Source organism: Polyodon spathula, chromosome 17 (assembly GCF_017654505.1).
Source record: "Polyodon spathula isolate WHYD16114869_AA chromosome 17, ASM1765450v1, whole genome shotgun sequence".
NCBI lineage: Eukaryota > Metazoa > Chordata > Actinopteri > Acipenseriformes > Polyodontidae > Polyodon > Polyodon spathula.
Window position 1 is genome coordinate 22,406,298 of NC_054550.1, and position 121,896 is coordinate 22,528,193.

At 37.3% G+C, this 121,896-nt stretch overlaps 3 protein-coding genes across 5 annotated transcripts in view; 2 read left to right on the forward strand and 1 right to left on the reverse strand.

Annotated features, from left to right (window-relative positions):
• The window catches only part of LOC121329753 (DNA repair protein RAD51 homolog 1-like), an 18,610-nt gene extending 12,347 nt beyond the window's left edge, over nucleotides 1-6,263 (forward strand). Inside the window, exons 7-10 of the mRNA XM_041275503.1 lie at nucleotides 94-207; nucleotides 3,449-3,578; nucleotides 4,718-4,839; nucleotides 5,431-6,263. Coding sequence (XP_041131437.1) covers nucleotides 94-207; nucleotides 3,449-3,578; nucleotides 4,718-4,839; nucleotides 5,431-5,554 — 490 coding nt within the window. The 3' untranslated portion in view covers nucleotides 5,555-6,263. The remainder of the gene's footprint in view (nucleotides 1-93; nucleotides 208-3,448; nucleotides 3,579-4,717; nucleotides 4,840-5,430) is intronic.
• Nucleotides 6,264-43,630: 37,367 nt separating this feature from the next.
• LOC121330077 (cytochrome P450 1B1-like) lies at nucleotides 43,631-46,233 on the forward strand. The gene has a single exon (XM_041276345.1). It carries the CDS (start codon nucleotides 44,198-44,200, stop codon nucleotides 45,782-45,784), a length of 1,587 nt encoding a protein of 528 aa, XP_041132279.1. The 5' UTR covers nucleotides 43,631-44,197; the 3' UTR covers nucleotides 45,785-46,233.
• Nucleotides 46,234-57,978: 11,745 nt separating this feature from the next.
• On the reverse strand, nucleotides 57,979-121,303 carry LOC121330169 (regulator of microtubule dynamics protein 3-like). 3 transcript variants are annotated; one of them, XM_041276487.1, is made up of 10 exons: nucleotides 120,710-121,303; nucleotides 114,467-114,769; nucleotides 112,938-113,040; nucleotides 100,484-100,544; nucleotides 68,350-68,426; nucleotides 66,558-66,635; nucleotides 63,704-63,802; nucleotides 63,085-63,138; nucleotides 60,203-60,283; nucleotides 57,979-59,420 (listed from the first exon to the last, which is right to left on the reverse strand). In XM_041276487.1, exons 2-10 carry the CDS (start codon nucleotides 114,727-114,729, stop codon nucleotides 59,370-59,372), a joined length of 867 nt encoding a protein of 288 aa, XP_041132421.1. In that variant the 5' UTR covers nucleotides 114,730-114,769; nucleotides 120,710-121,303; the 3' UTR covers nucleotides 57,979-59,369. The 3 variants fall into 3 exon arrangements, with proteins under 3 accessions (XP_041132421.1, XP_041132420.1, XP_041132419.1); XM_041276486.1 differs by having other exon boundaries at nucleotides 120,544-121,303; XM_041276485.1 differs by lacking the exon at nucleotides 120,710-121,303 and adding an exon at nucleotides 118,895-120,533.
• Between the last annotated feature and the right edge of the window lie 593 nt (nucleotides 121,304-121,896).

A 121,896-nucleotide genomic window follows, 5' to 3' on the forward strand; every position in this document is an offset into this window, starting at 1 on the left:
GTGTTTTTTAATTTAATATTGTGTACCACATTTGTTGTAAAAATTGGAACAGTTCAGGATTGTTATTTACTTTACTATTTTTTTCATTTAAAGGTACGGGCTATCCGGAAGTGATGTTCTGGATAATGTAGCATATGCCCGGGCATTCAACACAGACCACCAAACTCAACTATTGTATCAAGCAGCTGCTATGATGGCAGAGTCCAGGTAATATTTAATCTTAGCAGTGCCATTTTTGGAACACTTTATTGAATAAACCTAGGCTTGAAAATGCATAATATAGAGAACTAATTGATGTACAATGCTTAATATGTATAAAAACCAAAATAATCTTATGTTAAAAGCAGTTATTTGAAATATTATGTGTCACATGATTTTCTGTAGTTAATTGCAGTTTGTGAATGTGCTCAAATTTGGTCCTAAATAAACAATTTTTACATTTAAAAAGCTGTGTATTATGTTAAAGGCATACTGTGTTTTATTGTAAGGGAAAGAAACACAAAATAATCTGTATCAGATTTTTAAAGCATTTATTTTATGCCCCCAATGTTAAAGTAGGTCTACTTCCGCTGAGCAATGTTTTCGAAGTTAGAACACACATGTGCTTGCACACTCTCTCGCACTCGCGCTCACACACACACATTGTTGAAGCAATTCCAAATGAGGTATAGGAAAAATGGCTCTATGAATACCAAGAACAAAGAGCTTTTAAACCTTCCAAAAAACATAAACCTGCCAGCCACCATTCACTTGTATCCTCCTATTCCTTTCCACTGAGCCAGTTACTAAGACAAACAAGCCTGTTGACATTTTCACCTGATAAAGCTGCTCTCTTCTTCTGGTCAATATGCTATGAGAGAAAACAACCTCTCACAAGGTACTGATGTGGCAGGTGTTGCCAGGTACCTGCGTGCAATGGGGGCCAGCCTGTTGTGTGCCCCTGTATGCTGTGACCACCACTGCAGTGCGCAGTCCTCCAAGTTGATGCAGGGCTCTGCTTTGTAACGCTCCACACATCTCTCAATGGACTGCTCATCATCATCGGACTCAGACTCTGAACACAAGAAGAGGGCCGCTTTTTCCTTTGGTGGCTGTGACTTTGTTGCTTCAACTGGTTGCTGTGCAGGCTTCTCTTCTTTCAGCAAGTTGTTGACCATAGCCCACACCTCACCCCTCTCAGTTCTGGGAAGGCACTTCAGGTCCTTGAACCTTGGATCGAGTGCTGTGGCGATCTTCAGCCAGTGATGTTGGTCTTTTCCTTGCGTTTCTCCAGGTCTTTTGTGAATGTTGTCTTGAATGTTACCACGTAGGCAGTGTCATCATCTGAGCTCTCCATCACCCGAGAGAGGTGGCACAAAGCAGACAACACCACTGAGCAGGAAATGTACTTCTCTCCTCCCAGGAGTTCAGTCAAGTACCTGCAGTGGAAGATAATTAAATCACTTCTGTCAATTGTGAGAGGCTTGTTGCACAAGGACACATACAAATACTATTGCTCTCTCTCTCACACACACACACACACACACACACACATCTCTCTCACTGTCTCACACACACACCTCTCTCTCACACCCAAACACCCACCCATCCACACCTCTCTCACACACACAGATCTCTCTCTCTCTCTGTCAAACACACACACACTTAGTATACCTGTATGATAAAAGCTATTACCTGCAGGGCTCCACTGGTGCTTCCAGCTTCAGCAATTTCTCCAGTTCAGCTGTGGTTGGCATGGCAGTGTTGGTTTTTTGTTTTGCCAGAGCATCCCTCAGTGGTTGTTGGTTTCTTTGCACAAGCTTGATCATTTCCAGAGCGGAATTTCATCTTGTTGTGACATCTTGTGCAAGTGACTCCTTTTACCCATTTGCAAATTGCTGTTGTTCTAGCTCTGCAGCGTTTGGTGGACTGTGTTTGAAATGCCCAACTACTTTTCGGCATTTGGCTAGGGCATTGTCAAACCCGCTGTTCTGTAGAGACACTGTGACTGACCTTTGCAGACTGTTCGCGGTGCAAGGTAGGTTTCTCGCAGCTGCAATCATGTTCCGTGCACTGTCTGTTCCAAGTATGGTAACCTTCTGTTCAATTTTTCACTGTTTTGCTACATCCATGAAATGCTCAGCGCATGTTTCAGCACAGTGTCTCTCTTCTGTTTTCATGACAGTCAAAGCGTGTGAATGCAGTTTTTCCAGTTGTCATCGATGTGTGTGCTGTAACCCTGAGGAAGCTGTGGTTACTCATCAATGTCCAGTGGTCTCCAGTGAGGGCAACAGCCTGTGTATTTCTTAGCCCTCTCGTTTTCGTACCTTGTAACGATGGTGGCTCTCAATTGTAATTCATATGTTGTCATTCGATGCAATCTGAATGATGTCCCTCGGGCAGTCATCTTCCACAACGTTAATTGGCCTGCAAGCTGCAGCTATCCACTTCGCTGTTGCGTTTGTTAGCTTGCTGCTCGTTGACTTGTCCATTTGCCTCCTGCACACGAACTCTAAAAGAGTAGGCTGCTGCTGTCCTGCATTGGTAGCCCTCTCACTACTGCTGCCGGCGTCAACTCTGTGTTTTACTTGTAAATGATACTTCAGATTTGATGTACTTCGGTGATATACAAATTCACCCATACAGTAGCTGCAAATAACTTTGCTTTTATCCAAAGACCCATCTATAAGGGTTTTGTAATAAAACTGGCCATTTTAAAAGCCCTTTAGCAGCTTTCCCCATCATTCAAGCTTGCTTCGTCAGCAAAGCTATATCTACATTTAAGCATTCTGCTGACAAACAAGCGCAAGAGCATGCAGTTGTATTTGAACTATGGGTGGTTCTAAGGATCAAAAAAGAAAATGCGTTAATTGCGACAATTTTTTTTTTTTTTACTTTTTTTATGCTGAGGTGGGATGCACCAACACATGTAAAACACATTTAAACACATGTAAACCCTCATAGAATGCATACTGTGATGCATCAACTAAAGGTTGGCTTGGTCAGTCTTGATGTCTTTTAGAAGTTGCAACAGATTCCAAATTTCTTCCTAATATACAAGTTATCTTTTGGTTAATAGTATATCATATGTCTATGAAAATCATTATAGTTTGCTTGGTAGGCTTTAAAATTAATGTTTTTGTATATATTTATCTAGTAAGTTTGCAAATCACAAACCTGTTTTTTTTTTTTTTTTTTTTTCTTCCCACTGTTAGAAAGAAGTTTATGGTAAGATGTTTATATACACCAAATGGTGAAACACCTAGAACAGAAGTAATATTGCTGCATTTATACATTGTCTTTTACTGTGAACTCTTGATTTAGTAGGAAAAAAAAAAACTCTTTACTGTCAGAACTGTTTGTGCTGCAAAATACATGTTCAAAGAATACATTCAAAATAGATTTCTGGAGAGCTGTATACACGAACAGTACAAGGGATTGAAGTATTTTACTCTTTCATGGTCCCCAGATATGCATTGCTAATTGTAGACAGTGCCACAGCCCTGTACAGGACAGATTACTCAGGCAGGGGAGAGCTGGCTGCCAGACAGATGCACTTGGCCAGGTTTCTACGAATGCTGCTTCGACTCGCAGATGAGGTACTGTTCTGTGGTTGCTGAAGTTATATCACACAACATACAATCTGATTCCAAGAAGAATTTTATATACTCTGTTTTCGATATTACATGAATCCATTTTCAGGATTCAATTCCTCTTCGAATTCCTTTTTGCTAAAATCAAACGTCTGCTTTCCACGCGACCTGTTGTAGTGGAGCCACTCGACTGACCGGCTAGACCAGTGGTACGTGCTGACAGTTCTTTATGACAAAACACGATGCTCTGTCAATCTCACCGTCGTGTATCAATCTGTTTGTACCTCTGAAGCACAGAGAAATGAAATTATGATGCAGAGCTCATAACAATTACAAACCAGGCTTGATGTTAACCTAGAATGGCTCATTTTGAAGTTCATATTACTGAAGGCAGGCAGCAAGTTGCTTCATGTATTTGATGTGGTGAAAGCAGATGAACATTTACCAAAGTCTGTTTTTATTTTGGATTAACTATTGCATAAGTGTGGCATGTTTTTTTTTTTTAAATACAAAAGTTCCTTGTATAAACAACAAAAGTTCTACATGTCTCATTGCTATGCCAGAGGGTACACTAACACAGCTTGTCCGAAGTGAGGTTCTTCTGTGATTGATTGATTGATTGATTGATTTATTTATTTATTTAGTGTTATTTCTCTCCAAGTAAGCAAAACTACTTTTTTGGTTTTCCTCCAGTAAAGAAACTCTGCCAATCCCAATCAAAGTGTTCACAAGTCTCATTTGCATTTGAAATAAATCTGCAACCAAAAAAGTTTATTTTTGTATGTGACGTTTTGTGGTTTTGAAAAGTTTTTTTTTTTCTTTCCCCTTCATTGTAATTTCAGAAGCCAGTTTTCCCAAAATGTGTCATTTCAGCAGGGAAAGTTAGTTCCATGAATTTCTGAATTACTAAAGTCAGTTATTGGAGAATCTCCAGGTTTCAGCAAGGCAAAGGTCAAAAGGTGTTAGGAGTGTACATCCAATGGTATCAGTATCTACTTTTTATGTGTATAAATGTAACTGCTTTTGACATTGTATTAAATAAATTGTGCTAAAGTTTTAATACTGCATTTGAAAGTAGATTTGCAGTAAAATGCCATAATTGCTGGTAGAGCTGTGTTGGTAAAATGGTTCTCGCTCCCCTCTAGTTTGGTGTTGCTGTGGTGATTACTAACCAGGTGGTGGCACAAGTGGACGGTGCCGCCATGTTTGCTGCGGATCCGAAGAAGCCGATTGGAGGGAATATTATTGCACATGCTTCAACTACTAGGTGAGAGTACAATTTCTTTGTTAGCCATTACATTTTATAAAACCCACAGAGTTGAAATGAGAGGGAAACTGATTTTACTATACTATAAATCCTTGGGCAATTTCTATGCTTACTTCCTTATGTTTAATTTAATCAGTTAATTATAGAATTCAGCTGAATTTGACACAGTAGTTGAACAACCTAATTGCACATTTTCAGCTGATGCATTACAATCGCGTTCTTGTTCAGAACAAATTTGGAGCTGCACATGTTTATTTGCCAGTTAAGATGTGTTAGTTACTTAAATATATACAGTAATAATTTTGCTAATCTTTATTGGTTTCAAAGCAACCAGTGTTCAGATTCCTGGTGCAGTGTATGTGGGTTTAGGCTGCTTAACCTGTTAGATTTAAAAATGCTATCCATGACTCAACAGTGCTGAATTTGGAAATCGCAGACCTCAAATGAAATTAAAGACTGAAAAAAAAAAAAAAAAAAACTTAATTAGCAAACATTTGTTATTGAATTTTCTTTTAGGTTTTAAAGTGCATTGTGCTTTGACTTTTACAATACATTTTTGTAACTTGCCACTATCTTTTTCTTTTTAAACAGGCTGTACTTGAGAAAAGGTCGAGGAGAAACCAGGATCTGTAAGATTTACGACTCCCCTTGCCTTCCGGAGGCAGAGGCAGTGTTTGCAATTAATCCGGACGGTGTTGGTGATGCGAAAGATTGAGCTTCATGCTGCTGAAGCCTGTTGCATGTGAAGATGGAGACCCTAGAGCAACAAGTAAAATCTAAACTTCAATAAAAAAAAAAAACTACTTTCATTTGTGTGTCAGTGTAAATACACTAGAGATAATGGCCACTTTGCACTGTTGGATGGTGCATAACCAGCCTAATTATCTTTTAGTTAAATGGCTTTGTTTTATATAAGGTGGCTTTATTAGGAAATAAGCCTAATAAGCCAAATGGTGATTTTAAAAGATTGAAAAAATAAAAAAAGCAGTTTTGTATTTTTGCAACAAGCAAGCCGTGGCTGTTTTTGGTTTTGCAATGCATTGAAGGAAAGGGAGGCAACGTGTAGCCATGGGACAGTCCTTGAGAGGAGATTCCACAATAGTCAACACTGTGTATGTATGACGGGTGAGGGCAACATGACTAACCCAAGGATGGCTTTATAACCTGCTTCACTCAATAGACCTTGATTGGAAACACTCACTATATCAAGTAACTTACAGTAAGGTGGAAAAGAGTGGATAGGAAGGTAGTAAAATGGCATCTGAAATCTTAAAGTAGAGCAGTGTTTAGACCATTAGTTTTAGGGGTTTTTTATGTAGTTTTAAAACAAAAGTACCAGTTTTAGTTCCATTTGTGTTAGTCCCTGTCTTCTGTAACACTCTTCTGTATATAATATTTAATATGTAAACTAATAAAATAAACATTTAAACCACCTGGTTTGCAGGCTCTAACTCTACTTACACAGTAGATATTCAGCCGCCTTGCTGCAGTTTACTCCTTTCTCTTTCTCATTGTTAAGATTGCCTTTATAAATGACTAGATGGAGTTGAACCTATATACAATATTCAAAAGATAAGTACCAGCTTCTTGGAACAAACTGCGGAAAACGCATTTTTGATGTGTTCTGCAGGTGTCTGCTGTCATCGGCATGAAAGCTATTAAGTTGCAGCTACTAAGTTGCAGGTGTCTGTTTTTAATATTTGCAAAGCATCAGCTCCTTTATTCTTTGCTATATATAGATTTGCAAAGACCGTTGCAAGAGCAGGGCCATTTTTCTGGTTTTATGTCTCTTGTGACAGTATTTTAGGGTGTGTTCATATTGCTTTGTTCCAAACAGTCTCAGTTCAGATCCTTGGTTTAAAGTATTGAATCTATTTGCTTGCTGTTGACATTTACCTGGAAGCAAATGTACTGAGTTTGTTTGGATGTGAAATGTCATTTTTTTTTTTTTTTTCAGGACAGTTCATTTGTGTTCACACTGCAGTTTTATGATTTGGTGGACACAGTGTTTACACAATCCTGCAATTCTCCTATCAAAGATATTGAATGTCCATATTGTTCAGCTGAATATTCGCTCAAACTTAATACTGTACTTTATGTTTTTGCAGACTACCAAACAAGCTACACGTAAACTAACTGCCCCAGTTGTTCACATTTAACCTTTTGCGGTACACCTGTCAGGCGCGTCGGGTCTAATTTATTTTCACACAAGCTGTTTGTTTTATACACGCTGTTTTAAAAGTAATTTTATTCACAGTAAAACAGGTTTAAAAGGCACTCCATATCAAAAGGACACACAGTACTGCATCTCCAGCCCTGGCTCACTCCTTGTTCGCTCTATTTATCACATCTCTTTTAATAGTAGTGCATACTGTTAAATCATCTCCTGATCACTCGATTTAGCACCAAACTCCTCAATATAATCCCAAGTCATTATTTTATTACTATAACATGTCAAAAGCTTGGGCACTGGATATGGAAGCAGCTATCTTGTTTGTTTATGTCCGTGTTATATCTGTGGTGAAGGGACTATGCGTATTGCTCAGATCTGCCTGTTTTTTTTATTTCAGCTTCTATTGCCCCCTCTCGGCCATTGAAAGTTTTTCTCTACTTTTTCCAGAGAAAAAAAACTATTAGGGACCTTTTGTATGATGCCTCTACTGAATTTTGTGTTTCTGGGAATTTTTTATTTCTCTGGAGTGGCCACTTAGACATAGGCTCAGTTGACTCATTGTGTAAAATAAAATAAAAAAAAGAAATCAAGAATGTAAAGGTCATAGTGTATACCAAACAAACAAGCTGGATAGTGTCATTTATTCCTTACAGCTCTGATCCTCATTATAAAAGTGCTAGCAACATTGTTTTACAATACTCGGAATGATATCTTTTCCATGACTGGAAAAGAACACGCTATATGTTGACCAATGTCCAACTGATGAACAATAGACGATTAGTTTGTTGCATTTCTTATTATGATAATTCTTACGTTCATTCTTGTCTCTAAACAAAAAATGATTTTATAAGGGTTTTACATGTGTGCGTTTTAATTTCTTTAGCTCCTGTTGCCTGTCTCCACAGTTTGAATGTTACCGACCATATTGTTTTTGCACTTAAAAGGATCTCTAAACCACAGAAACTAACAACATTGACTCCTGTAAAAGTGCAGTCTCATTTTTTAAAGTTACTGAATGATTGATAATCTTTCACATGCAAGTACTGTACGGTAAGTTATGATTGCTTGTGGCAATATGTAATTAGATTATTCTATTGTTTATTCAAGTAATATGAGTTGTAGAGTAGTACTACTAATATTTCTAATTGGTTTTAAGCAACATGCTTTTTTTTTGTGTGTTTGCCGATAATTTTTGTTCCGATTGCCCTTTTCATATTGTGTGTATTACACACTTAACTTGCTATCACAGTATATTCTGTATAATGCTAAGCACATTTTCTTTTAACATGCATATTAATTTAAAGTAGTTGTAGATGACAGAATAGTTCTATAGATCTTACCAGTCGTGCATTTCCTTTTGCTATGTAGCTCTCAAATGTGCAGTTTCGATATACTGAGCAAGCCGTACATTGAGGTTGTTTATTCACTTGGTCGTTTCACCTGGAGACTGAGACTTTCCCCACCCCTTCAACATCTACTTTAACCAACCAACTGCGTCCCCTATTGACTGACATTTTTTTACAACCAGTTAAATGTTTTGACACCGCTGATGTGGAATTATCTAGGAAGAATAACAGACTACCTGAAAGTAAGCAATTAGAATTTTTTCTACCTAGTGTAGTACGAGGCACACTTGTTATATATAAACACATGTTTGCTGTACATGGTATTCGTGTGTTTTTTTTTTTTTTTTTTTTTTTTTTAAATTACACATGAGACCTAAGTAGAGAATGGAAGTTAATGACAGATAAGGTTTATGGCATTATTTTGGTAGCTGCAATGACTTTAAGGGACCTGTAGTCTCATTTGTAGATTTGAGGGACTGTTGATAACAAATGATTTAGCAAATAATGAACCCCAGGTATTCAATTTAGTCAAACTCCTGCTGGACATATAGAGTACCTAGAGATTTCATATCTTATCTACAGAGTAAGATACGAGAAGCAGTAGGCCATTGGTATAATATCTAAATGCAAGTGTTTTTTTTTTTTTCATGCAATCCTGGTCCCCTGTTATTATGTAAGCATTAAGCAGGTCTCTATAATCTTACAAATGAATTCCTTGATGTTGGTCTCTTTACTACATTCTTTCATTGCTAATCCTCCTAAGAACTTAACTGTATTGAAATTGTTATTTGTCCAACTTGCTTACCACTCTGGGGACCGCCAGCAAATAACATCTTCAGGCTATTACTGCTTGAGAAGCTAACCCAGACTTACACAAAGCCATGGTCTTTTACCACTTTGGTATACTGAACAATTTAAAGTACACTCCACAGAACAGAGCTATCAATATAGGTGATTCCTAAAAAGGTTTCAAAAAACCATGCAGCTGACATTCAAATACAAGAGGCATAGTAATGTATAGAATTCTACCCAGGAGGAAGGCCTTCATTTGTTTCTGGTTTGTTGTTCCTTTATGCGTCTCGCAACAAAATATCAAAATGAGCCATCTGTAATTTAAAAGCAGTTGGAGGGACTTACAGATCATGTCCTGTCAATAACAATGTAATCGCTACCCTAATGCTGCTACATTCTAATATACATGGCAAAGGTCTTGGAGGACACCCCCTTATTCCAGGGTGTAGTTGGAGCAGGCAGGCATGGTATGTTTAAAATATACATTTGTTTATTAATTTCTAGTGAACCTGAACGTAGTGGAACAGTTGGTAATACAGGACGTCCTATTTTAAGCCAAGACATTTGTAAATGTCAATAAAATCTGGGTGAGAAAGATCTGGTAATGTTCTGGTACCGTAATACTCTGCACAATTAAATCTTGTGACATATACAGTAGGTGTGAAAACAATTTGCAAGGCTCCTAACCAGAAGAGCCTTTTTTAAATCAGTCCTTACTTAGTTTTTTTTTTTTTTTTTTTTTTTTTTGTCGTGTTCCTTCATTCACTGGATACATCAGGTCTCTAATGTGTAGTTTTACCAAACATGTATTTTTAGTTTAAAACATGGTGTCTGGTACCTAGAGTGAAACTGTCCGCTTCAGGGCCTTCTTTCCTGTCAGTCACCAACCAGATGGTTCCCTTAATGACCGACATGCTCTGCAACCAGTAAGATGCCTGACCTAGAAGACACTGAGCTAGCAAATGTAAGAGATCTTCTGGAGGGCAAGTTAAGTGAACTGACAAAGTCGTTCTTCCAGTGTAGTAGCAGATGTTTTCAAATGAAAATATGTGTTTATAATGTATTTCTTTCCAAAGTGCACATTTGAGAATTATATTGTAAATTGAATTCCACTGCAATTAGGGTAGCTGTATGTGTTTTTGTTTGCTACAACCTGTGCCTGATTAAAGAAATTTAAATTTACAACTGAAAATCAGATTTTCATATAAATTAATCATTTGATGCTTTTTGCTGCAGCATTGTATTTAGAACTTGCTTTTGAGCTAAGGATACTACGAATAACTAAAAATCAATCATGTTAACCATAAAGGAAATCTTCAGATTTTGCCAAGCATCTGTTTTCTCCAGAAACAATTTTCAAGCCAACTGTGGGCTCAGTGTGAACACAGCCTTAGTTTTTCAAGCAAAAACCCTAACTTCAGTACTCTATTAAATTAAATGTTTGTGGGAATTACTTAGAAGTGGGCTGACAGATGACTTGCTGTGTGTTAATATAAAATAACTGTAAAAACATCATATAGTGTATGTCAAACTGACAAGCTGGGTAATATCCGTCATTCCATACAGCTCTGATCCTCATTAAAAAAATGTTGTCAACATTTTTTACAATACTCAAACAATATTATCTATTTTGTCTTTCTATATTTGCAGTGCCTGTTTCAGGAATGGTTTGCTACCACTCTCACATTGCTCAGACATGCCTCTGTTGTGGTCAGTAACATCTGATGCTGACCCCATGGGAATTATGTCTCACTGAGAAACGTAACTCTCAATTCATCCCTAATCACTGGAAGAGGAAACTCTTCTTCTAAACATTAAAGATATTGACATTTAAGTACCTTTCCTATGTAAATCGAACATGTTCCTTTAGATTAATGCCTATTTCATTAATGTGTATACAAACTTTCCCAAATTGGCAGTTTTCCATGTTCGGAATTATTTTGTTTCAGCTTACAGAAAACACTTCCTGATCACATTCAGCCGTACTAAACAAACTTCAGTGAAACACAAATGGAGCTTAAAGTAATATGTCTATGTAATAGAAATTCAGGTGTTCAATTTTACTAAAAATAAACAATTTCATATTTGAAATTAAATGCTGGACTGCTTCTGCACTGTAAATTAGCTAATTACAAGATGAAATGTTGTATTCCTTGCTGTCATCAAGTTGCTTTTACAATATACGAGAGCCTCTTATAGCAGTTCCAAGCTGTGCATGTATCTGCTTGATACTGACTCGAGCTGTTGATGAGGTAATGGATGTGTTGTAATCTTTTAATGCAGGAGGGGGCTGTTCAAACCCAAGACTGGGTTTCAACCATACCTCTTATAAACATCTGAAAAAAAAAAAAAAAGCAGGTTGAGTTCCCACGGCACTGTTCTAGATGAAGCATTAAAAAGGAAGTATGACTTTTAAAAAAGAAATAAAAGATCTGTTCACCCTGTCAACTGTCCTGACGTTTGTAAGAAAAAAACAGTTCTAAGGTTAAGCAGCTTTTAGTTCTCTAGATTTGAAGGGAAACCCTTGAAATGACTTCTAAATTATTCATTCTGCATTTTTAACAGCGCTTTTCTAGCAAAGATAAACATATTATTATGAATACACACAGCTGGCTGCTAAAGCCGATGTTCACGTACATATATGATAAAAAGGTTTCTCTAACACAAACCTGTATTTAATAGGTTTTGGTTAACAGAAGGTGAAAATGCACATTTAAAGTGAAATTCTCAAACAGAAGGTCTGCTATTATACCTAGCAGTACGGTTCTGGATTTCAAATCTTCATTTTGCATCTCTTTTATTGAGTATATACCAAAAGAAATGCCTGGTACTCGTGCAGGTTAGGGGGACAAATTAACTAGCATTGCTTCTAGTGACCTCAAAGCAGACATCTGCAGGGCTGGCCTTTGCCCTTCAGGGGCTAGTAACTCACTGACCTCTGCTGTGGAGTACTTGGATGTAAAGAGGCAATTGTCTCCTAAGTTGGAATTGCTTCTGTGAGGGAACACAATGGAACGTTTTAAATAGGACAGTCTAAATATTTTAGGAATAATTAGTAATTGGTAAAAATAAAAAGATTAGCATGAAAATTACAGTACATTTTATAGCCAGCCTTTTAAAAACTTGATTATCCTGTATACTTGACACAAAGCAACAAAGTTGCTTTATATTGCATTAGAATTTGTCAGCTCTAGCTGATAATTATCCTTGGAAACTTGTTGTCTTTCCGAGAGGAAACTCCACCCATCAATCTCATATGTTACCAGTTTAACCAATTAAATAGGTCTCTCTGCCCACAAACCCCTGTTGTTTCTTTGTTTGGTACGCTTACCTGGCACTATGGATTCTATTCCTCGATGTGGAAGTTGTGTTTCAGCTCCTGAGAGCCCAACTACTCCAGTTCAGCCTAGCCGCAAGAGAATGACTTGGCTGTCTCTTCAACGTGCTGCACCAATTAATAAAATGAAATATCAATCATGGAAAATTCCCTGACTTCTCAGTACTCTGTACTCCAGGAATATTTCTTGCAGTGCTGGTGCTTCCCGCGAGAACCTCATCTGCTGGCTCAATCAATCCGAAGCATCAACCTCCAAGTTTCCATTCCCGTCTCCATTCGACGCGGCCTCCACCATTCAAGCCGCCCAGTCTGGGTCAGATTCCCCTGGCATCATCCTTAAGTCCTCCATGCACGCCAGCTCCATCTCTAAAGTGGACATCCTCCAAGCCCTGCAAACAATGCAAGCTTCAATCTCCGGGCTGGAGAATCGACTCTCTCCTTGAATGCCATCCTGTAACTCTCGGCCTCTCTGTATCGGCTTTCCTCGCCACTCCATCTCAGCTTCCAGCTGCAGTTCCTGTTCAAGCCCACTCAATTCCGGCCATTCACAGCAGTAGCCAGTTCCGATTCCCACAGCTTCTCTTCTACCCAGACCAGCAAACTCCGTACTCAAATTCAAGAAGGTAGGGACATAAATCTAGTTATTTTTCTTATCCGTTCCCTCGAGGTAAATGATAACAGAGTGTTAGACTGCGGTGGAGTATCCATAGTTTTGAAATCCAAAGACCCCCAGGTGTTCAAAAAACTTACTTTGGCAGAATTTGTTACTGCATTTAGTCTGTACAAAGAGATTATCTGTGACTCATTTCCCGCGCGCCGTCAGGAGCTGGACATCTATCTTATAAATCTCAATTCTGGATCAATTTAGTATCAGGGTTAGCTGGGGCATTTTAGACAATTAGCTTCTTTGTCGCCACTTCGCCGGCCTGAAGGTTTTCACTTGTATGGTTTGCAGCTCCAGTTTTCACAAAACTAACCTCTGCCCCCTTTTAGCCCAGTCTACTTTAAACCAGCAAATGCAATCCCATGTCTCGCCAAAAGTTCCAAGCTGCAGTTCCTTCCAACTTCAGTTTTCAGTTAATTTACCTCGCCAGTCCCAGGGTCCTTATAATCCTTCTCTGCTCATTCACCCAGCCCAATCTAACGACAAACGAGGGCGGCAGGTTCTCTTTTCTGGCAGGAGACAAATGTGCGACAACTTTAATGAGAACATCTGTGCATATTCCCTGTGTACTTTTCTTCACATCTGTAGTTTCTGTGGCGATAGCCACAGCAAATGCTTCTGTCCCTGGCACGCCAAAACTGCATATGCGCATAAATGACTGAGCCTTCCATCCACCCCCATTAATATAGTAGAGATGGCAGTGGCCCTTACAGGTTCCAAGTGGTTCTACGGGAATTGGCCCCCTAAGTTGTCGTCCTTTCCTCCACAGAGCAATCTTCAGTGCTGTTTGAATTGTATCCTACTATTGTTGCAGCCGTAATCAGGTGTCATAAATGGTCAAAAAAGGTCATAACATTTAATTTTGACGACCTTTCTACAATAGCCCTCATCAATAAGGGCAGATCATCTTCCCCTACAATCATGAAACTTATGAGAAAACTCACCTGGGTTTCAGTGCTGGGAAACTTTAGAATCCAAGCAAATCATGTTCCGGGTTAAAAAAACATAATCGCTGACTCACTCTTTCGTTTTAATATCCAGAAATTCCATGCGCTGTTTTCAGGAGATCCCCTACTGCATCCATGTCCAGAGTTCAAGGATCTCATACTAAATCAAGTACATCCCAACATCCAGATGTCTGAATCTGCAGTCAATCTCATGAAACAATCAGTCTCACAAAACACAAGAGATGCTTATAAAACAGGCTGGAAGTCTTACACCAAATATTGGTCCATGCCACATCCATGCCTTACTTCTGAATCTTCCATTATAGAATTAATCACCTATTGTTGTTTAAATTGCAATCTCTCCCTTTCCACCAAACCCTGGAAGGGATAGTCATGTCCAGGAAGTGGTTCTGTGACCACCTTTGTCGGTATCTTCTTTGTGCTGGGCTTCCTACTACTCTGGACATTCGTTCAGGATCAGTGCCGCATCTTCTGGTGCTTCCGGGAACATCGTTCCTCACCTAATGAAGGCTATGGGGAGATGGACTTCCGATGCATATCACACTACATTCGAAAGAATGTCTCTGACTTATTATCGGAACAAAAAAAGTTATGTGGTTAACTGGATTTTGAAATCATTATTTTAGAACCCGGAGGAAGGGTAACCCTCATTTATTCCCTAAGGTTTCCGCCTATTTCTGGTGAGTAGGGTTTTTTTCCTTACCTGAGCACTGAGTGGTTTAGATCTGCAGAGTTTTGGGTGGCTTAGGTTGCCTCGTTGTTTTGGGTGGAAGGCCTGAGTGCCACTTGTCCGGCCGCTGACATCCACATTCATCATATATACATATCATTCTTGTCAGTATTGGGAAGCATTTAGCTTCTTGAACCAGGCAGGACCGAAAGTAATTATCATGCTCTATTACAAAGATATCATTCTATCCTGCATCATGTCAAACTGGGCTATAGGTCAGTTGTATAATTAATTTTACACATTATCAATGGACATTACCCGTGGTCCTCAAAACATGGGTGATGGTTAACTATGCAAATAATTGGTGGGGACCTTATTTAATTTGGTGGAAAGGTGGCCCCAAGTGCCACTTGTCTGGCCTGCTGGCTGAGTCATTCTTAATCACTGTATTGCATTCATCTTAGCTCAGCCAGCATATGGGGTGGCTAGCGAGTTGCAATGGATAAGACCATGGGCCAAATTGTAATGCGAACGTATTATGTATCTGTCGGCTATCATGTATGTCGGGCGTAACTATTTGCCAATTGTTCATGTGCAATGAGGCATATCTTTGCAACCAATAAATTGACTGAGTAGATGTCTTCTTTCTGAATATATAACTGACTTAACTAAAAACAAAACATACTTTTTACAAGGTTAAATAAATAGGTCTCTATTTAGGACCAGACAGCTGGGTCATGGTACTGTCTGGTTTGAGACAAGAAGAACATGTTTACTCAGCCACAAACACTGCAGCTGTTTACTAAATGTTCCCTTTTTATGCCCCCCCCCCCCAAAAAAAATAAAAATAAACCAGGCTGTTGTCTAATTACTGCACAAACGGGGTTAAAAGAGCCTGTGAGAAGGTGAGAGAGCAGACGAGAGAGAAGCATGGTCACGCAAAGAGAACAAGCCAAGCAGGAGCAGGGCAGGGTTCGCACGCAGGGCTCTGTAGCTGTGTTATGTATCTTGTCACGCTACAGCCGTCCTGTCAACATATATCAACGAAGACAGCAGCACTCATCCCAGGCCTATGGGAGGGCTGTGCACTTGTGACTGAAACTCCCCTCTCAAAGGGGAGAATACTAAAAATACTGCAAAAGCAAAACGGATTGAAAGCTTTTTTTGCATGTGTTTGCAGTTCCCAACATGGCAAAGTGATTTTTCCCAATTTAGAAATCAGGTGTTTTTTCATGTAATGATTTATTACTTTAAACTTATAGAAAACTGAAACATGTTATATGAGATATATGTGAGGTATATTTTTTCTTTGAACATTTTTTATCTCCCATACTGTATAGGATTCATAACTACCACTGGTAACCTTATATTAAGGGATTATTCACATCAAGCCGTTGTACAAAGTACATTTCTTATTGTACCTTGCACAGCAGTTGTACAATTTTGTTTTGATTTTGCAAGCAAAATCGATTTGATTCAGTCCATGTTACATGTGTTAAAATTACAGCAACCAATTATATTTAATGCAGGGAGACGCCTAACCTTTAGGCAATAATAGAGTTGTTTAAGCAGTCATGAATTAGAGTTCAATAGCACGATAGTAACAGTGGGAAAATTAATTTAAAAAATTCATTATTAGGTGTTTATTAAACATGAATACAGATGAAAAGTGAATCAATGGAGAAGTTAGCTGAGCTGAATTATTACATGCAAAGAAAGGAGTAAATTACTGTCTGTTTGTTACCTTTAATCTATAATCCATGTGTTTAAGCAATAAGTCATTGCTGAGCTTTTCAGCTGTAAGTAAGTAGTAAATTGGGCTTAAACAGTAGCGTTTTCATTTTGCTGTGCTCTTGCCTTTTACGATGTTCAGAATCATTCACAGTGGTTGCAATTACACAATTCTTTTTTTTTTTTTAAGTTTGTGCTATGGCGTTTTTATCTTAGTTTGGGAGCTGCTTGCTCTTCAGTTCTAGTTGCATGTCCTAGACAATGTAATAAAGCCTAGTTCAGCCAAAGTGTCTTTATATTAGTAAGCAGCGGCACAGTTGAGAGCAGGGCTGTGTATTGTCAGTAGTGCTACAGGAAACGTCCTTGTAGCAAATCATGAGCTGTCTTTTACTTCTATAAAGAATCTTTGACTGATCCAGCCTACATTACAGCTTTGAATGCCAGCAACCAGAACGGAATATTTGGTTGTAAAAAAAAAAAAAAAAAAGGAAGAAGATGTTATTTGATCAGTTTACTCTCTAAGGAGCCTGTCTTTGTGAAAATGGGCTATTGTCTTTGTCTATCAGCGAATACAAGTACAATCCTCTTTTGTTTATGATTATTTTAGTTTACAATTCTCTGAAGAGAATGTAATTGTGCATGGATATTGGCTAACACGTGTTCCAACCTGTGCAAATATGTCACCATACCAGCACAGCATGGAACTTTCAGAACCACCCTGGTTGATTTACTTGACAACTGGATTCGTTAAACTAATCTTACATACTAATATATATAGCTATACACATTTGTATGTATTCTTGAGGTGGGTTTGCAGTCCTAAACAAAAATAACACTCCGATAGGCACAATCCTCCATGCACGAAACTGTGCTCTGCAAAACAAAAACAAAACATACTCTGGCTGATCGTTATGTCTCAGTGTGAGGGGCCTGTGACAGAAATACTATGATTCTTGGTTGTAAATCTGCCTCCCAACCTGTGAGGGTGCTAAGCAGAGTTCCTTGGACAGGCTGGTCTGACAGTTCTTTCCCAGGGTTCAAGAGAAGTCAGCCAGCTTGGAAGGAGGCGAGACTCTGTTGCAATAACAAATTGACCTGGAAGGGAAACTACGTGGCAGCCACAGATTGGAGAGGTGGTTGCATTTGTTTATCAAGGGGTCATGTGTGACAGCATAAAAGGGGACAGAGATTCGTAATCTGTTCCTTTGCTTTGGTTTAATGTGAGTATAACCGAGAAGGACAGTAAAAGGAACCACAGAAAGTAAATGAGTGTGAGTGTTGTGTTTTGTTTGTTTGTAATTGACTTTTCTTGCCTTGTACATTACTAGACAGCTAACACAGTTCTGGAGCCGTCACCAAGTGCCAGCATTAAACCTTGACATCATTGCACCATTGTCACAGATATAAAACTAGATCACCCACCACGAGCACTACTGCACGCACCCAGGACTGGAGACCGTGTTTGTATTATTGTGGGGCAGATGTTGTTTATTATTTGGGACTGTCTGTTCTTGTTAATTACCCTGTGCTGTCCACATTGGTGTGTATTTCTGGGGAATTATTGTTTGGTCGCCAGACCTGAAATCTTCAAAATAAAACATTTCCAAACCATATTACTCTGTCTGCTTCTTTCACGCACTGCATCACTCCTGCACCTGCTCCCACTCAGCCACTTTGTCACAGGGCCGTACTCACGTAGCTGCGTCCCTTTTATACTACCTAACTCCTCCCTGCAAACAGCCCGACGCCCTCGTTTGTCCAATCGCTGCCTGCCGTGTAGCCAATCGCAAGTGATTTGTTATGCATACGCGCTTCCACCAAGATGGCTGACCTCCAGTTTCTGCCTACTGCCGAGTCAATCAATCTGCAGAGAAGCATACTGCTTACCTTACACAGTGGCCTTTCTGGTCGGGAGGGAGATTTACAGCTTAGATTTTTTCTGCTGCTGTCACAACGTTGCACAACAATTGTCGTACAATGATGTTTTGATTTTGGTCAATCCATTGCTACATGTATTCTCTGTTCCTAGAAGTGCATATGGAACATGAGAAATGAGCATATGGTGTGAGAAAGGATGTGCCTGGCAGCACAGCTGATTCTGTTCAAGAACAAGAGAAATCTGAAATGCATCAGCTTTGCGGGATTGTTTGAAAATGTGGGGGTGTGATGGGGTGCCCCCCCCCCCATATATTTGATTATGATTTATTGTTATTATTGTTTATATTTTGTATATTCTGCTATTTGAAAACTGGCTGTGTATTAGTTAAAATGCAGTTGTACTAGTGTTTGGCTAGGATGGGGTTAATTCCCATCCAGGGATGATTGGTCAGGTGCAAGTGGTTAGGAGTTTATTGATTGTCAATTGTGCAATTCACTCCTAACTACCTGCTATATAAGCCCAGCTCCAGGCTCATTAAGGTTGGTTGAAGTTAGGAGAGAGAACAGAGACAGAGTTTGGAGAGTTTGAAGGAGCTATAGAGCATTCTTAGAAAACGAATGTTACCTTTGTTTTGTTCAGGTATTCGTTCTGTTTACTTTCTGTATTTTAGCTCTGTTTGGTTTGGCCCTTGTGCCCCTTTTTTGTGTTTTGAAAAGTCATTATTTTGTTTAATAAAAAACTTGCCAGGCACACAGTGTTTTGCCCCACATTCCTGCCTTTGGTGTCCTGCTTTTCTGGAACCTGACATCACACACAGCACCACATCCGCCATCCTGCCACAGGGGGTCACAAGTTCCTTGCTGACGCTGGTTCCTGAGGGTTATGTGTTTTATGGTCTGCAGGTCACCAGAAGAGTCTGGAGCTGTGGTCCAAAAGGGTAATAAATTACTTGAGGTTTTCCTGAGGAAAGACAACTCCAAATTATAAAGTCTGCCGTGAATGAATGCAACTTTTTATGGGAAAGAATGAAAACTATTTTGGTTTTGTGTGTTGATTTTACAAGCAATTTGTAAAGAACTTTTTTTTTTTTTTTTTTTTTTTTTTTTTTTTTTTGTATAGTAAAAGACAACTTGGTTGCATGTTGGAGCCCCTACATTGTTTATTTCTATTTTTGTTTCTCTGTGGAATGAAAGCTTAGTCAAGCTCCATGAAATCTTACATGAAACACATATAAAGCAAATGTTTTTAGATGCCCTCTTTTCTTGCCTTTTTCTCAAAAAGATTAACCTTTCAGAAGACGAATAAGATAGGACCAGATTCATCCCTTACGGGTCCAATTCACAAAACTTTAATGCCCACCTTTTTAAATTTCATTTAATTGAATAGGACGGCATTCCCTTGACTGTTTCAAAAGCAAATATGTGCTGTAATTGTATGTTTTAATGTTAATGATTTTATTAAGCCAAATTATTGCAGGTCTTTGTTTTAAATGTTGACATTTTAGAATATACTTCCAGACCAAGAGATGATGTTTCGCTCCTCTTATGCTCCTATATCAGATGTATCTGAAATAATATAGAACCTGCATTACCTAAATATAACCAGTTAGAGAACCAGTGAGGACTTGAGTCATGTACTGTCATATTGCATCAATTAGACATTGCTGTCTGTCTAATTATCAGTGACAGTGTGAGGCAAATTGGCTTGCAGTGAGCAGGAAAAACACACACAATGTAAGTTAACACACAATGTAACACACACTGTGGAAGTTCAATAAAACAGCTCCTTTATTTGGCTGGGTTGCATGTCAACAGCACTTAAATAATAAGTATGGGGGCTACATAGCAATGTGTATTGCTCTGTGCAAAACAAGGGTTTCAGTCCCAAAACAATAATACACTAATAATACCGTGTAACACTTTTTTTTTTTTTATTTGTTCCTTGGTAGTAAGTGTTATTTCCTAATTGCTTATGCCTCAAAAGTATAGAAAATGGCTATTATTCCCTACAAACTTTGCTTTTGTGACCACGACAGTGATATTTCAAAATATCACTATTTCCAAAGGGAAAACGGGCAAATGTGTGTCTTTTCGTTCACATAAAGTCAGAAAAAAACAACATATGAATCCAAATTAACATGTATTTATACTAAAGTAATACAAAAATGACTACAAAAGATTTAGAAGTTAGTAGTTTTTGAAGATTTACGATTATACTGTAAGTATACACACAGTATATACAGTATGTTGTTTTTTTCTGACTTTATGTGAACGAAAAGACACACATTTGCCCGTTTTCCCATTGGAAATAGTGATATTTTGAAATATCACTGTCCTGGTCACAAAAGCATAGTTTGTGGGGAATAATAGCCATTTCCTATACTTTTGAGGCATAAGCAATTAGGAAATAACACTTACTACCCAGGAAAAAAAATTGTGTTACATAGTGTAATTAACGTACAACACAGACATGGTCATTTCTCCTGATAGTGAATGCTCTTGTGCAGGTGTGGCAAAAGATAAACTGTTTGTGACAGTGGTGTAGTGTTGTCCAGGTTTAGTGCTAGCTTGTAGCGACAGCTCCAGGCTAGTGCTTAGCCCTCTAACAAAGACAAATGACAAACAGTTAGCACATCAAACAAACAAAACACAAATTAATTACGTCATAGTAACCACATCAAAGGAACAGATTATATTGTCACATCCCCAATTATAACCTTATTCATGGCCCCTGCGATAGCTAGTCCAGTCACATCTCCTCCAATCCATGACTGACACATTGCGAACCGCTTTAGGGCGATGACGTTGGACATTGTGACTCCACCCCCTTCCTGGCTGGCTGGCTTCCAACTGACCCTGGAATGAACTGCCAGACCAACCATTACGAGGCACTCTGTTCCTGTTTAACAGCGTCCTTACAGATCGGGAGGGAGACTGTTGACTAGGATTAATTCGCTCTCTGTCACACAGTGCTATAACACTTTATATATATTTGGAAAATTGCATCCTAGAGGTGTTCACTAACATTTAGTGTAAAAAATGTTGGTGTCCTATAATTGGACAGGTTGCACAATATTGTTTTGTTATAATCCAGATGCACAACTTTTGCCATGGCTGCTGCCAGAAGGCATTTTAAAACTTGGACTTCCTTGTGCATTCTGCCTGGGCTACACTAATACATAAATATTATAAATATCATAAACATGTGTCTGCGTGAGGGAGGTGTCTTCACTTCATCTGGTATATATTAACATCCTCAAATATCTCACATTGATATGAGAAAATGAAAACGGAAAAACAAATATGAGAGTCGGTATCACTCACACCTGATTTTTCTATTATAGTACAGCTGTAGAAAGTGCACCTGTAGTGAGTGGTCCATTATAATGGGTCTCCTCCTACCTGCTGATGAGTTAATGCAACTGACATCAGCATAAGACAAGTACTTGCCTCTCGACTACAAAGCTTGCACTTTAGTTGAATGGTAAGACTTTCACCATTTGAACAGTATGATTTACAGTTTGCTTCCAGCCTGTGCTTTTCCATTTTGTGGGCCAAGATATCAATTAATTACCCCATGGTGTCACAAATTCCATTCCTAGGCCCCTATAGTAAATGACCTTTTATATCTATTTATAATAATTTGTCTTCTTGTGAGCACTGCACACATTAACTTATTAAAAATAAATATTTTGGTGCTAGGGAATATAAGAAAAGTAGTGGGATACGTCAACCTATGTTCACATTGCTTGTAAGATGTAGCACCTCAAAAAGTACAAAAAATGATTTAATAGTGTGTGACTGTGTGATTGTCCAACAGCACATTCCACTGGCATTTTTTTCGGCTAACTGATTATAGCCCTGAAAAGAACTACTGTACTATAATTGTGTCCACAGTTGAGGTGACCACTCTGTTTGCTGGCAAACAGACCCCCCCCCCCATCTTCCTCCCTCATTACTACTAACCCTTTCATGTTTATACACCATTAATCATTGCTATAAAACAAGGTGGTTTCTAAGATTAGACAGACGCTTTGGGTCTCTTTCTAGTTTGGCTGCCATTCAGACCATGTGTGTTACCTTCCAAAGACCAGACGGCCAGTTCCTTCTCCAAATAAACTGTGAAAGACAGGCCTGCTTCTGAAACTGGAATGACATCCTATTATATTACATTGACTGCCTCCTCGTTGGATGACACTTTCCCTTTCACCTCAAACCTCACTTCATACATCCCATTGTGATACATTTATCAAGGTCTATATGTCAAAGGGAATTTTTCCAATGTTTTGTGATGCAAAATCGAACTACCCTTGCTTTAAAATGAGTGAATAAAAATACAGTAGAACCTTATTTACAAAAATATAAGGAATGTTTAGTTAAGGGCTATTTTTAAAGCACATTTTGACTAATAAAATGTGCAGATTGTGAAAAGTTTCACCTAAGAGAAAATTTTATCCACTAGCAGAGAAAATACAAAATAACACACATTCCTTAACTTTTCTGAAATATATAAGAATTTTTTCTAATATTTCTATTTATTTATTTATTTATTTTTGCCAAATGTTATTTTGATCTAGCTTGCATTCATTCAAATCCATAGACAGGATAACTAATAGAACTGTGGAGTTTGATCTAAGGAAACAATTCTCATAATTCAGGTGTTTAATTTAGGTTTACACATACTTTTTTATACATTTGGTTTATTTCAGTCACGGGGAAGGCTGTAAACAAATTCAGTACTCCATCAACGTCTAGTGAGTATCCTAGATTGTTCATAATAATAACATGCTACACATGCAACTAAAGCTGGGGGAACACAAAGCCTCATTTTCAGGAACAGTGGCTTGAAACCTGGTTCCAGGAGACTGGGAGACCTAGTTGGGGCAGCTTTGCTGTTTTCAAACCCTGTCTCCCATGGTGTGCCACGCAGTGGCCTGAAACCTAGTCTCTTGAAACCAAGTTCCAAGCCACAAAGTAGCTTTGTGTTCCCTCAACTTAAGTTATATATAATGAGTAACATATTAATAATGTATCATTAAAATGCTATTGTAATAAATTGCTATTCCCTGTAATTCATCCCCTTTAATAACATGTTTATTTATTTTTAAATGGTTCCCTAAGCTAAAGAGAGTTACATTTAATACTATAATTTGATGGTTCTTGTTTTGTTGTCTCTTTTGAGCTGCTTTTATTACAGAGTAGTGTTCTGTCTGCGACTGTGTTTTTGTTATGGAACAGTCAAGTAACACATTTCAGTAGGCAGCAGGGTCTGGAAGTATAATATGAATGTCTAACTGACCAAAGAGTGATTAAGCATGTACTATAATATTATAGTGTTGTGTTAAAAACAATTTTAAAACAATGCTCCTGTTCCAGATATTCAGATTCCTTTTAAAAGATTTGTATAAATAAAATCTCCACTTTCAAACAAAATGCCACTTCTGTGGCATTGCTGCCCATAACAATACAGCTGAGCCATGTTTAATTGGGATGGGATAAAGTGTAACTAAGGCAGGGCTAATGGGACACAATTAAAATGTTTTTTGGGGGGGGGGTTGTGTTGAGTGATTTGTGAGAAGAGTAAACACAAATTAACACAGAAACAAGTTATTAAAAAGTCTCCTGTTGAAAAACATAATGCATAACCATTCCTTTACCCCTGAGGGGACATCGCTACTGTTTGTTTACCTTCAGGAAAAACTAGGATCCATTGGAGGATTGAGATCACTGGAGGTGTATTGTTAGTGTCGGGAGTTTACAATGTGAATGTAATGCACATCATGATTAGACATTAGTTTCTGCTTATACTTTTACATTTACTGAATGTGTATATTTGAATAATCTTGAACTGAATCTATCATTTACTTTTTGCATTTTGCTTTGGTTCCCTGTTTTAATTTTACACTGAGTTTGTTTTTTTAATCATTGCTTTTTGTCATAGGCAAGTGTGCAGTGTTTGCACAGGACTAAATTATTTCATATCAGTATAAACAATATTTTATGCTTAAAATAAAGAGTTAAAATCCTTTGGAGCACAAAGACTGCACACAAATTGGGGCACCGCAATTAAATATTATTTTCAGTCTTATGTGTGGACACTGATTATAGAGGCTAATTAAATTGAACATAATGTAGGTTTTATAAGTCAAAAGTGCTGCAGGATTTATGATGCTATGTTAGGCTTTCTTTAATGATCCAGACTGCTGAGGTATTTACATACTCTAGGCCTCTGTACCAGCTTGATTATTCACCATAACGACAGTTATGAGTCAAAGGATTTAAAAAATGTCTTGGCCCACAGATGAAGGTAATAATGGTCAAATACATTGTGTTTGTGTATAAATAGATTTTTTATTTGTGGTTTTAAATAATGAGCCTGACCTTCTGAGATCACATGGGCAGCTGACATTAAATGAGAAAAAAGCTAAACACAGCACATTTCATAGAAGCTAAACAATAAAATATTCTACAGCTTTATCTTATACTGTAGCTTACATTCTGCATTAAGCAAAATATTTAAATCTATGATGTTCAGGCTCACAAACAAGAATGATTCCTACTAATCTATTATACACCAATAATGCCAGTTATTCCTGAACCACAGTACCGATCTCTGTGTTGAACCTGTCCAAGCATTATTTCCAAGCAATCACTTTTTTAGCTTCATTGTGGTTATAACCTTGTTTCTCCAAATTATCTTTTGCTGTACCGAGGGTGTCAGGACAATATCTATCATGCACGCTAACATTAGAAGATACATCATTCCAACATAAATCTCCATTGCACTGGAGACATCTATGGGCTTAATGAAGACTGATGAATACCCTGGAAAAATTAGGCACTTCATTAAGCTAAAATATTTTGATAACTTCTTCTCACTTGTGTTGGGTGTTTGATTTGCCTTTTAAAGTAAATTGGGTTCAGACACCATGGCACCCGCATCCAGTGTGTGAACCCAACAGAAAGCAAGTCACACTAAAGAGTAGTTTTGCCCGAGCATTGCTGGTTCATCTGATATTAAAGGCTTTGGTAACACTTTGAATTGCATTTGCATAGAGAATACTGCTTCGTTCAGCTGGGGGACTGAATAGCAGTTTTACAGCCTGTTAGTGACTTTAAGGTTAGGATCAAGTTAACGTTTGATGTAACGTTTTGGGTTATGTCTAGAGGCTCCTGGAAGCATGAATATTCCTGGAGAATACCAGAGATTTTTAGTTGAATGGTAAGCCGTTCTTCTTTGAACCATATGGTTTGCAGTTTGTGTCCTGCTCTTTCCTTTGTAAGATGCCAATTCATCAGCACCCATATGGAAAAGAGCCCTAACCTGTGTAGTTTAAACAGGTAATTTGATGTCCATGCTCTATGCATTAAAAGTTATATAACATATATGCTGGCTTGCAAGACACACAATTCTCCCAGTCGCATCAAATCCTGTGGGACGGCAAGTGGTTGCAGTTACAAGCCTGACACTGAAACTCCCTCAGTCTTGTTTTTACACGCGAGGACACATTTTGATTAAGTGGGGGGAGAATGTAAAAGAATTTCATAATACAGAACAGTTGTCAGAGTAACCATGCCGCGCATAGGACATGAAATGTTGGAATAAACAATAACAGAGTTTTGGCTTGTGTTTGTGTACTGTACCTTCAGATCAAGCAAACTTAAACAAACTTATTGAGCTTCAAATGAGATGTCTTATTATAACCTTGCCTGTGCTTTGTTGTTTAAGAGCCTGATTTCCCACAAGATTGACCTAAATAGGCTTGTGATAGCACAGTCACCTATAATTATGGTCATGTATTTACTACTATCATTATTCTGTTTACATGCTAATCATCATCAGCTGCTTGGTTTAATTATTCGGACTGCTTTCCAGTAAGAGAAATTTCACATTTAAAGAGATTCATGCAGAAAGAAGTCAGTGTAAGTAATATACAAAATGTGTCCTAAGAAAAAAGTCTGCACATGTATATACAATTTTAAAAAGCCTAATTAAAGTTTGTTTATAATCATTTTAATGCACAGTTCTCTTAGAACAATAGGTTACTATGTGTTTAAGTCTGGAAGTAATTTGTGGGACCGCTGCATTATTGTTATTGTAAATATTGACCTTGAAATGCTCTTTTTTTTCATTTTTCATTTTTAGAACACTTAGGATGATGCAGATTTTTGTAAAATGCAGGCCCTGAACAACAAAACTTTACAGCCAAAAGTGTCCCCCGCATATTATATTTAACAGAAACGGTTATTGAAACAGTGTAACAGACAAGAGTGTTGGTGTGCAATGTGAGTCATACCGTCAGGGGAGCGCAGGTTTGTGTCCTGGTTGTTCAAAGCTGCTGGTCTTCACCGCGGATTCCAGAGGGAAGGATTCATTGGCTCTGGTGTTCCCGCAGGTCCGGGAGGCAAAACCGAGGGCTGGCCCTTGTCCTCTAGGGAACGATAGCTTGCTGACATCCTCTGTAGAGTTCCTGGGTTCAAGGAGGCAGTTGGCTTGGTTGTAGGATCAGAGGACGTCCGCTGACCTTCAGTTCTCTTGAGCTGTTGAGGGGATTGTTGAGGTGAGGGAACATAACTGGGCAGACTGAAATTGCCATGAAGGACACAAAGAGGTATGACTCAGACAGGGCAACAATACAGTTATTGAAGATATACATTAGGACATTGCAGTTCATCAAATATTCACTCAAAAGTCCTTTTGCAGCAGGAGTCCAGACAGATGTTACTACTCTGTGGTATTCTGTGGCAAAAAAATATGCTTTTTGACAAATATATGAGATTAGATAGAGAACTTCTTCATTTTATTTGTTCTTTCATTGCAGACATAAACTGTGCCTGTACTGAAAGTTTACCACAGTATGTGACAGACACATCTATTAGGACATTAAACCTGACTTGAACTCTCACAAATAGCTTTTCAGTTGCTCCAATGTTCATGTCTACGATACTTACCACAAGCTTTGATACATCTGTAAAGCTATAATTTATGATAGTGTTCAAGATACTGTATTTCTTCCCTTGCATTATGTCCTTGGGATGCTTTGTTAATTTTCACATAAACTGAGAAACTGTAGGATGTAGGATCAGAAACTAATAGGTACTGTATCTAAATCAAATAAAATGTATACAGGGGAGCTCAGGAATAGACAAGGGTATATAACCAATTGGTCCAACTGCTTCTGAATAGGCAATTAATCAGAATGTGTGTGTTTATAGTACTGCAGAATTAGACTTTAGTCCTGGGAGCATGCACTACCAAAAGTATATATTTTTACATAACTTGTAATAACAGGTTCATTGTTTTAAATGCAGTTTCTGTATTGAATTCATAAAGTAGCTCTTGACCTTGTCTTTGAACATTACATTTATGACATGGTTAGAAAAAAGATCTATGAAACAAAGAGAAAACTTTGCAGGGTAGAAAGATTTTAAAGTTAAGCAAACATAGTACCCGCACTCTTATATATTATGCTGCAAAGTGTTTATATTTTATTATACCCAACATTTCGATCTACATGAGATCTTCATAAGGACAAAGAACATAACAAACACCACAGTATATGTACAATTGGTTAACTAATTATAGTCAATAACCAACAGATGAGTAAAAAATAATAGCACCAATTAACAAATTCCTCACAAAAAACAATTACATCGTAGCCAATTATGTAAAACATCAATTTAAGTATCTAAATTAGCAAATCATCTCCACATACATCAAACATTGATGAAGACATTATAACAAGCATATATGCTTAAAAAAAAGAAGTCTACACAATTACACCTGTATAGCAACAATTGTTACGAAGTAAATAAAATATAAAGCAGCATATAAACAATCCACAAATTGTTACGTACAAGGTGACTGTTAATTATTATTCTCAGTTAATAAATTATTTATTATTTATTTTGTATTTTTCTAAAAAGAAAATGATCACAGAACCCATTATATAATGGAACAAAGAACTGGTTCAAATCATAAAAAAAAGGTTTCATGTCAAACTCCTCATTAAGCCCCCTAGGAGACATTGTATCTAGTGTATAAATCCAAAATGTTGCCCTTTGAAGTAACACTGTGTCAACATTTCCTCCTGTATGAGGGAAATTTACTCTTTCAATACCAATATACTTTGGAGAGGATATATTACGGTTTTCTCTTAGGAAGTGTACAGCTACTGGATGTTTCACATCCTTTGTCCTGGTGCTACTCCTACGTTCACTAATTCTGGTCTTTGAACATCTCTTTGTTTTCTCGACGTACACTAAACCACATGGACATTTAAGCATGCAGATGACATTTACTGTTAAGTAATAATACCTTTGATTTGAATGTTCCTTCCAGTAATTGGATGGCTGAAGAAGTTACATTTGTAAGTAAAACTGCACTGAGGACACTGAGCACATTTATAGTTGCCATCAGGGATTTCAATGAGGAATGTTCTGTGCGCAATGGGAAGGAAATCTGACTTAACTGAAAGATCTTTTAAGTTAGGTGGTCTTTTAAAAGACCAAACGAGGTGGTTCCTTAAACACTTTACTTAACGTTGGGTCAGAACTAACAACGTTGCAATGTTTTTTTGATTATATTATTAAAGTGGTGACCTAATGGAGAATATCGAGTGAAGCGATGTATCCGTTGCTTAGACGGACATTTCTTGCAAACAATCTGATTATGAAACATTTTATTATCTTTTGAAGCGTCCTGTATCCAATCCTCAGCATAACCCCTCGATCCTCAGAACTACAAACTCTCCATAGTCTACTAAATTGACTAATAGGCAAAGATCTAGACTGGAAGTGTCAAGTTTGCCAACCTGCAACTGTGTCTGGGAAATCCACTTGTCCTCCACCAAGTGAAAAGAGGATCCCAACGTGTGAATTATAATGTGAGAAGTGAGCTGATGAATAGTTATCAAGATTGGTTTTCACATTGGGAAGCACTAGAGAGCAATATCTATAATTATGGGGTTCATCTGACATTGTAAAACATTCATGTAGGCTACATTACTCTCATGCTTAACTTTGTAATGGATATCTTTGAAATGGTGTGTTTTCTGAGTCTGCCAGATGAATGATAGGAAACACACAATTATTCTTTTGTTTGATTGTCTGATTTAATAGAAGTGTTTGGTTAATCTGTCAAAATATAGTTGGTTAACTAAAAGCCTGAACATTTGATGATAGGTTTTACAGCATAATGGTAACATATTGGTACACTGGGTTAAAACGAGGAACAATTCATGGCAGTGCAGCCTTGAAAAGATAGTTCTTACAAGCCCATATTGGCACAACACATAATAACAGTGCATATTCACATGATAATTACATAATAACAGTGCATAAATTCACACAGAAATCTGAATTTTTTTTTGTTTATTTGTGTTTTATTGTTAATTTAACTAGATTTAAAAAAGAGAAGAATCACATTCTAAGAAGGACTCTGGCTGTAGGACCCAGTCTGGCAGCATTCCTAAATAAAAAAATCAGTGTACAGAAAGCGGAGAGGCTAACCCAACTTCTCTCTCACCCCGTTTTATTTTCAGGCAACTAAATGGCATTGAGCCACTGAGGCAGAAAATATACAGGTGCAATGAAGAGGGAATCACAGAATATTATCCACACAATTACAAAACTCAACGAGATCCCTGCTGACATCACCAGCGCTGCACTTAATGTTGTGCATGTCTGTACGATCAAAACTTGGCCTCTTTAAGTTTCACAGACCTCCTCAAGGGAGATCTTGTAATTCCATTATGAACTACATTTTAACATAGTAATAGCTGAGAAATAGACATACTGTATGTACAACGTCAGATATAAAACATGTACCAAATTACAATTTCAGTCACAACAATATTTATTAAAGCTTAGATAACTAATACAATGTTTTATATTTTTTAATTACATTTTTGGCTTCTGGCCTCGCCTTTCGAAGTACCCATGACCATCATTTTGTTTGCTGATAGTGGAGAGGCTGATTGTAGGGAAGCCATGAGCAGGGGGCAGGATAGCTGCCCTCCCCCTTAGATGAGTCTTGAACTCCACTCCTGAGTTCCTGGGTGTAAAAGGAAGCTGGGTTGGTCGTGGGTTCTGAGGATGACCACTGAACCTTCAGGTCTCCTGAGCTGTGTGGGGAATTAATGCGGTGAAGTGAACAAATGAGTGACATAAAATTTTGAAATGACTGTTAGCCAAGACACAAGCATGGTTTGAGACTGTAAACCTGTCCTATAGCTATCATACCACCAAAGGAATGCCAGTGAGACAGATAATACCTTTATCATCCTTCCACACTTCAATAAAGTTTAATGAAGCATAATTTTGGCAATACATCTAAAACTGATCAAGACCTCACATTAAAAAAAGGTAGGTGGAGAAAATATAGTGAACACTTTGAGGTAGCAAATGTCTTCTTGGAAACAAACACTAAATATGTCAGTAATACATATGACCTGCGAAAGCTGTAAATACTAAATTATAGTCTAGAATTTGAAAAAAAGCCAAGTATTTTTGATTACTTTTCCAGTTAGAATTCCTTAGGATGTCCCTATTACAGTTATAGCAATGAAAATACGTATAGGGCAGTATTGCATTATTGTGCATTTATTAATTAATTAAGCTTAATCTCAGACCTGAATTCTTCTTCACTGTTCAATGTGTACTGGTTCAGACAAGTTCCCCCAGTTTTTTGACAGCTTATGCTTTACTTAATTTCCTAATTACATTAAAATACCCACAGACAAATACTAAGCAAACAACACGGTACATATCTCAACAAGACTAAACTTTTTATGTATTCTGGCACAATGTGCATTATAATTATCACATGGGAACAACCTCTAACACGCCAAAGCACATTTTGTTTTTTGCTCTCACTGTACCAGGGAAATGTTAATTTTTTTTAAATACAGAAGATAACCCTAATTACTGTATGTGTGGGAGTCAGTGCCAGAGAGATTTTCATTCTGATCAACAAGAGATTTCAAAAACATAATATAGGGTGACCCTGTAAATATTGTATATCTTAAATGATGCATGATTTATATCAGCATGTGTTACATTCTACTTTACTTGTAAAAGGCTGATAAGTCAATTGGTTAAGCTTTTCTGTTCGTTAAGCTTGCTTTGCATTATTGCTTTGCATTACTGTATTAGTCTTTGTCTTCTAATTGCTTGTTTAAAGCTATTTAAGGGTATTGTATTCAATAAGCTGTATTGATAACAAAGGGAGTGAGCTGAGTTGAGAAGTTGGTAAACAACGTGTGAGTGCTGTAATAAAACTGTAATCTGTCTGCACTCAGCTGAATTATTGATGTAAGTTATTTCTTCACCACATCCGAACCCCAACATTATTTCAAGCATGCAAGATGTGTAATCCACAAGTCGTGGATTCAAAAAAAAAAAAACTGAGTATGTATCAATATAGGAAACACTGTTCATTTAATTGCCATTATGCACCATTTGATTCATGAATGAACAAAAAACAGAAATCACTACTGCAACACTATTATGTATTGCAAACTAAAAATAGCATTGCTTAAAATTCTATTGTACCATACAGATACACATTTATGATCTACACAATGCAAATCGCTGAGAAAATGAATCTTTGAAGTTTAATACAAAAAATAAATGAATCAATGAATTACTTGTGTGGGCTCCCTGTGGTTTTAATGTATTGTGTATTGTGGTCAGATCTGTGTGTGACATACAGCTTGCTCCAGAGAATTACAGAACAGCTGCTCACATTGGTTCAGTGTAGCACTTGACAATGCCTTTTAACCAGTAAACCAGGCACCTAGACTGATTGGCATTAAAGCACAACTGCCACCCACTTTAAAAATCTGGTTTCAAATGTAAACCCATTCCTCTGTTATCTTGTGAAAGCTTTGGTTTCAACAGATTATAGAGAGCAACATGTGGTGGAATGGTATTTTAATGGTTTGCTTTTTACCTTGTCATTTTTATACTATGAATAACCCCACATGAAGGGGTCCCTCCTCTTCTCTCTCCTCTTCCTCCCTCATTAAAACCTACCTTTCATGTTACTATATATATATATATATATATATATATATATATATATATATATATATATATATATATATATATATATATACACTGAACTAGCAACCACCCAACCACTTCACTTTTGGGGACCAATGTAAAAGAAACTCAATTCAGATTTCAAGATGGCTTCCAAAATTCTTAAAGTGAGTTTTTTCTTCAGTTCAACCCACTTGTAATGTAATGAAACTGCAAATGACAATAAGGCCAAACAAACAGACACCAGTACAATCATTTTCCTTAACTTCTTAAACATTATGAAAAAAGCTGAGTATGTTTTAAATGTATTTGAAACATTTCAATGGCATTTCAATTTCATTGATATTTCAATTTGCTTGTTTCCCTCTCTGAAAGTAATCACTTTGAAAACCAATAACCAAAACTGCAGGAAATTATCATTTTTAGCCTATTTAAATGTAACTATCAGTACTTTTGCTGTAGGTCTTGAGAGCTATTAACTATTTTTTTTTTTTATATATATATATATATTATCAGTGGTCTACAGGAGAGGCATTTTGAATGAATATCTGTTGAATTAGAGCTATATAAGTAGGATAAGTAGGATAAAAAACTCAAAACTCCTAACAAGAGACGATTTATTGCATATCAAATAGACTAGCTATTTAACCTGATACATGTTTTTTACTTTAAAAAAATAGGAATCAGATTCTTCTTTTAAAATGTACCTTGGGCTGTGTCAAGCTACTGTTCCATAGCACTTGACACTTAACACAGTTTGCACATCAAGTCCAAGGAAAATATAAAATCAAACTCGACACCACTTTAAACATAACCTATCGCTATCCTTTCGAAAAATGTTTCAACTCCACAGAGCTGGAGACATGCAGAGTTCATGTAAACAGGGCCGTGGAAACTGACACAGATGTGCGATGATGGCACAGACAGGGATTTCTGTATGGGTAGTAACTCATGGGTCTAGTACAGTAGTCCTGAGAGGGTTACAGTACCTTTTTACATGAGTGTGATTTAATCAGAAACCTATAATGCAATGCATACTTTCAGCAATCCTCACATCTTTTATATAAAACAGGCTTAATAACAAAAACAAAGCTCAGGGATATTAAAAGCACATAGTTTGACTGCAGGGTAAAGTCTTCCTACTTACACTGGTTAAAATGAAGACTAAATATATGGATGTAGTTTGGGTTGACTAAGGATAAAATCATTTGTGTTAACAAAACAGAGCTAAATAAATGTTCTTAAATTATTGATACATAATGGCTACACAACTTCCCTTGTTCTAAACACTGTAGCCCAGTCTGACATTTGTAAGTAAGATTATAGATTATATTCACAACAGAGTAACATACTAATCTCAGGGTTTAAAGGAATGAGAAAGAAGATGGAACTGAATTTATTTAGTTTAGAACTAATAAGAATTCCCAGGAGCCTGATTTAATAATTATAAGTAATTGACAAAGTTAACCCTCATCAATACTTTAAGCACAGAGACCAGGACCACCAGTTGGAAATTAAGTGGAGGTAGAATCAGGACAGAGATGGTGATGCTATGGAGGGGTTAAATAGCCATGCTGTTGATGCTGAAATTTGATTGGGGTCCTTTAAGATCTGACTTGACAATATTTTGAGGTTAGTAAGCTACAAGGAACAGGACAAGCATTGATTGGTTGAAGGGCCTCCTCTTATTTGTACATTTGTATATGTTTATTAATTGTGTCCCCTGGTCTCCGTCATACTCTAGAAAATCCATAGCAATTCCTGTCAGTAAATTCAAAATTAGAGTTATTAGGATGATGAAAAAGTTGATGACCATGAGTAGAATAGAATAGAGAGAGACAGACCCCCCCCCCCCCCCCCCAGAATCTGTTATTCCCAATGCAATCATTTATGTTAAAGAATATACCAAATTTCATGACAATTGGATAAACAGTGTGACATACAGTAGAGATGGACCGATGGATGTAATGTTAATAGTTTCGTACAATTGCAAAAGCAGATTTCCAGATATATGGAAATCTGTGTGTAGGAATACCACCAGCAGGGATAATAAGTAATAAACCCAGGAGCTTTACTCAAATTTATGGAGCTTTGGTTGCAAATCCTTGCTTTTGTAGAACAAGAATTGAGGTCACATTTACTACTGCCTCTCCTGTGTACTGACCCTAATATACTCTCCAAATTATCCCCATCTGACCCCCCAATGCACCTCCCCCTGCCGTGCGTGACAGAGGCTCACTGCAAAGTGGAAATGAGACTAGTAAACAATGATTAGCTCCAGAACTCCCAGCCCCGGCAACTACAGCCGTCTCCTCACAGTCGCCAGTGTTCACATGCAATGTTCATTCCTATTCAGCCTTGGGTCAACCCCATTTTCACAGCCAGGTTAGACGATATAATCACAGGCAAACACAGGATCTACACGCACAAGCACAAAGCTGGGACTAATTAGGGATGATAGTGTGTGTGTGGAGGGGAAGTGTAGAATTACATGCTGAAAGGGGTTTCCTACTAGGTAGGAATCAGTGGCAGGCAGGAAAAACACAAACATTCAGTTTAGCTGTGTTTGTTATTATTTCTCTTAACCTTTGATAACATAGACATAGACAGCTATCATGTACAAACACCATTTTCTTTTGACCAGAACACTTTGTTTAGACTGAAATTTGAGATTAAGAAATTAGTTTTATTTAAGTGCATTTTTAGTTTCCTGACTGTGTTGTGGGTAGACATTGGAAAGGAAACAATTCAAACTGATGCTGTTTTTAATTCTCCAGGTGGGCAGTCTCGCCTGGAGAGGAAGACCAGTGTCAGTTTAGTGCGATTGACATTGTGCATCCAAAAAGCTAGCCAGGGAAAGGGAACAGAGCTACATGAGCAATTCCCGACGACTGTCTGTTCAATTGATCTACATGGAGGTGGTTTAAAAACTGTTTAGGTCGCTAAAATAGGTGATCTTTATGTACCATTAGCGTTGTTGCAGTTCATGGATGTCAGGGGAAAAAATACATAGAAAAGGGTATGAATGCAAACCATTGCTTTGTGGAAGAGGGTACCATTTTACTTATTCTAAGGTAGTGCAGTAACAGGTTGTCATTGATACAGAACCTACACTTAGGTGAAAACATGTTTTATTAAAACAAACCACAGACTGCATAACACAAAAAAGTTACGTTTATTATATAAATAAAGCAATGTAGTGTGACACTATCATGTGTCACTCTCTGTCTCAGCGAGTTCTGAGGCAGACCTATCATGCATGGGGTTTGCTGTTTGTGGTTCTGAAGCTTTCTGGTCTTAATGAAATCTGCAACGAATAGATGTACTGCTATAAACTCTACCAGGAATGAAAGCAAGAAAGCAGAAGAAGTACACAGGAGAGCATGGGCCATTTAATATTTATTTCAAATGTTCCAGCAATATGTATGGAAACACCAGGTTCATTGGAGGTAGGGCTGTGCAGAGATATTCTGAGCATGGCAAGGAGGGCTGAAAGATTAAGAGAAGCATGCTCCACAGTTGCAGTCTCTGTATCACGTATTTGGTTGAGGGAGTTATACTTTTGAATTTCAATGAGGATTGATTTACACAGATGTGTTCTTTTTACAAAACTAGTGGAAGGATCTTCACAATTAGAGCTATGAGCTGGTTTGATTAATACAGCTGGTATTGCACAAACATATGTTGAGTGGCTGAGGTCACCATTTTGAATGGACTTCCGAGAGGTGTCGCAGGTATGATTTTTTTAAAGCAGATAAAACACAGAAAGAACGATGACTTCCTTCATGTGAATTTAGGAAGTACAGCATTAAAGTACCGGTATCTGCAAAGAGTTTTCGATAAATATTCCTCCCGAATAGCTTCAAATAAATTACCAATAAAAAAATCGAAATCACCTTTAGCATGATGTGTGCATTTTTCATATTGGAAAATCTGAAACCTACGAAATGATTTATTATGTACAATTTACTACAATTATTTTTTTGGCACCCCTAGCTTTAACATATACTGTAACCAGTTATTAATTGTTTTTGTTTGTGTAGCTCAGGGTTCACCAGATGAAGCCAAAGTATGCAAGGTTTAAGATTTTATGCAGACCTTGAACGGGCTACAGACACCCAGCTGTGACAATCTGCTTTGAACCTTATCTGCTGCCCAAAAGAATGTCCAGCGTTTGAAGAGTTAAGCAGCCTGGCCTCTCCCAGTGTTTTTCTTTGGCAAGTGTGGGACTCATTTGCAAGTTAATTACTGCTTTTGCAGACCTTTTTAAAGAATGAGAAGCAGCAATGTCATGCTACTTGACACGCCAGGTATTCGGCAGCCGGAACAAAGTAAATGGGCAACCCTACTGTTCTGCTGAATAAACAAGCTCACTTTTCACCCTTAACCTCCCTCAAATTCATCATTTTCTCCTAAACTCATACTTGGCATGGCATTTGACAATTTAGCCTTTCCTTTATTTAATTGGCTGGTAGCATGAAGACCGAACAAACTTTATCTTTACCTTTCGGACACTGGAAACCATATTAAAACTACCATTCAACCATGTAACTTTGCATGAAACCTGCATTAGTCCTATTTTTCATGAAAACCTGCACTAGCACTATTTTTTGGTTCCTTGCTAGCTTTATAAGGCTAGAATGATTGTAGTTCTCTCCATAAATTCCCCTTTGTCTTTTACACTTACTTTAAATAGAAACATACTTTTTAATATATAAAATAGCATCTCACTGCTAGTGAAAGAACTAAGTTCTCTTATGCAAACTCCCCAACAGGAGCATACACTTCTGAAGGTGCATCTTGGTCATCAAAGATTCAGAGCAAATGATTTAGTGAAAGCTTGTTTCATGACCTGGCAGTGAGTATATATTCCTATTAGGATTTGCTGATATTATTATCGTGCACTGTTAATTGTCTAGAAGATTGCTGCCATACCACCATATGAATGGGCCATCAGGATCTCCTGAACTAGCATGGTCCAGGTTGTTGTTTTGATCTCTGTGTGCTGGCCAGCAAAGTTGTCTTAACTAAGACCTCAATGACATTTAGTGCACAGGAAATGCCTTCTGATCAATTAGGCTGCATTACTACCAATGCACTGCTGCCCATTTAGACACATACATTTCTGTATTTTTTTAAAAGAATAGTATAAATACACATGTATAAAAATTTAGTAAAAGCTGAGCAAAGTGTAATAATGCATAGGTGAGCATTGTAAAGCCCAGAGAGGTATGGTAAACCATAATAAAAACCAGGACAAACTATGGTAAATGCATTTTTAAACATGGGAAAAGCATGGCAAAACTACCAGATTACTGTGGTACATGTTTAGAAGAGTAGGGTCCTCCATATATCTCTTGTGGGCTCTTATACACTCAATAACCGGTAAAAAAGAATGTCCTCACCAAGTTTCACCAAAGGTGGATAAGCAGCTTTCTCAAAAATGTGTGTGTGGGCTCAAATATGCAACACATGTCCCACTGCCAAATGTACCATGACTTTGGAATGGGCTGGTCTTGAAAACAGATGGTACATTGGCCTAATTTTAAGTTAAGGTGACTCATTTTGTTGATTGCTTAAAGACAGTTCAGTCTATGTGAGAGTAGGTCATTTTATTTTGTCATTTTTGCTTGTACAATTACAGGAACAGTGTAGACAGGGTGTTAGTCATAGACTGAACTTGAGCTCATGATGCACCCCACATGCTCCAAACTTGGTTTCCATTGCAGCCAATAGGGAACACAGTTTTACATCACTGAGAAGAGGTTGAAATCTCAACAGTTGATTTTCTGATTCCCTTGATAGCCCCTAACCTTTGTCTTCTCAACATCCTGGAGACACAAGCCACTGCAGTCCATTCTCCCCATCAAATGTACAGATTCTAATCTATCACTAGTGGAAGGTATCCCTGAAAGATACCATATGTACAAGGGACCTGCCCTTCCACCACAACCACCCCTTGGCTCATGTGTCACGTCCGACCACTTCCCTCTGTAAGCAGCATTTCTGCCAGATATCCTTGCAATGGCCATTTCTTTTCTTACCCGGTGGTCCCCTGCCCTGTCACTAATTTTCACAGTGCACTGTCTGTCTGCTCGTTTGATTTAATGCTTGCTTTTTCAGTAGCTTATTATCTTAGCAGCTACACTGCTGCCTCCTGCCTCCTGCCTGCTGGCACTGCAATGTGATATAGCTCTCTTTCTGCAAAAGACACAGCTGTTTGCTGCTATAAGCATGCTAGAGCAGTCAGGCAACTGTAAAGGGAGGGGGTGATGTAGAAGTGAATGCTAAAAACTTTTTCTCGCTATTATTACAGCACATTCATTCAGACTAAAGAGATTAAGGGAGCAGTAATTTCCTGATAGTCCTAGAGTTAAAGTCTATTCTAAAAGGTATTTAAGATGCAGCAGAGTTTATTGGTTACTTTGAGAAAAACAATAATCAGACACAACTTTGAATAAGGAGGTCTACTCCATGTTTGTCCAGTTTTAGCTGTAGGTTTCCTCTCCCTTGAAACTACCACTCAGCATTTTGAGTTCTTGATAATCTTGCAGCAGTAGGAGTTTATACTTTGATGCATTCTTTGTTATAGCTCCATATGTATACATTGTTGTTTTTTTGTTGTGGTGGTTGTTATACATTTTCTTTTTTTTAAAGATTTGTTTTATAGGAAACATCTGTAATAACTTTCTACAATATGAAAAATGTGTATTTTAAAAACATGGGACATCTTTAGTCTTTGTACATATTTGGGGTGAAAATTCTGATTAACCACTAAATTAAATAGTTATTCCCCAAGGGAAACTGATTATTATGCTGCTTTTAAAAGGGACAAAAGCAAGCAGAGGCTTTATTTGTAATGAACAAACTATTTATTGTAGTTAAAATGGTGAAGTGTGATTTTACATTGTCTTGATTCTTATTTTTCCATAATTTAGAACATGACATAGATATCAGGTTAACAGCATTTATTATTATTATTATTCCAATACAAGAAGCATTGATTCAAAGCAGTTATTGCAACATATGTTTCTAGACGAAATATACAAGTCCATTAGTCATCGATATCAGAACAGAATGAGCAATACTACCTGTGATATCGGGAACCCTCTTTCAGGGCAGGATGGAGTCTTCAAAAGATTGAAATCCCGGGTGACTTTTTGTCTTACATCCCAGGTACTCCTTTACACTAACCACTTTGTTAAGCTTACATCCTATGCATGTATAAGCTAATTGGTTACATTGTGTCAGGGCCGGTGACGAACCCTGTTGATATGCAAATAACCATGTAAAGCTTGCTTTTTCCAATTATTCTTGGCATACACTTTTCATGACACGTATTTGTTACAGTTCCCACAGTTTGAGCAGTTTCAAAGAAAGCCAGCTGTTAATCAGATAGGTACTAAGACGTTCTGGAGTCTTTATATTGCATGCTGAGTCACTGAAACTAAAAGGCTCTTTATTGACCATCTCTCTTTGGTCTGTAACCCCACCTGTTCCTCGCTATCTCCAGCACACATATATTCTTATCTTGGCTTCTACTTTCTTGACACATTCATTAAAATGAACTCTTCACACTCTCCAATCTGTAATTTGGGTAGAGATTGATGAAACATTGTGCATCTTTATATAGGAATAGTCTTTGTGATTTCTAAGCAATTTGCTCGAATAAAATGGAGAGAGAAAACTAATAATATAACATAAACTTTAAACATATTGGAGTCCTAGAACATTGTGTTACATAAAGATTATAAACATATATGTGTACTCATATACTGTATTTACCCTGTAGTGTTTATGTTGGTAACACCTTTTTTTTTTAAAAGATGTGTTTGTAATCTGTTTTATAAGATCTATGATTCATTCTTAAATATTTTGTTTTACAGTGTACTCTGTTTTAGGGTAATTTGTAATGAAGCAAATACTTGGTCCATCTTTTTTATTGCTCATATTCATTTTATTTATACACTGTAGTGCTTATTTTGGCAACACGTGTTTCGGGCATTCTCAGACAAGTCAAATAAACACAAAGATGTGTTTAAAACGTATTGCATAATATTTGTTCAATTCTTAAACATTTGATTTGACATTGTCTATTGCAATGCAGAGTGCGTGCCAGTTGCAGAGTTCTTACAGAAGCCTCTGTCCTTTTAACTCTGAGTTTAGGAAATACTTTAATGTTCTGAATTAGAGTCATTAGCTTCTTGCATAAATAAACTTCACAGCTGGTGGAGAAACAAGAAACGTAAATCCCAAGGCCTCTTTAGGGCGATGCTTTAAAGGAAGAAATAAAAAAGGATTTTGAAATAGTAGAGGAGACCGGGGACAGTTGTAACGCCTTGAATTTCTCCAATTAGAAACAAGCTAAAGAGCCATAAATCACTCGCACATGCTCAGTTCAAGTCTCTGTCTGTCTGTGGAAGAGGAGCTGTCTATGCCAAAGCCCTAAGACTTTATCTACAAAAATCGATTTTCGACTTAGTAGAGTACATTGTTTCCCCAATTTTCTTTTTGTGAGAAATACCTGTGTTACTCATGCTTTTAACATGCTTGTTCCTGATCTCTGTACTTATAATTGACACAATTGATTGCTCTTAGTTTTGTTGTTTCTTCCCAGAACATGAGCTTTAGTAATGGCTCCCTGGGTTGGGGTCAGTTGTAACATGTGTTACAATTGACCCCATACACCATTAGCTGAATTATATTTGGGCACACGAATCTTGCACTGAAGAAAACAAAATGTTTATATATCATAGTTGTGAATCAGTGACATATTTTTTCTTGATAAGGCCTATCATTTTTAAAAGTATGACAAAAAAAAAAAAAAATCCCTTATGTGAAGGTTTTTATTTTTCAATAAAGCTATTCAGTTTTTTGAGTTAAATAAAAACAAACATATTTGTTTCATGTGAAAATTGATCTTATTCAATAAAACATTCAAATTTGGAGTTAAATGAAATGTGTTGTTAATTATTTAATTGTTCTTCACAGAATCTGACCCTGGCCATGGGGTCAATTGTAACATTGGACACATTTACATTTCAAGCCCTCTTGCCATATTTATATCAATGCTTAAAATAGGATAACTATGGGGAATGATAGAGCACAGATCTTGTTTGTATCAAAGTCTGGTCAAACTAGTTCAAATCATCTTTGGGTAATGGAGAGAAAGGTAAAATATGTTACAACTGTCCCCGGTCTCCCTTTAGTGACAGCACTATCAGTCGTGAAACGTTTCCAGGTATTGAAACGCACAGAAAACTTCGAAGCAAGTACAAACCAACCTTTTCTGAGAGGAACAAAACAATTGTAAGGCAAGGGCACGCACATCCACACTGTCCTTTTGTCTGTCTCACGGAGCTCAAGTATGCAACACAGAACGTGTGCACTGTGACGAAACAGCTACCGATTTCGCAGTTATAGTCAAGTCGCTGTCTCTTCAGACAAGTGAATTATTGAAATACTTTCAAGAAGAGACCTACTTCAGAATTAATCAAGTTGTTCGTTCAACAACGTGATATGTATTATTATCATAGTTTTGTGTGTTGGAGTCGTTTTTTTTTTTTCTCTACAGCCTGCAGGTGTGTTCCCATGGAAAAATTGTGAGTGTCAGCGTATGGAAAGCATTGTAAGTTTGCTGAGTTCTGTGGTTTTTCCCTTCATATAGTAGTCGCTTTCTTTCATTACCTTCTGACTATTTTCAAGCATCGGGGCAATGCGCAGCAAAATTTTAACATTGCTCTGTGGTCATAGGAGGACGGGGTAGCATATTACGCACGGTACTAATTCTAATTGTAATTCGTTGCTGTTTGAAATTATAGTGCAATGTGAATTGTGTACTGCCTGTAAGCATTCAAACACTAGTAACAACTACCCGTTTTAACGACCCTTTTTCTTGAAAGGAAAAATGCATAAGGTATTGTTCCAAACAAATTAGCTTCCCAAGGATCGCCACCTTGGAAGTGCCAGGAGTAACTTCTCTGGAACACTTTCTTTTATGAGCCCACTGGGAAGTTGTAAATGTAAAGTGAACTATGTGAGCCGAAACAGCTTGCAGTTGACCGTGTAAGAATTTTTTATTGTAAAACGAATTTTAAGTTAGAAATGTTTTTTCTGTAAATGTATCAAAATTATGTGATTCGGCTGAACAAACAACTTTTGTTTAAAGTTCATTAACTTTATTGTTTGAATGGCATTAGGTATATCTCTGTCGCACGCAAATTAAGTTCTGACTGAATAGTTTGGGTAAACCCAGCCATCGCTTGATTTTGTATAGATGTTTTTATGTTTGTTTTTTTTTTCTGAAAGAAAACTGGTAAACAATCATAAAATGTATGTTATCCTTTTGTTTCGTTTCTTAGTAATAATAATGATGACATCCAAGTTACAAAAATGAAAAGCTAAAGGACTTTTCCTTAACAAACATATACAAACAAAAAACAAGATATAGTCAAAGGCTTGTTCAAATCCGAAAATAGTTTTACGAAAATATTAAGAACTGCACAATTCTAGATTCGCGTGCGCGTTTCCAGCATGTTATATTCACAAATGGTTTAGCAATAGATCAGAAACGTATTTAAAGAGTTTCCAATCCAAATTAGTGCATTTTAACTAATGAGTATTGCAGCAAAAACAACCAAAAACGCTTACTGACAAAGGTATTTACTTATATTATGCACAGGTTTTGTTTCAAAAGTTTAAACAGCAAAACACACACGCAATTGAATCGTGAGTTTAGCACACTAATAATTCCCAAAATGATAAAAGTCACCGACATCGGTTAAAAAAGTGCTGTTTAATATTGTATTTTAACTTTACAAACAGTTATTCAAACCATTTTACGGTCTAGATTTAATATTACGATTAATCCGATTATAAAATCTGTTTTCATAAGCGTATGTATTTATAAATACAGTAAATAAATAAACAAACACAAGCAAATCTAAGACGAACCTTTTACACAAACGTATTTTTTTTTTTTAATAGGCATCCTGCCTCCGGTCTCCGCGCGCTGCTCCTTTAAGAGTTGCTACACGAAATCCTTAACTGGCAGAGTTGCGTTCTACTACCTGTGTAGAAAACCTTCTCTAGTTGCAGAATTTTCAGTTCTGTTGGGCGCTTTGACTCCGGGACGATTCTGAGATCCCTATTGGAATGAGGTCACTGAAAGAGGCTGAACGACGCTCTTGGGAGCTACGGGGCTACCACAATGGCACAATGGGAGGAGTACAGTAATAAACCAGAGTCCAGCCAGCCCCTTGAAGTACAAAGATATATAAAGCAGAGTAAAGGCTATGTACAGAGCTAAATTGAAATCTACAACAGGGGAATGAATTAAACTTATTCAAAGGATTTTTACCCGATGGTTCTCAGCAAGTGAAGACAGGCATATATTCATTAAAAAAATGAAGGTGAGCTTGGAAACTGAAATAGAATTATAAACAAATGCAACTACCCTGCAATTTGAAGGAACATTGCACCAACCAAAAGTCATTACATTTTAAAGGAAATTTACATCATTGAAAAGCTAAGTGAGATTTCAGATTTGCATGCTTGATGTGTAATTTTTTGTTGAACATTTAAAGTTGCTGAATCTAGTGTACTACTGGACTGCAAGGACCTGTTACAAAAATACTTTGGGTTCGTACTTACTTAAAAAGCTAAATAACCACAACTGGGTCATTCTGGGGACACAAAAGAGTGAAGCCAGTTTAACTGCTCATTGCAAGACAGCAAACATTTCGTTAACCAGCATGGCTCTTTGGGACACAGACTTTGGAGCGAAGGGAAGTGGCAGTGCCAGGGAGTGGGGTGTTCAGATCCAGCCTGCACTATTAGCCTCTTTCTTGTTTCTGGTCTGTCTCGAAGCCTGGCTGTGGGTGAAGAATCTGAGACAGAACAGACGCTTGCCTGGCCCCTTTGCCTGGCCAGTGGTGGGCAATGCAATGCAGCTGGGGCAGATGCCCCATTTAACCTTTTCCAATCTGGCCAAAAAATATGGCAATGTCTACCAGATCAGCCTGGGCAGCAACAAAATTGTAGTTCTAAATGGTGAGGTCGCAATACGGCAAGCCTTGCTTAAACACAGCACTGCATTTGCTGGTAGACCCAATTTTGGCACTTTTCAAATGGTCTCCGGTGGCAAGAGTATGGTTTTTGGGGGCTACACCAGGCTGTGGAAGGAGCATCGGAGAATTGCTCAATCAACAATTAGAGCTTTCTCCACAGCCAACAGCCATACCAAGAAACTCTTTGAGCAGCATGTTTTGGGAGAAGCTATAGACCTCATCAAGGTTTTTCTGCGACTTGGCGCTGATAGTTGTTACTTTGAACCCGGTCACGAATTAACAGTGGCCGTCGCCAACGTCATCTGCGCCCTTTGTTTTGGCAAGCGCTACAGCCACGACGACCAGGAGTTTAAGACCCTTCTGGGCAGGGTGGACAAGTTTGGTCAGACGGTGGGTGCAGGGAGTTTGGTGGATGCCATGCCTTGGCTGCAGGCTTTCCCAAACCCAGTCCGCAGCAGTTACCTGAACTTCAAAGAACTCAACAAAGAGTTTTTTGAGTTTGTGAAAGATAAGATTATCCAGCACCGGCAGACATATGACCCAGAGGTCACGCGAGACATGAGTGATGCTATCATTGGAGTGATAGAGCATGGGAAAGGTACCGGAGATGGTCTAACCAAGGAACATGTTGAAGGTACTGTTAATGACCTGATGGGTGCTGGGCAAGACACCATCTCAACAGCACTCCACTGGGTTCTCTTGCTCTTGGTGAAGTACCCCAATATCCAGACCAAGATTCAAGAGCTGATTGACAAAGAAGTGGGCCGGGAAAGGTTGCCTACCATTGAAGACAAAAGCAAGCTCGCCTACCTAGAGGCTTTCATCTACGAGACCATGCGCTTCACCAGCTTTGTGCCAATCACCATCCCCCATTCCACCACCTCCGACGTGACTATCGAAGGCCACTACATCCCTAAGGACACTGTGGTTTTTGTGAACCAGTGGTCGGTGAACCACGATGAGCTGAAATGGAAGGATCCTCATGTGTTTGAGCCCTGCAGGTTTCTGAATGAGAGTGGGGTCATCGACAGGGACCTGACCAGCAGCGTGATGATCTTCTCCATGGGAAAGCGCCGGTGTATCGGTGATCAGATTGCCAAGCTCCAGATATTTCTGTTCACAGCCATCCTGCTTCACCAGTGCACCTTTGAAGCGAATCCTGCAGACAAACCCAGCCTGGATTGCGCCTATGGGCTAAGTCTGAAACCCATCCACTTCACTTTGACTGCTAAGCTAAGGGGAACATTTCTAGACTTGGTTTCACCAGCATAAAAAAGTCAGACTTTTGTACAACCTTTCACTGAGATGTACCATCCAGACACACGCCAGTATTCCAGTAAGTCGTCATTTTCTGTGTGTTTTAAAACTAGGGGCAATCAGGTTTGAGATTAGAAAGGTTTGGTATTATTTCACTCGATGTCCTATGGACTTGATTATCTGCAAGACCTTTCTTCAATCAGTTGTTAGTAATCAATTATCCATGCTTGGTAATCACTTTATAAACCCCTGTTTTATAATTGAAAAGTTTAACAACCACCCATAACAGACTAGAAACAAAATGACTTCATAGTGCTGTAGATTTACACTGAAGAAAAAGCAGCTTGTTTCATTTAGTTACAGAAAAGCGTGATGATTGAGTGTTTTAAAAATGATGATCCAGAGTAAAGGGAGCAGGCAAGTTACAGTTAAAGTAAATGAAAAGTATGTTTTTTTTATTATTTGTGTTTTTTAACCAATAAAAAAGACCATTTGTTACTGTACAGGCAAAACACTAACTAAAAACAGGAACATCTTTCACTCAAACATGACAAGCTATAATCAGATAGTTTCTCTTCTTCTTCTTCTTCTTCTTCTTCTTCTTCTTCTTCTTCTTCTTCTTCTTCTTCTTCTTCTTCTTCTTCTTAATAATAATAATAATAATAATAATAATAATAATAATAATAATAATAATACACATGGAGAGTTAATTCTAATACAGGCATCATTCCAATATTTGGTGTCCGTTTTGATTTCAGGGGTTTTCAATTCTAGCTACGGGTATCTATAACAGTCCAGGATCTTGATTTCAACCAGTTTCTATTTTAAAGTTGAATTCTGCAGTCTGATACACACAGACCAATCACAGTAACATCAGGCTATTCAGTGCATCTCAAAAGTTTGTCTGTGCGGTCTGAGTCATGCAGATTCAAAAATAGTGTGTGATTCATGTTTCTAGCAAAAGCCTGGTCTGGGATTGATTGGAAAGGACTACAACATCTATGTATCTGATAAGAAATAGCTTACTTACAGGTAACATTAATGACAATGTGATTGTCTTCCAAATTTTTTTTTTTTTCATTTTAAAACCAGTCTGCAGGTCTGTGTTGTCCCATTACAATCATCCCCATACTTTATACAAATACCTCTGCAGTTACATGGTGTTTTATTTTAAAAAGTAATTCAGAAGGCATTTATTTATTGTTGTGAAATGCGTGTGAGTTTTTTTTAAATATTATAGCAGGTGAACATATAAATATCAGTATTAATGTAGAAAACACTTTACTGAACATTATCACATACTAAACGACTATTTACTATACTATTTTAGAAATATTAATCAGGTCTTGTCACAAACATGTATTGTTCTCGTTATATATTATAGTTTTTATCATAGCGCTCTACTTTTTGACTTTGTCAAAACACTGCAGATTAATATATGGGGTTTTAAACATCCTTTGCAGTATTGTTTGGGACTTCTACAAAGCTGCTATGAGGATGGCAGCATCATGATTACACTTTTCCCTTTACTTCTAGGTTAGTGCACATTCCAAGGTAGCAGGATCTGTAAGTTAGCTTGTTAAATAGTCTGTATAATACAGTAAGAAGTATACGCTTGAGATCACTAGAAAAGAATGCAAAACAAATGTTGCTAACGTGTTTACCATGCTGAAGCATGCTTTTTTACAATGCTTTATTTCACTTGGGATTGGCCACACTTGCTTGATCCCATGTTGCCAGTCCATTGAGCCAGCATGTCTATCATCATTCCATTCAAAGAATTGACTTTAATAAAGCAAAGGACTCATCTTTGAAACGGTTCTAAATGATATCTGCCTGATCTTGTATTATGTATTTTCATGTATTGAATGTATACCCTAAATTACTGTAAATCAGTATTGATATTATTATACAACGGTTCAGTTCACTCAATTGTATTTGTGAGTTATATTTCTGTACTTTTATATCTTCAGTTGTTTTGGGTTTATCAACAATAATGTGAATTCAAATTAAGTGATATATATGTTTTAGTGTTTTTTTTTTTTAATATAAATAATTGTTGCACAAATCACCTATATAAATAAATGTACAAACCATCCAAACTGGCTCAGAATTTACTGTGTGCTCAAAATACTCACCTGTTCCCCTTACTAACATAGTTCTACAAATCAAAGCAAGGAGTTTGTTTAAATGCTCAATATTTGAACCTCAATATTTGTGGTGTTTTTTCACACACTATACTGTGAATATAATAATCATATTTTGGTAACATACTACACAGTCAATATTAAGATGATAAAGTGCTTCCCATGCTATAAGTATGTTACCAATATATGATTTAGCGCATTTCACCTTTACTGCTGAGAACGATTTTTCTGAAAGTAATGGGAACTCAATGCAATGAATTAAGTATGCAAAGATTAGCCTAGGACACATATCACACTTAATAAAGTGGAAAGAATAAACTTTCATGTAAATTACAATAATGCTTAAGTATGCAGAAAGCGACTGTAAGTGACTTGATCACTTACAGTTCGAAGAGAACTGGAACTCAATTGGAATTTCTATCTGATAACATGATCCCCATTGAAAACAATAAGGAACATGTGTAGTGCTAGTTCCGTGTATAAGCAGACATGCGTATGTTTTCTAAGCCTTTCATTTAAAGTACTGGAGTACATGCTATATATATATATATATATATATATATATTATATAGGGTGTACTAACTCTCTTTATTTTATATTTCTTATAGGGCCTTTACATTTCAAAGATAGTATTAAAACTACATATTGAGAAAATTTCTGCAACCCAGGCATTAATTCAATCCAACTTTTATTGCATTGCCATGATGCAGCTATCATGGTGGCAACATAATTTGAACTTAATCCAGACCCTTCTTCTGCTGCTTTTGTAAATCACATTGTAGGCATCATAAAGTTAACCAATCTCCTACCAAGCATTTCTGAGCCTCGGGTTTAGCTATCTCTCTATTCACCTCAGGGTGAGGGAAGGGCTGATGAGGTAATGCATTGCTGGCACGTTGCACTGTTAGATCACCAGGGGGCGCCATCAGTAACAAGGGTCCTGAAAAAGCACACGCAGCAGCCCTTTCTGCAACAATAACCAGCATGTTGCAGGATGACAGAATGGCAGGTTTAAGGATAGTTAAGAGGATTGCAGGGGCTTCAATAACCTCAAATGACTGATTAAGCACACAACGTTTTATCTTTAAATGTATTTCTCACATACATTTCTCATTAGTCAGTGAATGCATATACTTTGAGCAAGAAAGTAATTGTGAATCAAATGTTTAAATTTATCCACTGAAGCTCCATTTTAAAATGTTGTGGTAATTGATTCAAGAATTCAGGAACTCATTACATAAAATATGTCTGACCTATCTTTATTCTCGTAAGAGGAATATTCAGTTTACACTGAGCGTTCCTTAAACTGTAACTCTCATTAATTTCACTTGCTAACATGGATTGTAAGTATTTGGAACCATCACCACATCTACATTGAATAATTACACTGTTTTCTAAACTGCAATAGTAACAGGCTCATTTTAGTATACATCAGACCCCGGGGAAAGTAGGAAACACTGTCCCCTCTTTTAGTCCATGCTAACAGGTGATTGAACAATGATTAAAGCAGCAATTATAGAGCCTGTCTTCTTGGCTGGTCTGGGCCACAACTCCCTGGTGGTAGAAACTTAGCTTTGGGTTTCTTAACAGTAGAAGTCCATTGCTTCCTCCACACATTGCTATAAAGATGCACCAGACAACATTTATGCAGATTTCTCTAAATTCATAGCATTTTAAAAAGAAGCCTCTGTCTTTTACATGGATGATACATATTGATGTTCACATAACAGAAGGTCAAATTAGAACCCAAGAGTTTGACTTGCACAGTGTGAAAGTCTGATGTTAAAGAAGCCTTCTAAATTTCAACTAAACTCTCACAAATTGAGCTTCTCTACGATTGTTGAGGCGTATTCGTGGGAGGGACAGCATTGACACTAAGTCTTGTAGAACATTGTAGAACCACGAAGGGGTGTAAAAAGTACATTTTGAAAGCTTGCGCAAGTTCAAAAGATGGGAAGGTTTGAGAGGGACTCAAATGCTGACAAACATCAGAATAAATTAATGTTTTTTTGATTCACTCCCCCATATTCCTGGAGTTCTTTTTTTAAAATGCATTTCAACCTGCCAAAAAAGTGCAATTCTCAAATGTTTTGAACACTCCAGCACACAAAGCACTTTGTCAGGTAGCACATGGTTATTACTGTTCAAACCTCCAGCTCTGGTCCTGGCGAGAAGAGGGACAGACTGTGAGAGAGGCAGACACAGTGCTACTCACCTCAAGTGCACAACCTTCCCAGAGAGAGACAGGAGTTCTGAAAAGGCTTTTTCATTGATGAGGAGGTCAAACAATCCTGCAGGGTCCTAAAGGGGCTTGAATTTTTTTTATATGAAAACAAAACTTGCATTGTTTTTTTGCTTTTAGAACATTTAGTTCTAGGTCAGAAAGCAAAACAGAAAAAAACACATTACTGAGCTTATTGGCTACACTTTTAATGAGAGGGATATATATATATACCGCCACAGTATGATGAAAATGTTGATGGCTATGACATATATCAACAGTATGAATAGAATAGTATAGAATAAGAATGTGCTATTATGTTTAACCATAACTGGATAAGTGATTCTCCAGATAAATGCAAAGATTGTGTGACATGAAGACTGATGGATGAATGGGCACACAGACACGTATATATTTTCAGAATCTACTACTCCCACAAATGTATTCTAAATAGTGTTAATACCAAGTCTCATTGTAAACCTGTGTTATTCAGAGGGCATGAGCGAGAGCCCTCCCTCCTATCTCCTGATAACATTGCTAATCCCCTATTTCAACCCCAAGCAATGTGCTTGCTCTCTGTCTTGCGTCTTCTGTTTTCCACCACCCTCCCCTCCTCCCCCACTACACTTGCCTCCTCTATTCAGCCACTCCAACTCTGCAACTGCGCTCCTCCTCTGCAATGGTCTCCTTCTGGGGGTAAGTGAAGCTCACTTCCCCTTAGAAGCCCAGCTGCCTCTGGCTTCATCCTCTGTGAGGAAGGTTCTCCAAGAATCAAGGGGGGCTCCTGGTCAAATCTATCCAACTCTTTCGTCTTCCCATTTTCTTACCTCTAGATCCTCCTTGGTGGAAGTATCGGTTGCTTCCCAGTCTTGGAGACCAAATGGTTCGGTCTCACCTCCGCGAGGTGGCTCTCTGTGAACCAAGGGGAGTCTCCTCACTCTTCCCTAAGTTATAAAGCACATCTCTCCTACTATTAATTCCAAGACCCTCCTCGCAGCCCTCGATCACGTTCAGTGAATGGCAATTGAATAAGGGGTTCTCCAGATAAATGCAGACGGACAGATCTAAGGACAGACAGACACTTTCCTAATTCTCCAGAACCTGATATTGTCCATAACTTAAATAAAGCAGTTCTCCAAATATATGGAAAATATATGTTCGCACATATGATTGGATGACCGCCTCCCCTGATTCCCCTTTGCAGGGGTTTTCATCCCTACTGAGGGAAATTTGACAAGATTAGCATTATTAAGATCCACTGATGTCATTATAACAGAACTATATAAGCAGAAAGCTGACATTCCAACATTTCATTTGAGTTATAACTCACATATTCAAGGCAAATCATTAAGGAGTTATAATTCCCCCCTAAGCCCTAATTAACCTGAATGGATTTCAGTAGGGCTTAAAAAACGTTTCAGTAAACTGACATTGAGTGATCCACAATGTTATTGGTGTTAGGTCTGTATTCCCTTAGAGGCTATAACTTGTGTAGATATTCCACTAATAAGCCGAATAACCCCCAATCTCCCAAAGGGTGGATTGATTTCCTTAGATTAAGCTCTACATCTGCTTCTTCAATGTGGCGTCATTTGGAACAGTGAGATTTTCCCAGTCATTCTGTTGTTGGATTTTAATGAATGCAAGACAGCTTGCAAAATGAGATCTAGTAATCAAAATATTTACTCAGGACTACTGAATATGAAAAAGTTATATGATGCTAGCTATCGCAACTATTGTTGTGTAAGAAATATTCTCTGCACTCAAAAAAGTGGATTAGTTGTAAATCCTTACAAATTGTTATAAAATTAAACTTCACTCTTGCTGTTCTTAGGCAGAGAGATAAACAAATAGGATAAACAGTATTTTTGGGGTGGTGAAACAAAATAAACTTAATTAGATGTAGATTACAAAAACAACCTCTTGCAGTCACACCAGTTCCAGCTGCTTGTGTGCCCGCAGCTGTGTTGTATTGTAACTAAAAGCATACATTCATCAGTTATGCTTTTGCATTGTTACAATGGTCACATTATACTAAATACGCCATTTTAGAAATACTGTAAATTTAGCACTAGTCAGTGTTTAATAGTTATGAATACACCTTAACCTGAACGTGATCAAGGGCTTGAGTTCTGGTCACCTCGCTATAAAAAAGATATTGCTGCTCTAGAAAGAGTGCAAAGAAGAGTGACCAGAATTATTCCGGGCTTAAAAGGAATGTCATATGCAGATAGGCTAAAAGAATTGAATCTGTTCAGTCTTGAACAAAGAAGTTAGCGACCTAATTCAAGCATTCAAAATTCTAAAAGGTATTGACAATGTCGACCCAAGGGACTTTTTTGACCTGAAAAAAGAAACAAGGACCAGGGGTCACAAATGGAGATTAGACAAAGGGGCATTCAGAACAGAAAATAGGAGGCACTTTTTTACACAGAGAATTGTGAGGGTCTGGAATCAACTCCCCAGTAATGTTGTTGAAGCTGACACCCTGGGATCCTTCAAGAAGCTGCTTGATGAGATTGTGGGATCAATAAGCTACTAACAACCAAACGAGCAAGATGGGCCGAATGGCTTCCTCTCATTTGTAAACTTTCTTATGTTCTTAAGAAATCATTTTATTTTTCTGTTGGCTGGAAGTAGGTTACCCCGTACTCCCAAGTTTTGTGAATCTGAACTCTGACCTTTACTAACATATTTCACTGAGCTGAAGCTCTTTTCCCCTATTCATATATTATATTTGGGTGGTCAGTTGTGACTTTTCCCTAGGTTTCCTATCGCATTCTTCTTATTTCCTAAAATGACTGTTATTATTTTACAATATTTGTATTCTAGTAACTTTTGTTGGAAATTTGTTTAGGATAAATAATGGGACACACGTCTAAAAATAAAAGTTTTGTTCTAAATTAATATACAAATCTGCTCTAATCTAGACTTTACTGCTTTACTGCTCTAATCTAGACTACCAAGATGTTTAACAAAAGTACACTGGTCTCTTATTTATGAGTCGTTGATTAGCCTTCATAAAGACAAATAAAATATATGCAGGTTTTTCAAACATAGGGAAAAGACTTCCAAAAACATTAGCACATGAAGTTACTGGTAAAGACAGGGTCATGTGGTGTGCAGGGCAATCAGTACAGTGGTGGGAGGTTCCTGGCTGTGCAAAGCTGTCAGTCAGAATCCAGGGGTAAGGTTACACTTGTTCAAATACCAGGTCTAGTAAAAAAAATCTCACAGTTTGAGCCCACATGCATCTTACAGACACCTGCAGACCCCGCAGCACAAGCCTGTAAATATAGTAGGTTCAATATGAAGGAGCCTGGGTTACAGTGAAGAAACCTACATTTATTACTTGGAGTTTATAACGGCAGCTGTGCAGAAAGGCAAGTTACTTTTAAACCTTGTCACTGTTAAAAAGAGAACTTCAGTAAACTACTGAAGTAAAAACACACAGACTGATTGATTTTTTTATAATTTATTGACCAACAACTATTTGATAACATTAAAACCACAGATTAAATTAAATTACACCCCGCAAGAGGCCAAACACAAACTGAAACCAAATAAAAACATTTGAAGAATACATAAATAAAAACACATTTTGTGGCACTTGAATAGGTCTTCAACACTATTTCAAACAAAAGGTCTACCATTTTGTCAAACATGGCAAACAAATAAAAAAATGTCAATGCAATAAATACAATATTTATATAAATATTTAATAATCTGTAAACTCTATATATGTCAGTGCTTTAATACATGTTCACAAGTGTAAGCTTTGGTTTTTAGAGATCATTTTGCTAGCATTTCCTTAAGAAGTCCCCCTCCAGCTGCCCTAACTGAGGGCAAGACCATCATTACTGCTAGTATTTTACATTTAAAAAAAAAAAAAAAAAAATATTTTTATTATTGTAATAAACTCATTATAACCAAGAGGTAACATTTACAACTACTGTTTTCGCACTTCAAAATCCAAGCCGTGTTATTGTTTAATGTGGCTCAGTTTATTTATGCATGCAAATGAAGGGTCAAATTACTCATGAATGCAGACTCGAAAGTACCAAAAGGTAGATGTTAGTCCAGTCGTCAATCGCACTCAAAGACGCGTCAAGGGAAGTGTGAACAAAACAGGTTGTGAATCTTGCTTCTATGCACACGCAACACTACTGTGAAGAGCTAGTGTGAAAACAGTACAAGTCATGTAGGCAAATGTTTCGGCTTATGCCCTCATCATTGTGAATCATAGGGTTTAGCAAATTAGTTTTATACATGCTTTGAAATTTTGTTTCACATTTCAATTTCCACTTAGAACTGCTCTAATGACACAATTCATAGTCTACTGTATGAACACAAGGTCCTGAGTGACTGTGGCGAGTTCTACAAGCTGATTACTGTTGACTGTATCAGAGTCAGACTGTATCCTATGATAGCTCCTTAGGCTTTGGTCTGCAGATCGATCCCTAAATAGAATTGAAGAAAGAAAAGCTTTAGGCTCAGACCCATTTATTCCTCTACCTTTTGTGTGTGAAGATGATTTGTGTAGCACAGAAACAATGTTTATTGATTAGGTTGTCAGTTCTACGGTAAAACAAACAAAAAAATATATAACTAAAAAAAGATTTTTCCATAATTATCTATCTACTGTACTTTTGAAAATGTTTCTATGGTCCACCAAACTTTCTAGGAGTTACAAAGAGGAAATGCATCCATTGTACAATTTAAACTAGTTATTGTAGCAACAGATGGTATTGACAAGCGTTTGTTTCAGAGTAAATCTGACGTACTTAGAATTATCCTTTTAACTGGGTTACTGGACCTTGTACATTCTAACTTTCCACTAAGTTTCAGGTTGTTTTGCCAAACTGTAATACTGTTGCCGAAAACAGATGATGACTGGGTGACACTGCCTGGAGAGCCCATTAAAAAAAAAAAAATAGACAGATTAAAGCAGCAATATGAATTAAGATTTCCAAACCGATAGACAATGCATTTAAACTAAATGTAAAAGTAAAAAAGTTGCACACGTAATCTTTTGAGGAAAAATAAATAAAAGAACTGACAGCTGCGTGCCAGTACTTATAAATTAGTTCTAAACTCCTCTCGGTAATCTGTCTAACACAATTTCACTACATACAGTTCCCAAACAGCGCAGTATGATTGTACATGTGATCAGGTCATCTTGGGAGTGAGATCGTGATCGTGGCCTTTAAGAACAAAGAAGAGTCTGTCCTTTAACTCTGTGTAAACTCCTATTCTACCCCATGGAGACATGTGAATAAAGGAAATCTGGTAGGTTCATTATGCTGTGACTCCTGTTTTTCATTAAACCTACCTCTGCACACTACTATTCCAAATTAAGCACAAAAACACGAAACAACTTCTTCTAGCAATTGTGTGACAGTTTTCTTTTTTTTCCTTTCGACAACGTGAGGTTGTAAGACTCAGAGAATGCTTTCTATAAACCTCCTGCTTAGATAATTGAAATACTCTACTCCGCTGTTCGGATTTCAATTAAATACTCTTAAATTTAACTTCTACTCCTAACAGACCTTCTATTTAGACCTCCGATATACTGCGAAATGCAGTTTCTTAACCATCTCCTGACACATGCAATTTGACACTCAAAGGGTTTGAAATCACAGCAAACACCTATTGTACACCTTCTTACAAGTACATGTTTTTAACAACATAATTCCTGTAAACTGTATCACATATATATTGCCATCATTTTGTAGGTCTAAGATTTTCCCATATGAAAAATGCATACATTATGGTAAAGGTGAATTTTATTTTTTAATGATACCTTTTTTTGAAGCTGTGTTATAGAAAAATATTTATTGAACGTTCCTTACAGATACTTTGTAAAGGTAATGTTAAAAATACTCCCTCTGCAATAATGTCTGTAATTTCACCCTTGCTTGTGTCAAACCCCTGCCCTTACATACTTTTGCCTTAAATGACAACTTTACAGCCCCTAAGAGTAGACTCGGCACAATCCGATTATATACCTTTTTTTTCCCTACAAGGACTCAAACTCCCAGAAGCAACTCTCCTGTGTCTCCTGTATATCAGTACTGAATGAAAAAGACTGCAAGATACATTTGCCAGTTTTCTTTCAAAATGTTATGAAAAAAAAACATTACAAATAAATTACAATATTTGTATTTTAACCAATCTCTGAATCTTTCCACAATATCAACACTGCAGTTGTATAACTGTGCCCTGAAGCAGCAAACACTACTCAAGAAGGAATACACAACAGATTTATCATGTGTCCTTGACTTCATGTTCAATTAAAACCATCTTGTTCCCGTCTGATATAACAAAAGCCAAGCTACTGTACATTTATAACAGTTACTTCTACTCAACACTGTAAAACAGCGCTCCAATGTGCCTAAACCCTGCAACAAATAACTATTCCCAATGGCGGATTTCCATTGTCCTGATAACCTTTACACTACTACTTTTCCTGGAATATGACTAAAGATCTTCTCCGATTGACAGCAACTAAACCACACACATCCAAAACACCAGCACACTAACTCTGCAAAGGAAATGAGAATTGGTATTGTAAGAAACAATATATTAGAAAAGAACATAACTTGTTTTTTCATCATAGAACAATCTAATATAATATTTGTATTTGAAGCTTTGCAATTGCTGTCGAGTAATCATTTGGGCTTCACAATTGAATAACGTCCATTCTTATGTCCTATCTTCTATATTACATTGTGTAGTAACAGGCTTATCACGTTCTAAAAATAACAGGATAAAACTGTCACCCACCCAGACCACCACCCAATTACTAACCGCTTGAATAAATAAACCTCTAGTTCAAATTCTCTCATCCACTATTATTTACGCAATTCTTTCGATTCATTCAAGTTATGTTTAATGTATTTACAAGTGTGGGATCTGTGCTTCTGCACTTGCCAAGACTCCCAAGCTCAAATACTTTTTTGTTGGTTAAAAATCTGCATCAGCTCATATTTTTCAATCAGACCTTCAAGCCTACTAATCTGGCGATAGTGGTATTATGACCATCTATACACAGGAATTTTGCCAGTTAGGGGGAGGAAATCTTTTTTTAATGGCTGTTCTGAGTTGAAAAAAAAATGCCATGCTCAGTCAGAAAGCACATTTCTAAAAGTCCAAAACTCTTGGCTAGGGATATCGTGGATTGATTAATGATCAAACCTCACATAATTAGAAAACTCTTTGCCACTAGCACACATAGAAGTTATACTTCCTAGTTCTGATTAACAGATGAATCAAGAATGACACACACAGGCAATTGCATGAGAATGAAGCTCGCATTTGTTTACAGATTCATTGGAATTGCACATTAATTAATGTGGAAGGCATAATGCAGTTTGAATTAGTGTGGAATGTAGTACTGCAAAATGTAATGTTCTATTTTGTTTAATTTAACTTGCCAGTAATATGTTAAAATACATTAAATCATGTTGCATAACTTTAGCTTCCACCTTTACTCTGTATCGAAAACAATATACACATCTAACCTAATAAATCTAAATATTAAAATGAGTTTGCAACACATCAATGCAAGTGCACAGCAATCTCAATTTACCTGTAGCAGCATAGTTCAGTACAAAGGAACACAAAACCTGAGATTTAATATAAAAATAATAATTTTGACACACCTAGAAAAATTTATAATTTTCCTAAATGATAAAATCTTTGCCAAATCAGAAGCATGCAAGGTGACACAGGATATGTAATAAAATAATAATAATAAAATAATAATAATAATAATAATAATAATAATAATAATAATAATAATAATAATAATAATAATAAACATTCAAAGCTAAGGTTTTTATCATGGGCCAAAAATGTTATTGACCACCAAAGCTATAGTTGATCATTTTGATACAAATACAACGTTAATATTGAATCCCACCACTTTGAAACACAATACACCAGTGGTGAACCTGTTCCTAAAACAGAATAATAAAACAGCAGGCACAGATGCTGTTCTCTGATTGGTCAATCACACTTTCCACCCCTTGAAACATTTCCCAATATCACCAAGGCTGAAGCTACATCAGAAAATATGAATAACAAATATGAATCTGCAAGCAAAGAAAAAAGCAGAGGCTAACTCCTGCCTCTACACAAACATTTGCACCGTCCTCTTCCAATAACATTACAACATTCATTAATAATCTGTCAATAATCAATGCACTACTCTCCAGTAAAGTAAAATATATTAAATATACAAATAAATGGGATCAATAGTTATTACTATTTGTACTTCTCTCACACAGACACACAGCGATGCTCACCTGATGCAAACAGTGGATGGACACACAAATTAAAATCAAGAGTTTAAGTGCCTAATTAGTGTATTTGTAAGTAGCAATGATAAACGCCACTTCATAATCAAATTGTTCTAGTCCAGGGTGTTGTGATATACTGAAATATCACAACGGTGTTTAGTCAGAGGCAACACCCTGTCTAACCATCATTCTGAATGAACAAAAGACTGTTTAGATAATAATTAAAACCCCTGTGCTAAAACAGTTTCATCCTGTCTAACCCTAGCAGTACCCACCTGGTCAATATACATAATTACAGTGAGGTTGCATCAAGTATATTAGCCAATTTACTGTTAGCTAGGAAAAGGTTTCTTTTTTTTTTTTTTTTTTTAGGAAAATAAAAAATTAAACTTGAAACACATAGTGAGCCAAAAACACTGCATGATTTTATAATTTACTGAAGTATATATTTTCTCAAGCTAAAAGTTAATTGAATTGGCTGCAGTTACTATGCATACTCACTGCATTCAATTAGGATAAAAAAAGGAATGATTTCTAAAACAATACGTTTGTTTGTCTATTTTATATTTAACATGCAAATACCAGGACAAACATGTCCTTCATAAAACAAATAAAATGTGTTATAGCAGTTAAAAAAAAAAAAAACATACATTAGGATATAATCAAATCCTGCACTTCATACAAAAGTCATTGTCAATATCCTTTGTGTTGCCCTTAAATACATGAACACACTTGTTTAACCATTCACTCTGTTCAATACAGAAGACCCTGGAAGAAAGCATTCCCAAGACACATTTCAAAATGTGACTCTTCTACAGGGTCTTGCATTCCAACACCTCTGCTGTCCTGTACGGAGGTAAACCGCTTCAGGTCCAAACTCCATCCCTCCCCCCTCCCCAACCCTTTGCTGCAAGTATCACGTAAACTTCTCATTCTCTTTGGGTTTCTAGCATTTCTTCCAAGCTTTTGTTGTTTATGTCCTGAAAGGAAAGTGAATACAAAGTAAAAAGTTAATGCAAGATTTATGACATTTCCATTCAACACACTTTCTGCTTTTTTAAGTTGACCGTGTACCTGCAAGGCTTGCTAGCTCAGCTCTATCGCAAGGCGAATCATTACGTAAGAGAGAACCTCTTATATGCACCGACCAAGCATACTGACACCTCTTATATGCGTATCTGCACTTACCCAGCCAACTGACAGCCTGGGTGAATTTTGAGATATCAGAATGCAACAGTATGTTTGACATTTTTGTGACATTACATAAGACACAGGACTGGACTGTGGCTCCTGGGCTACTTGCAACCAGCCCAAAGCTGATTGAGATATGAGAACACATGAACAGTAGGTGTGCATTCATTTAGCCTGGTCCCTCACCAGAATGTCCACGCAAAGAATAATCTCAATACAAAACAGCAGCAACAATAATAATTAAAGCGCAGTTGAAGTGGCGGGAGACTTGAGTGAATGGCAGTGAACGAGGGAATGCAGACAGGTAACTACTCCAGGATTATTCATAGCACGTGATGGGTTTGTCCTGCTCTGTCCAAACTTCAACAAGCTTACATTTTAAAACTTGACCGTTTCAAATGTAATCTGTAGATGGAGTGAAATCCTTTTATTACAACCACCAAATATTTTTCAGAAAGAGCTGGTCATAAATCAATCTTCAATTTTGATGTCCTTGATGTTCTGAATGCACTCTTCCTATTCATCCTACTCCTACCTTTCTTGTTCTTCTACACAGAAATGCCACTCTTACCTCATTTGAGACACAGGTCACCTTTGAAGCCAAATCTGCCAAGTGCTGAGCTGCTGAGTTGTTTCCCAGATCCTTGTAGCACTGAGGAAACCGAACAAAAAATGAACGAATGAGTTCACCGGGATAAACCTGAACTTTACACTGCAGAGCATTTACTGAGGCCAAGTAAAATAAAAGGCCAAATAAGTCGAACTAGGGTTTATTTTAATAATCTAAACAGTGCTGGATCTAAATATCAAAACTCTCAAATTCTTAAACGTTCTGTGGATGTCTTTCCACTTTATTTCTTATTGTGTTTAATGTCATCTCTGGAGGAAAACACCAGTAGGATTTATATAGTCTGAATAGGTGGTGTATATAGACCTGTCACAGGGTGGTACGTTTGATTAGATTAATTACTTAAGCATTGATACCAGAGTAAGCTTTACCATCTGGTAATGTGTAGTTAAACATCACAAGCTGAAGGAAAGACCGAGCCATAGGGTATTAAAGCTATTAGAAGATTGGTACAGTATGTCATACATGTATTTTAATATTTACAGGATAACTATTTTGGTAGCTGCTGTTTTTTAATCATTCTACATGTTTTACTTTAAAATAATTAGATGTAGCTATGTCTTCTAGTTGAGTGTTTAATAGTTATGGATGGCTTTTCATGAATTCTTTCTGACTTCTTAAAAATATTTTCAAGATGTTAAAATTTGAGTGTGTCTAACAAACATTTTAAAGGTTTAGGATAAACAATCTAATATAAATATATATTTTTTAATCCCTAATAAAAAGGAACCAAAACTTTACTTGTCAAGCACCAGCTTCTTTACAATGAAGGAAACTGTCTTTCTGTCTAAAATAAATGTAAGCATGTGTGTGTGTGTAAGAAATGGGCTTAATTTCTTTAGGCAGAACATAATGTGTCCTGTTTTTAATCAAAAATCTCAAAAAACAAAGCCAAATATTAAACCAGGTTACAACAAACAGTATGGTATCTGTTTTAAATTTAAAGTGGCCCATTTCACTCTTCTTACCAGTTTAGAAAAGTACCCTGAGGGGCAGCTTTTCAGCACGTAGGAATCACCCTGCCATTACACCTTCTGGAAGCTGACAAAAAAGCCCACAATGACAACTTCCACAGCTCTTTGAAGTGAAGCAACTAAAACCCAGCTGTTTCTAATGGGTATTAGCATTGAGATAAGCTGGCAAGGCTCAAACGGCAACAACTGCCTCTATGTATAGAGTTTGTTGTGATTTGGTTCATTTAGATTTTGTAATGTTTTTTTTTTTTTTTTTCATTTTTAATGAATTTAAATCATACATTAACTGTAAACAAGAAAATCATAATATGTGTGAACTAGAAAAAGTTACAATTCTGACAATGAGAAACGCAACCAGTTACAGCAGCAACAGATTGTCATAGGTTTTTACCTAAATTAAAATAAATCTACGATACAAAAAACACATCATAGATTTGTGACGAGAGTCCATATGAAAATAAGAAGAACAAAACTTCAAAGAAATTAGATTCAGTGTGTTGAAAAATTTGAACTTTGAGAAGCAAAGAAGCAAGCTAAATGAAAACAGGTTGTGATACGAAAGTTGAAAATGAAATGAAAATAGGTAGATAGAAAAGTAAATACTATGGCACAAAGGGCCTATAGTGTTTAAATGTGTATGGTTGCTGAAATCATGTCAAGGCAGAACATAGCTCCCTCTAGTGGAGAGCAGGGGACTGTGGTAAGGTGATCTGGACAGCAATTTGATTTCTTAAAATAATGTTATCATCATTATAAATAACATAGATTTCTTCTTGATTTTTTTTTACTTTAAGCCAACACTTACAAGCTACATGCACAAGATTTATGTGAAATAACTAAAATAAATTGAATCAAAAACAGTTTAATTCCTACATTTTCCCTTAACAGACTTCAACTGAATTAATGTGTAAAACTCTTATACATTAAAAGCAACTTTACTCTGGAACATTTCACAAGCACGACAAATCAGGAGTAAAAAAATTAATACAAAAATAAAAAAGGAGCTGCTTCTCATGGGTAATGGTTTCCGATGATTATTTGTGGCTGCTGAGAGGAACGTGCATTAACTGTCAATCAACGTCGTACCTTTTCATGAAGTTTAAGAAATGTTGGAAAAACTAATTACACCAAACCTGTCTGAGACATACTAAACCTAATTTTTTCACCCAAAATGATAACAGTAGACTCCCTCCCTCTTAACCCAAACAACTGTATCAAAGTCAGCACATTAACCAGTCTAGAGCATGAGCTTTTAAATACTGATGAGAAGAGGACAAGGAGACGCCCGGATTTGCCTCTTACTGAGGTGCAGGCTAACACAGTAACTCAAACAAGTTGTGTGGTGTTTGTGTTGTAATATGAACATGGAATTTATTAGACAAATGTTTTGGCAAATGCCTTCATCAGTGTAAAGACAGTGAGTTAGTATTAAGGGTGCTAGTCTCGAACTTTCTGTTTAATCTTCTAAATGTTAAAACTAGGATTAAATAGGTTTAAACTTTTAAAATTACTGGGAATGTTTGTTACTGATCAGAAAAGCCATCGTAAGATGCTTTCCATCACTATTTAATAAATTGCTACAACATGCATTGTGTTTCAGACTATGTGTAAAGCATTTAACTGTGAATTAATTTAAGCGAAACGTTGATTTAGGAATCAAAACAATTTAGAATTAATCTGTTTTTACTTGTGTTTCAACTGGCAATGATTTTTACAGTAAGAACACACGCACAACATTTCCACATATTGGCAATGGCGGAATGGATCCAGTGTGCAATTGCCTTCAGTCTCAGAACTGTTGTAATACCTAAGCAGGGGTGTCTGCAGAGATCAACAATGTAACTACATTACCTTTGCAATGTACAGCCTTGCAGTTTTAGAATAACCTGGGCTCAGCTCTTCAGTCTGCAAGAAAATAAGGAAAACATTAACAGCTTGTTTGCTTCTCCAAATGCAATCAATAAAGTGGGGGCATTATATATTTTTTCCAACTTTAAAAGGATAGTTAGGCCAGCAATACCAAATGTTTATTGGAAGAGTACGTGCATATTGTTGTCAATCATGTATAATCTAAGGCTGTAATTCTATCAAGGATTTCCTGGTGACATATAAAACATGAGAGAGCTGGCTTTGACTCAAAAAATCATAATTCTAATGTTTCAAACATTATTAAACTATCATGTGAACTATGTATAAATCTATATACTGTACCCCCCCTTTATAACGCTATATAGTTACAAGCTGTTTGTGTTCCACCATATAATGAAAGTGCTAGCGGAGACACGACCATGCTGCTTTATAGCTGGTTCCTCTCTAAAAAAAAGGCAAGATTCCCAACAAACTTACCACAATTGTATCAATTCCTAAAACAAAATCTAGTTTTTAAAATGACAACTACAATGAATAATTAAATATAATTTCCACCTAGCTAGGGGAATCAATGTCAGCACGTAAATGAGCATAAGGATACCTTGAGGAAGTTCTGCAGGGCCTCGTCGACTGTGGCAGTGGGAGGGGTCTCACACATTGCTGACGCAGCCTTTCTCTCCAGCCAGCCCAGACTGGAGACCTGCACAAGGGAAGCAGTTAGTGCAGGTACTGATCAATATAGTGTATCAGCTCAATTTGTTTGTGTTAGCTGCATACTTTAAATAGCAAAACAAATAAAGACAAAAGTTAAAAGAAATTATCAAATAAGTTACCTTTTCTTTGGGAGAATCTGATCAACATATCAGAAGGCCAGACAAGTAAAGCAGACCATTTTTATTACCATGACACAAATGCAGTAAGAACCTCCATAAGCCTGGCATCAATATTTTGAAGATCTGAACAAGCTTCTGTTCTGTCTGCCAATGATCCTAATGTCTGACGTATTAATACTGTCAGACCTCATACAGCTCTTAAATTGTTCTCTGCAAGATTATAGCAAGCTGCTCACTCTCTTAAAGCAGCATTACTTGAGTGGTTAGAACCATTGTTCAATGCAAATAAAGTGGCCACACTCTTTACATTTTCATAACAATAAACAATCAGGTATCAAAACAGACAAATATAAGCGGTAGAAATCCTCTTGTGCACTTTCATTCACTATGTAGATCTCACATGCACAGTTTTGAAAGAAGCACATGTGACAGCAAACGACAATCTTCATTTAAAAGCAGCATATCTGGTGAATGGAAGTAAGGTAGCTTTCTTTAGCCTTTAGCCAATGAAAGCAGATAATACAATCACAACTATTATGCCTCTAAAACATAAATTCCAATTCCTTCGAAAGAAATTGGAATAAAAAAATATTAATACCAGATATTATTTCAAAAATTGATTTTTTCCTTAAATGCAAGACCTCTATGGCAAATGGAAGTGCACAACAGGTACCATTGAAGAATCTGTAACCACTTAAAGTACAGACATACTTAAAATGGAAGACAGTAGAGGTTTGTCTACTTGGCTTAGTTTCTAACAGTTTTATGTATGGATGTTATGTATGCAATACAATTATTAAAACAGAAAATATAAAACCACAAGGAGAAACTTGTTTTTGCTTTTTTAAAAGCCACGTCATGAAATGTGATCTGTTTGTGTGATTTGCTCTGGGAGTGCTCGGATTATCTTCAATCTACACACAACTCCTTGCAGATGTACAAAACCGAGGAACAAAGCACGACTATTATGATCACTTTCGTGTACACATAATGTTCAAATCTATTTGGGAAGGAACAAAACCTAATGATCACATAATATCTTTCCCAAGATTGCTGCCTTTGTGAAATTTGCTTGTCCGGTGCTGGCAACACATTTGCCTGGGCACCACAGAGAAGCAGATTACTGTTCTTCTGAAAAGCTCAGGGTTGCTTCTCTACTTTACGCTGATGGATTATTATTATTATTATTATTATTATTATTATTATTATTATTATTATTATTATAAACATTTTAATAAAAAAAGAATTATGAAAATAGGTAGAAATAGGTTCCTGCTTGGAATCTTGCATTGTGTCAGTTCTCTGCCACTCACAAGGACCTTGTATAACTTTTTTGGTCATGGTCTTGGTTTAAAATCAAGACAGTTGCAGAGTTCACAATGAAACTGATAGATGGACCAACACAATCTGTGCACAAGGGTCTTCATGTTTTGAGTGAGGTGATACACACAGCACTGGAAACACACATAGTAGTCATTCATTAACTCTTTTGATAAAGCTTTAAATACTAAAAACAATAAAGGGGGAAAAGGAATGCACAGACACAGCTGTTGTTATATACATATCTCTTTAAAATGTAGTACCTAAATATAACAGTCTAAATGTATCTAGCATTTGCTGTGTTTATTCATCTGCACATGCCTCACAATTTAAAACACAAGGCTTCTTACAAATTCTAAGTTGATTGAAACAAAACACACCCTTGTGATTCCTATGACAACAAAAAACACCACTAAATGTTCTGAATAGTCTGAGATCAGGTTGCTCAATAACATACGTCTTCATATTGTGGTTCAAAACTGCCTGTCTGGGTTAGAGATCATCTGACATTTTGTATAAATAAAGCCTCCCCACAGTCATTGCTGCCCGGATTGTGCTAACACGTTTTATATCTGGCAACATTTAAAGAACTTGAAACAGAGTCTGTTAAAACAGTGCTTCTGTGATTATGGTACCTGGTGAATGTTGTGTCAGTCTTGGACTTAAAGGTGCTTAACTGAGAAGACTTAGCATCTATCATACAATCAGAATCATCAAATACAGTTCAAGTTCTTACCAGTGACACGAGACCAAGTCGGATACGTGACGTATCTACAAAGGAGGCTTGTTACTGACATTTGGCATTGGAGTGTTTGAAGACATTGATGGTAACTGAATTTCTATCCAAACCACAGCAGTTCTAATAGGTTTTCAATCCATTTCAAACAGCTGAAGACTTTTTTTGCTGGAGTCCCTTGTTTAATCCATTTTATAATGGAAACAATTGGGTGCTGCCATTATTTCCAGAATTGCTTTCGTTGTCATGACACAATCTCTACAATGTATTTGAACAGGAAGCTATCAATCAGGATTTTATACTAAAAGTGTGGCACTTGGAAGATAGTCTGGCTGAGGAGAGCTCAAGATCACCTCCATTGATGACTTCAAGTCACAGAAAATAGGTCACTATTTACTGGTATTTCAAACTAGTCAAGGGTTCACTTGTACATCAATCAGCAGGAAGAGCATTCACAATACCAGCAATGAAAGCCGCAGCTCCCTGAGGGTAATGGTATCAAATATACCATCCCTCCCCAACCTCTCACAGAGACACACACAATACCTATAACCTCTTTATCTTACATCATAGCACCACCTTCCGAGCAGATAGTAGCACATTGGGTCATTGGACTTCAAGGAGATTGCCTTATCGATGTGTTCCTGTACAAAATGACAAAACACAGTTTCAAGTCATAAAAAGGTCATCTGGAAAACAGACACAACCATGACGAATGTGAGACAGTACAAAAATAAAAGACTCACAGAAAGGACCCCTTTCAATGATTAAAACAGAGCTTTAAATGTGCCGTGCCACATGTACTTCTGACATATTTGAGAAGGTTGTAAGTTGATAAAGCTCATGCTGAAAATACCTTCGTGCCTCTATTCATATATACCTACAGTATTGCACATTACACTCAAATCCTTCTGTTAAGTTGATTGTAGCTAACAAAATAATTCCATAAATGTGATCTGTTTTGCACTTAGCAACATAGATCTCAAATGTGCAGCTCTGAAAGAAATCCATGTTATAACAAACATGTATTTTAAAACCTGATATTTGGTATTAGATTAAAAATAGTTATATTCCTTATTCTCAGGAAATCTGTAACACTTGCCCTTCCTGATGTTATTTCACCTTAGCAGTGTTTTCTGGGTCAAAGCATGTTACTGGCTGCAAAGCTTTCAGTCAATAGGGGAACCAGCTGGTTGGTTAATAACAGGAAAGAAGCCATTGAAGAGTTGGGGACCCTTCAGGAGAAATGATCAAGCATGTGCAACACAACTGAAAGCACAGCTTACAAACAGATTTCTTTAGTGTAGTACCAGTTTTAAAATTAAACATGTTTAGTATAACAAGTTTTTTTTTCAAAACTTCAGACTGGTATAATGAATAGGAGGACAACATGTAAGATTTACTTAATAATTTTGTTAGCTACAATCAAGGCAATGCCAGGGGGTGGCTGCTTAGCTCACAGGGACAAAACAGCTTTAAGAAAGCATGTGAGCTTGTGTGCCTGTAGCTGAAAATAACTTTAGAATGTAAAATTGAAGAGCTAACCAGGGTTGGTTTCTGATGAAATTCACTGCAGTGAAGGGTAATGCTGAGGAATGTGGTGAACGTATAACGTTCGATCGATGTGGTGAACGTATCGATTCGTATAAATAACAAGACCGTGGAACACTTCAGCTTTAACAGCCATGTTGGTCTGGGTACCTTCAGAAATAATATAGCAAGAGCACAGTCCTAGAAATTATATTTGACAGCTATGGAAATTCTCTTCTGGCTTTTACAAAAAAACTTTAGCCAACAATATCTTGTTATAATTATTGTACTTCACTTTAGCCAATTAACCTTTCTTTGACCGAATTTAACTGTTTATTTGCTTTGAATATTGCTGAATGGATTAAGCCTTTTATTTTTAATCTTGTATTTTTCCCCCCAATTTGAAATGTGACCTCAACACTGCAACTAACGTACTCTAATTAAGTTGACAGAAGATCAGTGGTTTGCCTCTCTTCAAACAGCGAACATAAGCAACGGATGTTGCCATGCTACTTAACCCTGGAGGCGAGAGTTCAGCTTGTCTGGTTACCACCCTGCCTTATCTGGCGTCTGGCCAGTAAGGTTTGTTCTGTCAAAGCAAGGCAAACAAAACACAGACATTTTATGTCCAGTGAAACACACTGCCAGAATAGCACCAAACCACTACAGTCAACAAATGGGAAAGACTCGGGGTGACACCTTGAAACAAACAGATAGAGGGAGGACTAGCATGCGATTTGTCAACTACCAGTTTCTGAGGCCGACTATTCGGTGCTACCCCTACAAACAGAAAATAACTATAGGCTTTTTAAAATAATTTGTATTTACCTTAAAAATGTAGCCACTCTTGAGGCGCCCATGCATGCTCTCATAGTGAGACGTGAGGCCCGTCAAATACCGCAAACCTGGGGGGGAGATGGGAGACACTGGTTTAATGATGGATCATTTCCTGATATGTTAACATAATGGGAGATACTGAGGTAAAAATGTATGTTTCTGGCTCCCAAGTGGCGCATCTGGTAAAGACACTGTGAATGGACTGCAGGATGCGCCCTATAGCCTGAAGATTGCTGGTTTGAGTCCAGGCTACTCTATTATTGACTGTAGACGGGAGGTCCCAGGGGACAGCGCACAATTGGCTGAGCGCCGCCCAGGGGGAGAGGGCTTAGGTCTGCCAGGGTGTCCTCGGCTCACAGTGCACTAGCGACCCCTGTAGTCTGTAGTCTGGCCGGGCGCCTGCCAGCTTGCCTGTAAGCTGCCCTGAGATACTTTGTCCTCCCTCGCTGTAGCTTTGAGGTGGCTGCACAGTGAGTATGCAGTGTGAAAAAAAAGCAGTCGGCTGACGGCACATGCTTCGGAGGACGCTCCTCCCAAGTTAGCACGGGGGTGGTAGTGGTGAGCTGAGCTAAACAAAATAATTGGACACTACTAAATTGGGGAGAAAATAACAACAACAAAAAAAAATCCAAAAAACTAATTGGCGACTACTAAATTTATAAAAAAAAAAAAAAAAAAAAAAGACGTACCAAGAGGCACAGTGCTCGCTCAGTGTGTACCAGGGTTTATGACCCTGGTCAAACCACAAGATTCCAGATGGCCACAGTTCAGTAACAATAACTTCCCCACACAGTGGTGAAGGAGTTGATTTTCTCTCCAATGTAATTATGCAGTACAACAGAGTGTAGTGAAAGCAGGAGTCAGTGAGTCTGCCTTAATTCTCAGTGCAGGGATCACATAGCACCACAGAACCCATTAGATTGAGGTCTGTACTTTGGCTGACTCCCCATCAGAGCAGGGCCCTTTCCCCTTTTAGATCCCCCCTCCGGGCTGCCAGTAGGTAAGATATATGGCTCTCAGTGGCCCAGCACCTCCAAGGTAGTGGTTGTCCATACTGCCAATGAAAACAACCCCCCCCCCCCCCCCCCTCACAGAAGTCAGAGATCTGCCAATGTGGAGTGCCAACAATTACAATGTTTTGAAAAAAAAAAAAAAGAGATGATTTTACATAAATAAACGTATGCAGACAGCATGCCGCCTGCAATGTTCCTGAAAGGACATGCATGCCCGAATGGATTACATGCATCAATTTACATTGTTTATTATGTAGTATGTACAGTTCTACAAAGGGGAACAGAAGGCATATCTAAATACTAGTATAATACAAAGGTATTAAGCATACTAGCCTCTGTTTACTGCATATTTAATTTAGTTTTCTAGGCTTTATATTGATCCCGTTTTTAAATTTCTCCTTCCAGCACACTATTACACTGACTTCAGCATTTCCCAGCACAAGGAGAAGAATATGAATTAGCAGGGTAGCATGCATACCCAAGTATCACCTTTAATTTAAAAGCACATAAACTAATTTATTGTTACACATTGCGCTTCTGTATTTAAAAATGTACTTTGTTCCAGGATATAACAGAACAGAAGCTCATACATTGACTGTTTGTCCTGCAGTATGTTTTTATAAGAAGATCCAAATCAGATATTCAACAGAAGCGTAAAGGAAATGCTGTCAATTATGTTTAAGGAAACCTTTTGGCATGGTTTAATCTAATGTTGCTTCCTATAACTTTTTTTTTTTTATTTTAAATGTTTTAAAAACGAAAGCCAATAAAGAGTAAAACATTGTGTCCAGCTCACCAATGCAATACAATTAATTATCTACAACAAATGAACACTTTTTAATATAAATGTTTTGACTAGAAGTATTTTTCAATGTCTTCAAAATTTGATTTATTAAGTTCCTTTAAATATTTCTAAATTCAACATTTGTGGAAAAAAATGGACATGTACTGTACCCGCTATTCAAATAAGTAGGTGGCTTGTTAGAGAGTAATAGCCGGGTTCCGAAAAAGACGTCTTGCTACAACTGTTTAAATAATGTACCTGTAATTTTAATTTTCATTGTTAACATCCTGACAACTTTATACACTTATAACTAGGGCCCTACAAAATTCACGGTACATTTTCGTAAATTGCACGGTATATATATATATTCGTATGAGCTTAACATGCACCCTACATAACTCAGTATTCCCAGGTGGTCTCCCATCCAAGTACTAACCAAGCCCAACATTGCTTTGCTTAAATATTGCATGGTAAGTTCGATTTGAAGAGCTTTTTGCCGTCAGAGACGTTGCCCAGGGGTCACTACAAGGAAGCAGCTCTTCTTGACCCCCAATTGCACGGTCATAACATTTTAAAAATCTTAAAGTTAACAAAAGCATTGACTAACAAAGTAGAAACTAAAGAAAATGAAACTGAAATCCAGAGGCTCGCTCTGTGGTTGTTGTTTCTGTTATTGTTATTAAAAAAAAAAAAAAAAAAGTGGTTCTGGTTTTAAATGTCATTGTATGCAACAGTAACTCAAAAACTGAAATTCTGTTTTTCTGTCTCTGCTGTGTAAATACCTGACCTGCTCACTCTGCTTCCATTGAGTTTGTTGGAATTGACAGATGGCGCCGAGCTAGGGACGGACAATATGTCCAGAGGTTAAAAAAAATATAAAGTGAAGTTTCTGAAATTAGACATTATTGTAAAATATGCTGTGCTTTTAATGTATTTTTCTGCTCATACTACTACTTAGTATATATTTGGCTTCTAAATAATTTTTTATGATCCGCTGCAAGAATAATTGCAGTACTTTTTTTTTATTTCGGACATTCCTTTTAAAATAAAAAAGTTACAACAAGATATTTGGGTTTAAAACCAAAAAAAAAAAATACAGAATTATCACAATCGGACGGCTGCGCGCCAAACCTCAAAAAGCATGGGAAAAGTTGCCACATCTGTAACTGCAAAAATAAAACTGGACTGAAACAAGTTAAACTGCAACAGGAACCTGTATCAGTACATATAACTTCATTGCATTTTAGTGCAGGGTAAAAGTACACAAAACACAATTTCACGGTGCAGAATGAATTTCGTGGTCCGTGTCACGATTTCATGGTTGTAAAATGGGTAGGGCCCTACTTATCACTTTAAAGCCGGTTTCAAAGCTCTTTTCAAAATGTCCGCTCTAGTGCACTGGGGTATCAGAACAGTCCTCTAATCAATGGTTCCCAACCCTGGTCCTGGGGACCCCCTGTGTCTGCTGGTTTTCATTCCAACTGAGCTCTCAATTAGCTAGACCCTTAATTTAACTGAAAATCTGCTTAAATAAGACCTTTTTAATTGTTTTCAGCTCTTACACAGTTGCATAGTCCACGTTGCTTATAAAATGTTACAGCTAACTTGAAATCTGCAATTGTTTAGAAGCAGAAAACAAATTACAAAGGTCTAATTAAACCAAATAAGTTCAATTAAGGGTCTAATTAAGTAATTGAGACCACAGTTGGAATCAAACGTAAACAGTTGTAGCAACATGTGGGAACGTGTAACGCAGCGTTGTTCAGAACCCCGTTACTTACTTTAAGTTTTGGCAGCTTTTTAGTCTTATGGTAAAAGCTCATTTTCTGTTATACATGTAAAATCCTATTTGGCAAATTCCACCGTCCTCTCACATTGCTGAAGTGTTTAAACTAGGGTGCCAAACTGTCCACTGGTTTACATTGTAGTGGCCTTTGTTTAATCTTGTTGTTGCGTTCTTTACAAATTCTGTACTGTACTGAATCATGTGAAAAAACCCAAAACCAACTGATACACATTTTCTGATAATTCTATTATATTTGTAATTACCTGCAGTTTAATATGTATATATTTTTTTACAAACAATAACATTTTTATAAGACTTTCCCAGTCAACAGAATACATTACATCAACCCCTTTCACTTTAATATATTTAAAAACATACAGTACTATAAATTAGTGGAGAGAGGGGCTGACTAAAAAGAGAAAACACCATAAACCGCTTACAGCTATCCTGAAGACTGAAATAAGCAAAGCTCTCTATAGGAACTTTCATGGAGTATTCTTTTTATAATAACAAGTACAATATTTGGGAACAGTGTGTTAAATCGATATTTCACAGGTGATATCAGGGAATTACTTCCCTTTAAATCAAGCTCTGCCAAGTAACTCACCATAATCTGGAGCTGTGACACATTCTCCCAGTCATTCTGTCGTTGGATTTGAATGAATGCAAGATACAGCTATGGCTAAACATTTTGCATCCTCCTATAGAATTAACTCAAAAGTCGCATGAAACCTGCTGCATACTGTTATGTTAACACATTACCGTAAAAATCGTTTTATATTTCACTGGCGTAAAAGTCGCTCTCCCCTTTTTGAGACTTCAATTTTAGGAAAACACCTTTTTTGTGTTTCAGCTACTTTTTTTACATAATTATTTTTCCTACATGCTCAACACCGATAATAAAGAAATATACACAGGTTTAGTTTCAAAATAACCCTTGCTTGCAACATTTTATTCCATTATAATGTTACAGTGTTGTTTTTCGCTTTTAAACTGCTAGAAACTACTCATTTTTCATAATTTAAACAGTAATAATTAATAGAGCGTAAAATCAAGTTATACATCACACATCACGTCTGTATTAAACTACTGGTATTTTATTTTAGCTAATCAAGTACCCAAACAAGTTCAAGAACATATCTTCTTTGCTTTACTGAACATTTCTTTCCAAAACCATACTTAGACAATAGTTCCTGCTGCATCGGCTTTTACAAATGTGTTGTATTGATTCCAATTTAAGAGAAAAGTACTAAACAGTGCTGCTTCATCAATTAAAAAAACAAACAATAACAACTAAACATACACCATCTAATAACCAATAAACAAAACATTTAAGTGTTGCATACGGTGCAGTACAATTGCATTCAATTTCCAGCTGTACCACTCTGTAGTGTCATATACTTCAAAAAAAAAAAAAAAAAAAACACAATGGAAAAATGTGATATTTCAAAATTTAATATGAATTACTATTATTATGGCTTCCGATAGACTTTTGCAATATCATTGTAATTTTTTTTATTTATTATTTTTGAGATATAATGTTAAATAAATTATGTTGAAATAGTACATTTTTGTAGGTGTTTTTTTATTGTCTCAATTCAAAAACTCTAGGCGATGCAAAACTTTTGGACATAGCTGACAATTCCAGATCTAGTCAAGAAATATTTAATCTGGACTACCAAATATATATAAAAAAGTTGTTAGATATCTTAACACTTGTTGTACAATATATATTCTATGACAACAAGACTAGCGAGCACTGCAACAAGACAGGTTACCAAGGGGCTGTTTAGATAACCAAAGTTTGACTGGACTTTGTTGTTAGCTGTTTAATACAAAGCAGTGAGAAACGCCATGGTGATAACTAAACAGCACACATGTGGCAAAGGTCCTTGGGCAAAGGCTCCAAGCCTTACTGCTACCTCAGTATGCAACCATGTCAACAAAAGAAATACCCTGTGACTCTTCATTGCTTTGACGTGGCACAGGTTCCCCCACGCCTTCCTTTCGCCTCTTGTTAGACTAATGCACAAAATAAACTCAGAAAGCAGCTGCCGTGGAATTAAAACCAATGCAGTACTTCAAATCAAGTGCTTCTGATGAGGTCATAAAATGGGTGAAAGGTTTGTAAAGGCACTTATTGTTTCATTTCATGCTATTGTAGTAGAGAACAATCAGAGTTACTCCACTAAACTGTTTGCCAGTGCAACTAACACTCAAGCTGCCAGCCTGCTTGCACTACAGTAGAATACATACTATACAGTATTACTGGCTAATTAATGGAATGAAACACACAAAAATAGCTGCCCAAATAATAAATAATAAAAAAAAGATGCAGAAGTGGAGAAAATTACCTTAACATTAGCAAAACTGCACAAGTAGGCCTACATACTGTACAGTTGAATTTGATACACATGGACAGCATATAAGAACATGACAACAGACAAGTTCATTTCTGCAAGTATGCCAGATGGTAGTTCCATCAAAGGAAAAACTACTTCCTAAATATTTCATTTTTGGCAAAATTCCCAATTTATAGACCCTTGTCCTTCCCCGGTCTCAGTCAAGCCCTGAAGAGAGATACCCCATATCAAGAGGTGAGGAGGTTTTCCAGTCTCCATTCCATTTTCAATTCCAATTCTAATTCCTTTGTCAAATCAATTCCCAATTCCAATACCATTCGCGGCATTCTGTTAAATGAGCTTCTCACAGTGGAAACAAATTACTTCATTTGAAGTCACCGTTAGTCAATTAAAATGGCTTCAAATTAAAGCAATCATAACAATTGTCTCTCAAATATCAATTCCATTTCCCTTCAACTGGAATTATGAATTGATTTTGAAATTGAATTGAAAAACAGGAACTGACCCCAACCAAGACCAGAACTGATTTCAAGCAGCCAGCCCATGGTCAGCAATAATATTGCTTCTGATGTCTTTTGATCCGAACCAGATTTTAACACCGCTGTAAGAGTTTAAAGCTTTGTACCCCACTGCCAATAAACAAGTCAACCCTAGAAAAAGGTATCTGTATCTTGTCTTCTGCAAATAAAAAACACATACATACAGTAATCTTTTGCAGGGATTCAAAACGACTGCTTCATAAATGCAAATGAGCATATGCTCTTTTCACAATGGGATACACTGTGTGAGTACTTGCCCCCTATAGTTCTTGTGGACAAACCCGCCCCCATGCTGAGACCACATTGCTACAAAACAGACTGCCTTGCTGAAACCCAAACAAGGGATGCTAGTTTTCTCATAGCTCCTCCAGCTGAGAAAATACTTTGAAAATTGTGTAAGGAGACAAGCATTTGCAAACATTGATGTCTGAGATCTGATGAGAGAATTTTTACTTGCTGCTTGCCACAACAGACGTCAGAGTCTTGTTCTGCTCTTTTTGAAGCAAACCAATTAAACAGGGTCCAAAAAAGAAAAACAGTTGAGAAAACAGGAGCGACTAATCTTTTCCCACAGAAACTTGATCTTAACAGCACCTCCAAGGAACAAGAACCTTATACATTGTTTTCTTTTTGCATTATCTACTGATATTTCAGTCATTAATTTCTTTAACCAATATTTCCCTAATACCGTCACAAAAATACAACAGCCACTAGTTATACAGACACGCAAGGTGTGTTACTAGGCAAACAAATGGTTGTTTTGCAGTGATAGTCACTTGTAATCTAACTTTAATGTATACTACATTCTTAATCACTTAATAGGAAACATCCTATAAAACTGTTGCTGGAGTAATCTATTTGCAGAAGTCAGCTTGGTGACGATAAGTGGAGTTGACTTTAGTAGGAATTCACCAATATCTTTCAAAATAAGCATTAAAAAAAAACAAGAGTATATGGACTGTGCGATAGAATGTCTAGCATAAAAAAATAAGCAAAATAGAAGGAAAGTGAAACATTAAAATTAAACAAGCAAGCAAATTAGAGACTAAAAAATTAAGAAGTTTCTAATCAAAATAAAACCCTGATTAGTGTGCGTTACTATCTAGTAGTTGACCTGTACGGTAGCAATTACTCTACCAACCTGACGCAGTCATCTTACTAACTTGGGTTTTATTGCTTAATAATCATTCCTTTTCTTAATGCAACTATAAAATTAGCTTTAAGATTAACCACTGTATATAGAGATGCCTGTTTTTCGTCTCATGTTTAAGTTCCCTTGTGTAAAACTCAAACGGACTTGCATAGTTAATTGTTAATTTTGCACATAATGATAGTGTAAACAGTATTTATATTTCCTCAGACTAGTTCTGCCTCTATGGAAATGTCTACAAAGCCTACAATAAATCAAACATAGCAGCACACCTTTGCCAAGCAGATCCTCCAATGTCAGAACACACCCTCCCATAAAATATCAACAGAAAAGTCGAATAAACTTGTATCATTCTGAATTGGAAAGTCATTTAATATAATTCAAAACCAGATTAAATTTCCACAAGGGAAAGAATAAACACAGTAGGTAACACAATAATCAGCGGCCTGCAATTCCTGGTTTGAGCTGCCATTGCACAATGTCCTTTTGCACAGTTTTCATGGAAATAAAGTGCTCCTTTGGTTTCAGTTGGCCCTTGCACCTATGTCTGAGTATGTGCCTCATCCTGATATTGATATAAGCACCTTTAATGCAAATACATTACTTTAGAACAGCATACTGATAGTAAAAATGATAACTATAGCCTTGTAGCTCGACTTCCCTTTCCTCAATTGCTTCTGCTGTGCATTTTAAGGGTCTTCATAATCTCACACTATGAATATTCTATTGGTGTATGATGTTAGGCGACTACAAACATTGCACCTTAGATACAGTACTTATTTTGTATCTTTTTTTAATCTCAGGATATCAGATATCAACATACTGTAAATAGCAAACGAGTAATTCACTTGTAATTACAACAGCAACAAGAGCTGCACTGGAAAGATAACCCATTTTTGTTTTCAAATGCAGGTAAGATTCATAAAACTTAAAACACAGTGATTGTTAATAAATGTTATCTTAGGTATATTACCATGAACTTTGACGACTTTTACATTAGCAGGTCATGACAGTTTTCCTCAGAATATTTTTGCCGTACTTTTCAGGAAATGCGTTGCTATGCTGTTTTGATTTAGGAAAAAAAGTTGTCCGTACCAATGCAGATTACACAATTCATAGTGATTTAGGGTAGAGGATATTTAAATATCCGTGTCTGCATGGTAATTAGGAAAAGAACGACTCTGAATATCGTGAGGAGAGCTTCATGCGTTGCCATGAAGATTAAAAGAATTAAGAGAAAATAATTAACACATTCCGAATTATCACACATTATTTGTTTGTGTCTCATTACCTTTCCAACACACACACACACATAAAAGTATATAAAATAAAACTTCTAAGTACAAGGTTTACTACTTAAAAAAGAGATATGCATAACAACTAAAAGTTTTATTTAATTAAAGTAGTCATGTATGTGGAAAACGTGGGAACACGGGGAGCTACACCATAATACAATAAAAAAAAAAAAAACAGTATGATCCTTAAGTCTATATGAATATAAGACTGAGAAAAGGGGGATATGTAAAAATGCATACAAGGTTCCTGAGCAGCTTCATGCACTGGCATTTCTATAGGTGTACCAGGCTGTGCATCCTAATGTTCCTGTACACATCTGCCGATCCCTATACCCTGCCTCTGCTCCAAGAAACCAGTGACTGCTGTGCTGCAGATACTGTAGTAGTGCCAGGCGCAGAATTCGCTAAACACACACATTATAATGAAATGTGGATGTCTTGTAATATTATAATCATTCAAAGAAAAGTCTATCTAAAGCGATACTGTACATTTATGTTGTTTGTTAACTATATCCATTACTTAATGCACAATATGCCAACTGATGCTAACAATTTATTCCAGTTCTGTGCGGTGGAAGAAGAGGTGAAGCTCTGTTGTTCCTGGGACATCTTAAAAGAATTACAGAAACAAACTACTACTACTACTACTAGGCTAAAAGTTCAGTTTGTCGTGCTTAACAACATGCACTTATACAAAAATTAATAACAGGCTACACGAGAGGTTTACATTTGCATCTGTCTTTTGCTTTTTTTGTGTGTGTGTGTGTGTGTGTGGTTTGGTACGGTTTTGCTGAGTAATAACGTGACATTCCGCCAGTTAAAACGGGATCTTGACCACTGAAATCTCGTGAGACACAAGCATGATTCGTGCTCCATTTTGAGTTTTTACAGCGATTTTTAACATGAGAAAGGGATTGACCCTGCGCTTAAAGTTGCCCTGACCAAAGGACGTTCTGTTTCACAATGTATTCGCATGACAACGTCACACAGTCATGACTGTAGAGTCGATTTTCACGAGCATGTAAACCAGCCATTGAAGTATCTGCAAAGAGCGTTCAATTATTTTTCTTTGCTAACTTCTTTAAATAAATTACCAATACAAAAATCTTATGTGTACATTTTTCATATAGCAAAATCCAAGACCTACAAAATGATGGCAATATATATTACATAAGATTTACTGGAATTATTTTAATAGCATTATGTATTTTAATACCAAAACAGAAACACACAATTCTAAATGAGGACCCTACAAATAATCACATAATTAATTATGTGATCTTTTCCATTTTTTTAGTATCAGATAGATAAATGATAGTGTAAATATTGTTACAGGATTACTTTGAACGATAGACTGTGCCTTTTCATTTGGAGAGCAAAACTGTCCCTACTCCTTCACTGGCTTATTTGCTGTGAATAACCAATAAGCTGCCCCCCACCCCCCCCCCCACCCCCCAATTTACTGACATGCTTTCAACCAGTAACATACTTCGACCCAGACTTACTTTCTAATAATTTAGGGTATTACCTTTTATCATGTTTTAAAATGAAAATACATGTGTGCTACAACATGTTTCTTTTAAAACTGCACATTTGAGACCTACGCACCTAATGGAAGTGCAACATGGCAAAGATGAATGGGATCATTTTGTTTGCTACAATTACTTTAGCCTATTGTAAAAACAGTATAAAAAACTCAAATCGGTAAACTGCTCCTCAACATAATAAGATGACACAAAGGATCTGGGGTATTTTTGCAGACTCGACGGTCAATGGAATTTATAGAAAACAAGAAATTGTACTTTACAGGGAAATAACGTGGTAAATTCACACATCGGTTTGTAATTTATCAGTCACACAGGAGAAACTGCAACAGTTTATTAAATAAAAACTTCAGGAAATGAAACTTAAGGATTTAAAATAATGGCAAAAGGCTTTGGGAATAACAGATGGGGCTGAACCTTCAAGGTACAATAAATGACTTGCTGGGATGAGAAATTAGGAGTTTGCCTCCTGGTATGGCACACAGGTGTTTCCAGTTTTGAAAGAATTACTCAGAACTGTGATGGAAACATATGACTGAGAGGAGTAGACTGCATGAACCCTCTACCTTGCATAAGGGCAAGACTCTCTTGATTGAATGGCAACGTCTTGGAGTCAATATTCGCTGGTTTAGGCCCCATCATCACTACTAAATGAGGGAACAGCAAGGTCCAGTTTCCTTGGAAACGCAATGAAGTGAGTCACTCAGTCAGCAAACTTCATGAAACGTCAGGAGAACCCAGAGTAAATTGCTTCCTTGTGTCAATGGGGCTCATCTTTCTCAAAATATACAGTAAATGAAGAAATAACGATGCATCACATTTTCTGATTGAGTGCTAAAGGCAAAAAGGAAAACAGAATGATTAGGTATATGGTGAAGCTGTGTAATGCACTGGTGAGAACGCAATTTGAGTAGATTGCTGTGTCCAATTCTGGTCACCACAGCACTAGAGGGACATTGTGGCCACAGAGAGCCCATACAAGAGCAACCAGCGAACTATCTAGTAGCCTGGAACAAAGAATTGGGAGTTATCCTGAACCAATACCTTAAAACGCAGCACAGAAACAGACCAGAGGACACAGTTGAAAACTAAGCGGAGATGCTTAAGACAGAGGAAAGAAAACACTTCTTCACAGAGTGGTGAGGCTATAGAATGGGCTACCTAGTCGAGGCAGAATCACTTGGATCCTTTAAAGACACAACTGAGATCAATACTTCATGAACCAGACAAGCTTAGATGGGACAAATGGCCTCTCGTTTGTACTTTTTTTTTTTCTTATGTTCTTATGTAAAGGTTTCCTAAAAGTGGTCTGGTGTTCAGACTAGAGCACCTGCTGGACTCCAGCAGTTTATCACTGCTCACCATTTCATCAGAGCTGTACAGGTAATAATTATTAATTAATAATAATTCATGGGATCACATCACATTTAAAAAGGTGGGGGGACTCAGCTGTCCAAACAAGATCCCTACGGAAAAGACATGCAGCACCTTTTAGGGCTAAGTAAAAAACAATGTAAAAAGTGGCCAAGACCACATCACAATCATCATAATACAAGCAGGTAGAATGCATATTTAAGTTGTTACTATCTGCCTGCAAATGTGTTCAAAGAAATCAACTTCAAGCAGACTGATGTCATCCGGATGCTTGCCTAAGTGCCCACACTGCAGCCAGCTGTAGGCCTCAACAGAAAGCATGACTTCCTTCAAGAACACTGACAGGGCTGTTTGATTCAGTGTGTGTGTGTGTGTTTACCCTCAGTGACGCTAATGAGAAGGCCACTGTCCAGCTGGATACTCTGCCAAACAGTTACAAATTGACTTAAACAATCACAAAAAATTTTAAAAACACACAATCACCAAAAAAAAAAAACCAACAAATGATAAAAATTGCATCAATTCAAATATGGTCACCCTATATTCCTTCTAACGAACTGCTGGCAACAGATGTAGATGTGCAGTGACAATTATGGGACCATTCATCTTCTTTATTAATCCTGCAGGTTGTAATGGTTTGTGGTGTGAGGCGTCATTCAAATTCACCACAAAAACAATTTGGTGTCGTTTTGTAAAAAAGTGATGAAATATAGCAAAGTATAGCCATATATGCAGCCCTGGACCTTGTAAGGGAATAAACCTTTAGCACTTTAATAATCGTTTAATATTTTCTTATTTAAAGCAAATACAGGATTTCTGTTGGTGCTCTTTGTGACATCCCAATTAGCAGATTGACAGGCGGCAGTACTGAAATGCATAAGCCTTTGGGATGTGGTCTTGACAGACTGAAAAATACATGAGTTTGGAACCTAAACTACTCATAATTGTTATCAGTGCATGTGGCAGGCTGGCGAGTGGATAGAGGCCCAGAGACAGACTTCAGTTCAAACAAATATACTTTTATTATAAATAAACACAAAATGAAAGGGCACAAGGGCCAAAACAAAGCAATTTAAACACAAAAAAGATAAAAAGCAAAACTTACAAAAATAACAGTTCCAGGCTGGGCAATGCCTTCACTGGATTCAAACTTTCTAAACAACCAAAAAAAAAACAACCTGCTTCCTCAGCTCCCTCTCCAAATGAGAAGCAGAGGCCTCCTTTTATATCAGGTGGCTGGGCGCTGATTGATCATTAATCAACCTAATCAACTAATCAACCCCAGCCACCTGAACATAATAAACCCAGGCAGGTAGGGGAAGTTAACCCCATCCCTGCCAATTTAAAGGGCAGAGCTTTGCTCTGCCACAGTGCATATTATAGAAATAGAGAAATCTGACCAGTTTGTTTGAATGTTTTCTCAGACACTGCTCAGAAAGCTTGGCTGATCGAATAAACATAAGCACACAGAGGGAAAGCTTAAGCTTATACCTTTTTTAAAACAGGATCAATTAAATATGTATACAAATGGATACATTGGCTTTCAAGATCACAAACGTTTCTTCAGTTGAGAAGTGGAAATTGAAAATTGTATCTACAAAAGGCATTTTCTTTAACGAAGACTTTTGTCGTCTTGAAAACGCATATATATGTGTGTGTGTGTGTGTGTGTGTGTGTGTGTGTGTGTGTGTGTGTGTATATATATATATATATATATATATATATATATATATATATATATAATATATATAAGCTGATCCTAGAGTAACATTTAAAAAAAACTCTCAAAAATTTACACTAGGAAACAGCAGGTGCAATTCAGGACTTCTAAACTACAGATTTTAGACATGTACAGGCACTGAAAATCATAAGAGGAATTATGCATACATTAAAATGGTGTGATGCCTACAGACATACAAGTTCTATAGACGAATCTATTTGATGCTTTTGAAAATCAATTTCACAATAAGCCCTCATCTAAACATCTAAAAAGGATGAGATACTCATACTTTTGGAGTGTCTTACAAATCCAGTCAATTTGTCAGCCAAGTGTGCCAGGAAACCACAACTAAATTGAGTTAGTTACAAAGTAAAATGGACAGTGTCCAGCAGGGTTTAATCCTTGTTAAACGAATCAATCATGAAATAAACAATCAAATAAGGAAGAGCAACCTTGCTGTGATGTATTCTGTATACAAAAACAGATGAGTGGACAGCAGCAACTCTGCACAGCTTTGCAAGGATATGCTGGAAAACAATTACACTTACCTCAAGAATCAACAGCTAATTATCCAAATATTTGGGAATGCTGCCAAGTTAAACAGCTTAGGGGAACCCTGAATCGCTAACGATGCAATCGTGCTGGTTCACTGGAGGGAGTACTTAAGTAGAAAGAAGAAAGAAAAAAAAACATAAGGAGGACTAGAAAGGGATTACAAGGGAAGTAGGAAAACAAAAAACGGCCTGAGGTAAAAATTCTACTCGAGTTACACACTCAAGACATAAAACCACCTGTGAAATCTCCCTGGCCACCCAAAGCAGTCACCAAAGATGCTCTTTTGCTCCTTCTGAAACTACTTCCCTAGTTTTGCAAATTGAAAACTGCTGCTGAGGTGCACAACTTGTGTAAGCAGGAGGGCCGGGAGCTCTGCAGAGAGTCAGTTGTGTTCTGGAGCTACCCGTGGAAATGGACACTGTGGAAACGGGGGGGGGAACGCAGACAGGGTTTACTGTTCTCCTCACTGCATTCCTCACTGCATACGTCTTCCATTTTGCACATGTTGGGCGAGAGGTTCAGGTAAATAATAAAATAAAAAATTAAGCACTATGTTATTGGAATTCTGCTACCTCCAGATACATCTGTGGTATGAAGTCCTTTTTTTGGGAGGGGGGAATTTATTTATTTATTTATTTTTTATTATTTTAGAGGACCTATATGGTACTGATATCTGAAAGAAACAAAGCTCTACCATAATGCCTCAATTCTACCCTTCTAAGAAATGAGAGGTGAGGGTATGGAATGGGTTACCAGGCCACTTTGATGATGCTTGATCATTGGGATCCTTTAAGACCCAACTTAGCAACTAGGATCTGGACTACTATTGATGGGCCATAAATGTTTTTATGCACACTATATAACTTTCACGCATATTACCCCTTTCACTCCTGTAGTTATAACTGTGTATTCCCTTCAGCTACATAACGCTCATTATTGCCACATAATTTTGGGGTTAGTTTGTTATTCAAAGTAATTGTAGCTAACAAAATAATTACATGCATTTTCCATGCCATGCACATCTATTCACTCCACAGGTCTCATATGTGTAGGTTTGAATGAAATCTACATCTTAGCAAACATTTATGTACATGTAGTATTACTTTATGTCAAATCCGTTTGCAGGGCTTGCTATATGATAGTCAAGGTCATTTCACCTGGTGAGTGTAATTGTCCCCACCCCTTCAGGGCCTCCTTTCCTGTTAGTAACCAACTAGCTGCTTCTCCCACTGACTGACAAGCTTTGCAGCCAGTATAATGCTTGAACCTGCCGAGGTAAATGACCCAGGAAGTGGAGGTGTAACAGATTTCCTGGAAGGGCAGGTAAGCAAACTGAGAAAAACAAAACACACGTATGAGATATGTTTCTTTGAAAACTGCAAATTTGAGACCTAGGTAGGGCACGGCAAGTAAGATTCATGAAGTCAGTCTTTTGTTAGCTACTATCTCTTTTGGTAACTATTCTGTTTTGGTTAATAAATGAGTCAGGTGAACTAGCTCTTTTCTCCAGTTTGAAGGGGAACAAATTGTATTCCCTCCCCCCATCGTGTGGTTCTTTCATAACCAAGAAATTGTAAAAAGCACTAAATCAACGTAAAGGTCTCCAACCCTGGTCCTGGAGAGCTACTGTGGCTGCTGGCTTTTGTTTCAACCAACCTTTGTTACTTAATTGAACCAATTATTGGCTTAATTAGTCAAGATTAACAGGTGTTCCAGAGCTTTAGCCACTAATGATGTAAATGATACCTATAAACCCTGCTGGATAGGAGCTCTCTAGGACCAGGGTTGGAGACCCCTGCTTTACAGTATCTTTTAAAATCTTAACATCTTGTGAAAGACTTGTAAATTATAATACAAATACGTCCTGGGTACTTCCCCTCGTACTCCATTAAAGGGAAAGTTTTTCTTGACAAAATCGCCTTTTGATAGAGGAGCAGTACTGGAGTGTGTGTGTGTGTGTGTGGGGGGGGGGGGGGGGGGGGGGGGGGGGGGGCTGCAGTTCCAGTAGTTGGGCACTCCTTATCCAGAATGCTAATTGTAACTGTCCACCAGAGGGGGTACAAGAGAAGCACTCTGTATGCAGGCGACAGCAGAGGAACCAGCCAGAGACAACTGTCATCGCTCCTCAGATCTAAATACCACGGAATTAGTCATTGACAAACTTTTGAACAGTTTTAAATATGACAAGTTGGGTGACAGAAAATGAATTACCAAGGCCAGTATACCCTAAATTACATCCCACATCACAACAAAAGACAGAAATAATGTATTATAAAATGAATTCCCCCTAGCTTTTCATCAGTGCATATTCAATAACTTAATCAAAATCCATATTTGTTAATTTTTTACAAAAACAGAACCTAACCTCGCAGATTTTTTTTTTACCCCCCACAGCTAGCACACAAAGGAGTTATTTTTATATGCTTAAGTAACTAGGCCTCACCAGCAACATTAAGAGTTTTCAAACAACAATAAGGAATACAAAGCTATAAAGTTTCTTCCTGCACATATACTAGGAATTTCTTCACCGTTACAAATGCAAGCTTATTTTGTACAAGAGAGCTAGCATGTGTGTGTCTTGGAACTGGGGGTTACAGAGAGGCATAAAATGAAACTGTAGTGCATCCCTAAACACTCCTTTATTATTTTCAATTATCAGTACTTGGGGCAGGACAATTAAATTTTCCACTTGAAAGTAGCCAAATCTTTTCTCTACCAGCTCTGAAAATTATTTTCTCACCACATGTTCGAGGAAATGATTCATTAACTACGGCCAAACAGGGGGAGGGTGATCGGGTAGCCATTATCAAAAATTAAAACCAGCTTCTTACCCGAGGCCAGAGCAAGATAAACTGTGAAAGCTGCAATCAGAGCCGAAGGGGCTGCGGGTGCTGTGAGTCAATGTTAGGACAGCTCTCTGAAGGCAGGCTTAAAATACTGGCTTCCTGTTGTAACCCTTGACCTAAAGACTGTTAAAGGATCTTTCCTTTTGTGACTAGCTAGGTAAAAACCTGACAATGAGTGACAATGTAGATAATTCTAGGCATATGAAGGTCCCAGTTCAACTCGTGTGAATTAGAATAAGTAAGCCAGCAAAGCTATTTTTTAAAGAGCTAACTTAATGCTTGCCCACGTCACAAAACCAAAATCTAATTTAACACAACTCGGCACAATTGTGTGCTGGAGGGAGGCCCTGGTCTCTCCAGGTATGATTTAGCTGTGCTCTCTTGCAGAGTTTTCTGCTGAAGCTCATTTGGCACCTGGTGGCACACTATCCAACTGTATTTAGTTTAATTACAATTCTACACAAAATAAGAAGCAACTTTAGACTACTTGCAAGTGCTAATATTATATTTCAAACATGTTTATTTCTAGGATCTCAGAGTGGCTCTTACTGGCACTGGTGTTCCCACAGGTTACGGAGGCAGAAATATCAGGGACCAAATTTGCAGAGTGAGCTTAAGTAGGTATCTGAAGGGCTGGCCTTTGCCATCCAGGAGCCGGTAGCTCATCGACATTTCTTGTCGATAGTTTAACAGGCTTGGCCGTGGGATGCTTACTGGCCTTCAGGTTGTGGGGAGTTACTTTTCTGTTCTGGTAACTTTAATAGGTGCTTTTTTATTTTCTGCAAGAAACTGTGCGAATGACAATTTAGCGTAAAAAGCTTTGAGAATCTACCCCAAGGTGTTTTAATGTGAGGGATACAGTATTTCCATTGGCCGTTCCAGTCTGCCAGCAAGACATTGCTTTAGCAAAACAGTTTTAAGATGGGAGCAGAAGAAAAGACGGGGAGTCGGAGAACGTTTCAGTTCTGTTTTTTGCTGGCAACTCACTGAAAATGGGTAGTAAAACAAGCAAACTAACAAAAAACTAGACAGAAATAAAATATCCCTTTAAAAACGCTGAACACCTGACCAGAAATGCCCCTCAGTCCAACATTTTTAGGTCAATAGTGAGAGTCCAGTGGTTTTTAACCACCAGTGTTTAGAAGAGGAATGCAATTACTACTTAAATCCCAATACATAGGTCACAAGGATTCCACATCATTCACAGGCCTCTAGAGCAGTGCAGTGTTCAGGGACATGTGCGGAAGCAAGAGGTTATGAGAACCTAGGGAGCATGGAAACAGGAGATTCATTATGTTTATTTCTATTTCCTTCACCTCCACTCAATAACACATGAACACATGTTCAGATTAGTGACTTATTTGAGTGCAGCTCATAATCTACATCTTATTAACAAGCATGTTAGCGACAGTCATCTCGTGCTGCTGCTGCTGTAAATTCATAGAGAAATCAGTAACATGAAGTTGTTCATCATAACCTATATACACCATTACAAAAAAAAAAAGACATTTCCCTCGATATACTCAGATTCTGATCCTCAATAAATTGTGCTTAAAAAAGTGTTAATTTAAATGTTTTATAAAGCTTGGTAGAGAAAGCTGCTTATTTAGGTATGCATTCTCTGCTCAATATCATCGACTCAATGCATGTGAATGCTCTCGGTGCTGGTCATCTCCACAGCTGCAGCTTTTACTTTCTGCTTCGTCTCCTTACAGTAACACTAAATCAAGCATTTTAACAGGAGCTTTTAACAGGAACTGTTAAAAGCACCACTTAATTACAATTATGTTTCATGTCCATCAGCATCTCAATAATAAGCAATTCCCTACAGCTTAAAATGTACCTAGATGGGTGCCAAGTGCACCGATAACTCAGCTAGAGGCTTCTTGGTACTTCTAGTGCAGTGATCTTATGATTGATGATCATAGATAATCATCTTATCTGATGATTACAATCATGCAGTCATTCTTAACAGTCATGTGATCACTTACAACAATCCAAGAGGTTAGTTTGTCCAAACCATTACATAACAATAAGTAACCAGTTAGTTCTGAAACACATTAAAGCCCCCCGAAAAAACCAAAAAAAACTTACTTCCATGTGTTTAGTCAAATGAATAAACAATTGCAACATTTTTTAAAATGCTTCTATATTCGAGAGTTTCACTGTATATACACAGATGCATTTTTTGCTGATGTCGCAGAATGGGGTAACTTGACAGCCTTTGTATGAGGATTACTATTTGAACACAACTGGCCACATGTTACCAATCATAAAGAACAAGTATGCAAAAACTGTTTAAGAGAACAATGGAGCTTATTAGTGGATCAAGCGTAAATTCAATCCAAATGTAAAAACAAAAAGTAGCCAGCAAGAACAAAGCTCCCAAAAACATGGAAATGGGTCGCAGAGGATTTGCTAGTGGGGACTGGCAAGGGTTATGATATTGTACCCTCCTTGAAAATGCAGCTCATTATTTTTGAGCAAACTGTGATTTTTAATAAAAGCAAAGAAACCATTTGCAATACATCAGGTGCATATGCACCTTAACATAATAGCATGACTACAGATCTTCTCAGAAAGAGTGGGACATTGTATATGCGTAAAATGGTGGAGGCTGGGTATGGTCTGGCGATCTTGCATACCTTAAGCGTTTTCACCACTGGTTCAGTTCATACTCATGCACAGGGATTTCTACCAAACACATGCATCTTTAGGTGCTTTAAAGAACAATAAATTGATCATGAATTTGATTGTGATGAAGGTGGCACTTGTATGTACTGTTCCAGGTGTCCGCTCTCACCAACCCCATCTCCTTGTGGGAAAATAAAGCACTCTCACAATTGCTTTCAGTGAAACTGGACAGTGTCTGTGTGTTTATATCTTTCCAAACAAAATAAAGCAAAACAAAAACCTAACTCCTCTCCGGAGCTTTACCTAAACTTTTAATCAACGACCTAACAACTAGTCCAACTAAACCAGGGCTTCTCAAACTCGATCCTGGGGACCCCCTGTGGCTGCTGGTTTTCGTTCCAACCAAGCTCTCAATTACTGCAGAGTTCAAGTTACTTATCAAATATTATAATTAACTTGAAATATCCAACTGTTCAAGAGCTGAAAACAAGTAAAAAGGTCTAATTCAGCAAATTATCCGTTCAATTAAGGGTCTAGTTAAGTAAGAAAGTTAAGTTTGAGAAGCCCTGGTTTAGTCTCCAACCCTAGTCTCCAAACCAAACAACTCTCTTCTGGTTTTACCTCAGTTTTCTTTTGTTCACCATCCACACACAGACTCTTTTTCCAGCCCCCAACCAACAGAACACACAAACTGTGGCTTTTTATTTCATCAAACTAACCAGTTACAGCTGATTAGTATTTTTTCATTATCCTCAATTACACAACAAATTATCCAATTTAGGAGGCCTTTAGTAAGATGGACTCCTGGTAACTTCAGCTTTACTAAGATCAAGTGTCCTCTCCTAACCCCCCAGGCACCTAAAGCCTCCAAATTCTTGACAGGAGAGTCCACTCCGTCACAGCATATAAAAGGAGTCTATGTCTAGCAGGAACAAATTTATGTCTATTAAAAGGCACGGTCGCATGCATTGTCACACGAGTCATGCAAATGTGATTTAGTTATAGTGGGAATGTACTGCAGGACCCTAATGCAGGATACTACAATTTGTAGATGCTGTTATTAAGGTTTGTTGGCTTATTTTATTGCGTGACTCTGGCAACGTAACAACACCCAGTGGGGATTGCGAACCGGTTCCATGCAAAGTATGTTGTCTACTAATTAAAACATATTGAAATTTTTCTTTTTATCATCTGCCAATTTAGAATGTCAAATTATGTTCACTCATTGCAGCAACTCCCCACAACAGTTTAGGAGAATGGAAGGTCAGTGGGTGTCCCGTGATCACACGACCAAGCAAACTGCCAGGAGGACAATGGGAAGCCCTACAGGTGTACGCTAAGCTCGCCAGGTTCCTGGTCAGTCGGAGTCACTGTAGAGCGGCAAGGTGATGCCAATTTCACTTACGTAACCCAAGGGAATTAGGGCAAAGGTAGTGTACTATCAATTGAGTTTCAGGGGGCCTTAATCCCATCGCTTGGTATAATTATACAGAGGCAACCTCTGTATTCTCTCCTGGTGAAAGACCAGAGAAGGGAAAATACTACAGTGCTTAATATCTTTAACAAATCTTTTTTTTCATTAGTTCACAGGAAAACATAAAAATGAGAATAAACTGTTTTACATGTAATGCCTAATAATGAAAAGGCTGAGCTTGTAAAATGGTTTGTTGAACATGTGTGCAGCTGGGTGCACTGTTGGACCTCCCTCCACATTTAGCGAGGGGGCTCAGCAGCCCCTCTGCGCCTGAACGTTTGCTCCGAAAAATAAGAGCAGTAAATAAAAACTCACACCTCACCACCTCAAGCAGAATGTTTTTAAGTTTAAAGATTAACTTTTTAACACAAAAAGATAAATATAAAAGGGTTTGTATTTAATTTTTTTTTTATTTGTGTTGAGCGGTATCTGGACAACTAATAAACAAGTTGTGCAAAGTCATCCAGAAAGATAAGGCAAATAAGCAATTGTTTTTTTTCTGATTAGAAACCAAATAACCTGGGGACTATTCTTTTAGCGATGGAGAAGTCAAGCTGGTTTGAATCCAGACAGATCGGCAGCACACACCCCTCATTAGAGCCATTCACATGTTCCTGTACTTCCAGCACAGAGAAGGGTTAGGGTTAGGGTATCCCTGCCAACATACACAGGGTAAGTATTGCCAGCATGTACAGGAAGTTTTCAAATTCACTTGACCAGAGGTATACTACTGGAAAAGCATACGCTGTAGAGCAATGGAACTTGCAACTGTATACAACAATGGTACTGTATATCTAGCATAATAGGACACATTGTTCTTTCCAGTATGTACAATTATTACTAGCATGCTCAGAGGTTAAGAATGGCAAAAACATATACTCAAATCCAGTTACTGAAAATGCCAGGATAACACTCAGATTCAAAGCTGGTATGGCTACACAATGGTGAATTGGGCAGACAAAGTAAAAACAAAAAAAACATACAGTAGCATCTCTAACCACAATAACATGAAAAAGTATCTCACCACCTACATACTGTACATAATGTATATGAAGTAAAGATGACTCCATTATATCCTTGTAGCCGAGGATATGTATTAAATTACTTCAGCAGAGAAAACATTTGTCTGTTAGACTAATAGGTTATTTAGTTTGATATGTTTAAGTTATGGATGATATTTTTTTGTTAGCTTTGTTTTTAAGTGAGTAGTTATATGGTTTATACCTTTCTTTACATAGAAGTAATTGTTACATTTCACTATTTGAAATAAAACAATGACTGAGAAAATAACGTAAGATGTCATTTTTATAAGCATCACTGTGAGAGTTATTAATCTTGTCAAGACATACACCTATGAAATAAATATTCCAGGGCTTGCCTTGCAAGGAAAAGGTTTGGGTCCAGATTTCTCTATTGTAAATATATGCAAACATGGAAGGTCTCCTAACAAGTATCAAAATATTGTACTAAAGCACTGTGTTTCTAAAAGCCTACATTGTTACACTATATACAGGCCCATATGAATAAAACCCAGAAAAGTTTAATATGCTGGCGTGGCAGTTATACTTCCAAATTGAACCATAAAAACTCTTCCACTTTTCAAAGTTTCTAAATTACTGTACTGTGGTACGTATTTAACACCAAGCAGCAGAAATTATAACTGCATGCACATGCTTACTTTTCCAAGTAGCGCTATTCTGCTCTTCCGAATCAAACTAATCTTGACTGACAAACCTTCAGCCACCTCAACCTGAGCTGTGCCAAACCACCAGAAGGCGGCTGTGGATTAGACGCCTAAACATAGCGAGTTGCCAGATTAACCACAGGAGCTCTTAATGCATGTTATCAGCTGATATTACAACTAAACAGTGCAGTAGCTGGCATAACCGGTCTAGCTTGACGTTGTCGGTTGAATTCCCAGCCAAAGTTTATTCAGTCTGGATTCTAATGTTAAAAAGTCACTGAAGCAGGTTTTTGGGTTTTTTTTTTTTCACCCTCTTTGGGTTGTATTTTAAAGCAAGTGCAAAAAGCAAGTTTTCAGAGTAAGTTCTAATGGTATATAAATAGCAAATACAAGAGTAGTGCAGTTAAATTGTTATTGTTGCTCGCTGGAAATGCACAATTGGATCGATTAATAAGACAAAAATTAATTATTTTTGGAGGTATATTACCGCTTTGGCAATTACGGAGTCTGACGACTGATTGTGTATCTTTTTTAATTGGTGACAAATTGTCAGAAACAGTTTAGTGGATAAATGTATGTTGCAACATAGTTGCTACAACATAAATACAAATATTAACCAAACATCACTGACAAGAGCCTCCATGAATTATTTGCTCCATTTCAAAACCGGCTCACTTTTAAGGCTTGATTGAAATTGTAGGATCTTCCACTACTGAGTCTCTTAAACACTGGTGTAGTACAGGATGTTTGTTTTTCAACAACGATATGCTGTACGGCAGTGCTTTACAGAATGGCTTTGCGCTCAATAAGACTGGATACTTTGACCTCTGTTTAGTTTGAATAACATTTGTGTGTCTGGTTTTTTTTTCTGCATTGAATCTATCATTGTCAAATATCTGGTTAGACAAGCACATAAAAAGTGTACACAAAACGGGATTTATGAAAACATATTGTGGGGGAAATGTAAACATGCAAGTGTCTCACCATTTCTGTAAAATGACTCGCCTTTCTAGAGCCAAGTGCGCCAGTGATGTTTCAATTTTTCAGTAGGAACTTTGGAGGCCTGTTGCTTACAAGAAATATTTCAATAGAACTGGCATAACTAAGTAATTTTTTCTTAAATAAATCAATCAGTTTTTCATTTCATTTTTTCTACTGCAATATAAACACACTACTTTAACAGCTTTCAGTATTTTAAAAATAAACATAGACCCTTACTTGGTTTCACAGACCCCAATTAGCACTGATTAGTGTTAATCTGAATCTAAGAAATCAGACGTTTATTTACTTTTTGTTAGATGTCTACAAAATCACTTGCTTTATACATAAAATTAATATAACTGTTCTTGCATTTTAAAAAGAACTCTTCTGGTGTAGGAGGAAAATGAAATGTTTTCAATTAACAGGTTCAGAAAGAACATGTCAGCAACCAAAATGAAGCATCATTAAACAATGCAACACATTGAGTTGATCAAAACACAGTAGTGCAATGATGTCACAGTCACATAATTGACTTCCATCTTTTCTTTTTTGGAACGGATTAGGGCCCAGACTTGTTTGAAGTGGTATTGCGTATCATTTATCATTTTTTTCTTCTTCAGTTTCTGAGGACTGGCATGCCCCAAACCCCAAACATGTTTCATGATGTATACATCACATATATATATATATATATATATATATATATATATATATATATATATATATATATATATATATATATATATATATATATATATATATATATATATATATATATATATATATATATATATATATATATATATATATATATATATAAATATTTCAAGCGCTGCACCACTTACTTTAAATTGATACAGTTACTGTGACATTTAAGAGGAAGACCTTTATTAATATTACTACGATTTTCAAAAGCTGCAATATTTTATTACATGATTTATTACATTTTAGAAGTATCACAGTTGCTTACTTTCTATAATAGGGTAGCTTACCTGTATGTAGCAGCATGTGTGGCTAACCTACTTTGACTACAGTACATTTATCGGTGACAGTTACCGAGAGCTCATTAGGTGGGTGTTGGAAGGAGAGGGGAGTAATGTACCAGCGAATCAGGGGTGGGACAATGCTGGTATGGCAGTTAAATCCAAGATGTCCAATATATCCTACTTGGTTATTTTTTTTCATCACTGTAACTTGCTTGTTTGTAATTTCTCTGCAAGAGAAACAGAAACTAAATATTCTCAGATCGTAAGCATATTGTTTTTATTTGTATTTGTAAGGGACTGAGTGTGGACTCAGTCCCTTCAGAAGGGCTGCTGTTCTGTTTGTAGTTTATCTTGGATTTTCCTTCACAACTGTCCTACCATAAAATAAAATGTGCTTACTATGTGTGTGTACATTAGTTTGTAATGTAAGTGCTAGATTGAGGCTCCTGTCTCTTTGGGGGCGTTACATGTACATAGTCTGTCTTGCTCGTTTATTTGTTTACCGTGTGTTTTTTTTTTAGTAGGTGGAGAAAATAAATACCTTAATGTTTCTTTATCAGCGTTTATCCGAGGGCAGCATCTATTAAAAAGCTGATACATGACTGCGGCGTAAATATGAGGGCGGCGCCAAGTTAAAGTAATACGGTATATATATATATATATATATATATATATATATATATATATATATATATATATATATATATATATATATATTTTAATTTTTTTTTTTTTTTATTTATCTGCACATCTTACCCCACAACTTCCAAGGGAAAAAATATTGTAGAAATTTGTAGACAATTTAAAAAAAAAACAAAAAAAAAACTGAAATAGCTTGGTTGGATAAGTGTCCACCTCCCTTGTAATAGCAATCCTAAATTAGCTCAGGTGTAACCAATCGCCTTCAAAATCACACTCCAACTTAAGTGGCCTCCACCTGTGTTAAATTGTATTGATCCACATGATTTTAGGATAAATTTAGCAGTTCCTGTAGGTTCCCTCTGCTGGGTAGTGCATTTCAAAGGAAAGACTCAACCATGAGCACCAAGGAGCTTTCAAAAGAACTCTGGGACAAAGTTGTTGAAAGGCACAGATTAGGGGATAGGTATAAAAAAAATATGAAAGGCCTTGAATGTCCCTTGGAGCACGGTCAAGACGATTATTAAGAAGTGTAAGGTGTAAGGTGTATGGCACCACCAAGACCCTACCTAGATCAGGCTGTCCCTCCGAACTGGATGACCGAGCAAGAAGGAGACTGATCAGAGAGGCTACCAAGAGGCCAATGGCAACTTTGTAAGAGCTACAGGCTTTTATGGCCAAGATTGGTCCAAGTGTGCAAGTGACAACAATATCTCAAGCACTCCAAAAATATGGCCCGTATGGTAGGGTGACAAGAAGGAAGCCATTACTCAAGAAAGCCCACCTTGAATCCCGTTTGAAGAATGCAAAAATACACTCAGGAGATTCTGTAGCCATGTAGCAAAAAGTTTTGTGGAACTTTTTGGCCTAAATGCAAAGCGTTATGTTTGGCGCAAACCCAACATAGCGCATCACCCAAAGAACACCATTCCTACTGTGAAGCATGGTGGTGGCAGCATCAAGTTATGGAGACGTTTCTCATCGTCAGTGACTGGGGCACTTGTCAGGATAGAAGGGAAAATTAATGGAGCAAAGAACAAAGAAGTCCTTGGGGAAAACCTGCTGCCCTCTGCAAGAAAGCTGAAACTGGGACGGAAGTTCACCTTTCAGCATGACAACGACGCAAAGCAACAGCCAAAGCTACACTGGAGTGGCTAAGGAACAAAAAGGTAAATGTCCTTGAGTGGCCCAGTCAGAGACCTGATCTAAATCCAATCGAAAATTTGTGGCATGACTTGCTGTCCATCAACTATATATAGTTGACAGAGGAACTTGACAGAGCTTGAACAGTTTTGTAAAGAAGAATGGTCAAATATTGCCAAATCTAGGTGTGTAAAGTTGGTAGAGACCTATCCCAACAGACTCACAGATGTAATCGCTGCCAAAGGTGCCTACACCAAGTATTAACTCAGGGGGTGGAGACTTATTCAATTACGATCTTTCAGTTTTGTATGTTTAAAATATTTTTTTTTTTTTCTCAATAAAAGTGTGGAGTATGGTGTGTAGATAAGTGGAAAAAAAAATCTTCATTTAAATACATGAAACTCTGAGGCACTGACACAGCAAAATGTGAAATAAGTTCAAGGGGGTGTAGACTTTCTATAGGCACTGTAGATGTGTATTCTCTGGCATTGAAAATGCTTGCTCTTATATCGAGGAGTGTTCTTATTCTGTTTGGATTTATTATATGTCAAACTACCTCTATGATAAGCTTGGTCAGTTTAGGCTTTTGTCAGTGTTGTGAGCTCATCGGTTTTGTGTTGAAGGCTTGAAAAAGGGATGTACATATTATTTATATTAGTGCCCATAGGAAGTATTCACCCCCCCTTGGACGTTTTCACAGTTTGTTGTGTTACAACCTGAAATCAATCAATCTTGATGCATTTAAATGGGATTTTGTCTCCTTTGATTTACACCACCTACTCAACACTTTGAAGAGGCAAGATAATTTTTATTGTGAAACAACAGTTAATACAAAATTTAAAAAAACTGAAACGTCCTGGTTAGATAAGTATTTACCCCCCTGAATCAATACTTGGTAGAACCACCTTTGGCAGCAATTACTGGTGTGAGTCTTTTGGAATATATCTCTACCAGGTTTGCACATCTGGATTGTGCAATATGCACCCATTCTTCTTGGCAAAATTGTTCAAGCTCTGTCAAGTCGGATGGGGATCGTTGGTGGACAGCAATCTTCAAGTCTTGCCACAGATTCTCAATAGGATTCAAGTTCGGGCTTTGACTGTGCCACTCTAGGACATTCACTTTCTTGTTTTGCTTTCTCGCTTTGTTTGTGTGCTTGGGGTCATTGTCCTGCTGAAAGGTGAATCTCTGTCCCAGTATTAAGTTTTTTGCAGACTGAAGCAGGTTTTCCTTAAGGATTTGCCTGTGTTTAGCTCCATTCATTTTGTCCTCTACCCTGACAAGCTTCCCAGTCCCTGCTGATGAAAAGCATCCTCACAGCATGATGCTGCCACCACCATGCTTCACATCTTTTGCCACATCTCACATGCTGTTTTTGCAAATTCCAAGTAGGATTTTACATGGGCTGTTTTCAGAAATGGCTTCCTTCTTGCCACTCTTCCATACAGGCCAGATTTGTGTAGTACCTCAGCTATTGTTGAGAGTTTCTCCCATTTCAGCCATGAAACACTGTAGGTCTTTCAGAGTTGGCCTCTTGGTGGCTTCTCTGACCAATGCCCTTCATACCTGGCTGCTCAGTTTGGGAGGACGGCCTGCTCTAAGCAGATTCTGGGTGGTGCCATTTACCTTCCACTTCTTAATGATTGACTTGACCTTGCTCCAAGGGATATTCATTGCCTTTGAAATCTTTTCATACCCCCCTACCCTGATCTGTGCCTTTCCAAAACTTTATCAAAGAGTTGTTTTGAAAGCTCCTTGGTCTTCATGGTAGTATATTTGCTTTGAATGCACTACCCAACTGTGGGACCTTACAGAGACAAGTATATTTAATCTAAAATTATGTGAACCACTTTTATTGCACACAGATGGACTCCATTTAACTTATTGTGTGAATTCTGAAGGCAGCTGGTTGTATCTGAGCTTATTTAGGAGTGTTATAGCAAAGGGGGTGAATACTTATCTAATGAAGACTTTAGTTTTTATTTTTAATTGATTTGTTTTTTCACCCCCCCACCTCCATTTTTTTTCACACATTGAAAGTGTTGAGTAGGTTGTGTATATCAAAGGGAAAAAAAGTCCCATTTAAATGCATCAAGATTTCAGGTTGAAACACAACAAACTGTGAAAAAATCCAAGTGGGGTGAATACTTCCTATAGGCACTGTAATTACTGGCATTAGTTTTTTTAAAACATTACTGGTATCTTTCATAATGCAGGAAACCATTGCTAATAGAGCTTCCCAATTCATAGATAACTGAGGTTTGTACCGCCTCATGTAGATACATGCGAGGCCCACAATGCAAATCATATTGGACCATGTGACACGATGGTTTGTGTGGTGACAGCAGGCCTGGAAGAAAAACAGACAGCACTGGGGTATGAATGCACTGTTGTGTGGTTTATTATAAATAAAAGGTTTAAATAAACAAAACATTTCAAAACAAAAGAAAACAGCACAATGGCCAATACAGATAGACAAACAGACAGACGCACCAGCATGGGTAGCAATCGTTTTTAGATTGGCCAAAGCTGTGGGTTTATATACATGTGACCGTCTCTAAATTAGTAATAAATCAATCTTAAGACGGTCACATTCTGCACGGGTAATAAATCAATCTTAAGACAGTCAACTCCATCCATGCTGCAAAACAATGAACCAAATAACACGTTTTTACACATTATAAATATTAATACAACAAATCATATATAATGCACATGGGCTGGGTGTACCCCGTCACATACTAGAACAACGTGGATACAATTTCTAATATGAAGTTCATTTTATAGACCAAAAGTAAAATTAAATAACTTAAAAACATTACGATTTTATAAGATAACAGCCAATGAATGACCTAATAATACGTTTAATCAGTGTCTTTAAAATGTTAATTTAATCTGTCATGGAGAAACTCATGTTTTGTTATAATGTTAACCCTGGTTTCACCCACGCTAAAAATGAGCACATTCTAGGTAGACTATTATTTTATCAAAATTCTGACTATGAAAAAAAGCAACAGGAGCAAATAGCTAGCTATAACTTTACCATGATCCAAGTAACGGCTTCCTTGTTTTATCAGTATGAATAACAGATTAAATAATCTTGAGGTGCATTAATTTATCTATTTTTTTTTTAATTTATTGATTATCACTACCTTGCGTACTTTTATTTAACTACGTATGCTTTAACCAAAAATGTATATACTGTGTGTGTGTGCGTGTATATATATATATATATATATATATATACATACACACACACACACACACACCAGTCAAAAGTTTTAGAACACCTCAATTTTTCCAGTTTTTATTGATATTTACGCAGTTTAATGTCTCAATGTACTCTGAAATTAAAGCACAGAACAAATAAACACACGGAGATAAAAAAAGAAATCATGGAATCGTTTTGTTTAACAAAATTTAATCTAAATTTTTGACTCAAAGTAGTCACCTTTTGCAGATATAACAGCCGAACACACTCGTGGCATTCTTTCTACAATGGAAAGTAAATATTGTTCCCACAGAAGTTCCCACAAATGTGTTGCACTTATAGGTTGCTTTGCTTTCACCCTTCTGTCCAGTTCATCCCAAACCAGCTTGACGGGGTTTAAGTCTGGAGACTGTGCTGGCCATTCCATGATTTGAAGCCTACCGTCTTGTTCTTTTATTCTAAGGTAGTTCTGACATAGCCTGGAGGTATGTTTTGGGTCATTATCTTGCTGTAGGATGAACCCCTGACCAACTAGGCGTATACCAGAGGGTATTGCATGGCGCTACAAAATGCTGTGGTAGCTGTTTTGGTTCAGGGTGCCACTCACTCTGTGCAAGTCGCCGACTCTGGATCCAGCAAAAGAGCCCCAGACCACCACGCTTCCTCCTCCATGTTTGACAGTTGGTGTCACACACCAAGGAACCATCCTTTCGCCTACTCGTTGGCATACAAAAACCCTGCGTGATGAACCGAAGATTTCAAATTTTGATTCATCGGTCCATAAGACCTTCTTCCAGTCTTCAGTAGTCCACTGGCGGTGCTTCATGGCCCAGGCAAGCCTCTTTCTCTTATTTTGCCATCTTAGCAATGGCTTTCTTACTGCCACTCGACCTGTCAAACCTGCAGCTCGAAGTCTTCTCTTCACAGTTGAAACTGAGACTTGCTTACTTCGACCAGTGTTAAGCTGTGCTTGAAGCTGTTGTCCTGTGAGCTGCCTATCACACAAGCTGTTGACTCTCAGAAACTTTCTCGCCATTATGATAGCAATACACTACTTCCTGCAGTACAATACTGTCCAAATAAAGCTTAAGAGGGTGTAGTAACACAGTCTGTTCCAACACTGCTTTTATACAGACAGAGGGTTTGTAAGTAATCAACAAAAGTTGGGACACCTGTAGGAATTGTTAGCATCAACTTTCAAGGCTTAATTTACTTCCATTGCTGCAGAACAGCTGTAACCCATTACGTACCGAGCACTTTTTGTGTTGAGACTTTAAATACATTATTTTTCAAAAACCCATTGGTACCTAAACTTTTTTTTTTTTATTACCCCGTCTGGCAGTTGTACCGCTTACCTTTGTACCATTTCAGGTAATTCAATGGACATGAAACACCCCCACTGCTAAATTTAACAATAAAAAACTGGAAAAATGGGGGTGTTTCCCTGTTGGTTCCAACCAACTTTTGACCGGTAGTGTGTGTGTGTGTGTATGTATGTATATATATATATATATGTGTGTGTGTGTGTGTGTGTGTGCATATATTTCACCGTCAAACTCTTTGAGCTTTTATATATATATATATATATGGTTGTTATCCCTTATTCTGTTATTATTTCTTAGTTAATTTCTTCTCAGGGGCGAGCATGCACATTTATGAACAAACCAATTAGCAGAACAAGTTGCATGAATCTTTTAAATGTAGTGCTACCATGCTGGAATTAGCTTTTATTTTCACAAGAGCTTGGTTGTGGTTGTAACTTATAATTTATACAATGCAGGATTCAATGATAATGTGGCACACAACTTTTTTTTTGTATCACTTTTTTTTTCTTAAAACAGCTGAAGACAGATAAGAGGATAATTTCGTACCATTTAATTTGAACTGATGAAACATAACCTGGTTAACCGTACTGATCAAATGCTTAGATGGCAGATGTGGTTGCGTTCTTGTAGAACTTAAGCATAAAACACAATACATTTTGACAAGAATTACATTAGTTCCATTACTTAGTTGAACACAAGGTGGTTTCAATAAATACTTTGATTTAAATATAGGCCTACTACATGATAGTTTAATATATTCAGTCTATTTAAAATAGTAGGTAGGTGTATTTTTTTTAATTGTTTTTATATAATAAGACCATTTTGCTACCTACTTTCCAGGCAAGTAACAAATCCTCACTACTTACTTCCTTAAAAAGTTAACTTCTAGTCCTGCACATTTTTTTATATAATTAGCATCTACTCAATATTTAGAAGTATATCAAAGATTTGCAGGCCGTTAATTATTTATTATGTATACTGTAAATCTGTTTACCCTCACCACTAGCCAAAAGGATGGAGATTAAATTGAATTCTACAACGCTAAACTGAAAAAAACAGCATGAAAAAGGACTATGTACCACTTGTGGCACTCGGCACACTGGTCATCTCTCTGGAGAGCTGCTTCTGCCTCTTTTCTCCCTGCAGAAACAAGACACAAGAATCAGAGACATGACACATTGTTTAGTGGAGCCACTGCATTGTGGGCTGGATCAATCCACTATCAGGCCCCTTTGTGAAGTCAGATATATTTCTGCTTTCCCACATTGTTGCCGAATAGCTGCGCACAACTCTTTTTATTTCAAGTTTATTTCAGTCTAATGGATTATAACACATTTTTTATTTTTACTTCCGTTCTCCAGACACTTGGTATATGCTCAGAAGCAATCAAACTTAAGCACAGAATGTTTTTTTTTTTTTTTTTTTTTTTTTTTTTATAAACAATGAAAGTTGACGACTATGGCGGTTAGCTCACAGCTTTAAAAAGTTAATGACTTACACTTTTTTTCATTTGTGAGACAGCTAACCTAGAAATCATGACAGGAAAGGTGCATGTTAATGTAAAAATACAAATTTCATACAAAACAGAATGAATGAGGCCTCTTTACTGCTCAAATGTAAGTGAACCAATTGTTAAGTTAGGTCAGCCCTTATTAAATGAACCACCATGGCTCTTGCATACACAACAAAAGTAAACAGAATATAAGCAAAACATTAAATTGTATCCTAAAACAAACCTGAAGTCAATGTAAAGAAATCAGTGTAATATGTTCATAGATTATGGTTATGGTCAGGATTTTGGCTGCATCATTTTAACTTAATTGTAATCCTAAAGTAAAGTAAGTAGATTAATTAAGCATGGGGAGTCCCACTGCACCTGAATACCAGCAAATGGAATGCATCAAACACAATCCCAGCGATCAGTAACAAACACTGTAACACTGGCAACCCATGGCAGATGCTTCACACAAACATACATACAGGTTCACTGTTTTAAAATAACTGTAATCTAACCGTACCCCTTTAAGGATCGGTGATAAATATATGCTACAAACCTTGAATTTTGTTAGCTGTAGGCTGCTATAAAACTTACTAAAGTAAACTGATACGTGCACAATATCAATATACAATGTTCATATTATTGCCCACCTCATATTATATATGACACATATATACACAAACACACACACACACACACACACACAGTACCAGTCAAAAGTTTGAGTACACATGCTTGAAACCAGGTCTTTCATGATGATCTATGCTTTCAATTTCAATGAAATGGTCACCCAAAGCAAGGGGATTTTAGTCTGAAGCCCAACTCAGTTAAAAGTCTGAAATGTGTATGACACTATGTTAGAACACTGGCCTAAACATAAAAGTGTCTTTGTTAGATGTTCTCTGAGTTAACTAGCATATTAACTAATTAACCTTTTGTCACCAATTATTGTTAACAACTGAGGGTCCATGATTACTATAAATATAGGTAGCATAGGCACAAGTTGGTCATTCCTGAATGTAAGGGAGCAGAAAATGGCAAAATATGCTCAGTTAAGCAAAGAAAAAAGACTGTAAATTACTTTAAGAAATGAAGGTCAATCTTTAAGACAAATCGCAAGAACTTTGCAAGTGTCTGTAACTGCTGTGGCCAAGACCATCAAACGATTTGAAGAAACTGGAACTCATGAGGACCAAACAAGGTTAAGCAGGCCAAGGGTGACCTCAGAATCAGAGAACAAGTTCATTCGAGTCACAAGTCTGCGAAACCAGCGATCAACTGCCCCTGAAGTACAAGCTCAGATAAATGCTACTAGAAGTACAAATGTTTCAACATCAACTGTTCAGAGGAGATTGCGTGAAGCTGGCCTACGAAGAATTGCTGCAAAGAAACCATTGTTAAGAGTGCAGAATAAGAGGGAGAGACTTGCCTGGGCCAAAAAACACAGAAACTGGACGTTTGAGGAGTGGAAGTCGGTCTTATGGACCGATAAATCAAACTTTTAAATATTTGGGTCCAAGCGCCAAGTATTTGCAAGATGCAGAGAGGTTGCGCGCATCAGTTCTGCAAGTGTGGTTCGTACTGTCAAGCATGGAGGAGTCATTGTCAAGGTCTGGGGTTGCTTTGCTGGTGACAGAGTTGGTGATCTTTACCAAGTCCATGGCAAGCTCAACCAGCCTGGCTATCATAGCATACTTCAGAGGCATGCCATTCCATCAGGATTACGGCTAGTTGGGCAGTCCTTCATTCTTCAGCAAGATAATGACCCGAAACACACCTCAAAGTTGTGCAAGAACTATCTGGCGAAGAAGGAAAGTGAAGTACAACTCAATCTAATGACCTGGCTTGACCAGTCTCCAGACCTCAATCCCATAGAACTTGTATGGGATGAACTGGACAGAAGTGTCAAAGCAAAGCTACCCATAAGTGCCCTACAACTCTGGGAATTACTGCAGAAGAGCTGGTGATTTCCTGCTGAAACTTGTTAACCGAATGTCTCATGTTTGTGAGGCTGTTATTAAGGCAAAGGGTGGCTATTTTGAGGAATCCAAGATTTAGAGACAATTTTCAATTTTCTTGATTTGCTTTGATTATCCTTATGTTTTATATATTGTAATATGTGTTTTCATTTTCAAGTATTTACAGTAAAACGTAAAACATTGTCAATTATGAAAAAACCTAGTTACCAGCAAGTGTACTCAAACTTTTGACTGGTACTGTATGTATGTATGTGTGTGTGTGTGTGTGTGTATATATATATATATATATATATATATATATATATATATATATATATATATATTATATATATATATATAAATATCCTAATATTTTAGCATTCTGTAAGAGTGTTTCAGTCCCAGTCATTTGTTGCAAGATCAGTCAGTTCATTTTGTCTAAAAATATGAAATTTAAAAAAACAACCCCCCCCAAAAAAAAACCACAATGAATTTATACAGTACTCAATTGGCATCTACTCAATATTTCAAAAACATAAGGTTTGCAGAGTAGGGAATTACTTATTTTGCATGCTGTGAGTCTGTTGTCATTACCACCAGCCAAAAGCATGGATAAGAAATTGAGTGTGGAATGCTAAACTGAAAAAAACAGTATGAAAAAAGACTGAATTAAATGTGGCCTTGCTACTTAACCTTCTGCTCAAATATAAGTGAACTAATTATTAATTAAGCTAGGTCAACCCCTACATTTTATTAATTACCATGGCTCTTGCATAGACTCCAAAAATAAACAATTTTTTTGTTTAGCAGCAACAAGGCACAAAGTACTTATGGTCAGAAACAAGATATGTGGACCTTTTCAAACAGAATGAGGCAGGCGGGTGTAAGGGCGAAAAGGGTAAAGTTATGCTATGTAAAAACACACACACACACACACACACACACACACACACACAGTAGCTTATACAAATAATCCAAATGGTGCGTGACATAGCACTGAAACAAAGGACAGACTGTAATGAAAGGAGTTGCAAACTTATAGAGGAGTTAATAAGGAGCAGCTGGACCAGGCGGCAGTCTGAAATTAATAACACAACGATAAAAGGGGGCAAACTCACCAGCAGATTTAACCATTTAAATCCCAAAAGCTGTATACACAAAGACCATAATATTGGAGTACAAACCCACTTAACCTATGCTGCACAACACAGCACAATGCATTATCTTATTTGGCTCCTGGGTGGGAAATGCAGGCCAAGTTTAGTCATTACGGTTAAATTGCCAACAATGAAAACACTGAGTTTTAATTAAAAGAACACACCAGGATCTTAATGAGCAATGTTGTTTTGTTGTATTTTTCAACCATGATAACAGCACATGGTGCAAATATTTTGTAGGTAACTCAATTTTACTAGTTTCTAAAATTCCACAAGTCAACTTGCTATATTTCGCACCCCTTTAACAAGCAGCAAGAGAGAATTGTTTGTGTATTTTTACACGGGTCCTGAAAATGCAATCTGATTTTAGAACTAGGCTTGCTCCTTTGAAATGTTTATTGTCAACTTTTAGAGTAGATACTTGACTGGGATTCTTCACTGGAACACCGTAAAACCTGTTAATTACAACAGGTTTCGACACTTTCACTTTGAGTTGTTTCTGAGCTGGAAACACGCTGTGATTGAGTGGGACGGAGAGACTGCTATCCAAAGTCATCAATAGGAAAGCATCACATATGATTGACACCTGTTTCATTTGCCGCAATTTCCTTAGCTTGGCTATCTCCACAACAGCTACTGGTCAGATGCAAAGAATACATTGAAAATTAAGTAGCCACTGCAATCAGCATTTCAATAAAGAACCAAAATGAAATGCTTTGTTCTAAAAGGTAACTGATGTAAGACGGTATTTTGTGAGCCTCTGAAAAAATGATCAAAAAAGGAACAAGCCTTTTGTTAGTAATAGCTTGGTATAACTAGTTTTACTGAAAGATCCAGGGTTAAGTGGCGATTACAGTAAAAACCAAAAAAAAAATACTGGCTGAAACATCCGTCTGCTTCATTTTCAGTGTTACGAGTGTGTCAGGTTACGGATGAACCACCTAGAACTTCATTTGTTTAGCACAAAGTGAGGGATGAAGACGACACATTAGTGGTGCCATTGCCACGCATTCCAGCTGAAGCAAAGGATCTGCTGGGGCCTGTTATCAAGCGGCTTGTGTTCAGGAACAGCAGTTTTAAAAAGGAAATGAAAAGGGTTATCAAGCACTTTTGCTGTTGCTGAATCTGTGGGATCAATCTGCTACCAGAAGTGCCCTGATAGGCCAAAAGGCCTCTTCTCATTCATAAAAATGTTTGAATTAATGTTAATGACATTTTAGAAAAGTGTTCACAGATGTTGCAGAACCCCCTGCAGTGTTTACAAAAAACACATTACTTTACCTGTGCTGTACTCTGTGTACTTATTTTTTTACATATTCCCCAATAGTTTTTATATATTTACTCACCGATAATAAACATGGGAAATATTTCTTACAAACAACGCAGTCTACCCATTTCATGCTCCCTCCTGCAACAATACCGTTCCTCTGTCTGAAATGAGTGGAACAAAACCTGCGTTGTTGCAGACGGAAGCGTGATCAGACACCTTGCGATCCTTGAACAGATTTTTTTTTTTTTTTTTTTTTTCTCCTGGAGAACATTCGAGTAAATGTTGAGAAATGTGTTACCCGGTTGATTTATAATGTGATTAATAATAGCACTGCAGTATAGACAACACAGGACACAGCAAGGTAACATAATACATTTCTTGCAAACACTGCAGGGTGTTCTTTTACACTTTAATTGATCTATTAAATGCCATGATAAAACTTATCAATGATTGCTGGACAGCTGAAAGCTGATTGTGTAAAAGAGAATTGTGTGACACATTAAAAAAATAAAAATACTACTAAAAACATGCCGTAAAATTTGTTATTTCCTCAATAAATGTTTTGATACCAATCTTAGTTTGTTATAGATTGGTCATCAATCATACCAACTAGCCAAATTTACTTCAATACTGCCACTGCTTTGCTTGTCCGTGCGTATTTGAAAGTATCTGTACTGTCAATGGGATGACATCAATTGGTGCCAACATATTCCCAATAAAAAGAAGTAAATACATTTACAAAAACACTTTCAGAAGTTACTTTATTTCAAGGTACCAAATTCAATGTAATTTATAATCATCAAGCCTACAAATTAAAAAAAAGGAAATATTTCTCAGAGCTGACCTATAGGGTAACATCCCATTTCTCTTGAGGGAAATAAAAAATAATTAATTGTTGGTGTGGAGGAAGAGGCCTGCAGACTCAGGATCACATCATAGGCTCTTCAGGGTCAAAAAGCTCCATTCTGGTCTCCACAGCAATCACAAACCCCAGCAATGTCAAGTCTTGAAATGCTTATTAGTGAAGAAAGTTCCCTTTCTTACCCAATGAGAGCATTTCTTGGTTTCACAAAAAAAAAACAAAAAAAAAACAACCATGGTCAAATGTATTAAATTGTTACAGAACGTCCTGCAGAATTTACAATTTGCTGTGCCCCATGTTGTCCATAATGAGGAATTATATTACAGCATATTGCCGATTTATTAATTTTTTTATCACACATCACGGTGAATACATGTCTCAACAGTTACTCTGGAGTGTTCACCAGGAGGCAGAGAATATATCATGCAAGCATCTTGGTGTATCCAAATCACACTCCCTCCTGCAACAATTCTGTTCTCACAATATGCCTCTTATTTCAACCACACTACCAGCATTGTTGCAGAAGGAGCATGATCTGGATACAAGGCAATGTAGAAAGATTATTGTTCTCCTGGCAAACATTCCAGAGTAAAAATAAAAAAAATAAAAAAGTAATACCCTACAGGGGTGTGCAATTTCTATCGCCCAACGCCCGGGACAACAACATTTGTGTTTTGTCGTTATACTTTGCCCGTTGGACAAATAGTTTTTATTTATTTATTTTTCCTATGTTCGTTCTGTTGCTAGAAAAAAACACTCCTGGTAAAACACTTTACATATGATACGGGAAGAAAAATATCACACCAATCGAAATAATGTTGAAAAATATAACCTACCATACAGACAACACAAGATACAGCAAATATGAAGTAATGTATTTCTTGCGCAGGCAGTTATTTCTCCTGTGCACACGTGTCACATGTTTCCCTTTAACTAGTGAGCGAGGTTCATGCCTTTGGTAATGGCTAAATAAGTTAAAGAAGAAATATACTGCCTCATAACTGTCAGTTTCACGCTCACCTGCAAATCATTATTCTTCATCTGCTTGTTAGCATTCAGGAAGAGACCTGATCAATTGCATAAACCTTTGAATTCAGTTTCATATAAACTACAGAAACTAGGCCAGTCAACAAACCACAAATTGCTGTCAACTAAAGTGTGGCTTTATCGCTTTCAATTAACCCGTTTTTAGGCATGTCTTAAAAACTATTTTAGTAGTGATTTAATGGAATGTCCAAAAACAAGGCACAGGAAAGGGCTGTGACTGATTTTCTACAGCAGTTTCAAAAGATGGTGGAGGTTAGGGATAAAGAGAAAACAACCCCTTAACCCATTAAGTGCCATTTGAGGACAGGCTACTTTTTAGAGCACTTTTAACTGGCCCTTTGGTTAAAGACTAAACTAAATGGAAGGGAGAGTAGCTCTGTATGCATACCAACTATAAAATACACTTCATTCAAGAACTATTAGGTGAACTATGAGCTATATTGCGCTTTTGGTATTGCATCATGATATTAGCCATACTTAATTCCATTACAATATGATACATATCATGTAAATAAAGTATCATGACGCATTTATACACAATGAATCACCATACCCCTAACTAAAAAGTGAGACATGTGGAGGTATGTATTTTCATAGATGAATTTGATGAGTGGTTCTCTAGATACATGTAAAAATGCTCTGTGTTTGTGTAACATACAGACAGATCCTGTTGGGGTCATTATTAAATGATGCCATCCAAAAAATGGCACAATTGTAGTGCCAATGACCAATATGAGAGTGTTAACAGTTAACTTGCAGAATGCTGTTAATGACTGTTCACCAGCCATTACAGCATTAGGACCACTAAGAGGCCAATCAAATCAGAGTTTCCGGCACCATTTTTACAACTAAGGTTTGCAGGTCTGATATTAATAAAACAAAAAAATCTGGTACAACACAGCACAGGATGATTGCAACCTACAACAACGGGCATGCAATGGCTTCCAAATGTTATCTACAACAAAATGCATTTAATTCAGTAAAAAATGAAGGGATCCACATGATATTTCAGAATTATAATTTATGTTTGTTTATGTGCAGGTTTTGGCTTGAAGACAATCTCTGTTTGATCGCAGCTATGAAGACGGATGATGATTTGTATTGTGCTGTATTTAATGTCAGGCAAGCTGTTTCTGCTCAAAGCAGCATTTCTCATTTCCACTTCCTAAGTTATTGCCAAGAGAATACTGATCAGATTGTATTCCTAAACTAGGTTAAAAGTGTCTTTCTTGTAGTGCTTTGAACTTGAAAATCCAGTAGTCCACAACCCTAACCATTTTTATGTTCACATTTTTAACCTTGAAATAAAAGTTATTTTCAGACTCCGATTGGCTGGGAAGCGTTCATTAACTGCCAGAACTGGACCGATTTACAGCTCTATGCTATAATCGTAAACATACTTGTAGTTTATTTTGTCTGCAGTTAAAGCCACTCAACTTTGTCTTCTAGTGTTAATCACATTTAATTAAAGTAATGATTACTGATTCAGATTGCATTTTTATTTTTAATACACATTTAAAAGTTCCTAATTTATCCTAGGCAAAATGGTACTCCTTTTCATAAATCTATGGCCGCACAAAACTAGCCAATCAAGCCAAGTTAATTTTGTTTCAATAAACAAATGCAATCAAAACTATGTATAAATGCTACAGTTTAACCAAAAACAAAATTTGTGTTGGATAAACTGAAACCATAGTTCTGCAAGCACTCGCCTTCATGTACTTAACAAAACCACACAAGCTAAAACATTCTATGCCGATGTCTGGAGTTTCTTTGGGTGCTTGTGCAATTACGTCTTCTTATAGTTGACCAAGTGTTGGTCAAAACTAATCTGTTCTGTCTTTCTTTTATCACAGTGCAAATGAATAAACAGAAATATAAAACTACTGTCAAAATGTTAAATCACATTCCACTTTAAATGCAAATCCTGACTCACTGCTCTTACCCCCTTCATGATTTGTATTGTTTTATTTAATGTCAGGCAAGCTGTTTCTGCCCAAGGCAGCATTTCTCATTTCCACTTCCTACACTACCCACCGGTATACTGTAAATTAAAATAAATCATTTATTTAAAGCCTTTGCATTGGCCGAGAGTGTATTCATTTCTTATGAAAAAAAACTAGGCAAGTTTGCAGAATACCATAGTGAGGAAAAATGAAAATGCTCCCCTAAATCTATTAGAGATGACTACAGCTCTTGGAAGAGTGCAGGAATTTTAATGAATACAATTTCCTTTATTTTAATCATTAACTGAAAAATAAATTACAAATAAAAATAAACACAAAAAAGTTTGTTTAGTTATTTACTGTAAGAAATCTAGACGATGTAGACCCAATCTAGGAAGCAATAGCAGTTCTTCAAACATAGAGAAGACTCTGTTGGCCAGTTTATTCCAGCCTGAAGTGACTCCATCATGAGCTGGGGCTCTTCACAGTTAAACCAGTTTTTGCTTTGGTTCGAGTCTTTTATACTCTCTTCTGCAAAATATTCTCTACTGACTTTTTGTCCACTACTTCCAGTATTCCATTTTATTCTTACACCTACTTTCAGGCATACTTCTCCCTATTTAACATGTATTTAAAAATCACATTTGTAGGATTGAGTATCTATATGTATCTCTGGAGTTCCTTACTTTCACTACACAACCAACCCAGGTTAGACACTAACTGCAGAACAGCCAATGCATAGGACAGCAGTTTGGTGATTTCCCAATTACATGCAAGAAAACCATCCTAAGCTCCATTAACAGTATGCAGTCCGCAGCTCCCAATGTTTAACAATGCTGTATAGGAGTCTGTTTTAATTGATTTTGAAGTAAATAAAAAAATACCTAGTTTATATTTGGACCATCTATGGACAGCTGAAGAAGGTTGCATAGATTGATTTTTTCAACACAAGTACAGTAATCCATTACGTATCTGCCCTAAACTTTTATCCAGCATGATCAAACTCTTCAGAAATGTTAGTTTATTATTGAACAGAGATTAGTTCATATATTGTAGATCCTACCAAAGTTTTCGTACACTGTGTCACGTGAGCTGTTCAGTGTGTTGATATGTAAATAAATCCTGTTAGCCTGTGGGGCGTATCAGCTTCAACCTCCATCTCGATCTCCTGCCTGTCACTCAGCAGCGAATGCACGCACCCACGTGGCAGGTGGCTTTACTCTGTCACAAGCATTAATACCCTGTATCTTTCTAAACAAAGAATTTAGAAGAGCTCCCTAATAAAAGCTGATTCTCAAAACAATAATTGTGTGACTATAGTAATTGTTACAGCTGTTAATGGTATTTAAAATAGGATTTATTTATCTACTTTTTAGTTTGTTTTTTTTTTTATCGCCCATTTTGCTGATGTCGAAGCTTTTCATACAATACCGACACTGCGCTTCATACCGATCGCTTTGGTCTTCCTGCAGCCAGTCACTATGTCTTGTTTTCAAGCTATCCTTCATTGAAATGGCACTTGCCTGGCACTTCTGAGTGAATTTAAAGCGTTTTGATGACAGCACTCTAGAACTACAGTGGCTTGTGAAAGTATTGACCCCCCTTGGCATTTTTCCTATTTTGTTGCCTTACAACCTGGAATTAAAATTGATTTTTATTTGGATTTCATGTACTGGACATACACAAAATAGTCCAAATTGGTGAAGTGAAATGAAAAAAATAACTTGTTTAAAAAAATTCTGAAAAATAAATAACGGAAAAGTGGTGCGTGCATATGTATTCACCCTCTTTGCTATTAAGCCTCTAAAAAAAGATCTGGTGCAACCAATTACCTTCAGAAGTCACATAATTAGTTAAATAAAGTCCACCTGTGTGCAATCTAAGTGTCACATGATCTGTCACATGATCTCAGTATATATACACCTGTTCTGAAAGGCCCCAGAGTCTGCAACACCACTAAGCAAGGGGCACCACCAAGCAAGCGACACCATGAAGACCAAGGAGCTCTCCAAACAAGGCAGGGACAAAGTTGTGGAGAAGTACAGATCAGGGTTGGGTTATAAAAAAATATCCGAAACTTTGAACATCCCACAGAGCACCATTAAAGCCATTATTAAAAAATGGAAAGAATATGGCACCACAACAAACCTGGCAAGAGAGGGCTGTCCACCAAAACTCACGGACCAGGCAAGGAGGGCATTAATCAGAGAGGCAACAAGGAGACCAAAGATAACCCTGAAGGAGCTGCAAAGCTCCACAGCAGAGATTGGAGTATCTGTCCATAGGACCACTTTAAGCTGTACACTCCACAGAGCTGGGCTTTACAAAAGAGTTGCCAGAAAAAAGCCATTGCTTAAAGAAAAAAATAAGCAAACACGTTTGGTGTTCGCCAAAAGGCATGTGGAAGACTCCCCAAACATATGGAAGAAGGTACTCTGGTCAGATGAGACTAAAATTTAGCTTTTTGGCCATCAAGGAAAACGCTATGTCTGGCGCAAACCCAACACCTCTCATCACCCCGAGAACACCATCCCCACAGTGAAGCATGGTGGTGGCAGCATCATGCTGTGGGGATGTTTTTCATCGGCAGGGACTGGGAAACTGGTCAGAATTGAAGGAATGATGGATGGCGCTAAATACAGGGAAATTCTTGAGGGAAACCTGTTTCAGTCTTCCAGAGATTTGAGACTGGGACGGAGGTTCACCTTCCAGCAGGACAATGACCCTAAGCATACTGCTAAAGCAACACTCGAGTGGTTTAAGGGGAAACATTTAATTGTCTTGGAATGGCCTAGTCAAAGCCCAGACCTCAATCCAATTGAGAATCTGTGGTATGACTTAAAGATTGCTGTACACCAGCGGAACCCATCCAACCTGAAGGAGCTGGAGCAGTTTTGCCTTGAAGAATGGGCAAAAATCCCAGTGGCTAGATGTGCCAAGCTTATAGATACATACCCCAAGAGACTTGCAGCTGTAATTGCTGCAAAAGGTGGCTCTACATAGTATTGACTTTGGGGGGGGGTGAATACTTATGCACGCTCAAGTTTTCTGGTTTTTTGTCTTATTTCTTGTTTGTTTCACAATAAAAAAAATATTTTGCATCTTCAAAGTGGTAGGCACGTTGTGTAAATCAAATGATACAAACCCCCAAAAAAAATCCATTTTAATTCCAGGTTGTAAGGCAACAAAATAGGAAAAATGCCAAGGGGGGTGTCAATACTTTCGCAAGCCACTGTAAACACACAGCTAACTAAACAGTTAAGCAGCAACACAATCACTCCCAGCTCTGGCGAGCACAGAACTCACACGAGAACACACCTGGTGAGCCAATTAAAAAAACACACAACGGTGCACCAAACCAAGTTAGGGGATGTCCAAATAAAAAAAAAAAATCCATGACTTTTCCATGACCCTATAATAAAACACCAAATTTCCAGGATATTTTAGGACTGGATTTTGTTAAAGCAGTTTTCCAGGACTTTCCAGGTTTTCAATCACCGGTATGAACCGTGCCAGCACTGGAGGTACTGTATCCTCGTGAGCTTAATAGGGGCCAGACCAGTAGGTTCCGCTGTAACACAATCTGCAGTAACAGTTCCTGCCCATTTTGCCTCCCCAATGCACGGCAGCACCAGTAACAACACAACCTCCAACTTTGTACAGCCAGGACGCAAACCTGCATTTCCCTGACAGTATGACTCACTCTGAACACCATGCAGATGTGCCTTGACCAGTTGAGGCTGCTGGGGATCAAACTATGATTTGACTCTTAATATTCTGGAGCAGGCAAATCACCTTGTTCTGCGTAGGATTGCTTCTCGTCTTTGTCTTCAGTGATCTCATACATGTCTTTGTAGGAACGGGCCCCCCACCACAGAAATTCTTTCTTCTCTTTGTACTATTATTGAAAAACACAGAAAAATAACTGCATGAAACTATTGTATTTATTTAACCAGCTAGTAGCTAGTGAGGCATTCTGTGATTTTACATAGTGGTGTCAATGTACAATTTTTTGCTGACAAACTCCTCTTACATTATTTATAATCGTTTATTTGCAGGAGCCCCTTAAGGGAGATTTTAAACAGGCTTTTGTGTTAGCTAGAACATGGAATATCACAGGGCATGACTATAAAATGTAATCTGCTTTGATTTCTTGGCCTTCTGCTTTGCTTTTAAAAAGAACTCAATTTTATAACAGTAGAGTATTAAACTGATGGGGACATACAAATGTGATGCTTATTAGTAAAACTCAGTCTGATGACTGTCTGCCTGCCCCAGTGGTGCTTAAAAATACCACGCTTGTTCTATGGGTATTTCTTCCTGAAGTACTATATCTACTAGTGGCCAGTGTTGCAGGGGTCCAGGTCAATGGTTACACTGTGGTGTACAAGCTGTACTTGAGAGGAGGCAGGTTTGACAGCTCAGTTAGCCATGGGTTGATGACTGAAGTATAATATGATAAACAAAGGGAACTGAAACAAGAATACTTTAGTCAAGATAACTGATATTTCATAACCGTACCAAGTTATTATTTAAGGAGATTGAGGTCTACAGTTATTGGATGCATTAGATAAAACATTAAAGTCTAGTGACTTTAAAAATCTAAATAAAATTAGCCCCTTGCTAATGAGGCGACCGGCCAGGTCAAGTCCGCTTTACAGGATGCGGCCAGCTGATCGAATTACAGCAGCATGTCCTTTTTCAGCATCAATGTTCTGGCATTTCCTTCCTCTTGAAGTGTGGAATATTGTTTCCTTTAAAGCCTTGTAAACTGCTTAAAGTACTTGTTTTTAAAATGTTGAAGTTATTCAATGTTGTATGATTGTCCCGTTTTACTGTAACCTCGCTGTTGTAGCCAAACTGGCACCAATAAGAATGGAAAAAAAGATATTGAAAAAGCAGTTTAGCATTTTTAACTTTTTAAATTAATAGTTACCCTTGATCGTCATCTCAGTTTCTACCAGATTTCTCTTCCAAATGGTCACAGTGACCATGAACTAATTTGTTGTAGCATAAATAATTTCCCTTTAAACATTTAATTAATGTTTACTTGTAATGAGAATAAAATAAAATGGCAAATACTGTAATGTGCTTTCTTTTAATAGGATTTTCACTTACAATAAAGTGCCATCCGGGGGACAACTTCTGTAAGGCGCTCTGCATACAACTAGTGCACAGTATCCTTGACAAATGTTAAAACAATCTGGATTATGTTTAAATATACTGTATTTATCATCACTGTGATATGGACAACTCAGGATACAGGAAAGGTGAAGAACCACAATTCTGGAAAAAGCTGGTGGGTGTTCTTAAATATAACATACCCAAGAGTGCCATGGGCACACTGACCATGGGCTTGTTGCTTTGCAACAGCTGGAACCCCTCGGTGTGGTTCTGGTTGGTCCCCAAGTGGAGCCTGTCGCTTGTCTCCAGCAGGAGGAATGAACTCATCATCAGGCAGCTCCGTGGTCAGCTGGGCGATGGGGTCCTCATCATCCAGGCTGAGGGATTCCCACCCGACCGCCTTCACCGTGGCACAACTCTCGTCCTCATCATCCTCAGTATCCCTGTCAGTCTCTTTGTCCATCTCTCCATTGCAATCGGACTCTGCATTTGCAGTAGTGTGTCTGAAACACAGAGCGAGAAAGCAGACTGTGTTACTGACACACGCAGCTTTCCTCAAAATCAATTATTTAAAATAGGCCATTAGACAATAGGATGTCTTTATTTTCCACATGGAAGGGTGCAGCACAGGGGAATTTTGGAATGAACTGAACATACAAATGAGAATAATGCTCTATGCCTGGCAGTAATCAAAGCCAAGTACAAACCGAGATTCAGTGAAGCAATAAGTTTCCCTTACCTTCTGCCCAGACTATCTTTGATTTCCACATTTAAGAAAAGCATGTGATCTTTTAACATTGTTAGCTTCATCTGCTCAGGAGTAGGTCACCAAGCTTCTGTCTATACAAAGTTTCATTGCTGGATGAATAGTAGCTATGTACCGTGAACCAATTTAAGTGACATAGTGACAGAAAAGGTCTCTATATTATGTATATTACCAGTGATATGCATTCCTCGTTTCATGCTATTCACTGGAAATATTTGTGTTTTGCTTTTACTGCTGTTCCCTGTAATGCTGCCTGAAACAATTACCAATATTGTTTTATTTAGTTGTTGATCATTGCTTATTCAAATTATTCTGAAAACGAATAAATGCCAAGAGCACCCAATTATGTTCCCTCACCATGGCAACAACAGCTGGAGGACAAAGGCCAGCTTTGCAGGTACCCCCCTGAGCTCACCTGCTGTCTTGCCAGCAGGGTCCGGTGCAGCACGGAGAGTACAAAATGTCCCTGCAGGTTTTGCCTCACTAAACTGTGACAGCGCCAGAGCCAATGAGATACCCATGGAATCCTCAGAAGAACGGTGCTCCCATGACTGTGACTCACCCTGCATACCACAGGACCCACCCGGGGACCATTTGTACAGCTATGGATAGTTATTTACTCACTGCAGTATTCATAATTCTGGGTGTTTGAACCTGCCTTACAATTCCAGTACAACAACAAAAACAATTTCTTAAGTACATAATTAAATACAGTATTAACTAAAGTTGCAAATTCAGTGTGTGTTCAGTAACCATGTTAAAATTAATAAAATAAATAAAAAAAAAAAAAATCACTAAATAGTGCTGGGACAAACATGAAGATTCGAATATTTTTTTTTTTTTTTTACATGTATTCGAATACAAAAATCAGATGTTCGTATACACTAGAAATGACAAATACTTTGCACTTATTTACTACCACACCAGAAGCTGCGCGATTCAAACATGATATACTTTTCTACTTTAATGTGTTACATATTGTGACGTCTTGATGTAAAATAATGACACACACATGGGCCTTGCCCCCTGCCCCCGCTGCTATGCTGTCTCTGCCTGCATGCTGAGCAATATATGGCTTTTATTACTTTCTGAAAATGAACAAATATTTTAAATCATGAGCAAATATCCAAACATGAAAATCCCGCGTTCGTCCCAGCACTACTGAATAATGCATCAAGGAACCAAAAACATGCGTCAGGAGGGGAGAGTTTAGAAAAAGAACGCACTCGAAAGCAAGGGTACAAGGGAATACATGAAAAATACCAATTACAATACACAAAGCTAACACTACTGTTTAATGTCATGTGTTTTGCTCCTCAGTAAGACTCCTAGAGAGGTTTTTGGATGGAAAAACACACATGGACAATTTTGTTTTCTGGTCACGCTGCATTAAGAGGATCTGGAAAAACTATTTTTCAGAAGAACAAACAGCAAAAAAAATCAATTGTTTCCAGCTAATGATAAAAACCCGATGCACAGTGGAGATTGCCCATTTATCTGAGTGACCTGTTAAGAACACCACTGTCCACCCCGTCACTAGGCATTGACACAGCGCCTGGTTTAAACAGAGCCAACAACATGTCCAAACGAATTTGTGGTGATTTCACTCTACAGTACAATAAATCTGATACACGTTCTTATTTTACTGGACTCTTGGGAGGCAGGAGAGATTTGATTAAAACCAGGAAACAAAAAAAGGTTTATATTTGCCAGGCTGCTGAGACAATGGTTTGTTTCTATTTGGCTTCAACACAATCACAATCACAAGCCACACTCGCACGCCGCCAGCTATTCTCTCTGAACAAATGTCACCAATATAAAAAAGGTGCTATTTTTACCTGTTATATCGCCACCCCACCGTCCACCATCCGTCAACTTCCCAAACCAAGCAAACATAAACATAAGCATTGTAGTTTCCCTCGTTGTAGCGCCAGCGAAATAATCATAGTCAATTAAAAAAAACATTTATGCAGTTAACCTTTGACTCGCTTTCCTAATTCGTTATTAACTGAACATTCATACCAATGTCATCAGCACTCCCGCTCCCAAAGCAAAACAGAAAGTACAACATGGCGAGTCGACCCTACATTTAACACCAGAGCAAAAGAAAAAAATCTGCACGTAGGCATCTGAAAATAAGAAAGCAAGTCAGCAAGACATCGCAAATGTTTTCTCGCCTAAGTGAGGCATATGCTGTTAACTGAAGGACAACTGGAGACATTCTAATGGATAAAAACAAATGGCTTACCTTGATGGAACGGGTAGATTTGTTTAACCTGAAAAAAGTTTGGCACAACGTTTGAATTTACTGCACATAGGCTGTGTGCGTTTTGTTGTTTTTTCACTATAACGCCACCCTCGCTCATTGCCCATGGCCCTTAACTGGTGGTATAATGAGGGCTGACTAGTATAGGTGAATTTTTTTTTGTTTGGTTGGGTTTTTTTAGGGCAATTTATTTGAAGGAGTCAGTGAAACAATTCAATGCTCCTTGGAGATAATTCTATGCTACACTTCCGGTCAACTTCGTAAGACAGCATCAAGGAATTAAGCTGACTTTGAAAACATGTCGTTGTAGGAAAAGCAGTGATTGATACTCAAATATCTGGCTTCTGGGGAGTTTGAGTTCTTATAAAGAAAACAGCATTTTGGTTTGTTTTTAATTCTTGTGAGGGACATTTTATTTATGGTCATAAATGGACTTTAATAGCATACAGGCTAATATTTAGAAAATGCAACCTGGTTTAAAAGATTCACCCCAACGACTCTGTTGGGAATCAACTTTTTTCATGTACAGTTCTCAAAAGGGTTGGACAAAAAAAAAAAAAAAATAGGAATGCCAGCTGTAACATGGTCAATAGGGTGCACAGCCATGGACAACCAGGAAAGTACCAATTCGAAGCCAGGTCCAAGGTGTTTCAATTGTTTTTGAGGAATACCATTCCTCAACGATTTCCACCACCAATTCCTTAATGAAGAATTGGAATGGATAACTGCAGCAAGTTATTCAAAATTACCCTTAAAAGTTATCCTTGTAAACCATCATTTTTTTCATCATGGACACAGAAAAGTCTGACCGATCTGCAGTCTTGCTCATCATGAATGAAACTGGCTTGCAACAGGGAGATGCACCTTTATGGAAATTAAATGAATCAGTCACATGAGGGAAATGCAATTTACACAACTTGTTAATTGTGTGCAACATACCATATGTGTTTCCAATTTTATATCTAACCTCTTTAAAAACAGTATTCCAAATAAAAACGGAACAAGGTAAAGGAGGCTACAATGGCATACATTTATGGATGTAGATTTATCTTATGAAAGAAAAATGTCTAAACCAGGTTTCATCATATCTGGAATTCTAAAGATTGCCTTTATAAACCTATATCACCATGATCTAGATCTGACACCGTCATACAGCTTGTACTAAGGAATGCCAATACCAAGTTTCTTCACATCAGCAAGATTTAAAAATGTAAGTATGACAAACTTACACATGTACAATGGGGGTGGAACGACACAATAATGTCATGGTATAATACGTACTGCAATTTGTATCACAATACATTGGATGGTCTTGATGATGCATAAAACCATCAAATGTTCATTTAATGATGTACCATTTTGTCAAAAGAAATATTAAATGAGACAGCAATAGTATGCATTCATATCAACTATAAAATACACTTATTCTTCATTCAAGCACCATTTAAAGAACAATGAGCTTTTGGTCATGTTAAGAAACTATCACGATTCATTGATTCATGATGAACTGCTACACCTCAAAAGTACAAGCACTATTATTTAATAACCTCAGTTGAGATACATCCTCCATCAACCTTATTCTAAATATGTTCTTACTTGACTTCTTTTACTATCTGCACAACAATTCTCTCAAGACCCTTCCTCAGGTCAGCCACCTCGGTATTCAGCTCCGTCAAACACTCTAGCATTATGTACAGCTGGTTCCACAACTCCACCTGCTGCTCCGGCATCAAACTGCGGCCATCCGTCTCCCTCAGGACAGCACAGACTTGAGAAGCTGATCACAGGCACAAAAATGGAACTATCAATTACTTCTTGATTGCAATATAGTGACAAAATCAGACAGTTAGCTGATCACCACAGAAAAGCAAAGTATGATGCAAGTAAGATGTAATGTAAAGGTGGCTATGTTAACCATGACAACTGCTAAACCTTAGCTCCCACTTTTTCCATTCATGTTACTACTTTGTAGCTAGTTTGTATGGCAATAAAATGCTGGGCAAAGTTCGTCCATTTTGAGGATATGGTGGATCCTTTATGCTAACTTGGTCATTTGTGTAAATGTGAGACGTATTTAGACAGATACAACATACATCTGCAACAAACTGTAAATACAAATTTAGACCTATTAGTGTCATGATAAAGTAGACCACCATGTGATCTCCGAAAATGTAAGTGTCACTGCACGTATGGACCACAGGAAGTAATAATCTCTCCTCAATTAAAGTAAAAGAAAACCCCAAAAGTTTAGTTATTTATAAGCATTAGGCCTACCTAGAAACAGATTCATATATTTTACAATTTAATGTATTTATTTTGTAACATGAACATGTAAGGGGCTTAATGTACAGTATCACAGCCATACTGTATACCATACCATTCTTCCATGAGAATATGATATACATGTAGACACAACACCAATATAAAATTAAGACTGCATTGTTTCATTTGGAGCTAGGCAAGATAACAGTATACGTCTATATAGATGGGTGTATTTGTTTATTTTAGCTTGTGAACGGACTATGCTCGTTTGCAGCGTTTTTATAGGGTTCTATGTTGAGCTGCATATTATGTGATAAAGAGCCTTTATCCTCTGGGCACCTGTCAGCTGAAGTGTCACCCCCCCCAAGCTACTGAGGTACTATTGAGATGGGCACACCCTAAATCGAACTTAATTGAGAGAACCTTACAATTAAGTTGTAGCCAAAATCTCGATGTGCTTGTTCAATATTATATGGAAACCAAAAAAAAGGTGACATAAATTTAATATGGAAGTCATAAAACACAAGAGCTCAAAGAGAAGTTACCCCCACATTTACTGTCAGGAGTTTCCTTGCATGTATATCTGATTTGAAACTGCAGTGTCATCTTTACACAAACCGAAGCACCCCCTGAGAGTCACTGTTTTACTACAAATGTCCCTTCTGAGCTCCCAGTCTAAAACTGAACCTAAACATTAAGTCACCCTGCTATTTCTCAGCCATTGTTTTGCCCTGAAATATTCTGGTTGATAAACAAACAGTTGATGTACTCCATTAAGCTACTAGCAGCAGTCTTAGGGTTTCCCACAGACAGTAGAATGTGTATTTGTAATAAACCCCGAATTAAATTTTCTATTGGTCCTAATCACTTAAATAACACGTTTGCACCACAGTACATTCAAACTGCTAGCACATGTTGATAACAATGACCGTGCCAGAATGCTATATTATCCAAAAAGCCCAATATTATGCCAATTAACATACCTTTTTTTGTATGAACAGGAATCGTTATGGGAATATTTGATGTCAGGTCCAGTAACTTATTAATTGGAACAGGTAACAAGCCAAAACGTTTTAAAAAAATCGAAAGTCATACCACCCCCCGTAGCATGATGGACTTCACGTGTTTGAATATGAAAACAAAACGTACTTTGGCTCTCCAAATCTCTCGCACTGCTAGTGATGTTTCCACGTGGTCCAACAGTACAGTATAGCACAGGCGGGGAGCTGTTTCCATTCTCAAGTAGTCGGTCTTTTCATTTTTTTCTATCTTTGTAAACCAAATACATTACCCAACCAGCTGCTGCCGTGGCTCCTAAAGCGAGCCCCACCGCAGCGTTCGATCCCAGTTTAACCATGGGGTACCGTAGTTCGTAAATATGAATTCAGTGCCGATCCCTTTTCACAAACACCTTCATATTTATTAAAAAAAAAAAAAAAAAAAGACAGTAAACAAGCTGTAATCAAATATACACTTTTTAAAGTTATTGTTTCAGATAAATGTAGCCTACCTATCGTAAACCATTTTAAATACAATGTGAAAGTATTAACAAAGTTTTTATCACCGGCACACATCTTATTTCGTAGGTACCCAGTCAACACCGTGTCGCATTTGTTTGTCTAGTTTACCGGTTGTATGTTTTAATTCCTAATATTTAATGTGTTTTTTTTTTTTAATGAATTCTAATAGTATGCATAACTACAATTTCACTTTCCACATTGCAACGCGGAAATGTAAAAGCAGACGAACTCAACTTGTGCAACACAAAAAAAGGTTCGTCGGGAAACTGCCCTGCACTTTTGCTAGGTGGTTTTTAGTTAAAATGGTTATGTATGAAGAGATACGAGTATACTGGTGCCAACTCTTAATTAAATTACAGTAATAGTATATGTAATTACCGATATCTCTACATATATACTGCCGACTATTCAATTAATATTATTTTATGCATGATTGGACTGATTGCAGATGACTTCATTATTAACATTTTAATACGTTTACAACCAATTATGATCACATTACAAACATGACTACAAAAGATTTAGAAGTGAGTAGTTTTTCGAGAGTTACGATTATACCGTATTTACAGTATAATCGTAAATCTCGAAAAACTACTCACTTCTAAATCTTTTGTAGTCATGTTTGTATTACTTTTGTATAAATACATGTTAATTTGGATTCATATGTTGTTTTTTTCTGACTTTATGTGAACGAAAAGACACACATTTGCCCGTTTTCCCATTGGAAATAGTGATATTTTGAAATATCACTGTCCTGGTCACAAAAGCAAAGTTTGTAGGGAATAATAGCCATTTTCTATACTTTTGAGGCATAAG

Excerpts from the sequence above, each read along its gene's own strand:
- LOC121330077 (XM_041276345.1), top strand. The coding sequence starts at position 44,198 with ATGGCTCTTTGGGACACAGACTTTGGAGCGAAGGGAAGTGGCAGTGCC.
- LOC121330169 (XM_041276485.1), bottom strand. The coding sequence starts at position 119,028 with ATGCCGGAGCAGCAGGTGGAGTTGTGGAACCAGCTGTACATAATGCTA. Across the intron at positions 100,545-112,937 it reads GCAATCCTACGCAGAACAAG|GGAGAAAAGAGGCAGAAGCA; the intron begins GTGATTTGCCTG and ends TTGTTTCTGCAG. Across the intron at positions 60,284-63,084 it reads CAAGGCTGTACATTGCAAAG|TGCTACAAGGATCTGGGAAA; the intron begins GTAATGTAGTTA and ends CGGTTTCCTCAG.